General features: G+C 46.5%; 3 protein-coding genes across 6 annotated transcripts; 1 reads left to right on the plus strand and 2 right to left on the minus strand.

Annotated features, from left to right (window-relative positions):
* Positions 1 to 8,210: 8,210 nt before the first annotated feature.
* MTURN (maturin, neural progenitor differentiation regulator homolog) lies at positions 8,211 to 28,228 on the minus strand. Its single transcript, XM_008147623.3, has 3 exons — positions 27,871 to 28,228; positions 17,469 to 17,591; positions 8,211 to 9,881 (listed from the first exon to the last, which is right to left on the minus strand). Exons 1-3 carry the CDS (start codon positions 28,030 to 28,032, stop codon positions 9,771 to 9,773), a joined length of 396 nt encoding a protein of 131 aa, XP_008145845.2. The 5' UTR covers positions 28,033 to 28,228; the 3' UTR covers positions 8,211 to 9,770.
* Positions 28,229 to 49,430: 21,202 nt separating this feature from the next.
* On the minus strand, positions 49,431 to 95,714 carry PLEKHA8 (pleckstrin homology domain containing A8). The gene is made up of 14 exons (XM_008147635.3): positions 95,338 to 95,714; positions 79,137 to 79,253; positions 77,996 to 78,151; positions 75,876 to 76,000; positions 74,388 to 74,546; positions 73,290 to 73,330; positions 71,710 to 71,867; positions 69,707 to 69,863; positions 69,240 to 69,325; positions 64,977 to 65,035; positions 64,199 to 64,329; positions 63,425 to 63,495; positions 55,304 to 55,365; positions 49,431 to 50,560 (listed from the first exon to the last, which is right to left on the minus strand). Exons 1-14 carry the CDS (start codon positions 95,375 to 95,377, stop codon positions 50,363 to 50,365), a joined length of 1,560 nt encoding a protein of 519 aa, XP_008145857.2. The 5' UTR covers positions 95,378 to 95,714; the 3' UTR covers positions 49,431 to 50,362.
* A 1,793-nt stretch (positions 95,715 to 97,507) lies between these two features.
* On the plus strand, positions 97,508 to 107,577 carry FKBP14 (FKBP prolyl isomerase 14). Of its 4 annotated transcripts, XM_054726477.1 has the most exons (5): positions 97,508 to 97,857; positions 100,000 to 100,151; positions 103,415 to 103,542; positions 107,244 to 107,405; positions 107,501 to 107,577. In XM_054726477.1, the coding sequence occupies exons 1-4, from the start codon at positions 97,661 to 97,663 to the stop codon at positions 107,400 to 107,402; spliced, it is 636 nt and encodes a 211-aa protein (XP_054582452.1). In that variant the 5' UTR covers positions 97,508 to 97,660; the 3' UTR covers positions 107,403 to 107,405; positions 107,501 to 107,577. The 4 variants fall into 4 exon arrangements, with proteins under 4 accessions (XP_054582452.1, XP_054582451.1, XP_054582453.1 ...); XM_054726476.1 differs by having other exon boundaries at positions 107,244 to 107,577; XM_054726478.1 differs by lacking the exon at positions 107,244 to 107,405.
* Positions 107,578 to 121,896: the final 14,319 nt, after the last annotated feature.

Consider the following 121,896-nt stretch of genomic DNA (forward strand, 5'->3'; position numbering starts at 1 on the left):
CGGAGAAGATGCTTCCATCCACCATGAGGACACTGTTTTGTTCCCTGTGTGGGTGGACTTTTACACCCAATTGCTACCGTGACCTCACTTAGCCCTTTCGGTAACCAGTTCCGGGAGTCACTTGGGAGCTGGCCAGGGTCAGCAACAGTCTTGGAAGGAAGAGGACGTCAAAAGACATCAGGATTGGTTAGCTCTATCCCCAAGTACCGCCCCCTCCTCAGCCTAATCACCATTTTTAACTACAATGTACAAGGCAGCTTGTAAAAGGCACGGGTTAGGTAACAGTTCTTTTTCACACAGTATGAACGCTAAGGCCACCTGCAGATATGAAGGCCATGCTCCCGAGGTAGTGGTGCGCCTCGTAAAGGACTCAATTACACCCCCATGACATTCAGATGAGCTTTGAATTATGAAGTGCTGTGTCGGGCAAGGTGGGAGAGAGGAGATGGTGTGGGGGGAAAGGCGGGCTGCACAGCCCTCATTAGGGTGCCTTCAACTTGACGTCCTGCAGCAGAGTGAGACCTGGTGGGAGACGTGGCCCCGGTCCTTTTCGGTTAATTAGATTTATATTCCGGCGAGGACTGCAGCCAGGAGCTGTGGAACGGACACTTTCCAGACCCCAATTTAAAGTCCATTCTTCACAACAGTTTGTATTTTTATAGCCCCTTGTAGCCGAGGCTCTGAGTGGCCCTTCACACTTCCGAGCAGGGGAAGCTCAAGATTAAAGACCAAGGCCATCTGGGAGCAAGAGTCAGATCTGGGAAACCAGCTTTTCCTCGTCTCTGTGAGACACTGTCCCCTCCTCTTCCCGAACCCCACAGCTTCGTGTTCCTTGCAAGACTACGTGTTCAAAGGTTGTCTCTGACTCACCGCTTCCGCTCCCCTCCCCCTCCTCCTCGCAGCATCGGAGGACAGAACAGCATCCCCTCCTGGGTCTGACACGTCCCGCTCCCTGCAGCCTCTGAGCCCACACCCACCTGCCAGGACCAGGGGGTCCCCATCACAATCACGGGGAGCTGCTGACGACACCCGGCTCTCAGAATGGAGGAAAGCAGGTGTGGGCACCAATGTTTGCTACAGGAACGTTGTGGCGGCGATGGCGGTAGATCATCCAAAGAGATGCGCTTCAGCGTGAATGAAGTTTGCCTTTGAAACGTGTTCTCCAATCTCCACGCATTGATCTAAGACACGCAGGAGAACTACCCAGCCGTGGCAGGGTCCCCAGGGTGTGCGCGCTGCCTCTGCACAGAGGTGGGGAAGGAAAGTTCTAGAAGGCAGGCTGGAGATGGAAGCTGTGGGCCCGTGATGGTGACGCTACTGCCGGTTCCCAGGTTGTGAGCAGACGAGAGCTTTCTTCTTGCTCAGCCCTGGCCTGATCACAGAGTGGATTTTGCTGCTGGTTATTCCAGGGGAAGCTCACAGCCCCGTCATTGCGAAGACTCTGGAACAGCCCCTTCTGTTATTAGAAGAGTCTGCAATGGCCTTGAGGAGGGCTCTGCAAGGGGCAGGACCAAGGACGGAGGCAGCGAGGCGGGCAGGCTGGGTTTCTGTGGCCCTGCCTGGCCCACGGGTTCCATTTTACAGTCACTAAGTCATTTCAACAACCCTGCTGGCCCAGATCTTCTGTTCCTTGTTGGGCTGAAAGGAAACCCCGGGGCAACTCTGGGGGCAGCTGGGAGCTCCCCAGGCTGCCTCTGGGTTTGGACTTGGCCTCCTCTGGTCTTGTGCCCTGGGAGCCCCCAGGAGTGCCCACCAGTTTTGGGGGACTCCCGACTTCATCGATTATGCCCAGGTCTCCTGTAGATGCTCAAACCCTTCCCCACCGCGCCTGGCCCGGGAGCCGGCTGCGGGTTCCGAGCGGAAGCCTGTGGTCGGGCCCTGCCCTGCGGCTGGGGTGGAAGGTGCAGGTTTGGCAGAGCCTGTGGCCAATCAGCAGCAGGCCCAGGCTGCCCGGCTCTGGCCCACAGAGCGGAGGAACCGCTCCGTCCGTCCGTCTCCTCTGCATCTCCCCAGCCTTCCAGAGGGAGCGAAATGCCACGTGTCACCGATGGGTCAGCAAGACGCGTTTATGGAGCCGACAGAGTGCACAGGGCGTGTGGGAGCCGTGGCGAAAGATGGAAAGGAGGAAAGCAGAGGAAAGAAAAACCACCTGGGCCAAAAGCCAGGGTTTATGTCCAGGAAAAGGACGCCGCGCCTTCCGCTGTGGTTACCTGGGCCGCTCCCTCCCCTCCTGCCCTTCCGAGGTCAGCCAGCTCCCGGCTGGGGAAACGGCCGGACTTCCCGGGCCACAGCGCCCTTCCATGGCGCGGTGCTGACCCCTAGAGGCTTCCAATTAAAACGCATCCCGAAGGACCACCGCATTCTCCGGCCGGTTTCGAAGGCCGGGCATTGGTGGATTTTCCTAGAAAATAAGGCATAACTGCCTCTACTTCTTCACGTGTACCTGCTAGGAAATGCCTGCCTTGTTAGTTGGCGGCCTGATTACAGCTTGCTGGGATTTGTAGAAATGGTATTGTTTTCTGCTCTGAGAAGGAAAAGCGGAAGGCCGAGGTCAAGTGCTTCCCAGCCATTTGCCTGCTATGGGACTGTGGGTTGAAGCTGTAGTGGCAGCTATTTCGGGGTGAATGTCCCGAGTTTCCCAGGTGCCAGGCGGCCAAGCCTGCCAGAGGGAGGGAGGGATGATCGCACACCCAGTTCTGCAGGGCTGCGTCCAAACTCTGGGTAGTGGGCTCCGTTTGGCGTACTTTGCTTCACTTTAACCCTCCCATGTCCACACCGAACTCTGGGGACAATGAGGTGTCCCACCCGGCCTGACTTTACTCTGGAGACGAGACTCATTCCCTAAAGGCAACGTGACTGTTTGTTGTATCCCTAAACAAAACGCCCAATTCTTCCTATTGGGTTGTAGCTTTTTATTCCATATTATTGACCGCAGAGAGAAGGGAAATGTAGGAGGGCAGGGGAAAGAATTCAGCGATGTCAGCAACGGGGCTAATGCACACCCACTGCTTTGGTGGGGTCCTTATTTCTGAAAGGAAGCCCAGGGAAGACGGGCTCAGAATCAGAGAGATTCCGTATTGCCAACATCAGGTCACCCAGCCCGCTTGCATGAGACGGTATTTTCCTTATTCACTTCGCTTCCCACCCTCCCTCCCCCATCGGCCAAGAGGACACACATCCCCGCCAGGCGAGTGCCTGGAGGGGATGTGGAAGGAGGCACAGTCTGACTTTTACAGGTGAGGGAACAAAGATGGAGTGACATGCTTATGGTCACACAACCTTTCTCCCCAGCCCACCGCCTTCAGAGAGCCCTGAAAAGAGGAAGTGGGGGTTGTTCTAATACCCAGTCCCTGCCTTTCAATAAAGAAGCCAATCTGGCTCAGTGGATAGAGTGTTGGCCTTCGGACCAAAGGGTCACGGGTTCGATTCCAGTCAAGGGCATGTACTCCGGTTGCAGGCTCCTCCCCAGCCCGGGCCTTGGTCCAGACACATGCAGGAGGCAACCAATATCGATGTGTTTCTCTCACATCGATATTTCTGTCTTTCCCTCTCTCTTCCACTCTCTCTAAAAAATCAATGGAAAAATATCCTCGGGTGAGGATTAAAAAGAAGAAGAAGCAGCCAATCTGAGTTTTAAAAAGCACACCTGTGAGTGATCAAGTAGCAGTAATAAGGGACTTTCCCCATGAGAAAGGCTTTGTCTGGGGAAGACCACAGCACACCCCGCGGAGGTCAGAATGGGACTGAGCGAGGTTTGGGCCGCTTGCACGGGGCCGCCACTCAAGCAACCATCGCCGACAACAGGCACATTGAAAACAAAGAACCACAAGTTATCTGAAACACACACACACACACACACACACGCACGCACACGCACACGCACACGCACACACACGCACATACACGCACACACACACGCACACACACACAATATGCTAGCTTCTTAAGGCGATCAAAAACCTAATTTCACAATCTATAGAGACCTATTCATTTGGGGAAAGTTATGCTTCATCAAATCATGGGACTTCCCACCATCGGACAGACTTACTCTTTAAACGCTATTATTGTTTACCGAATAACAGTCACTGGGGAAAAAGCAATGGGGGAAAGGTGTCCGTGTCATCATGGGACGACCACAGATTTCTAATTGATGCCACAAAGGATTCCTAAGTAGGAGAGAGAAAAATAGGGTCCCCACGTATAAACCTACAGGCCTAGTTTGAAGGAAGAGTGGAAAATTACTGAATACCAGCAACAGCATCGGAACAGATATTCACTTCTCAAAACACATCCATTATTAACACGTGAATCCTGTCAGTGGTTCCTATAACCACCTCCTCCCTCTCTCCCCCAGCGCCACCCACCCCTCCCCGCCACCAGCCCCAACAGCAACCACAAAGCTGGCCAGCGGTCCTTAGTCTTGTTCCCCGAGTTTATCCCAGGCGTCCCCCAGGACCAGCCAGGGTGCAGGGAGTAAGGAAGAGGCGACCGTCGGGGTGTCTGGAAGGCTCTTTAATAGCAAGCGTATGGTAATTACATCGTCGGATGAGGTCCCCTCTCCGGGGAGAAAGGCAGGTGTGGGCAGGGTCCCCGTTTCGGATTCACACTGCTGGAAGCGTCTAACGAAGGGCAACAACGGTCGCCAACCCATTTCACAGTTTTGTCATTTACAAGGGATTTCTTTGAAAGGAAACAGAAAGGCAAAGAAAGCATATACACCCTGCATGAAATGTTTGTGTTTTTCTGTTTTGTTTTGTTTTTTTTTTTGCCTAAGAAAAAAAACCCCAAACGGTTCCTTGCTTATGCTTCTCCTCCGATGGCTAAACTGCCTTTGTACACAAATGCAGACTGGCCACAGATAGGCTCAGGTGGGTTCTAGAATTGACAGTTGACCTTCTCCCCTAAGGAGCTGCCCCGCGCACGGGGTCCCGCTCCCTGCCTTCACGGGCACGGCCGCCCGAAGGTGCTTCCAGTAAAAAACAGATCTTCAGAAACAGAAACGAGACAAAAGAAAAACCAGGGAAAGGCAGTTTTACAAAGAACAGACTGTCAGCTTTCTCCGCGGCACCCAGCCTCTTGAACACACAGTTCTCGGTAAATAAAATGTTTATTTTCCTGTGGCCTGGTGCCCGCGTGTAACTGCGTATGCCTCCTCAGCCTCACAAGGCTTTCAATGGGCTTTCTAACGCGAACTGTTCACAGCTCAATTTTTGTAATCCAAATTAAAAAAAAATATATATATATATATCAAAGACAACGTATTATTTGACAATTTGCCCAATGAACGTGAGCTGGAGCTATTTTACCATGGGCACCACGTTGCCATGGACACCAGAGGCTGCCGGCATCCTGGCAAGTTTCCGAATTATTCTGCATCCATCTGAAAGACTTCAGCCTTTCCTGTGATACTTGGGATCACAAAGCCAAGGCGGCTGATTGAGTCTTCATGGAAGAGGATTCGTTTTTCATTCAAAAAAGCTGTAGGCTTGCTTCTCTGGTGACCCGAAGACTAAGCAGCTGGCAATGGCCTCTTGAGTTAACACTCACTCTAGGGAAGAGGGATACGCAACCCACCTGAGCTTTAATTGTGCCCTTTCCACAACCCTGGAGCTGGGTGCAGTGGGTGGGCCTCGCCCTCGGCCAGCGGGAGGGGCGTTCGGACCCTAGGTCTCCTGGGCAGCTGAGAGCAAGACCAAGTTGGGTTCCCGTTCAGCCTGGCGTGTGACTGGCGCCTCTCTGAGGCCTGTTGGCACTTTGGACAGACGGGCTTCTCTGGCCGACAGCTGGCTTACCCGGGACCGGGACTCCGCCAGATTCACAGGACACTTGCCGTCTCCCTGGCTGGGAGGCATTTTCAAACCCAGGCCTTGCCTCTGGACACTGGGCAGGCAGTCCCTCTGAGCAAATCAGGCTCCTAGTGGGAGAGTGTGAGGAGTTTTCCTGGACCTCACATGATAACTGCCTCCTGGCATCTTACTTTCCTTTTTAAAGACTCAGACCCGAATTCTGCCTTCCTCATCTTCTCCCACCCCAGACTGAAGTCCTGCCTGCTCCTACGTGCCTCCCAAGTCACGGGAAACTGTTGATGCCACAGTTTCCCAACGTGTCTGTCACCACATGCAAGGCAGAGTCCGGCGCTGTGGCACCGCAGCTCCCCGGGTCCACACACGTGTGCTCTGAGGAGACAGAAACGATCTTTGGAGACGTGACTGTGCCCAAGAAGGGATTCTGCTCACACGTGAAAAGCGGCAGGAAGTAGAGAGGACAGAGGTTCCCACTTACGCACGCTGGGAACCTCAGGCTGGCACCAGGACGCAAGGAGCGCCCCTAAGGAAGAGGCCTGGTGTTCCAGCCACTGAAGCACAAGGACCACGTGCTGCTCCGAGCCTGGGGGCCTGGGGGGACGCCTCAGTGCGGCTGAATCCGAGTGTGGCAGCCCCTGTGTGGGTCTCACCTCCCTCCCTGGCTCCATCATTCACTCTCCGATTCCCCGAAGTCTGCTCGGGGTGGTTGTCAGAGAAAAGGAACCAGTAGCCGTCAGAAACATGTCTCCGTGGCTCGCTCAAGTCCAGGACCAAGGTGTGGTAAGGTTATCGCAGGCCCGCAGCGATCCACAAGCAATGGTTCCCTGTTCACACACCTGCACACTCGCTCACACAAATACGCGCACACGCACACTCTCTCCCCCCACCGGATGAGATGGCAAAAAAAAGTAAAAGTCACCCCTTCCAGCTATCCCTCAGGCAATTTCCCCTCTCAGTTAAGTTAAAGTTACTCCCCTTCCGAAGCCACCATCTGTCAGGGCACAACTAAAACGACGCCTCCCACAGGCAGAGCGCGTGCAACGGAGACAAGTCTGGTTTCTGTACCTCCTGGGGCCTGGCTCTCGCTACGGAGCAGTTCCATCAGCCCCGCAGGGTCAGGTCCCAGGGGGTGTGGACGCTCACAGACCGACAGAAACCCGTTCTAAGGTAGCCCGGGGGCGGGGATCCTAAGGAGAGCCAGATTCTAAATCTATTTCCTGCTCATTTCCCTGGATGGTTGCTCTTCAGTCCCACACACATCTTAAGGCAGCTGTGGAAGAATAGTGGTTCAAGCAGGAAGGCAAAAATCCCTTGTTTCAGGCTAGGTAAGAGACTCGCCCAAGGTCACGCGGTTACCGGCAGAGTCGGCACTAGAACCCAGCTGCCTCTCCGAACTCCCAGCCAGTGCTCCCCCCACTGTGCCACGGCGCCTCCTGGGAACGTGTGTATGGGTCCGTGAAAGTCCAAGCATGGGACCATTTCCATAAAAACAGAAACCGCAGGCTGCTCGACCTGCTGGCCGACCAGGTGAAACTGCGCTGTGCCGACCCTGAGGCCACACACGGCCCGGGCCCGGGCGTGTGCGCGTGTGGCCGTGGGCCCTGGCGGGGAGGTACCCAGAGAAAAGGAAGTTCAGGGGAAACAGTCGATTTGCTGACGCCTTTTGAGGTTTCGCCAGGAAAGTAAGGAACATACAGCGATGTTATCCCCAGCGCTCGGGGCAAAACAAATACCAGATTTCTCCCCAGTCCAACGAACGGCTGACTCTACCTCAGCTTCAGTGTTTATAAACGGGACATTCACATGAGAATACCAAAATGCATTTAGTCAAAACCTAACCCCTTTTTAGATAAAGTAACATTTCACATCAATGTCCATCCCATTTTCAAACATATGCACATTTAGGTTTTAAGTCTCTAGGACACACACATTCCAGTTTACCTTGGAGGGGAGCACCCTAGTCAAGCGCCTTCATTTCAGCTGCGGAAGGCGAGCCACCCTGAGCCAGAGCTACAGAAGGGGCGGCTCCCCACACACCTGGGCTCAGGTCTCAGCCAATCAGATCCCCGCCATCGAGCAGAGCCCAGAGCGCGTTCACCGCATTGGAGGAGGAATCATCAGGGTTGGTTTTGTTAATGGGCTCCCCCCCCGCCCCCCCCCCCCCCCCCCAGGAAATTCACTTGCCTTGAAATTAACCTTGACTATGTTTTCCCAAGACAAGAAAAAATGTGGTTCCTGACGCCCGGGCAGAAAGCACTGTATCATTTTACCCCGTGACTTAAAACTGCGGGGCACGGTTTGACCACGAGCAGCCGGGCTCCTCCCAGCACCCATTAAACAGAAAATGCTGAGACCATCAGGTTTACACAGACGTGCCTGGAAGACAGACGAGACTCCCAGAAGCTCTGAAGCCTCTGCGGCTGCTGCTTTTTTTTTATTTGTTTAAATCAAAACGTTCACAACCTAACCGGCACGCATGTTAGAAACATCCCCACCCAGATGCCACGTTCAGCGAAATGCTGTAAAAGGGCACCGGTACCCACGTGGTGAGGACCAGAGGTGCAGAAGGGCCCAAGAAAAGGAGTATTAGAAATAAGTCCATGTTAGCATGACGAAGGATTTCTCCCAGGAGTATTTGTTGGCTAAAGGATGACAGTCTTTTTTCAGTCTTTTTAGCTGAGTATTGTGATCACTAAAAGTTCCCCTCTGCACCAAGCTAAGCTGCCATGGAAAGGTTCGTATCACTTTACACATTCACTGCAGGCCTGGCCAGTGTGGCTCAGCTGGCTGAGCATCATCCCATGCACCAAAAAGTTGCTGGTTCGCTTCCCAGTCAGGGCACATGCCAGGGGCTGTGGACTAGATCCCCAGTAGGGGATGTGCAGGAGGCAGCCCATTGATGTTTCTCTCTCACATCGATGCTTTTCTCCATCTCTCTTCCCCTCTCTCTCAAATCAATAAAAACATGTTTTAAAAAAAATTTTTCACTGCAATTGAATTTTGAAGCATTTGATTACAATTTTTAAGTACAGTGGGATCCTTTTCTTGACATTTTTCTTAAAAAAGAATAAAAGACAGATTAAGAAAAAAGGATTCCATCGTATTTTTAAAAAAATGTTATCCTGGTTTATTTTCCCATGAAATTGATCTATGGCTTCAAAGTTGACGTGGCCCTTGGATTTTAGATAGTTGCATGATTTAACAAGTTGCCATCTCATTATAAAAAGAGAAGGTCAATGTTTCATATGTGGGACGGCTTACAAACAGTCGAGAGAAGTTGGTAACTGATGTCACCCCATTTATATTTTCCACTGTTAAGTCTTGGACTTAGCATGTTTTAAAGTAATTGACCAGGCCAGTATGTTTATACAACCAGGAACCAGTTGCCACGTCCCCGGGTAACTGGGAGGGTCTTCCCTCCCTCCCCTCTTCACCCAAAGCTGAGGGGCCATCCTTGCCTGCCCTTGTACTTGCACTTGTGCAGTGTAATGACTAGGTATTAAAACTCATGCTTTATAAGCAAAAACGTTCACTTACAACACGTAACCAGGTACATACAAAGCGCAGACCGCATTTCTTCTCTCCATGCTTTCCCTCCATAAAGTCACCTGTGAGGACTCAAAACACATCCTTAATACATTCAGAGTTCCCTACACTCGAGTCGGTGAATGTCAATTCTCCAACAGAAACTTAAGAGAGACCCGTCAGCCACAGAATGGACTCTAACTTAGAAATGGCCAAGGCTACCGAGAACTCCATAGAAACCCACTGACACGGGAGTCAAATGCAGGGCACTTCTGAGCGTAGCTCATCCCAGTCTTTTGTGGTTGTTAAGAAGGTATTTCGCTTTAATTCGGAAGCTGGGAGTCAGACGTCCTGTTGCTGAGAGCTAGCCCAGGAGCAGCAGGCGAGCCCGCCTCGGGTACCACGGGGCTCACTCCTTGGCAGGTGGGAGCCCTTCCAAGTTTACTGCTGACTGACCCCCATTTGGGCGTGGTCCGCCTCTGGCTCCTCCTCCTCCACGTCTGCGCTGTACTCTTCAAAGGCGTCGTCATCGGTATCCGGAAGCCCCAGTAACTGCAGGGAGAGAAGAGAAGCAGCTGTGAGGCCAAAGGCCCCAGGCAGGAAGGCCACCAATGGCATCTGCCCCAAACCGAGCAGCCCTTACAGGACTCGGCACAGCAGCTACGAATTCCCACGAGAGTCTCCCCAACAATTACGTTTATAAACTTATTAGAGGGAAATAGCAATCCTTCAATGGATTGGGGCCCAAAGGGCTCATTTTTATTGGGGACCCTGAAGATTCTCTACTTTCAAGCATGAAAACATGACCCCTCCTCCCACCTATGCACAAAGATATGCTATCCACGCACACCCACACATATCTGGGATGTTAGCAGTAGTACAATGAACAGTGTGACTGTCCCATCAAGATGTCAAAAATCGGTTCTCCTCTTTTTCTCCCCTAAAAGCACAGCTGCTATCCTACCTAATAAAATGGTAATATGTAAATTACCATCACTCTGCTACGCCCATGATTGGGCCAGCGGGAGGTGCAGGGGGCAGGACTCGGGGTGGTCGTGGTAGCTGATTGGACCAGCGTCTGCGCCATGGCTGTGCTGTGGAACAGAAGGGGCCTCTGGGGCAGCGAGCTCACGTCCCGCCGTGGACCATCAAAAACGGGGGAGCTGGGTGCCTGTCTGCTCTGGCACCAGGCCTTTCAGAAGCCTCCGCCGAGCCGGAGGCTTCCAAAAGGCCTGGTGCACCAGTGGACAGGCACCCAGCTCCCCCGCGATCGAAAGCGAAAGCGTGGGAGCTGGGTGCCTGGTGCACCAGCAGACAGGCACCCAGCTCCCCCGCGATCGAAAGCGTGTAGGGGACCCTACACGTGCATGATTCAATCATGCACTGGGCCTCTAGTTATTTATAACACACATATAGGAATGTGGAAACTCTGAAAAGGTTCAACAAAGTGATTAAATAAGTTATTAGGTGCCCAGAAGATAAAATCTTACATAGCCACTTAAAATAGTATCTATAATAATAAAAGGGTAATATGCTAATTAGACCAGACATCCTTCTGGACGTCATTCCAGACAAAGCCGGGTCCCGGGTGCCTGCCGGCGGTCGGAGGGAAGCCAGCCAGGGGAAGGAAGGTCTACTCTTGCACGAATTTCGTGCATCGGGCCTCTAGTTTTTAATAATCTAATGATATAAAAATATGCTCACAAGTGTAAAAAGAATGTGAGTTTACATTATGATACATATTTCTTTAAGTTTATGTACAAATGCATAGAAAAAAAGAGTTCAATGAAATACATCCAAATTTTAAGAGCATTATTTTTAGACAATGTGATTATGGGTAAATTTTTCCCTTTGTAATCTTCTCATATTTTCCAAATGCTCTCTAATCACCATCAGGGAAAGTCACAACCAGCCACAGTAAACATGTTCTGAAAGCACTGGCTGGTGTTCGGTTGGAAACTGAGTGCCATGAGCTGGGCTGGACCAATAAGAACAAGAAGCTCTGGGGTTGGCAGGAAGCCGTGACCTTGGGCACTCCTGAGCCTTGTCCGTGATCATGGGCATCCAGCCCTGGCTCTTCCCTGAGATTGCAGCATACACGAGGCCAAAGGACTTCCTCACACAGTGACCTCATCCTTGGTCCGTCATTCTGAGGCAACTTCACCAAACGGCCCTATGACCTAAGCTCTAACTGCAGGAAGGCACTAAGATAAGACGGGCCACTCTGTTTGCTGTGCACTGCCTCCCTAGTGCCCGGCCACGCCACCCCCACCCAACTCCCTTCCTTCTTCCTGATCCTCCCCAACTCCCCAAGTGAGACAAGGATAAGCAGAGTCCCAATCCTGGTAACGCCTGGACCGAGGTTCTCAAACCACAACTCTGGCTGGTCTCACGGAGCCCTAGGAACACACTCCGGGCAAGATCGTCTGCCGGCTCTCCTGGTCACATGGCGCCTGTGGCCTGCCAGGGCGGCCGTGGCCGACTGCAGACTCGTGCTTTCTCCTTAGAGCGCCGAGCACAGAGCCGTCTCAAAGTGCCCCTGCCGACGGGGAGCGGTGGGGCGGGAGGGGCACATCCAGCTCATCCCAACAGTTTGTAACAACCTCGTGAGCGGCTGGGAGAAGGGAGACGCTCCTTGCCCCTACCAGGCCTCCCTCCATATCTTAGCGACGGAATAAAAGATCAACTTTGCCTCTAAAGAGAGAGAAGAGATGGCTGGTACCATGAACGCAGGTGACTCATACTCCGGCGTTCAGGTTTTATTTGAAAATCGAAATAAGTCAGAACAGAAAGAGTTAAGAACCATATGAACGAGAATGTGCCTGGGATTCCAAACGATATCACACAGACACGTGACCGTCTAGCGTTCCCACCCCTGCCTCCATTCCCATGTATGGCGGGTAAGTCTAAATTTAACTTCTGGATCCGAACTGTGAACAGTCAAGATCTATCAGAGACAGGAGTGCAAACAGACTGGAGAGAATCCTGGACCCCCTGTTCTCACAGCACTCACACATCCTTGGGAGGAAAACGAGGCAGGCCAAGAAATCCTGTCTGGTACACTTAAATGACTGCTGGTAGTTAAGATCACTAATTCCTTCTCAATCGACTGGAAAAAACCTGCATGTTCTCTCTGGACAAGTGTTGGCATTTCCAGGGTCTTGCTGTCTACCAAGCTTCCTCTGAACGACCTACGATCACACAGAACTTCTGGGGCCCATCCATCCAAACAGGACTGTCCGAGATGGTAGAGAAAAGTTCCATAGACCCAAGAGAGCATGGATGAACTGAAGGACTGAATAGGGGTCTTTTGGAAAGTGGTGTAATTGAGCTGAAGCCACATTCAGTATGGAGATGCTAAAGCATTTGGGGCATTTGCCACCATTTATTTACTGATGGTAATGCTGGTGGTACCAACAGACCCAAGACCCGGGCAGTCTGTCTTCCTGATGTGAGGAAAAAAAGAGGCAGGTGGCAAGATGACTAATAGGCAAGAGTAATAGCTACTCTCTCAGTTTTAGGGGCCATTTTTCTTTCTGAAACACACGCACAAGGGTTTGTTTATAATGTGAGCAAAAAACAAAAGCCATAATCAACTTAAAATGGCCCACGGTTCGGTTCGATTCCCTGCCGGGGCGTCAGCCCTCCTCCCCCCGCTGAGCACCTCCGGATCCTGCCCTTTCTCCAGGTCCCTCATGAAGTCCCCGCCCGGCGCTGCGTTCCTCAGCGAGCCCGCTCATCCCTGGCACTCCTAGCCCTTCTAGCACAGTGTAGACCAAGCATGTCAAACTCGCGGCCGTTTATTTGGCCAGTGTTAGCCTTTGAGCTCCACATGCTTGGTGTAGACAAAAAAGCTTTTTAAAAAACACAACACCATTTCTGATTATAAATGTTTTCTGTGACATCACAGACAATTTAGAAAATACAGAAAAGAAGAACATAAATATCACCCGTCACCCTGCCACCCCGAGGCTCTGCGGTCAGGCGCCCCCTGGGGGACAGAGTGTCCACTCGTCCTCCTTACAGCACTAGGAGGACAAATGCATCTAACACAGTGAGCCGAACGCATTAGCTATTGAATGGTGGTTATTATTTTGCCCAAACCAATGGTGATAAACTTTTGACTATAATACCCCATCAATACCTCTTTCCATCCTTTACGGTAGCCAGGTGTCTCTGTTAAGCATGTGCTGAAAGCACTTAGCAAATTGGTTTTTCTCCCCACCAAGAACCTACGAGTCCTGTACAACATTTCACGAAGTCCTGCTCACTTCTCAGCAGTATTTTAGTGTTGTAAATGCTGTACTATGTACCCCATGAGAAATGCACCCTTTAAGCATCACAGCAACCCTAAGATAACTATTGTCATCGTTTCCTAATCTTACAAATGAAGAAACTGAGAAACAGAGAGGTTAAGTAACTTGGCTAAGGTCACACAGCCATCAAGTGGCAGAGCTGGGATTTGAATCGCTGCCTCAGAGCCCGGGTTGCTCATCAATGAAGTATCCTGATTCCACATCACTGGGGAGAGACCACAAACACCACCCTGAAGTTCACATCACTAATGTCCTCCCAGGAAACAGCTCCCTAAGGACCCAGCAACACGGAGTACGCAGAGCAGGGACTGGAACTCTTGGCGTGTTCTGCACAGGAAGCACCCAGCAGAGCGTCTGGACCAAAATAAACGCTCTGTCTTGTAACGTGGAGTTTCTCGGCAGTTTCTGTGTCTGTCTCTCCTACCACAGCCAGCGCCTTGGGGACAAGAGCGGGGCGCTGTGCCGTGACCTCACTCTCTAAAGCAGGGCGTGGGCAAATGCAGGTGACCGATACCTATGGTTGAAAATGTGATGAAGAAGTAGAGGAAAAAGAGTAAAATGGCAAAAAAGGATCACTTTTCTTTTTCCTTTTCCCATCCAACAACGGATTTATTGGGGGGGGGGGGGGTTCAGTGGGGGGAAGGGGAAACGAGAGAAAGGGGGAGAAGCACAGCCGACAGAGTTGGTGTGTGGAGACAGGCAGAGAGCGGCCGTGGCCTGCTCAGCCGCCGGGCAGGACGGCTGGGGAAGGCCAGGTGCTGACCCCGCTCTGGGCCGTGCACGCAGGAGCGCACGGCTGCAGCAACTTAATTGACTCTGCTTGACTGATGCCCCAACGGCAGCAGAAGGCTGTCAACAGATGGATCTTATCTTTCTAGAGAGACTGCACAGGCGGGGGCTGGCAAAGGACGGGCCAAGGGAACAAGGACGGGCAGCCAGGGAGGAGGCTGTTCTAAGGGGAAAATGTTCCTCACGGGCTTCCCCGCCTGCAAACAAAAGCACCAGTTCTCAGGGGGACGATGTGCTGAAGCTCACCTGCCTGACCGCCCTGGAGCCCTGGGGCATGCGCTACTCCAGCAAAACTTCCAACTACACCAGCGACAAGACCCTCCCTGGGTCTTACTTCTAAAGGCAACCTCCCTTAGGCAAGACCAACAGCGAGCTCTGGCTGCTATGGCTCAGTTAGTTGGGCATCGTCCTGTGCACCGAAAGGTTGCTAGTTCGATTCCTGGTCATGGCACATGCCTGGGTTGTGGGCCCGATCCCTGGTGGTGGGCAAGCAGGAGATAGCTCACGGATATTTCACTCTCACATTGATATTTCTCTCTCTCCCCCTGCTCTAATAAGTAAATAGAAAATTTTAAAAATCTATTTGAACCAAATGGGCTAAGAAATTTTTAAAAATAAAATTGAGTTGGTTAGATCAGTGGTCGGCAAACCGCGGTCTGCCGCTCTGTTGACTAATGAGTTTGCCGACCACTGGGTTAGATGAATGATGCAAATCAACAAGGGTGGACAAAAGCCACGAAACTTCCAATTCTTGTAGTAATAGTGGGTGAAATGGTTGGGACCAGCTCTCCCACAGGGAACCAATGGCTGGATTCCCAATGAAAAATGCCTTCTTGGATACAATGAGGAATTAGGACCTAGAGCCGTGCACCTGCTTCTGTCCTGAGGGCACCTGCTGACCGAGAAGCAGCAGGTAGAAACCTGACTGCATGGCTGGCCTATGCTCAGAGCTGGGGGACCAGTCAAAGCCAGGGTCTCCCAAAGGAGCAAACTGTGATGAACCACCCCCACTGTAAGCTGGGACCCCATAGGCCTAGACCAGTGGTCGGCAAACTCATTAGTCAACAGAGCCAAATATCCACAGTACAACGATTGAAATTTCTTTTGAGAGCCAAATTTTTTAAACTTAAACTTCTTCTAACGCCACTTCTTCAAAATAGACTCGCCCAGGCCGTGGTATTTTGTGGAAGAGCCACACTCAAGGGGCCAAAGAGCCGCAGTTTGCCGACCACGGGCCTATACCTTGGCTCTGGTCTGAATGTCTGTGTCTGAAATTCATGTTGAAATTCTACCCCCCTGAGGTGGTGGTATGAGGAGGTGGGGCCTTTGGGAGGCAATTGGGTCAGGAAGGTAGATTCCTCATAAATGGGACCAAGACCTTATAGAACAGGCCCCAGAGATAGCTCCCTCCTTCCACCAGGTGAGTGACAGTGAGGAGATGCTGTGACCAGGAAGCGGGCTCTCACCAGACACCAAGTCTACTAGCCACCTGATGGTGGCCTTCCCAGCCTCCAGACTGAGATAAGTAAACTTCTGTTGTTTCTAAGCCACCCAGTCTGTGGTAGTTGCTTAGCAGCCTGAATGGGGATGGGGATGGGGGTGGGGGTGGGGGTGGGGGTGGGGCCTAAGTCAGCTCTCAGGACAAGGATCAACTAGGAGGAGGCAGCCTGCAGCCTGCCTTGGCATCACCTGCAGAGCTCCGAGAACCACAGGCCTGGCATTGCTCAAAGGCATTCTCGGGCCGACAGGCCTAAGCCCTGGCAGAAGCAAACAACACCCCCAACTCCCCTTAGGAAGATACCCTCATCATGGGCCTCGATTTATTCCTATATATAAATTTTCAACTATGTAAATCCAACACACAAAGAAACACAATAGCAGGAGTGAGAACAGTCAAAACAAATGGCAACAAACAGACTTACAAACCTTGAAATACTGGACTATCAAACACAGTCTCTCGTGCAACCATGCCTACTATGTTCAGAGAAATGACAGACAAGCTTGAAAATTTCAGCAGAAAAGTACACACTGTTTTAAAAGATTTGAAAAAGAAATGAATGGAAATTCTAGAGCAACTATCCTGGCCACGTGGAGTCCAGTGGGCAAGGAACTGAACTTGGGAGAAGTGTGGGGACACTGGCTCTGTCTTCCAATAATGACAAAGGGAAACAGGCCGTTTTCACAATAGGGTGAGTATTCACTGTACATGCTTTCCAGCAAGAGTGAAGACACGGCTAGTTAGACACAAACTACAGACTCCTAAATCCTAACGGGTGGTGGTGGTGGGGTGGACAAGCTCTCTATAGTGAGTTTATAAAGAGAAAAGAACAGGACCCTCGCCCTGGCTGGTTTGGCTCCACGGATAGAGCGTTGGCCTGCGGACTGAAAGGTCCCCTGGTCAATTCCAGTCAAAGACACATGCCCGGGTTGCGGGCTCAATCCCCAGTGTGGGGTGTGCAGGAAGCAGCCAATCAATGATTCTCTCATCATTGACATTGCTACTTCGCTCTCCATCTCCCTTCCTCTCTGAATTCAATCAAAATATATTTAAAATAAATAAATTTAAAAAAGAAAGAATAGGACCCACACCCAATTTCATCCTTCTCCATGCCCACAGGGGTGGAGGTACCTCCTTTGTGTAGCCTTCTGGCCGCCCCTGAATAGAGGTCTCACCATCATAAGGTGAGGGCACCTGCAGGGCACTTCCCAGCATGTTGGCTGGAAGACTCCTGGGTGAGGACAGGGATATTCAGTTGCCTCACGAAGGCTGTTTGCTTCCCACCCTAACAGCGGTTCTCAACTCCAGTGATGCTAGAAATAACCACCGTCCCTGCACCGAACAGCTGTGCCACATCCCGTTCCCCCTCCCTCCCGCCCTCAGCCACCCTCCATAGCTGCTATCTTTAAGCCACCAAGTAGACAAGAGACAAACAATTAGTCATCCCAGATTCTGCCCGATTTCCCCACGATCCATGTGTTTCAAAGGGCAGTCCGGTTAGGAAACAAGGGCTTCAGAAGCCGGGCGGGCACCTACGGGTCTGAACGACTTGAAGACTTTTTCCAAGACTTCCTGGAGCGTCTTCTTGCCGCAGGAGGAGATGTAGTCCTGGGCCAGCTGCAGGAATGGCAGGCAGTCCTCGCTCTCACTCCACACGTGCTGGCGCCCAGGGGCAGGGGAGAGGAGAGAACAGACACAGTCATTACACGCAGTGCACATCCGGAAAGCCGGGGAGAGCTTTTCCAGCACAGGGACTGGAAGCAGAGTAAGATGCATATGGTCATTGACTTGTTTGCTCTGAAAGGGATCAGAAAATGCAGACCCTACTGCCCGGCCAGTGTGGCTCGGTGGTTGAGCATCGACCTATGAACCAGGAGGTCATGGTTCAATTCCCTGTCAGGGCACATGCTTGGGTTGTGGGCTCGATCCCCAGTGTGGGGCAAGCAGGAGGCAGCTGATCAATGATTCTGTCTCTTCATTGGTGTTTCTATCTCTCTCTCCTTCTCCCTTCCTCTCTGAAATCAATCAATCTATCTATATAAGCCAAGTGACTGCAATGCCGGACGACCGATTGCTTTGACACGCACTGCAGCCCCAATCGCCCTCCCTCCACCCCATGGGTAACGGGGCTGGCTGGCCAACCTCCCACATCCCCTCCCCCCCCGCCAGGTTGGGGCGGGCCGGCCAGACCCTACCTGTGCATGAATTCATGCACTGGGCCTCTAGTAAAAACATATTTAAAGAAAAAGAAATGCAGACCCTGTGCTCCTGGTCCATAATCCCAACTGCTCAATTTGCAACAGATCTGCTCATGCGTTGCAAACAGGGCAGTGGGGCCGAGCCCCCACCCACGATGTCCACTGCCCCCCCTTCTAGTGCAGGCCGAGGGCGGCTTTCAACCAGGAAGGAGCAGAAACCAAGAGCCTGCATGATCCTTGACTTTGCCTTCGGCTGTAGCTGAAGGATTAATTAAACATAGTTTGTAACCACTAACTTGGAACAAGACATTCTTTACCCAGATTAGCCTGTGAGTGGGGGTGATGGTAAATTTATTTCAAAATGAAATGAATTTAGGAGAACACACAGGAAAGTCATCAATCAGTCACTGGGCGGGGGGGGGGGGGGGGGGGGGGGCGCGGTTGGAGGGCTTGTGAAAGTTCACCTTCCCTTAAAATGCTTTAAGAAGGCTCACGCCCAAGCCTCACTTCACAATGTGAACTACACCCAGAGGAGACTGGCTCTAGGTTTTACATTTTCCTTAAGCCTAGACGAGTTTTTCTTTCTTCTTTCTTTTCTTTTCTTTCTCCTCCTCCTCCTCCTCCTCCTCCTCCTCCTCCTCCTCCTCCTCTCCTTCTCCTCCTCCTTCTCCTCCTCCTTCTCCTCCTCCTTCTCCTCCTCCTTCTCTCCTTCTTCTTCTCCTTCTTCTTCTCCTTTTTTAATCCACGTGAGGATATCCATTTTAGCACATCTTTAGGACTAGACAAGTCTCCCATAAATGTTCCAGGATTTGGAATAAGCCCAAGAAACAGGCGGGAGAGATCTAGATGAGGAAGCGACAGGCCATGGGCTACCAGGATAACGTCAGGGTATGTATCAGTTATCAAAAATCACTGTTTAGAGGGACCAACTAATGACAGCTCAACGCTAGTTTTTAAAAAGCATAGAAGGCCCAGCCGGCATGGCTCAGTGGTTGAGTGTTGACCAAGGAACCAGGAGGTCACCGTTCGATTCCCGGTCAGGGCACATGCCTGGGTTGTGGGCTCGATCCCCAGTAGGGGCTGTGCAGGAGGCAGCCCATCAATGATTCTCTCACCACTGATATTTCTTCTCTCTCTCTCTCTCCCTCTCCCTTTCTCTCTGAAATCAATAAAAATACATTTTAAGAAGTGCAGAGGTACGGGAAGAGGGAGACTTTGGCAGATGGGAATAAGCAGCAGCAGCTAAGCAGCAGGAGGTGAGATTTATTTGGAGAAAGGGTCCCTATCAAGCCCATACTTACTCCCTCCCATGAATACAAATGACTAGGGCATCACCCCAGACAGTGCAAGCCCATCACTCAGTACACACATTTCACTGTCTTCCTCCTCATGGCAGCGTTTCCAAGGACTGGATCTCCGGACTTCAAATACTGCCCAGATCTAAGGGAGACTAACGAGGTGCGGGGTGCCATCTTCACAGCCAATTACGTGTGTTTCACAGAAGCAAAGGCCCGTTTCCCACACACGCTGCCCGGGTCCAGCAGACTCCCAGGGTAGCTTTTGACTCGACCTAATAGCGCTGTAACTTCTACCTCCTCTAACTTAGAGAACAGTTCAAACGCGATTCCCCGTTAGAGACCCTTCAAGTTGTGGAGCCGCTGAAAAGCCATGTATGGAACAGCCTCTCCCAGTGGACGGAAGTGGGGCGGTACTAAGCGCTCTCGAGTCCATCATCCAACCTGATTCTTAATCGGCGGGGATTCAGCAAGAACCAGAAAGTCCACTTTAACGCGTGTCTGCTCAGCACCCCTGCTCACGCTCAAATTTTAACAAGTGTATTTCAAATTCTTACCCACATTAACGATGGGATTACCATCTAGCATCACCCAGGAAGGAGACTTTTAGCCTGACCTCCCTAGGCCTGAGGACTAGAGAAAAGGCAACAAGTCTAGTGTAGGTGCCTGCCACAGTGGCTGGCTGGCAGGCCGGAGTACCCCTCGCCTCTGGAGTGTGCAGGAGAATGGGGGTGGGAGGGTTCCACCTGCCGCCTGGCTAAGGTCACATGCTGAGCAAATCGGACACCCACTGTGACCTCCCCGAGGACACTGTCCAAGGCAACTGGGGCTGTAGCTCGTTCAGGAGTAGGTGGACCCGTGGAGGACGCGTGTGCCTGTTTCTTCAATTACAAAGTAAACTAAGGCAAGGGCGTCACTCACAGGACCCGCAGCGCAGCGCACCCCCCTCTGCGTGGAACCGGCCTGCTGCTCTGGCGAGGTGGCGTTCGGGCATCTCCATGAGGAGAGGGCTCAGGCCACAGCCGTCACCGCTCTGCTTCCGGAGTTGTTGATTTGTGAATATATTTTGGAGAAGGAAGAATTAACACCCACTAAAGGGCTTTCTATCCAGTCTGCCCCAACTTCTCTCATTTGGCTAACTCACCCTGGATTCCCTGTCGTGTTAGTTTAAAAAAAAACAAACAAAACAGGTTTTACTGAATCCCTGCCCATAGGATAAGGCGAGAGAGCACAGGGTTTGGAAAAGGACAGACTCAGGTGTACGTGGCCCCTCAAAAGACACCACTAATGGTTTCAAATCCACTGTATCTCCCAACAAAAGTATCCATTTTAATTTTTTGAGATTGTGTCCTTCCCAAACTAACCAAGGCCATCAGCAAAGACCCATAGAGTACAAAACGTGATGACCTAAAAAACCGTCTGCAGTTGGGAAAACGAGGACAAAGGGCAAACACCGGAAGGAAAAGAAGACAGGACCCAGTGAGGTCAGGACAAGCCGCGCAGGGTGGACGGGCCTGGCCACGTGCTGGAACAGGACACAGATTTGCCTCCAGAGCCCGTGGGAAGGCAGGAGGAGATCAGTGCCCGGAGGCAGTGCCCCCGGACCAAACAGGGCCTTCAGGATGAACGGGCAAGGGGCTGGGGGCAGGATGGTTACCTCTTAGGAAAAAGAGAGGGAACCCCTTCCAACACCAGGGCAGGGCAGGAAGGACGTCAGGTGGATGGGCTGATGCTCCTGGAATCAGGGTGTGGGTCTAGTCGTGTCCAGAGACAAATGGGTCACTGAAGGCCGGAGTCCTGAGCCAAGGGCTTGGGCGGCCCCCGTGACTGCAGCTCGGGGAGTGTTTGAAGCACGTGCAGCCAAACACCCACTTTGGCCGTGAAAACAGGGGTCAGAGAACGCGTGGCTTTGAACAACGTGCGGTGGTCCCCGGGCAAATGTAAAAGCAGGCACAGATGTCTTGGCTTTCCGATGGGGTTGTGCCACAACAGGAGGAATGCCAAGCCAGGGCTCCGTGAAGGGGAGGGACGCGCGGTCTCCAGCTTAGGGTGCAGGTCACTTGGAGGTTTCCTAAAACACAATGAAATCACGGGGTCCCAGCGGGACTGTCTGATGGGAGCAGGGCTGAGCATTTGCATGCCCAACTGGCCCCCAGGTGATGCTCAGGCGGCTGGATCTGGGGCCACACCTTGAGAGCCAGAAGCAGAGCAGAAAGGTAATTAACTTCCAAGGTGGTGGGCGTGGCGGGGAGGAGGGGAGCATCACTGACTACAACCAAGTCCAAACCGCAGGTCAGCTGAAGCTCCAGAGCAGCCTCTGCCTCCCGACAGATTTCCAGCCGTTAGGAGCTGCAAGTCCCCGGGGTGGGGGTGGGGGTGACCTGGGCTTCGGGACAGGCCCTCTAGGCCCTCCCTTCTGTTATCAGGTTGGGCCGGAGTCTATCATCCAAGCTGCCCGGCTTCAGACAACAGACCGTGTCCTCTGGAACCAGAAAAAAGAGCTCCTTTCTGCTTTCTGCAGTGTAGGCGGCAATACCCAGCGTCTCCAAAAATGGTAAGAGAAGATCAAGGTCCTTCAACCCTACAGCGACCTTCTCCAGCACCCAGGGCCTTGCCACCGGCCTCACTCTCACTGTGGCCCTGACTTGAGAACTTTCTGGCGTCAGCAGGACCAAGGGATCCATTTTGAGTTTTGGCAGCTTCATCCCAAGTGGACTGCGGTCCCCAGAAGAGACGGCATAAGAGACAAGCCAGGAGCCATCTCAGGCATGTCTCTCCTTACCTATGTGACCAAGTAACCACCTTTCGATTCTGGAGAAAACAGAACTTGTTGAAAGGGATGGCATTGTGTTTCCATGGTGGGACAGTGGGGAGAAAGCACTTCCTTGGCTAATTTAACCTCTACGCTCGGACACGCAGACTTCTGCACAGGGCGGGAAGAGCCTGGCTGGCCGTACCCATGACCTGCTCCTGACGTCAGCCAGGGAGGTTACTGAGGCTCAGAAAGGTTGCACAACTTGCCTGCGATCACACAGGGAGCAAGGGGCAGAGCCAGGACATCACCAGGTGTGCATGCCTTCAACCTCAACTCCTTCGTTGGCAAGACACAGAAAACAAGAAGACTCACAGGAAGGTTAAAAAGGTCGCAGGAGAGACCCAGCAGACTGACTTTCATGAGCGGGGCGTCCAATCAGTGTCTATTCACATGGATCTGAACTCACATTAGCATAACCTTACCCTCCCCGGGATGTGCACCTAAGAAGGAAGGACATCTCTTTGTTCCTGCAACAGTCTCTCTATCCAGATGCTCGGCCACTGTGGAAAGCTCTGTAGTCTACCACTATTCCCCACTTAATCCTCACCATAATGATCCAATGCAGATGCGATTATCCCCACCTGACAGATGAGGAAACCGAGGGTAGAGGTTAAGTTAGACAAGGGCTCTCTCCCCACTACCCCTCCCCCCAGGCAAACACAGTGCCTTCTCATTCCAACAAGTTCTATTTCCTCCAGAATCAAAAGGTTGTTACTTGGTCACATAGTTAAGGAGAGACACGCCTAGAATGGAAATGGAGAAAACGATACAGACATGGCCATGCACACGTAAAGTGACGTTAGTTTTCTATAAATAAACTCTGTTAATACTATGACAACTTCGGCCTTTGTTTTTGTATCGAGGAGGGAGGGACTCCGCTATACAGCATTTTAGATCCAAGCATGTTGTGATGGGCTGGCAGAAAAAGTAGGACAAGGGAGGAGCTGTTTTTTGGCCCCTTCATTAGCGCCCAGGCCCAGGGAGGGGCAGGGCAGGAGACAGCGGAGGGGCTGCCGTGCCCACCTACTCAAGGGCCCCTCTGTCAGGCTGGTACATTACTGGCTGCCAACACCCTGCTCCTCAAACCTGGCAGCGCCCTCAGGACTTTCTGAGTAGGCAGAGGGGGGCACGTGCCACCTTCTGTGATCCCCCGGCCCTCTCCCATTTTAGCCAGGCAGAGCCAGCCCTGTCCTTGAACCTCTAGCTTCATTTTATCCCAGGACCTGACATCATGGGCCATCCACAGGGAGGGGCCGGAACCAGGGCAGCAGTTTGGAAAGGGACAGCGTGAACTGGGTGGCCTGTGAAGCGAGAAGGGGACAGAGTGCACAAGGGACCCGGGAGCTGCCAACACGGAGGGGAAATAAAAGGAAGTCCTTGTTCCCAGGCCTCGGGAGCGCCTGGCCTTGATCCTGCCTGTGGGACACTCCGCCGGGTGGGAAGGGCAGGCCTCTGGGCTTGGGCTCAAGTCCTGGCTCGGTCACTTCTTGGTGGCACAGTCCCCACGAGCCCCTTGCACTCACTGAGCCTGTTTCCTCGCCTGTGACGTGGGGATAAGACGACCTACCTCATAGCATTTTTAAGAGGCTCAAGAAGCCGCCCTTGAACCCAGCCTGAACTGGGTCCCCAGCTGTCACTCCTGGGCTGCTGTTTTCAGAGTAGGGCTATGGTTCAAGTTGCTCTACCTCTTGACAGCTGTGGGGAGTTAGTTAACCCCACTGCGCTTGAGTTTCCTCATCTGTGAAGTGGAGATAAGTATAGAGCACCTTACAGATTACGAAGAGTCAATGGGTTCATCGACGCGAAGGATTAGAGCACTGTCCGATACACAGTAAACTGCACATCAGTGGTAGCTGTTATTGTTTTTTGATGCTGTCATTCTTGAAATTTAACATCTGCACTAGACGGACGTTCATTCATTCTTATCAACACAGACGGAGCACCTTCGCGTGTCTGACAGTGTTCCAAGCGCTGGGATGCAGGGATGGCCAAGACAGACAAGGCACAGCTCTCGGGAGGCTGATGAGTCCAGGGGGGGAGGCAGAGAAGAAACTATTTACTTGAAAGAGACTGTGAAGTACGAACCGGTGCTATGGTAAGACTAACGAAGGTGAGGGATTGTGCTGTGAGGTTTCTCCCAGGCCTGATGGCGGAAAGGAGCTGGCCATGTCAAGTCGTGGGGGAAGAAAGTTCTAGCAGAGGGCACAGTGATACAAAGGCCTTCTGAGCACGGCGTGTCTGCAGACCGGGAAGGCCCGTGTGGCAGGAACACAGCAAGCAAGGCGGATGAATGGCCCCACATGAGACCGGAAAGGAGGCAAGAGACAGATCACGCGTGGGCTTGAAGTCAGGCTAGGTCAGTGGTCGCAAACCGCGACTCTCGAGCCACATGCGGCTCTTTGGCCCCTTGAGTGTGGCTCTTCCACAAAATGCAACGTTTTTAGCAAAGGCCAGCTTAGGAGTACCCTAATTAATAACAATGTACCTTACCTATATAGTTTAAGTTTAAAATATTTGGCTCTCAAAAAATTTTGATCATTGTACTGTTGCTATTTGGCTCTGTTGACTAATGAGTTTGCCGACCACTGGGCTAGGTGAGGTGGGGAGGGCTGGGGGCATGACCTGGATTATATTTTAAATAGATCTGGAAACTCTGCCGAGTCACCCCATTTTAGGCACTTTTCCAAACAGCCGGAGAGTAAGCTACTAACATTGTCGTCCCTGTTTTACAGCCGTGGGAATCATGGCGTAGAGATTAAATAACTTCCCCTATGGCATGAAGTTAGATGTGGAGGGCTGGGGTGCAAACCCAAGGAGCCTGACCCCAGAGCCTGCACGCTCCTAACCACTAACCAACACTGTCTTGGACGGTGGAATGAGGGCCGAGACCCTATTCGTATTCCAGGTAGCCCTGGCCTGGTGCAAAGTAAGCCCTCCATACGTGCTTGTTGAATGAAGGATGTGAAGACACTCTGTGCGTTGAGAAATGCTACGTCAATATTCTTATTAAGAAATCCTTCGGGTTTTAGGAATTCCAACCATCTCAAGTTCCTTTTCATGCTGAGCAGACTTTCCTGGGAAAGGGAACCCAGCGCCGTAGGACATGTACTTGGTGCCCGAGGTCCTTTAACTAGAGGCACACGGCGGCTCCACAGACCTGGCCTGGGCAGACCCGAGAGAGGTCTGCGCTAAGAAAACGCCAGCGGTTGGCATCTGGTCCCCGAGGGCCTCTCGAAACTGAGAAAGGAAGTCCCTTTCCCTCTTCTTTCTTCCTCATCTATTTCATTTCAGCGTCAGTGAATGAATACAGCCAAGCCTTTTCCTTGCCCAGGTGGGAAAACATTTACCATACGGGTGGTCTTGAAAAGGCCTGATGTGCATAATGTTTCTGAATGACTCGAGGTACATATTCAAGACAAGAGAATTAATTACTCCACCCGCTTCATCTCCTTGGAGTAATTTATTTGGATGCACCTCCTTCAGTCCCAGAGGGAGGCCGTGTGGAACGCTCCCCATAAAATCCAGAACCTCCCGAGTCTCTTGCCCTACGTCACAGTAAGGAGGGGGGAAGGCCACTGGGGGACTAGGGGCCTAGGGAAGCCCAGGCTGGGAGGGACTCCTAACATGGCAGTCAGTTGGACCCCCGTGCCCTTGCCACTCGATCCCTGGGGCTTCCTCTCACTCTGACAATGGAGCACTCCCCTTTACTGACTCGCACCCCCCGCACCCCCAGTAACAAATAACACTCATTCTACCACAGTCCACAGTGAGTGTGCTTCCAAATGTTTATAGCTTCCTTGCTCCACAAGTTCCTGTGATGGAGGCACCCTGACTTACTTCATGTGAGAAGTGAGAACATTGAAGCTCTTTTAAAAAGCAAGACAAGCCCTAGCTGGTTTGGCTCAGTGGATAAAGCGTCAGCCTTTGAACTGAGGGGTCCCTGGTTGCGGGCTCAATCCCCATGGGGGGGTGGGCTGCAGGAGGCAGCCAATCAATGATTCTCTCTCATTGATGTTTCTATCTCTCTCTCCCTCTCCCTTCCTCTCTGTAATCAATAAAAAAATATTTTTTTTTTTTAAAGAGAGAGACAAGCTTTAAACTCAGGGAACCCCAGATCCAACCTCTGATCCAAATCTGTGGGGCCCTGGCTGTGAGTGGGGGCCGTTAGGTGCTTTATCTATCCAGTCGCCTGGGCCCTGGCTTTATACCCATTTTCTGGATGTGTGAACTGAGCTGGGTGACGGCAACTGACCCGAGTCACAGGGCCAGAACTCAGATCTGGCTGTCACCCCAGGGCATCCCTCTTCCAGGGTGTCCAGGGCTGGGGCCCAGATGGGTGCTTCCCAGCTGCAGGGTGGGGTGGAGGGGTGGGCAGAGCCTGCTTTATTGCCAGGGCCACCTCTCTGGGATGAGAAAGGGGATCTCGCTGTCTCTCGGTAACTCCTTTGAGAACTTGCCCTTGGCGGCGGTGGGCGCGCGCCGGGCCGGCGTGGACCGGGGCACGGCTTTGTCTCGCCCACCTGAGGGCAGGGCCGGGCGCTGTCTAGGCGCCGCCCTGCCTCCATCTGCTGCAGCGGCAGCGGCGCCAGCTCCAGGCTCAGGCCTGTGACCACACGGTAACCCGAGCCCACAGCCACCTCCATCTTACATTTGGGGACCCTGACACCTCACCCCACCCCCGTCCTTACAAACACTTCCTGGAGCGCCCAGTCTTCCCACCTCCAACCCCCTGTCCTCCTCATCCCCTTCCTAAACTGCCAGCGCCAAGATCCCAAGTGGGCGCAGGATGTAAAGTCAAAGATTTGGACACAGCAGTTCCAGGTCCCGTCCCTCCGAGCCCGGGGCAGGAGCGGGGCTGGAGCGGGGCTGGAGCGGGGCTGGAGCGGGGCAGGAGCGGGGCAGGAGCAGGGGCTGGAGCGGGGGCAGGAGCGGGGCTGGGGAATTCCCTCTCATCTGGGCAAACCACAGGCTTGGGGGAGGGGTGCGCGGCGGGCGCCCCAGCCGGACAGAACCCGCTCCGAAGCTCATAGAGGAGCCATGGAAGCACAGGGGATAGGCGTGCCCGTGTGTGTGTGTGTGTGTGTGTGTGTGTGTGTGTGTGTGTGTGCATGCGCACGCGCGCGTGCGTTTTTAAGATCCGGGGTGTAATTCCGCAAAGAAGGTCCAGGGGATGGGGCACCGCTAGTGTGGACAGAGGCTTTGTGTCCAAACACGCAGCGCAGGGACCGACCCGGGGAGCGGGTGGGGTTCCCCAGGCGGGGGCACCTGGAAGCCTCGGGTCCGCGCATCGGGAGGGAACGGCATTCCCCACCCGGACGGGGCGAGTGGGTGCAGGAAGCTCCGGACTCTGGATCCTGCGGGAGGGTTCGTGCGCCCCGGGCCGGGCCGGTGCGACGCGGGACACCCGGGAGATGCTCCAAGCCCAGCACCGCGCACGGGCCTTGGGGTCGCGTCCCTGAAACAGCCCACCGACGCCCGGCCCTCCGGATCGTCAGGGCGCCCCTGCCCGCCGCCCACCGGCCCCGCCCGGAGCCTGACACCGGAGAAGAGGGGTGCGCGGGGTTACGCCCTCCCGCCCCGCGCCCCGCAGCCTCCCTCGCGCGGATGCGGTCCCTCCCACCAGCACTCACAAAATTGTCCCCGCAGCCGTTGTCCGGGCACAGCACGTAGAAGGAGACGCCGGGGTCGGCGTAGAAGTCCATCCTGCGCTCCGTCTCCTCCGTGGCGATGAGCTCGAAGGGCGTGTTGGAGCACCATTTCTCCGCGACGTCCGCCAGCTGCTGGAAATCCATCCTGCCCGCCGCGCCCGCGCCTCCTCGCCGCCGCCTCCCGCTCCCTCCGCCCGCCCTCCGCTCCTCGGGGTCCTCCTCCGGGCGGGCAGCGCGCGGCTCCGCGGGCTCCGGGGCAGGCGGCGGACCGGGCGGCGCGGAGTCCTGGGTCCGGGCTCCTCCCGGCGGCGGTGTTTACATGCTGTGTGTAGCGGGTGGGCGGCGGCCCGGCCCGCTGGCCGCGCCCGGCTCCTCCCCGGCCCGCCCCCCGCCCGCCCCCTTCGGGCCGCCGAGGAGGCTGGCACGGACCGGACGGGCGCGCGCCGCGGCGGGGTGGGGCGGGGCGGGCCAGGAGCTCCGCGGGCTCCCCAATACCAACCCCCCTTTTAAATAAAGGACCCCCGGAGCGTCCCGGGGCCTTGGCGAGGCCGGGGCCACCCCGGGCCGTGACGTCACGGGCCCCAGCCAATCCCGGGAGTCGGAGGCCTGCGTCCCGGCTGGCGAGTGGGGTGATGTCTCGGCGCGGGCCCCGCACCCGCGGCTTCCCCGGTTACAGGGAAGCGGAGAAAGCGGGAGGTCCCTGTGGCCGCTTCTCTGGAGTGAAAAGGCCAGGAGAGCGCTTTCACGAATGCGATTTAAATGCAGGGACATCCACAGGATCGCAGATACCTTGTCCCTTGTCTGAGGCCAGCCCTGGAGGAGCTGAGAAAACCTCAGGGAACACGGCGCTTGTCTTTTTCAGAATCAACGCGCGGCCCTCCGATGGCGGTAAAGAAATGTTTCCCCAAATACACTTACTAGACCCCGATCTGAGCGTCCATTTGGAGAGGAAAAGGACCCCCCCCCCCAACACACACACACACACACACACACACACACACACACACACACACTAGCATAAAGCTGAGTATTTCTTAGAAATAAGCCTCCTGGGACTGTCTGGACTGTTCTTCAGCTTCACGTCGTAGTGCATAACCTAACGCGAGGCGCTGCTAGTTTGGAGAGCAGAGGTGCATTTCAAAACGGGAGTACGTGCCCAACAGCCGCACCTGTTGAATGCTCGCTGGCTGCCCGGACTCGACAGGCATGGCAGGATTGCAGAAAATGCGCCGGAGAGAGCCCGCGCCCGCAGGAATTGAATGGCTACCAGCAATGACACTTAAATAGCACTCATTCTACAAACATTCCATCAGCTTTTATTTTTAAAGTCTGTCTTCTGAACCAGGCCCCGTGCTAGCCCTAGGGATTTAAATATGAATAATATGTGGCTCCTCCCTCAAAGGGCTAGCAGATTCGGCAAGGGGAGCTCATGACCTATGAATCCATTTGAATACACCCTTTACTCAGTAGCATAGATGTGATTATGGGACGTTTATTCTTGCACATTTCTGGAATAGGAATTATTTTTTAAAATATGTTCTTACTGATTTTAGAGAGAGAGGAAAGGAGAGAGACAGAGACAGAAACTATGATGAGTGAGAAACATCGATTGGCTGCCTCCTGCATGCCTCCTACTGGAGATGGAGACCGAACCCCTGCCCTGACTGGGAATCGAACCAATGACCTCTTGATTCAGGGGTTGATGCTCAATCACTGAGCCACATTGGCCAGGCTGGAATAGGAATTCTTTTCTCCTTGACTTACCTTAATAAATCAAAGCTGCCTTCCTACAGTGAACTATGTACCCTTGACCGGAATCGAACCCGAGACCCTTAGTCATTGGGCTAATGCTCTATCCACTGAGCCAAAATGGCCAGGGTGGGGCCTGGTTTTTTGCCATCAAGGAATTTATAGACTGTAAACTCTGCAGGATTCTAAGACCACCAAGATCCCTGCCCACCTGGTGTACACACCCTCCCAATTACTCAATCAAACACTAATTTATAATGTCAACAATAAAAATAAATTAAAAACACACTAATCTAGATACTGCTCTGAGGGATTTTCCCCATTTAATTAGGATCTCAAATCAATTGACCTTAAGAGAGGGAGATTGTCCTTGGTGGGCCTGGCCTTCTCAGGTGAGCCCTTACAAGGAATCGGGCTCTGCCGGGAGAGAGGTTCAAGGCACGACGTAAACTCATCATAAAAAACAGATTCTCCACTGATGGCTTTGGAGATGGAAGGGACCACCTGGCAAGGACTAGAGCACACAGTCTCGGATCTGAGAGCAACAGCCAGCAAGGAAATGAGACTTCAGTCTTAATCCCAGTGGCTTTTCCACGGAGCCTCCAGACCAGAGCTCAGTCTGATTGATACCATGATTTCAGCCTGGGGAGACCTGAGCAGAAAACCCAGTTATGTTGTGGCTGAGCCAGAACTTCTGACTCACAGAACAGGGAGCTACGAAGTGGGCGTTGTCTGAAATTGCTGCTTGTTTTCATCTGTCAGGCAGCAGAAAACTAATACATAGGACAAAGGAGGAGGCAGGCACATGACTTAAAAAATTCAATATGCTATTGAAACGTTACAAAATGTTCCCCCCCCCTCCCTCCCCCCCCCTCAACATGAGGACCTCAAGATAGAGCAAGCTTCTTGCAATCTTACCTTGTTGTGTCATAAAGCATACACAGTAGTCTGGAAGTTCCAAAAATGAAGAGATGCCTTACATTTGAGACTAAAATACATACAGAAAATATATAGCTTTTCTTCTTTTTTGGAAAGTGGGGAGTTTTAAAAAATACTGTGTTTTTATTTTATTATCTTTTAATATATTTTATTGATTTTTTACAGAGAGAAAGGGAGAGGGATAGAGAGCTAGAAACATCGATGAGAGAGAAACATTGATCAGCTGCCTCCTGCACACTCCCCACCGGGTATGTGCCCATAACCAAGGTACATGCCCCTGACCGGAATCAAACCTGGGACCCTTGAGTCCACAGGCCGACACTATCCACTGAGCCAAACCAGTTAGGGCAATACTGTGTGTTTTTAAATCCATCTATCAAATTTGCTTCAAGGGATGGATGACCACAATTACAGTCATATTTATTCAACAAATGCTTCTTGTCAGAAGATGATAAAGTCTCATGATGAGAAATAGAATTCTGGGTATAATGCCATTGCTCCAAGAATTGAACGAATGCTGAGTTTTCCTTAGAAAGACAGTGCGTTAAAGAGCAGACATTACGGCGTTCAGGGTTGCTTCCTGCCTTTACAATGCTAAGTTTTATGTACATCTGCAGTTTACTCAGTTTTCTCTCCTGAAAATGGAGACTAGTGAGGTGCAGTGTGTAACGGCCCGACCCCAGAACCTGGCACATAGCGACAACCCAGGAATTGCCATTATTACTCTTCAGCTGCTTCTTGGGAGGGAATGATTTGTAGGAAGATCAGCTGCTTAATTCGAAGAGTGAAACTGAGGAGTGGCACGAGGGTGTCTGCACGGTGAGTGCTGGTCACAGGTGAAGAGAAGTCTCCTTTTTTTGAATGGAGCAGGGTTTCCAACAGCAGCGCTGTCAACACTTGGGGCTGGACAATTCCGTCTTACGGGGACGGTCCGTGCATTGTAGGATGTTTAGCAGCACCCCTGGCCTCTCCCCACTAGCCAATAGCCTCACCCTCCACTCCCCCCACCATTGTGATGAAACGGGAATTTTAGGGGGATATAGGCAGGTTTAGGAAATTTTAAAAAATTAAAGCGGTCCATGGAAAAAACACAGGGCTACAGTCTGGGAGAAGTTACATTTCCATAAGGCAAGGGAGACTGGGAGTAGCAAAAGGTCTGTATTGACAAAATAAAGGAGGAAGAAATCCCAGAGGGAATAGGAGAACAATGAGGGAGGAGGGCCCCACACGTCCCATGTGAGGTTTTGACCTTTGAGCTCAGAAGTTACTATAGTGACCAAATCAAAACTAACAGTTTTCTGCTGCCTGACAGATCGATGTTTCTCTCTCATCGATGTTTCTAGCTCTCTATCCCTCTCCCTTTCTCTCTGTAAAAAATCAATAAAATATATTAAAAGATAATAAAATAAAAACACAGTATTTTTTAAAACTCCCCACTTTCCAAAAAAGAAGAATCAGTGGCCAACCAGAAGGGTTATGGATGCACAGAAAACTGCAGCCTTTATAAACTGTGGAAGAATGGACGGGGTGGGACTCTTTCCTGCTCCCCACGTGGGAGTCTGTACTTGTTCTTCAATAAATTTCCACCTTTGCTATTCCATCTTCTGCCCGTGGATTCATTCTTCAACTCCAACGGACAAAGACTCCGGGGAACCATTCTGCCCAGGGGAACACTACATGTTCCAGTCCAAAAATCCCGTACCACTGACACCCCAAAATGTTTCCAGAAGCTGCCAAATTTTCCCTGGAGGACAAGATTGCCCCCATGTGAGAACCACTAGTTTAGAGAGGAAAGCCTTGCACAATTCTGCTTCCATTGCTTTATTAACTAACTAGAGGCCCGATGCAGGAAGATTCATGCAAAAATGGGCCTTCCTTCCCCTGGCTGCCGGCACCGCCTTTGCTCTGGCCAGAGCCGCCTTTCTGCCTTTCCATGCTGCCCAGAGGCCCGGAGCGGCTGGGGTGGTGCGGACTGCCTGCGTCGTCGCCATGGTGATGACGCAAGCATCCTGCCCTGCCCCTGGCCGCTCAGCCCTGCATATGCAAATTATCCTGCCATCTTTGTTGGGTTAATTTGTATACTCACTCCTGATTGGCTGGTGGGTGTCGCAAAGGTGCGATCAATTAGCATGTTACTCTTTTATTAGTGTAGAGTAGATATTAGTGTAGATGGAGAGAGTGAAAGCATGGACACTGGTGGGGAAAGTGCTCCTACAGAAATCGTCTGCACCTGGGAAAAGTCAGCTGCATAGACCGGGAGACTGTACATCACTCTGCTCCCTCCCACTTGAATAGTCCTCAGAGGCACCTGGTGTAGGGGTGCATCCAGGCTTCAGGTACAGTTCGTCCCAGAAACTCAGCTGGGTCTTTTGTGTAGCCTTAAGGTGAAGAAACCTCAGGGCCTCTAGAACCCCTTCTTAGGGGTTTGCCTTGGACCATTGCTTGGAAGTAAAAGGAAAAGGAAAATGCTACCCTGCTGGGTGAGAGTTGGGCCGTCGTCACTGCGTTTAGAGAAATGTCTCTTCCTTTAGGAATCTAGACGTGGCTCTCTGAACCATTGTTGTCTCCGGGAAGAGAAGGACTATTGAAACCCCACGCTGGCTGGGAGATCTCAGGAGCCCGATGTGGAATTGCAAAGCCCACCCTCGATTCTCCTGCTCAAGTCCACTCGTCCACTAACACCCCCTCCCCCAAGTCCTCTGTGGCGTTTATTCTAGTGTGACTTCGACATGATTGTATCTTTTATTTACTCCACATTGTCCTTCCATTAGCCCTGCCCTCTGGTACAGCTGCTTCCCCCACCCAGCCCTGTGGTTATGCGGCCTGAGGAATCAGGCAGAAAAGAAGTGGCCACGTTAACCCTCCAACCCCAAGGTAGTGCCACTGTGTTAAGAGGGACTGCAGACTCCCAGCTCCAGGAGGCGGTGGGCAGTAGCGAAGGGTGTGATTTGTCATCGGTGGTGATGGGAGAGGAGAAAAGACCCCCGAATCTGGAGAAGCAACACCCAAGAGGGCAACATAGGAGGGATGAGCTCTATGCCCAGGCCCTCTGCCCTTTCCAACACACTCAAGAAAGGCGACACCTGGAGGCGGGGAGGATAAATAGCAGGCAGCGTCCAAGCTGAGCTTATGCCAAAGTTTGCTTCATTGCAACTCGAGTTTGAAAAAAAAAATTTAAATTAAATCGAAAGAGCAGCACAAATTAAAAATCTACATCCGTAAGTCGTGACCCAAATACCGCATAGAGTTCAGGAGAGGGTTCCCTTCAGCATCCCGCCCTCCGGCCGGGAAGATTCACTCTGCATTTGGTTCCGGCATCTGCCAATCTTAGTTGTACAGAGCATTTCTCCCTTGTTACCCGTCTCAGAGGAGGGGATCTGGGCTTTGAAGACATTCTGGGCTGTATAATTTGGCTACATCTGCCTTCTAACACGTCCATCTGATAAACATTTTTCCTTTTATATATGTCAAAGAAACAGAAGTCATTAGATCTGTTTAATTTCTTATTCATGCGAACACTTCGATGTCCAATCATTCTCCCTTGCTCTTACTTTTGGCTGACATAGTTTCTGAGCATGCTCCCTACTTCTTACTTTCAGCTGACATAGCTTCTGAGCATGCTCCCTACTTCTAACATTTTCATTGCCTTCTTTCAGTACAGCACACAAAACTTCCTCTTCAGCAGCATCTCACCGGTGCTGAGGGAGAAACGCGGACTCCAAGATGGCAGGACAGTCGTTGGAGCCTCCTCCTCTGCTCTCTTGGCAATGAAGGTTACAGTGCCTCTCGTATCTGCCTCCTGAGGCTCCTCAGGACCCAGCAGTATTAGCTCGGCCCCTGGAGGGGGTCCCAAGGGCACAGTCGGCCGCGGCGCTCCAAGGAGGGTGTGTGTTTCCTTTGGGAACAGGCGTGTGTCCAGGTAACTTGCTAAACCAGAAGCTGCCGCTGTCCTATGGGCGGGCTGATTGCTTGTGATACATACGTCCATTTAACAAGATCCGATGCCTGGACGACGGCCGTGTGCTTCCCTCCGGCCCTGCCCTGACAGAGTGGGGGTGAGGGGGATGGGGGGGGGGAGTGGGGAGACACACGTGCGTGCATGACCTCAGCCACACGCTGGGAAGCAGCTGATGGGAAGGGTGCTGCTAAGACTTGAGACAGTGGACTGGGTGCTAGAAAGCCTTCACATCATGACTGTGCTGCTTATTAATTGCACGATCTTGGAAAGGTTGCTTGGCCCCTGTGAACCTTAATTTTCTCATCTGCAAAATGGGTTGAAGGTCTGTATGTTGTAAACTTGTAAGACTCTGAGAAAATAAACGTGAGTGTGTGCATAGTAGGTGATGCAAAGAACCAACAAGTTTTAAAAAATGTGAGAAATTTGGGTATATATCCAAGGTTCTTCTAATAGTGGTTGCCTCTAAGGTGGATAGAGATATTGATTTTAGATATTGTTAAATTAAGGGTGCATGTTAACAGATTGAAGGTGTATCAGTGAGAAGTCGCATTGAGCTAATAATAAAGTCTTGACTAAAGTGACTTAAAAAAGTAGAAGTTTGCTAGGCTACAGAGAGCTTAAGAAACAGAAAAGGGTTTATTTATACAACCAGAATACAGAACATTGAAACAAAATCAACAACATTCCCCCAAAAAACCAGTGAAAGTTCCTTGTGGGTTCGTATGTAATGAATTCCTGTTCCCTGGTCTTGGGGAGCCGATACCTGGACTGAAAACAGTCCTGGAGATACTGACTGTCCAATGGGATGTCTGAAAGTCACCCAAGAGATGCCCGCTCAGGAGCCCGTGCCCCCGAGGCGACGTCGGAAGCGCCGAGGGTTTGAAGTACCTGGGATAGTCCTTTTCTGCAGCGGGAAAACCCTGAGACCATCCTTCTTGGCTGAAGACAAAATCCGGCCTGCGGCTCACAGCGCAGCCTTCACACACGCCCCAGAAGAAACCAGGGCTACCTGCTGGCAGTGTCTCCACGTGGCTGTGCTTAACTCTGTGGCTGGCAATCCTCACCTGTACAAGGTCTGCTGAGGGGTGCAAACAAGAATGACACAACAAGGAAACGTGGTTGTATCTATGGAATGCAAAGAAGGATAACAAAGCCCTTCCAAAAAAAAATAAACAAATAAAAGGGAAACTGTCCCTAGGATAATGACTAAGCTTATATTGAAAGAAACCTGACTCATAGAAATAGAGAAACATAATTTTATAGAGGAGAAAATCTTGAAACATAATCTACTAAGAATACACTAAGAATATCAGGTATGGAGATCAGGAATGGGACCTACGCATATTTCCATAAAACGCCAGAGGAACGTCTGATGTGCACCCCCATGTGAAAACCACTGGCCTAGAAGATAGACGCAAATTAAAGAAACACACCTGTGGCCAGGCCAAGGTAACATGTCACGTAACAACGGAATCTATGACTGAGAGCACTACACCGCTGTCACCATACTGTTGTCCGACATCATCAGGCAAAGGGTTGCCAGGACTCTGATAAATACAGGAAAACACAACACAACTAGTTCATAAGGGTTTTGATCAGTTTTTTCCTTGAGGGTCAAAAGAGTTCGTGGACAGACAGACAGGGCACTGACAAACCTCCAGGGTCTTCCTAGTGAGCGCACCACTTCAGAAGAATTTCTATGGCAATACTTTATCGATACCAATTCGACAGGGGAAGCTGAGCTTGCCTTCTGATTTGACAGCAGTTCTCCTGAGCTCGTACAATAGCTGGAGACAAACCTCCCCTCTCACGGTATTCGGTGGAAGAACAGTCTTCGAGATTCCCAGGTGCCTCTAGGAAACCCCAAGATTGTTTTAGGTGTAAAAAATACCTTGATTTTCTGTACACTTAAAAATGGTTAACATGGTAAATTTTATGTTATGTATGTTTTACCCCAATACAATCACTGTTTCAGTCCTTTTGGGCACACCCAGGAGTGGAATTGCTGTGACACTGCCAGGGGAAAGGGGAAGGCCAAGGCATGGCTTTCGAGAAGGCGCGTTTTATAAAGATGCGTGAGTTTGTTTGTGTTCTCCGTCACTGGGAGCTGCAAACCTGGTCTCTCAAGAACGCTTTCCTCCCTTCAGCCCTGACCGTGTCTTACAATTTCCAGAATGATCTCTGTGATGTCCACTCTGCTTCCACCATCTTCAGGTCAGTCGGGACCTGGATGCTGGAGGACAGATGGACGGGCCGTGCCGGAGTTGGACCTATACTTAGAAGGCCAAGTGAGACACAGCGCCCACTTCCCGCAGCCCAGCTGCTGTCGGAGGGAGAGACGGATGGCATTCCGTCCGCGTACTTGTCATTCCCCAGCTTTGGTTCAGATGCTCTTTATGCCCTGGCCCCCGGGGAGAGTATTACATTCTGTTCTTTCTATATCGCAACGTGTCGGGGGCCACGTTAGACACCCCAAGCTCTACTAGTATTAACAGCGGTTTCAGCAAGAAAGCTGGAATGGGGGAGCATCTGAGATTCATTGCAGCGAAGTGGAGACCAGACAATACTTTCAGAATATAACTAGTTATCCAGCATAGTCAATGAAAGTCAGTTCCATGGGAGAGATACAATATCAAGACATTTATCAGTGGCACAAAGTTAGGATTCTGGCTCTCCTAACGTAGGTATTCCCTTTTCTATGCCTAAGTCACAGGATACAGAAAAGTAAAGTTAATAACTTTAATCATATAATAAAATACAATAGGTGAAAAGTTAGTAAACAGATGTACACGTGAACCCGGTTATGAAAAACAGCTGACCCTTGAACAACACGAGGGTTAGGAGTGCCAACCCCTGTTCAGTTGAATCTGCATGACTTTTGACTTCCCAAAACCTTTCTACTAATAGCCGCCTACTGTTGACCGGAAGCTTTACCAATAACACAGTCGATTAATACACATTTTATATGTTATATGTATTATATAATGTATTCTTATCATAAGATAAGTTAGAGAGGAGAGAATGTTATTAAGAAAATTATATGGAAGAGAAAATACATTTACAGTATTTATTGAAAAAAATCCAGGGGTAAGTGGACCCTCACAGTTCAAGCCCATGTTGTTCAAGGGTCAACTGTATATACATACCGACACACACACAGTATGTATATCTAGACACATAGGATAAAAGAAGGAAAGACATAAACAGTGATCACTTCGAGGTAGTGGTACCATGAACAGTTTACGTTTCCTCCTAACACTTAGACATGACCCAAATTTTATATTATTCTTATCAAGAGAAAATAATTAACATCATAGTCGTTTAAAGGGTGACATGAGATTTCCAATTCTCATCGTAAGATGAGGGGAAAAGAACAGTCCTTTGTACAGATGGCACTGGGAGAATGAGATATTCTTCATGATCTTGGTTAGCCAATGGCTTCTTAGATACAATAGAAGAACACACAAGCAATAAAATAAAATAAAATTTTATTAACTGAACTTCATCAAGATACAGACTTCTGTGCTTCAAATTATACCATCAAAAAAGTGAAAAGACAACCGAGAGGCTGAGAGAAAATATTTGAAAATCAGATATCTGAAAAGAGACTTACTTGTATCCAGAATACATAAAGAACTCTTACAACTCAATAATGAGAAAATAACTAAATTAAAACTTGAGCAAAGAATCTGAATAGATATTTCTCTAGTGAAGATACACAAATGGCCAACAAGCACATGAGAAGATGCTCAACATCATTAGTCATTAGGGAAATGCAAATCAAAACCATACCCACCAAAATGGCTATAATAATCTTACAAAACCTCTAGATAAGTATTGGTGAGGATGCGAAAAAGCTGGAACTGTCAAACATTGCTGGAAGACTGTAAAAGACCACATGTCATATGATTCCATGTATGTGAAAGGTCCAAAATAGAAAAACCCATAGACACAGAAAGCAGATTAGTGATTGGCTAGAGCTGGAGGAGGGAGGATGGGAAGTGACGTCTTACTATGGGTACCGAGTTCCAATTTGGGGTGATAAAAATATTCTAAAATCAAATTAAGGTGTGGACTGTCCAACTCTGAAAATAAAAACCATTAAATTTTACACTTTAAATGGGTGAATTTTCATAAATTTTACTCAATACAATTGAACTTTTAAAAATTAAATATGATGACATTAAATGCAATATCGAATCCTGGATTGAATCCTGAATCAGAAAAGGACATTAATGAAAAAACCGGTAAAACCTGAATAACGTCTGTAGTGTGGCAGTAGCATTTGTACTAAGATACTTGTCTTAATGTTAATTTTTAAACAAATGTACATGCTCATGTAAGATGTTAACATTAGGGAAGAGGAGTGAAGATCATAAAGGAACTCTGTATTATCTGTATTATCAACTTTTCTGTAAATCAGAAATTATTCCAAAATAAAAGTAAAAAACAACCACAACAAACCTTTAGTGCACTTGACAGAGACAGACAGACAGACAGGCCCCAGCCAGTGTGGCTCAGTTGGTTGGAGCACTGTCTTATATATCGAAAGGTGTCGGGTTTGATGCCCAGTTGGGGCACATACACACATTTCAGTCAGGACACGTGCCACAGGCAGCCGATTGATGTTTCTCTCATATCGATGTTTCTTTCTCTCCCTCTCTTTCCCTCCCTTTTTCTAACATCAGTTAAAAGAGAGAGACAGACAGACAGACACAGAGAGAAGGCACAAATAAGTAATTAGGAATGACACATGGAGATTTAAACCACAAAACAGTGGAGTTATGGCCATAATTCTAAGAACAATTATGTACCAGGGCTGTGCAAGGCAGCTCCCTTCACTGCCACCACCTGCCCGGTGTCTGAGCTCAGGATGAATTCCACAAAGTGACCCAGTTTGAGATAAGAAATAGGCTCTGAGGGGAAACCTACAACGCAAGGTCGGCAGGAAGAGACGCGCCATGTGGTTCACTGTCCTCCACGGCTGTGTGAGAGCCATGCCGGGACCTGGGTGAGGAGCTTGTCCGTGTGCCGACAGACTGCGAGCAGATCTCCATTCAAGGGCTTGCTGTTGAGAGCAGTTGCTGAGAAAGCCAGTTGCCCAGCACCTGGAAGACCCTTTGGCCAAAGGAGGGGAGCTACTGGTCTGTGGGAAGCTGGTTTGAGTGGTGGCGCCTGCCCCTAAGAAGGCGGGGCCAGTCTGAGCTGGCTTCCTGTCCAGTCCACCCAGACTATGCTCTCAGGGTCATGTGGGGCAATTCAACTTGCAACCAGTAAATTGCAAACATACACACAATGCACAATATCTTAGAAAAATAATAACGTCATAAAATGGCTCAAGTAGGAACATAATTTTTGGTTAATTTTTTTACTTAAATCAGAAGTTTAAAAACACCCCTCCTCCCTAAAAAAGAAAGACTAAAATAAAACAACCCATTAAACCCAGAAGATTTTTTCCAATAGGACCCAAACTTCAAAGAACAGTTAATTGTTACCTTAAACAACATGTTCCAGTGAATATAAAATAAGGGAACACTGCCCACCTCATTCTATGAAGTAAAATAATTTTGATGGCAAAATCAGATAAGGACAGAACAAAAAAGTAACAATGAAAGGCTAATCTCACTTCTAAATGGAGATGCAAAAAATCCTAAATTAATCATTAGTCAACTGAATCCAGAAATGCCCATTAAAAGCACATCATCACCCAGTTGGAATCATCCTAGAAATGCAAGGATGGTTAAAATTGGAAAGCAAACTAGCGAGATTTACCATATTCACTGGTGAAAGGAGAAAACCATTTGATCGTATCAACAAATGTAGAACAACTCTTGATAATGTTCAGCACTGTTTCCTAATTAATACCAATAGCAAACTAGAAGCAGAAAGTACCTTCCTTACTAAGTGGCAGCTACTGAAATTATAGCAATTAAAAAAATTATATAGCAAAAATCATATGTAACTGTAAAATGTTGAAAACATTCATTTTCAGATCAGAAACACAATGATTTGCTTTATCACCACTTCTATTCAACATTGTACTGGATGATGCTTTTCACTAGTGCAATAAGACAAGAAATAAAAATTATAAGAATTATAAAAGAAAAATATAAGAAATACAATCCAAGTGTATATATGCATGGCCCATGGCTACAGACAATGAGGCAGTGAGGGCCTGGGTGGGGGTGGGCTGGGAAGGTCAATGGGAGGAAAAAGGGGACATATGTAATACTTTCAACAATAAAGAATTATTTTAAAAAGAAAGATTACTTTAATCTGGTTTCCAATCCATACAAAAATAAAAAGACATATAAACTACTAGAAATAAGGGTTTATCAAGGTTGTTGAATGCAAAACAGATATGTAAAACCAGTAACACTGCTATTCACTAGCAACATAAATTATAAAATGTAATTTTTAAAAAAGGATATATTTTTCAATGGCAACAACAACATATAAGGTACCTAGAAATAAATATAACAAAAGATGCACAAAACTTTTACCAATCTTACCTAATAATAGACAAACATGTAAATTGACCATACCTCTTCTACATCCACAGCCAATCAGGAGTGAATATGCAAATTAACCAGGCAAATATGGCGGATTAATTTGCATATATAGGCGCAGAGGTGCCGAGGGGCTGGATGCCTGCTATGAGGAGGAGGGGGAGGCGGTGCAGGGAGCTACAGGAGTGGTGCTCTGCTGGGAGCGAGGACTTGCAGGCTCCTGGGCGGCTGGGAGTAAAGCCAGGGGAAGGAAGGCCTCTTCTTGCGTGAATATCGTGCAACAGGCCTCTAGTGAAATGATAAAACTTCAAGAAGAACATAATAGAATACCTAAATAGATGGAAATATAAACCATATTTATTGATGGGAAGATTCAAGTTTGTAGCAACAGCAGTTTCCCCTGAAATCAGTCTAGTAAGTTCAGTATCCTATATAATAAAAGCCCAGCAACCATAACAGCGTAACGACCAGAATGACTGCTCGACCAGTCGCTATGAGGTGCATTGACCACCTTTTGGTCCCTCCCCTCTGGCCCGCAGGCTCTGATTGCCAGATGGCAAAGGGGGAACTGGGGTGGGTGGCGGTGGGGTGGGACTGGGGACTGGTGAGCAGGCGGAAGATGGCCCTGATCGCAGGCTAGGCCTAGGGACACTACCCATGCATGATTTTGTGTGCTGGGCCTCTAGTAATTATAATAAAAATTCCAACAAGATATTTTTCAAAGGTTGACAAAATCATTCTTAAATTCATACAGAAGATTAAAGCATGAAGCATAGCTAAAACTCTTTATAAGAGGAAACAAAAGGTGTGTATGTAGTGGGGGAAACTGATTCCAACAGATAGCAGTACTTTCTTTAAAGTATTAGCCCAGAGAGTGACAATTAGGCAAATGGAATAGCTCAGGGTCTAGAATTAAACTCATTCATATCTTACAGTCATGGCATTGAAATGACAGGAAAAGACTTGCCCCAATGGTGATGGAGCTATGCTTCCCTTACAACAGCAACCACTTACCACTGACCCCCACCACCATTTTGGGAACTCCTACCTGTGCTGGACATGGTGTCACACACATCAGGCACAATTCCTAATGCTTTTGCCATAACTGTTATCATCGCATGGCAGACGGAGTCTTTCAGCTCTGTAACCGTGCCAATGAAGTTAAGGATTTCGGATTTTAGAAACCTCTCTGTGTGGCAGAGAGAGGGTCCTGAGTTGCCCCAACAGAATGTAGGACTGCCATGGGTTTCCGCAGACACAATCCTGAGTGGTCCTTAGAACAAACGCTTCCTGAATGAAGGCAGTGCTGCATTCCCTCCTCTGCCATGGTCGGCAGCTGGGTTTGATCCGCATAAGCCAACACTGAAGTACAGCTCTATTGCCAGCAGTGTCACTTGGGCAGAGAAGGCGCTGACATTTCATTTCCAAACTCACAGAAGCACAAAGAGAGTCCTTTCAGCTCCTCAGATGGAGTGCAGCCAATTCATGTGCAAAATTCCCTTGTTTCTGAGTCTTTCTGGCTTCCTCTTGTAAGATGTCTGTCAGCCATCGAAACTTCATCTTTTCCCACTTTTTCATCTGTTTCAGCTGTACTGGGCAAGTCCCTAGGTATCACACTGGCGCACAGTCTCTCCCATTAGCCTCAGAAGAACGCAACACTTACGAGTTATATAAAATGGGATATGAGTAATATCTCCGTGTGTGTAAAGGAACAAAAGCTTATGAGTGAAAAATAACCAGTGGAGGGGGAACAGGAAGTGTGATGAGATTACGTTAAAAATTTAAAGTTATCTTGCTAGTTTTATAACAAATGCCATTACAAGTAGCAGTATATGCCAGCGGCCCACCAACACTCTACAATGCTTCTTAACCTTGTTTTTTGAATACCCTCCGCCCTATTTTAAAACAAAAAAGATAGCATGGTTATAAAGCAAAAGTCAAGTAATATAATAAAGTTCAAAAAGAAAAGAGTGAAATAAAATCAATACCCACTTAAAAATAATCATCACTGGCTTAGGTGAATATCCTTCTGGACTTTTTTTTTTTTTTAACTGATAAAAGGATAGAGAATATTTTTATAAATAGAGACTCGTTTCATTTATCATATATAATCACATTAATTTGTAAAAAATAGCCTTTTTTTGGCTTGTATTTAAGACAAAAAAAAGAACAACAAAAAACTGAAGCAATTACTAAACTTTAAATATTTCTTTATCCCAACAGGAATTTATTTAAAAATCCATTCAAACTTTTTTTTTTATTACCAAAAAATTCGCCTGGCTGGTGTGGCTCAGTGGTTGAGCATTTGACATATAAACCAGAAGGTCACGGTTCGATTCCTGGTCAAGGCACATGCCTGGGTTTCAGGCTCAATTCCCAGTAGGAGGTGTGCAGGAGGCAGCCCATCAATGATTCTCTCTCATCATTGATGTTTCTATCTCTCTCTCCCTCTTCTCCCTCTGAAATCAATACATGTATTTTTTTAAAATTACCAAAAAATTAAAGTTAGTTATTATGTTTGCTTTTTGGTTTAGACAATATTCAACTCTCTGCTATAAAAATGAGATTGGTACTAGTATAACCTCCATTCCTCCACTTCCAACTTATGTCATATTATTAAGGTTTGTATTTGCAATATGTATCTATGATTTTGGTCTTTATATAAATTCAATGCTTGGTCTTTATATAAATTCAATGCTTCTGCCAGTCATTTTACTATAAGCTTCTCCATTATAGAGTTATTGATTTCATCTCTCCTATTGAATGGCTTTTTTAAAAAAAATATATTATAATGATTTTTTTACAGAGAGGAAGGGAGAGGGATAGAGAGTTAGAAACACCAATGAAAGAGAAACATTGATCAGCTGCCTCCTGCACACCCCCTACTGGGTATGTGCCAGCAACCAAAGTATAGGCCCTTGACAGGAATTGAACCTGGGACCCTTGAGTCTGCAGGCCGACGCTCTATCCACTAGGCCAAACTGGTTAGGGCATAAAATGGTTTCTTAAGAAGAACTCATAGGTGCTTAAGAGTATCTGATGTTATCTTTGACAACTTGGCTGACAATAATATCCTTAAGTCACTTTTTTCCTACGCAGAGTTTTAGATACATCCCTCCATTTTCTCCTGTCACTGACTCTTATGGAAGTTTCAGACCCTTTGGTGACTTGCATTTTCTGCCTGAGTGGTGAAGAATTCTTCTAGTTCATTATCTTTTCAGGATACATTTTAGTGGCAAGTACATACTGAGAGATTTCCTAGAACATAGGGCACTTTTTCAATCTGCAGGTTCATTTCAAGAAGCTTCATCTCAGAAAACTTTTCTGTATTATGTCTTTCAATACTTTTTTTAGATCCTTCCTTTTTTGGGGGTGGGGAGGAGGTCACCAATTACATGTATGTTAAAATATCTTTGTCTTCTTACAATTATCCACTCAGAGGAAGAAATAGATAGAGCTACCCATCCTACCCAACTCTCCAATCCACTTCTTCCCAAAACCTGTGGTTTTTCTTAAAAATATATTTTTATTGATTTTAGAGAGGAATGGAGAGGGAGAGACAGATATAAAGAGAGAGAAAATCACTGATTGGCTGCCTCCTGCACGCCCCCCTACTGGGATCGAGCCTGCAACCCAGACATGTGCCCTTGACTGGAATCGAACCTGGGACCCTTCAGTCCACAGGTTGAGGCTCTATCTACTGAGCCAAACTGGCCAGGACCAAGGCGATCATCTTTTGAAGTTTAAAGAACAACAACGGCTCCTTGCTTTGCTTCATTGCTGGTGAGTTTAAGTGTTTCTTATTTTTAAGTTGTCATTTATTTTGATAGTTATTTTAGGGGAAGGAGGTTCTGTGATCTGGCCTTATTTATGCTAAGAAACCACACAAAAATCATTAAGAGAAGCACTTGATAAAATACTTTAAAAATAACTTTATTATAACTAACGAATATAAAATCTGACAGATATTTTCAAACATTTTTGCAAAAAAAGTAAAACCCTCCCTTGTTCTGCTCTCCTTCCCCAACCCCCAACAAGATACAGAGTAAGAACTTGGACAGAGTTTTACATGAAACACTAAACATGAAATCTTCATTCATTGGTTGGTCCTAAAAAGGCTCCAACATATTATATTCTAAGTAAAGGTCCATCAAAATTAAGAAATCAACAAACCACTTGACACGTGTTTTCTACTGTCATTATGATGCTCAATCAAAACGTTGAAGGACAAGAACTGGGAACAAAGACTGCGTGTGACAGATATTCAAAGTGCATGAATCTATGAGACCACAAACATTCGAGATAAGAATACTGGGGGTGGAATTAAACACTGATTTTAAAAAATTAATCCAAGGAAACCTATGTACATTATAGCCTTTGGCATCTGGTCAAACGTGTTTCTTCTTTATAGAGACATCATTTTGTCTCATCTACTCACCAGATTAAAGTGACCTTAACACATGTCTCATCTGACACAGATTGTCACCTTAACACATGTCTCATCTGACACAGATTGTCCACAGCCAATTTCACATGAGGTAGTTGGGCTGTTTACTGACATTCTAGTGAAATTGTCATGACACAGGAGACTCATACATCAAATATGCCATGTGGCTGGCTCATTAGCCTTCTGGGAAGCAACAGAAGTTGCTTCTAGATCACCTTTCCTGTCATCACCGACTCCATGGACACCTATAGACACCAGCATCTACCGGAGTCTGTGCGGATGAGACCAGCTTTGCAAGGAGACCAACCATCCCGGGTGGTTTCTGTTTATGAAGTGCAGGGAGGGAATACCAACTTTAAAATGTGTGTAGGAGAAAGGAAGTGCTTAACACAAGCAGTCCCTCTTTCTTGGGTTCTCACCTAGCTTAGCTGGAAACATTTGTTCACTCTGAAGGAGAAGTGATTCAAAAGGGCAACCAAAGAATGTTTGCATCACAGGTCATGGTACGTGTTTTCCTTTTAGTGAAAGGCTATGTAAGAACAGCAGAGGAGCAAGGTCAATGCGAGCGTCAACTGTACCGTCAACAGCGCTCAGTCATGCCCGGGGGCCCTGGTGCAGTGCGAAGAGAAGCCATGCAGGTGGCTCTGGCTGCACGGGTGCAGGGGGGGCGTACAGGACGGTCTAGAGAGCAGGGTGCACATGGAGCTTTGAAAGGACCCCGAGCAGCCTGGTAACAGATACGCAGTCTCACAACACCATTGGACAGCTAGTGACTATTTCATGCCATTACTGTGAAACCCTGAGTAGGCAACTGCAGATCACAAAGGGACCCCGGAGCAGGACGTATTTCTAAGGAAAGTCCTCTGTCCACAGCTCACAGGACACGGGTTTGCTGCACACACTGACGTCTGCGTACAGGCTGCATCCGATCAAAGGGCAACGGCGCCAGGTCCCCAAGACAAACACATTAGCTCAGCTAAGAGAACAATGGCTTAAAATATGCTTTACTTCTAAATCTAAAAGTATAAAAAAGGTGATAGGTCACCTTAGAAAGAAATGAAACATGGGGGGGGGGGGGGGGAGACGGGGAGCTGAGGATTGTAAAACCCATGACTACAATCAGAAGCAACTGATTTTAATCAGTGATTCAGAAATGCACCGTTGTGTGACCAACTTCTTGTAGGACATGGTAGTTTAGTAGAAAAAAACCAAACAGTTTTCCTTCGGAAGTTTCCTGAATGTCTCACATCGTCTACTGCCCAGGACCCCTGGCGCCCTCTCTGGCCTTACATGATGCCGAGACGTTCCGTCGGGTTAAGTTTCCTTAGTAAAATACCCTTTACCCAGCTCTTTTACTGATTCCACGCTGAATAAAGAAACGGTGCTTTATCCATCGGTCCCCACCACCAATTTTAAAAATTAAAACCACTTTTCTGCAAACATGAAGGGGAAAGCCTGAACTCTTTGGATGTACACGCATGCACGGTCAGGGACTGGAAGGAGAAGGCCGCGGACTTCCCGAGCAGCACCCCTCTAATTCCGGATCACCTTTCTGGGCCGCCACGCAGCCTGGGGGTCCTGCTTCACGGCGACCTTGGGAAGAGGGTTCTCAGGAAGCTCTTGCATCTGGGAGGGCGTGGAGTCCTGCTGATGCGGCACCTAAGCCTGGGCGAGGTGGCTGCCAGAGGTGCTGCTGGGGAAGGGGCAGAGCAGCTACGGGGGAGGGGGGAAGGGGCAGAGCAGCTACGGGGGAAGGGGGGCGGGTGCGGGGGGGGGGGGGACGGCGGCGAGCGTGAGAAAGGAGAGAGGCCGCCCGACTGAACCTGAGCTCAGCTGTCCCTCACCCTGGAACAGGCATTGGGGAGCTGTGTGCTCAGAATGGCCGTAAACAATGGCAAGCTGCCTCAAGCCACTACCTACAGCTCCTAATGGACAGGACACAACCTTTCCAAATCAACGGGGAGCCCCACTTCTGACCTCCCTGCAGAGCTGATGAGGAAACTGTCTCCACCCCACTGTCAATCACGAGTGGGGTTCGCCCCCCAAAGGGCATCCCTCCAACTTAATAATTTTCACAGGATTCGCTACAAAATGTCAAATGTGCTTTCAAAGGACAAAGCAGTTGCTGCCATTGAAAGGATTCTGTTCAGTTGGATTAAGAGACTGACCCCTCCCGAGTGTCAAGCCCGGCTCCCACCTGTGGGACAGGCGCGGACAGGACGCGATGGCGTGCGGAACACCCTGGAAGGGCTCAGCCTGGGAGACACACTACCTTTCCCTTCAGGATCTCTCCAAGGTTCCTCTAGAAAAGGGATCTCAATGTTTGAGCCCGAGAGCGGGGGGACTGCTCTGTGGCAAACACCGGCGCTCTGCTCTCTCCTCTTGCCGGCGGGCGGAGGGAAGCGTCGGTGTCCTGGAGTCTGGCAGGATCAGGGGGGAAAGCCTTAACTATCTTTTCTCTGTCCCCGCCTGAGACAGTAACTGCGAAGTAGCACAAATCAGGGCTTGGACTAAAATGGGGCGCAGAGCTGTGGGTCCAGGAGGAAGTGCCACGGGGCCCAGCTGCAGGTCAGGTTGAGTTATCGCCTGGCGCCGGGCTCAGGTCCTGGCTCTCTTTATGAGGGACTCAGAGCTCCACACGCCTTAGGCAGCTTTACATGCTCCAGTGAGGAAAGTACCTCTCAAAAGACATCACCCTTTCCATGGAGCTGGGAAAAGGGTGAGCAGAAAATGGAACTTACCCGTTATCCTACTGGATTCCCAGTGAGCCCAGATAATAGTAAACCCTCTTCCCCAGAAAACCGAGGCTGTACACCAAGTACCTACATCAACAGAAAAGGGCCACGCCGAGCAGCTTTCTGTGGGTGAATTCACAGCTTCGAGGGCAAATCTGAGGTATGTTCGTGTGCCCACTCCCTCACCTCGGAGCATGGCAGGTGGCTGTGACGGGCTTGTCACCGCACTCACAGGCTCCTGGTCGCATCCTCTCCCCGGGACAAAAGGCCGACAGCGTCTCCATCCAAGGGGCAAGCAAAGACTGGCTGTTGCCTCTTTCCCTTTTAGGAGGCGATGTCAAGGGCAGGACCCCTCGTCCCCTGTCGTTGTCACACCAGCCCGACAGGGAGATCCACACCGTTCCTCGTGGGAGGGGGAACAACACACACCCACCCCTGGGTAAGTACCAACAGGAAGTGCTCAAGTACAGAGGAACCAGCGTCCGTGCAGCCTGATGGCGCTTTTCTAAGCGGAAGCCTTTTCCAGGAGTCCTTATGAACAGAGTACCTGCTTCACTGCTGAGCGAAATCAATGCCCATCTGTTCAGAGACAGACGGAGGGCAAAATCAACACCCCTCCCCCATGAACCTCCCTAGGAGGGGGTTCTTTGCCCTCGGACAGTCATCTGGGGCTGCCCAGGTAGCATTCACCTGTGCTGCTCGGAGGAGCTCACCTCTCCCCTGGGAGCCACCTCAAGGTGGAAACGCCCTCAGCTACTCGAGGAAGCGCCTCTCGTGGGAAGGCCCGCGTGTCCTCCCCAGGCACTGGGCGGTGTGGCAGCTGCGAGCAGGGCCAGAGTCCCAGGACCACTCTTCCCAGGGCAACGGCCACACAATCTTTCTTAGGAAGGACTGAAACCCGCTGTGAAGCCTTGCCCGGCCCAGAGCTGCGGAGACTGCCAGCGGCTGCATTTAGCTTGGGCGATGGCTGGTTAAGCCCAGACTGACCAGCGAGCACACGGGGAGCCGCGGTCCCTGCCCGCCACCACTGGCCGGCGCGGACGCTGCCTGAGTTAGGAAAGCTGCCGAGTAAACGTGGTGCGTGTCTCCCTCTCCCTTTAACTGTTATCTCCACAAAAGCCTCCTCCTCTTTGGAAAACAGGACACATCATTTAGCTCACGCAGAAGACTGGAAATTCTGGAAACTAGGATTTTAATCTCAGAATTCCTCAGCGCTGTGCGCACAGAACCACCAGGAGAGCACTCAGATGCCGGTTCCTGACCCGCCCGCAGGACGCGGCTCTCCGGGCCGGTCAGCCTGGGGCTGTGCTTTCTGACCCGCCTCCAGGTGACTGACGCAGAGGGGTCCCGGTCACGCCTGGCATCACCTGGCTCCTCTTTTAGAGGCTGCGCATGGTGAGCAGAAAAATCCCTCCACCTCTGAACCCTACTTCTGAAACTGGGTAACAACCCCTGAATGTCACCGTGTCGCTGTGGTGTCCAATGGAGACAATGTCTGGGGAAGCACGGCAATGAGGGTGGGCACCAGGCAGGGTGGGGCACACTCAGCTCTGCAGAGCCATCGGCTCCCCACCCTCACGGGATGGCACCCCTCCGGATGCCGCCCACCTCCTGCTGACATGTCGCACCCACGCTCTGTCCCTTTGCCTACAGAGGCCCCTCGCGCCCAGAGCCCCGGAGAGAAGATGCTCTGAAGAACGTCTAGGACAGCCCACCTACACCTCACAGCTTCCACCGGGGGCCCAGCTCCCCCCAAAGCTTCAGTCTAATCCTAAATTGGCTGAAACACTACCCGTGAGTTACAGTCCTTGATGCAGAATTTGCTCACTTTCAGTTTGGGTTGGGTGGCCCACTAAAACTTAAAGCTAAAAACAAAACAAAACAAAACCCAACAAATGTACTTGTCAAATCTGCTCTTATAACTTGCTGTTCAAGTCTCCAGGAGGCCCTTTGAACTGAAATATATAGCACCTTGATTTTTAAACACACAGAACATATACGCATTAAAAATGATATATAAAAGCACTAGGCTTTGCCTCCATCTCCCTATGGCCTGGCGTAGGGTGGAGAGGGTGAAGCTGCGACTGGAAATTAAGTGGGATGGCCAGAGGCGGCGGCAAGCTCTTCCCTGCAGGCGTCACACCACCTCGTCGCTCTCCAGCCCGTGGGCGTCGTACAGCGCGTCCAGGATGGCCAGCTGCCTCTCCATGGCGGGGAGGTAGAGGCTCAGGTCCCTCTGCATCCCAGCACTGAAAGCGGCTTTCTGGTGGTCGCCCTCCTTTATGGTTAACGCGGCCACAAAATCTTCATAGGACGGAGCTGCCCGCAAAGCCAGCTGCAAAAGAACTGCTGTGAGAATGCGCATCACTCTCGATTTTGCACGCTTTACCCTACGCACGAGCGCATGCATGAACATGAACACACACACACACACACACACACACACACATAACTGAGTGCAAAAGTAACAATAGGAATATACTTCGAATTCGTGGACTCTAAAATATTTTTCAAGCAACAAATCAAATACTTTTAAGGCTAGAAGAAGCAGGTGTGTACTTGGGCCATCTTGAGGATGAATACAGCCATCCAGCCAGGGAGTGCTGACAGAAAAGTTTAAGAAAAGCTCCGATCTCATGCCCGGTGTGATCCAGAGGGTTCCCCTTGAGCCATCAGAATCCACCTGTGTGCGCGTTGCTGCCAGTCTTTGTCCCGACCTGGCCAGCCCTCCCTAGCACCTGGCTCTCATCGTCATACCTCCTACCTGGCTCTCATCGTCATACCTCCGTTTCCCTGCACCACCCATCTTCCCCCACGTGGACAATATTTCCTTCACACTCTGGACTGAATATTCAGTTTGCTTGTGCACTGATGCTGTCATGCATTCTACCCCAGCTCATCTCTCTAGGAACCTGTACAGCTCATATCCCTATTTTGCAGATGAACATCACAAGGCTAATGAGTGCCCGGCCAGGACCTGAGCTTCGGGTCGTCTCTGTGCTTTGTCAACTGCACTCCACACTACATCGCTCTCTGATGGAAGAGCTCCCCTCCCTTTGTCGACAACCTGCTCCCTAAGCTCCCTAAAACCCATCGCCTGGCTCTGCTGAGATCTCCGGAGACGTTTTAGAATCTTGAATTATCATTCTACAGTTTCTTTCTTGATCGTCCTCACACTTTGAATTTGAAAGCGTTTGGGAATCGACCCTCCCCCTTTGTGCAGCTGGAGAGTGACTGGCATTTCTCTCCCAATGATTGCATCACAGGCCTGCCTGGGTGAAGAAGACCTAAACTTGACCCCAAATCTTTCACTTGTTTGCTTGAGGAATTTCAGCAAGGTGCTCGACCTCCCAGAACCTCAGTTCCCTGATTCGGAGCAGAGAACTGGTACCACTTTCCTTATCTGAAGGACTAATGGAATATGGATGACATACTTAACCCACTGCCAGGCGCATATCAAATACTCAAATGATGGTAGGGGTACATGGGAGAGAGCAGAGAATGTAGAGAGGGCAATTATCCAAAATTATAATGTGAGAAAATCTCCCAGAACCGAAGGGTATGAGACTCCAGATTTAAAGACACACCCAAGTGCTGAGTGCAATGGATGATAAAGATCAAAGGGGGAACGTGATAAAATTTTGGAATGTGGGATAAAGAGAAGATCCTAAAAGCATCCAGAAGAGGAGGAGGGGCAGTTTATACAAAATAGAACAGGAATTGGAATGCCATTAAATTTTACAATAGTAACAGTGGAAGATGGAGGACAACAGAGGTGTGCCTTCAAAATTCTGAGATATTAACCTAGAATGCTATACCCATCAACACACACTCTGGAAAACAGGGCAGAATAAAGACATTTTCAGGTATGTAGGCAATCAAAAATTTAGCACCCTCGTATCCTTCCCCTTAGGGAGCTGCTGGAGAATGGATTCCACCAAAATGATGGGTTAGACGGAGATTCCTGGTCGCAGGCCCTGGGAAATGAAATGAGGGTGAGGTGGGGATTTAATAATGTAGGAGAACTTGTGAGGAAAAGTCCTCGGACAATACAGCACAACAGGCCTGAACAACTAACTCAGACTGGAATGAGTTTACAAAGTTCTGACAGGGATGTCCCAAGAAAAAAACACATAATGACATATTTGTGAGTTCAGAGTGATGGTGCTTTGAGAGGTCTGATGGTGCAGGGAAAAATAAAAACATATAAGAAAGAACAAAAAACCTATAGAATACTGGCTCATTGTCATAATGTTAACTTGCGAGTCATTATTTTGGGATGGTGGAGGTAGGGGAAGTGAGGTAGTGACAGCGAGGTCTAAGACAGCTCAATTCTAATCTATAACAGAAAGTTGACATTTAGTGACTATGACTGATCAGGCCACAGAGAACAATAGACATTCTTAGAATCCCGGAGGTATTAGAAGAAACAGCCTCTTTGGAGTAAGTCTGGGAAGTAGGGAGCCGAAGCAGGGAGTGCTATTTTTTGCTGTAACATTTTGTATAAACCCTATGCACAAATGTTTTAGTATAATAAGACATTTAAAAAGTTTTCCCGGAGTGGGGCCCAAGGAGTTCCTCAAAGGCTCCTAGGAGATTGTGATGCAGCCACGTCTATTTGGGAACTAATGATAGAGCTCAACCGAAGAGGAAAGCAAAAAGGCCAAGTGATGATGGTGAGTGACCTCGATGGAGGCAGAGCCTGGACTGGGCATCAATCAGTTCTGCAGACTATGTCTGTTTGAAGAGAAAAGCTAACTATTTGGCCGATGAATGAATCAAATTCCTTAAGTGTAAAAGATGTTTCCCTGACCAACTGAGATCAGTTAAATGCACTTGCCCCTGCTAATTAATCAGCACGTTAGGAAACTCAATAAACTTTCCAAAGCAGGAATGACTTGGAAAGACTGAAAGGGCCAATCTGGCTCCTCTACTGAGAAGGCTGTTGCCAAAGGCTCGACATAATCTATTTTCTTAAAAACCGGCAACTTTTAAAAGTATTGGCAATAATGTCAAGGACCTTCAAAATGTCCTTGTTCTATAACTTTGGGTATATTATCTTCCTCTTTGTGTCTCAGGTTTCTTTGTCTACAAGTAAGGAAAATAAGAGAACCTGCTGAGTTATGAAATTAATAACTTCACACACACAGAGCACTTAAAACAATGCCTAGTGCACGGTCAATGCTCAAAATTCCAAGTTGTGGTTGTAGCTATTGGCAGTAGACAGAACAATTTTAATTCTAGGAACCTATTTGAGAAAATAAGAGGTTTTTTTTAAAGGAAAAAATGCATATGAACAGACACTGTTTTATCTGTATTAAGAAACTTAGAAGCAGCTTAAATTTCCAACACAGAGGATTGGATGGATCCTCCACAGTAGGGAAATATTGTACAATCACTAAAAATAATGGTTTTCAAAAACTTAATAGCATTAAAAAATGATCATGATAGAATCTATTACGTGGGGAGAAAGAATACAAAATTATACTACAAGCTAAAGTAAAAAAATTTACATGCGTGTACAAAGTACAAAATAAAGATAATTATAAACATCTAATATAAACATGTCGATATAAAATATAAACACTTGTTAGTAGATACGTATTTAGGAATATGTAAAATTAAATAGAATAATATTTAAAAGAATATATAAAATATATAAAAATGAAAGTGAGAAAGGTAAATCACAAAAATATTAAAAATGGTTATTATGGAGTGATAAGAATATGGACAAATTTAATTTTCCCCCCTTCCTATTCTTCCATAACTTCTACAATGCATTTTGATATGTCTAAATTACTACATATTAGGGAAAATGCCATAAATTAAAAAGTCCTTTTAAAGACTTATGCTGATGATAAAGTTTCTGCTATAGCTGCATTCTTGTCGACAGTATCCCTTCGATCATTACTATTTCAGGATTTAACTTTACCTCTACACTGAACCCTCCCCTCCCCACATTTACGCTTCTTGTACACAGGGCACCTCAATGCTTTAATGCTTTGTCATCTGACAGTATTCACTCAGGGAGACTGAGGAATGTAGCAGCATCTGCTGCCTAATTATTCACCAGCAGCTTCTCAATTCTTCTGTGCTCACTGCAGAGGCTGTGTGGGGAGTGAGCAGCAACCTTTGGAGACAGCGGGTTGCCGCACTTTGGGACTGGAATGAATAGCTCTGAATTTATAAAACAGGGGGAGCCAATGCTGAGGATTACCGAAGGTAAGAAACGGACGTGCCTGGCACAATGCCCAGCGCACAATAGGTGTCCAGCAGCTGCACGGCAGCTACTATTCTAACAGGCACTGAAGGACGTGTGGGCAGTTTGTAGCTGCAACTAGTCTGGCTCCTGTTATCTTCACGCTTTCAAAAATGATTTCATTTTCACTAAAATTTGATTTCTTCCACTTAAATTCTTCCCACTTTCTTTACCTGCCTCCAAATAAATCATGACCTAAAACAGTTCTTACCTTAGGCGAATGATGTCTCCTATCCTTTCAATGAGCAAAACATCACCTGCGAGGCTGTTTTTAACCACGTTCTGCCGCGGTTCCCAGCGTCCCCTACGTGAGACAGCCTTTTCACGGCTGCACCTGCCTGAGACGGTGGTCTTAGGAGCACATGACTGCTGACCCGCAGGGGCCGCTACTCCCGCTAGTTCCCACACCGGGCTCAGCGATTTGTCCCGGGGGCTGAGTCCCAGGTGTGTGTTCTTCCTCCGGCAACACGCTGGGAAGGAAGGAGTGGGGCGTAATAGGAGCCAAAACATGTGCATACAAACACCTCCACCACGAAAATAACTGGGTAAGAAGAGACTCCTGGCCCGCGCTGCCCGAGCACCCGATCCAGCGAACAGCCAAGGAGATTCCACTGGAGCACTGGGATGGGTGGGGCAAAGCACACTCTAACAGTCTGTTCTTTGTCACCAACATTCCCACACAGCTAAGACCTACAGCCTTTAATTAAATGAGCAACACTTTGTTCTGGAAGACAAAGCAAACAGGAACACATGCACCCCAAAACAAACCAAACCACCTCTGGGACCCCCAGAGCGTTAGGAGGCAGGAGGATTACTTACCGCGAAAACCCCGCGAACAACCCAGCCGTGGTGCTGCCGTAACGTCTTACCGTACGCGTTGTCTTGGAAAGAAGAAAAGCTCCATGAGCATTGGGTCTCACCAGAATTTGATGTGCTTTTAGTATCGTGTCCTTTCTCATGTATGGTCTTAGGAACTGATGAAAAGCCTCATTATAAGATTATATCGCCCAATGTTTTGGGTAGGAAAAAAGCCTACACAGATTTTTGTTTTAAAGAAAAATATATATTCCCACTCTTACCCTGTGTCAATATATCTGAACTCCAGCTTATCATCATGGGGGCGGGGGGAGGAAGTTCAATATGTATAAGGAAATAAAGAGGGAGGAAAGGATACTGGAAAAATCGAGATTACCTACATCTAGATATACACTATAAAATATTAAAATGCAGCTATTTGAAAGGTTGTGTGACCGTGAGCCAGGCCCTCAGCTGTCTCCCTTTTTGTAAGATGATCCTAAGGTTCTTTTCTTTTTTTCAATATGTTTTTATTACTTGCAGAGAGAGGAAGGGAGAGGGGAGAGAGAGAGAGAGAAACACTGATGATGAGAGAATCGCTGATCGGCTGTCTCCTGCATGCCTCCTACTGGGGATCCAGCCCACATTCCAGGCATGGGCCCAGGAATTTAACCGTGACCTCCTGGTTCATGGGTTGATGCTCAATCACTTAGCCACACCAGCCAGGTTAGGGTTCTTTTCAATTGTAACATTCATTCTGGGATGTCAAATGTTTATCCTAGATGTCCTGGACCCTGGATACACAGCATTAGACCCAGAAACCTTAGAACTATTTTGGAAAGAAGGGCTTAAAGTTAATGATCTAGTTATAAAGTAAATGGTGAGGCCCATTAATAAAAATCATTCATATTCTAGACTTTAAAGATAAAAACCTATTCCTTTTGTCCCATTGTGCTTTAAAATATGATTTAAAAACAAGTATATAATAAATTTTATTACAAAAAAATAATCTCAAGAACAAGGTGACTGCATTTTTTGCCAGGGATGCATTCTTAAATGCTTTAAATAATTCAACATGTGCAAAATTCAAAACTGATTTTTTCCACAGGAATAAGTTCAGCCCCAGGAGGCACAGAGCTTTATCATCATAATGCATTTTTACTTCAACGCTCCATTTTATTTTCTAGGCACCATCTCCAGGAGTTTACAGAGCGCTTATTCCTAAATTAACACGGAGTATCAGGGGAGTTGTTTGACCTTCTTCAGCATGTTTAGCTCATCTAAATTCTATTCTAAACTTATGTATTTTCATGTGCTAGTTTCAGCACTAGTACAAGTACCACCACCATTTAATGAATGCTTAGGTTTAGCATAGGATATAAAATATTTTAAGTTATAACGAGGGTAGGGAATGACTCAGGGGGCTAAAGATCCCTGGGGTTGGGGACCTTTACATGCCATGAGAGGATTCTGAGCTTCCCCCCTGAGGCACAGGGGCAGTTTATAAAAATATAGCTTACTGCTTTTTTCTGATCTCACAAGTAATGCATGCTTATTGTTAAAAACTTGGGAAACACAAAAAAGGAGGGAACAAGGAAACCTGAATAATTAATTGTGCCTCTCAGAGAAGCACCGTGGCATCGGGGTGTACCCTCTCCGTCCTTTTTCCTATACAGATAGTGTATTTTCTTCGACTAACGGTCACGATCAATCTGGCTTGGAATTGTGGTAGGGGAGCAACATGGTGAGACTTAGCAAATGTTGCTGCCCAGGTCCCTGAGCCTCCAGCCCGAGCCCCCTTGGCTGGACAAACTGCCTATTTGCAAGGGCTCTGGGTCCAGTGTTATGCCAACCTCAGAGACATTATACTCTTTCTACACTTTACCATTTATTTATTTATTTAAATATGTCTTTATTGATTTGAGAGAGAGAGAGAAAGGGAGAGGGAGAGGGATACATCGATTGGCTGCCTTCTGCACGCCCCCTACTGGGGATCGAGCCTGAAACCTAGGCACATGCCCTCACCTGGAATCCAACCAGTGACCCCTCGGTTCATGGGACGACACTAAACCACCTGAGCCACAGCGGCCAGGACACACTTTGACCTTTAAGTCAACCATTCAAAAAAGCCCGAAACCTTCCTCCATGCCCCCTTCTCTAGGGCAACCAGAAAACAAAGGTGCTGGGGGTCTGCGCAGCGTGGGCAGGCAGCCGGGCTAAGGAAGAGGGAGTGTCTGTGGAGCAGCACGACCTGTGTCCCCTTCCTGGCCTTTCCAGGAGGCAGCTCTTCCTTACTGTGTCTGCACCTGGCCAGAGAGGAGTCCCACCGGGGGGTCTAACGGAAGAGAACGATGTTAGAGAATTGGGCTGGGTCCTGACTCAGGCCCAGCAAGACCACTGCTATAATTTAAAATCAACAAGTACAATTAAACTCATTAAAAAACAAACACGGTTTGCCAAAAGTCCTTAGCTGACTTCTAGGGCTGCATTACAGCACGAAGTCTAAGCCTGACCTATTTTGGTTACCCAGAGATTAGATAATGAAATACATTAATCTTCGCTGTAATACTCATTCGTCATCCTCATGCTGCTCTACAATCAGGAGGTATTTTTGGCTTCCAAAGACATAAATGACGCCCTTCTCCCAGTCCTCTGAGACGGGTCACTTCCTTAGAGCCCGCGTCAAGACTTCTGAGCAGGGAGCCGTGTCAATAAATCACCCTGCCCAATTCTCTCCTTTACAAGTAAAGGAACAGAAAACCCAGAGGGACCATGACTTTCCCAAGGTCACAAAGCTCAAAGCAATGAGAACCTGGGGCATTCTGTCGCATTAAGCCATTCTGCCAAAAACTAACGTTTATCCTCCGTGAAACAAAATGATGAGAATGAAAAATGTGCCTTTCCCACCCATTTCCTGAAAGAATTTGGACCTTAGTCTGTTTGTGGAAACCAAACAACTGTGATTTCTTTTCTGGTAACTCAGAAACTCGCTGTGAGGGACTCAGAGACCATGGCTAGACCTACCCCAGTACCTGAGCGCGAACCCTCCCACCACAGCTGGTGGACAACCACTCGGGCCAGAAATGGGATCTATGAGAGTCTCCAGCACAGACCTATCATTGGTAAGAATGTGTAAAGTCCCTTTGAAGACAAAGAAGAAACGAAAATCTACGTTTTGAGCGAGAGCTTAGGAAGTAGATAAGCAAGGCCAGGAAAGGTAGAATCCATCCTTTGCTGAGCCCAGGAAGTAACACCGATCGCCAGCCCTGCAGGAGTGGCTCGCAGGAAAATGTGCAATGGACAAACATGAAGAGAAATACTGAGTGAGAAAGGAAGAATGTGCATAGCGTGACACCATGTATACATGCTTAAAACATGCAATGCAGTACTAGATACTGTAATACACAGACACATAAATATACAGAAGTATAAAAACATGCACTGTGGAATGACAAACAGCACCTTCTGGAAAAGGAGAGAGTCATGGGTCACGGGGTGGCACATGGTTCTGTACTGAACTGTTCTATATATTTGGCCAAGTGACAGGTATTTGTCAAATGTCTGAAATACTTAAAATAAAAAGACTGAGCTGTTAGGGAAATTCCCTCTGAATTCTTTACAGTGACTAAGCTTCAGGCAAAACGGACTGTCTAGAGAAAAGCCGACTGTAAGCAGCAGACAGGTGAAAGGGGTGCCCGGAGACGTCCTTTGTTAACTCCAGGCACCGGCTAGACGGAACTTGGACGTGAGCCCATTCTGCCAGCAGAGCCACATGCTGTGTGGCGTTTCGGAGCGAGCACGACTTGATTCACGTTCCATGGTATTGTCAGAACGATGAGTCACGTTATAATCTGACGCTGAGTATGTGATTACGAGTGCGGGCTTTCGCACAGAGCTCTCCCTGTCTGTATTAAATATGTGACCGAGCATCCTGGAGATCCTGGGGGGCCGGTGGAGGGTTTCATATTTACCTGACATTTATGGAGTCATTCCGAGTTGAGGGATGTGCTGCGTGCTATCCCCCCAGAGGGAACGTGCTGACACAGAGCACGTGGCATTTAGTACAATGGGGCGTGAGATGCCAGAACAGCTTTGCTTCCCGCCACTTACGGGGCTGGTCTCCAAAAGCTCTGATATGGCGCCTGCGATAGAGGGGCTGAGCTATAGGCTGGACCATTAAACATACCTGCTTTGTGACCCAAATCTTTTCTTAGAATGACTTCCAGAGAACGTCACAGGACATTAGGGGTTCAAAGCTTCTTGGCATAGCACCACCAGAACAGTCTACGTAACCATCGTCATGGGAACCCAAGTGATGGCTCAAATGCAAGGGCGGCAGCGCAAAGCCCGAGGCTTCCTTGCAGGTGCAGGGCACTCATTCGAGGCCACAGGGCTGCAGCAATACAGTGACTCTCCATGTGTTTTCTAGGGCGTTAATAGATGACAAGGTTTCCATCATGGCACTGAAGCCTTTTACATGTCATCTCCCACTTCCAAGGCCACTAAGATTACACAAGTTCTGTGAACATTTACCTCAAACCCTTTCTTAAGCCGTATTTTCAAATTTGGGAGTGGCATCCAAGGTTTATCTTTAGTTTATTCCTAACACTGTCTTGCTGTTCTTAGGTTGGAAAAATTCTATCATCAGAAAACTACTAATTCCCATGGAAAGAAGGCAAAATCATCTGATGCCGAGGATAACTAGGTGCGCTTCCATGTCCTAGCCCTAGATGACTGGGTCTCACACTCAGCAGGGATTAGAATCATCTCAGTGGCTTGTTAATGCTCAGACTGCTGGGCTCTGCTAGACTTTTGGGTCAGCAGGTGTCGAGTGGGCCTGGTAGCCTGCATTTCTACTAAGTTTCTGTGTGTGTGGGGGGTGGTTAGGGAAACCCTTCTCCACACTGAACTCAGCAGCGGGAAACTAGTGATCCCTATAAGGAGGATATGATTTACAGGAAATCATGAAAACCTCTGAAATAACCTGAACAGGGGATGCAGTCTCACATTCACAGCCCCTTTTCCTTTCCAGTAAAACAGTGCTGAGGGGGGAGAGGGGAAGCACAGGCTGAGATTGGCTGTGCCCTTCAGGCCTCCTCTCTCTTCAGGGCCAACATGTCCTGGTCCACTTTCCTAACAAGTGGGGGAGGAAAAGGGGCGGAGTTAGGGGCGAGGGGTGAGGACAGGACTGGAAGGGTATAGCCTCCATTTCCTCTTCGCCTCCAGGGGCAAAGCTTTTCCTTTCACGTGCTGGTGTGAAAGCAGCTGGGTGCTATTCCACCCCAGTCCAGCAGGGGGCGAGTGAGATTAGCATTCCTCTCTGCCCCCCCGCCCCCCCCCCCCACAGCCGTACAAAGCAATGGCATCACCTGACAGACCCCCTGATGCATTTCCTGCAGGTGGAGCAGTGGTTCCCAACATGGGGCACATGCCCCACACGGGGGCAATTTGATTTTTAAGGGGGGGCAATTAGAGATTTCTTATGGTCCTAGGGCCTCATATACAGTATATAAATATATATTGTGACATATTTATACATTTCAGTTCTCTACTATGTTTTGAAACTTTACTATTTTTTCATATCACTTCATATTATTATTTTTTAAACAATTTCTTAGTGATTTCCTCCTCAGGACTTTAACTGTCCTTTCATTCTTGTATTTTTCTCTTTCATGGATGCCATGTTCTTTGGAAGCTTGTTTAGATCAAGTTAATGGCCTTTTAGGCTTCCTCCACGTGAATAGGAGTTCACTTTTTGAATAATAAGAATTATATGTCACGGGGCGTTTTAGAGATGCTTAGGTGGTGCATGGCCAAGAACAGGTTGGGAACCACGGTCCTAGTGTGAAATCTCCCTGCTAAGAAGTTACTCTGTGAAGAGAAATGTCTGGCTTGGCACCCAAGCTTTGCAAACTTTCCATTTCTGATTTGGGACAAATAAACCCTATATATCAAGGTCATATATCATGATGATAAGAATATAAATAATGACAGAAGCTAATATCTATTAAGTGCTTATCATGTGCCACTTTTCTGATCTTTTTACATGCATGAAAAGATTTCATCTTTACAACAGCTTTGTTAGAAAAACTGGATCATCACTGCCATTTTATAGATGAGGAAAATGAGAAACAGAAAGTATACGTCACCGTAGTTAGCTAGTTATTAATACAGAAAAGAGCAAAGGGAAGTCAGACATTGTTGAGCACGGTCACCTGGGAAGCCGAGGTCTATCTGCTTCCCCAGGAAGCTACAACTTCACACTCCCCGCGGGAAACCACCGTCCATTCCCCCACAGGTCACTGGGAGCCAAGCACAGATAGCAATGAAGTCAAAATGGTGCAGGGGGAGGTGCTAGACCACAGAGGCAGTCTAGTCTAACCTGGGATAAAGATCATTGGCTAGGGGGTGGAGCCAATGCAAGCCCGGGAAAGTTTGGGAAGCTGATTGGGGAGCACCTGACCATGTGGGTCCAGTGGATGCCCGGGGCTGTGAAAACTGCACAGGCTCTGAGGACTATGAAGCAGAAACCCTGGGCACTGGCCTTTGCCCTGCTGAAGACACAGCTGTACTTTTTCCATGGTGGGACCGACGGAGATGGGACATTGGGAAGCCAGAAGGATAACTCTTGCGATATTACATCACAAGTAAACCATGCCACCACACCACAATCTCTCATGCGTGTGTCCTTGGAATGCTTTCCTCTTGATCCCAAGGAAGAGCCTGATACCCACCGACAACAAACTGACCAGGGCACAATGCTCCAACGTGGTGGAGTGCAGAGAGCCCATGATCTTTACCATGCCACAGGTCAACGAGTTCCCCAGGTACTGGTTGGGGGCGTGACCCGCTATGATGAATATACTTTTATTACTGAAATCAGGACACATAGGGGAGAACATAACTGAGACTGTCCTGGAAATTCAGGGATGTATGAGAAACCAAAAAATGCAGGTAGCCCGGGATGGTGGAGACATTTTGTCAGGGAAATGAGGACCTTGGAGGCAAAGGTCCTAAAGTGGCCCTGATTCAAACTCTTCGTGGTCTTAGCATGTATGTTAATCCTTCACAATCGTGGTTACTTAACCTATAAAAATAGACTGATTTGAGGATTAAGTTGTCTAAATTCTTCATAGAGTTACACCAATATCAGCTTTTACTGTTTCATGGCACATCAGCAAGTTTCTAGACAGAAAGGTCTGGGAAAACCATGTAGGAGTAGAATCCCTCTGGCCTTACGGCCCAGAGGAAGGACTAAGAGGCAAACTCACCTGGAGACTGACAAAATGCTGCAATGATCACTGGCTCCCCTGCCCAACAGAAGCATCAAACTCATTCATTTCACTGCTTATAACCATGGCTACTTAGAGCCTGACCATGTGCTTCTCCACATCCTAACAACACAGGGCTTCAAAGTCATAGGGAATTTCACCCCCACACCCCAGGCCTCGGGGCCCCTGCTGGAAGAATGTCCTATAGGACAAGAGTGGGAGTTCAGCCACTGTTAGGAGCACTAAGAGGATGCTTCCAAATCTTTAATGTTTTTCAAACTGGTCTGATAGATACATGGATCCATCCATCTATCCACCCACCCCCCATCAGTGTTTACTAAACACCCACCATGTTCTCGACTTTTGACCTCGGCCTTGACTTCAGTCTCGACTCTGCCACTACAACAATAGAGCATGTGGGGCATGCGAGGACTACAAGAGAATGGCCAATCCTTCATCTCACGCCAGAGCAAATTCCCAGCGTTCCCCAACCCCTTCCTTTCATAGGCTCCAAAATAAGCTTCTCTGGATACTGATTTTAGAAGACTGTACTGCATTTGAAGATTAACTTAGGAAGAACGGACTTCTTGGAAATGTTAGGTTTTCCTATTAAGATTAAGAAATGGCTCACCATTAACTTAACTCTTCCTTAAGATACACTGATTTTAATAATTTAGATCTAGATGATCAGGCCTCTATCTCATGGGTTCTTTTTAAACCAAGCATGTAAGAAACAAACAATTAATCATGACGAACAAAAAGAAACAAAATCATAAGCTGAAGAGCAGAATTTCCCCTCCATCCTGTGTCTTCCTCCGGGGCCTCCATCCTACACCCTGTTCAATCGATCCATCGAAATGGAAAGAACACTTACTCAGGGCTGTCTGGATATCCTTTTCTCCATTTTTCACTTCTGTTAAAAATCCTTTCAAGAATTTGAGACCTCTAAAACAAAAAAGAGGAAGAAATATTAGTTTCAAAATTCACTCCTGTTAAATGGGTAGAAAGCAACGGCAGAGCTCAGCTTCCACTACGTGGCCACAAATCTAATGGCTACCACATTGGAGAGTACAGCTTGCACAAATGCAGTACTGTCTTCTAAGTCAGTTTCCAGCAATATCTTGGGCTCGGCAGCCAGCAGACTGAGTCATGGCAGTCCTTTCCGGTGTCTCCCTGCCTGTTCCCTCCAGCTTGCTCTGGCCCTTCTCAGCTGTATGGCTACACAGGGGTTTTCATAATGTGGTCTCAGGGCCAGCAGCTTCAGCAACACTTGGGAACTTGCCAAAAAGGAAAATTCTAAGGCCCACTCCACACTTACTGAGTCAGAAACTGGGATTGGGGTGGAGCAACTATGTTTTTAACAAGCCCTCCAGGTGGCTCTGATGTCCCTAGTTTGTGATCCACTGACTTAAAGCAAAACCAGTCAACTTTATCATGCTTTAATCTTATGTATACTGTTAATATTAACAATGTTTATCAACATCAAGAGGAAGGCAAAACAAAACAAAACAAAACAAATATGGTGTTTTATTCATTAGAGCTTCTGGGAAAGTCTATGCAAGTAGGCCAGACCCTCCGCTCAGTAGCCTCCTTTCCCTTACAACTGCTTTGCTGAGTTTTAAGTGCGGCCCCACCCCAGCAGCCTCACCTCTTCAGCCACAAGAGGGCTTCTGTAGCCGAGTTCCTAACCCGGGCCACATCAGCCTCCACTTCGTGCAGCACTATCTTCTGGAGGGTGGTAAACTCTTCCTTGTTGGTTATATACTTCTGATTCACTTTCTGCAGGAAAAGCAGGGAAGCAATCTAAGTTAAAAATGCTAGAGCCACCAAGAGAATCAGTACTGAGAATAGTACTGAGACTTTTTGTTATTTTTTAATATAATTTGTTGATTTTTTACAGAGAGGAAGGGAGAGGGCTACAGAGTTAGAAACACTGATGAGAGAGAAACATCGATCAGCTGCCTCCCGCACACCCCCCACTGGGGATGTGCCTGCAACAAGGTATATGCCTTTGACCAGAATCGAACCTGGGACCCTTCAGTCCGCAGGCTGACACTCTATCCACCGAGCCAAACCAGTCAGGGCAGTACTGAGACTTTTGAGTTTGTCAACCAGGCCTCTTAAGAAATAAAAATAAATGCAACCTCTCTATTACTTTCTTCCTTATGTTTTCAGGATTTGCTTATTATTATTATTATTATTTTGAGAATTCTTTTGAGGCTTAAGCTAGAATTACATAGTTAGTCTCAGTGTTTTAAAGTACTATTTTTAAAGTATTTTTTTTTCTGCTCCAGAACTGTTCTCACAGCTGTCCTATACTTTCTGTTCTGAGATCAAATGCAACAATCATCTATTTCTGAATGGAATTTCACGCAACTATTTCCTCCTAGTATAGAGTCTCCCCAGAGACAAGCTGGTATATTCACCTTAATATTTCCAACAAGATCCATTTTAACAGGAGCAAACACTGTAGGGCCAAGTTTGTCTAAAAGGAAAAATTAAAAACATCTTTGAAAAAGTAATATTTTCAAGTGGAAACTATTTTTATAACAATTTAGCAGGTTTTCTTCCCCCCCCCCCCCAAAAAAAAAACACAAAAACAACCTTATAGTTTTTGCTTTTAAATCCTTTTCTAAACATAAACTTCAAAGGCACTTGGGATACTATCATCACCTTTTTCTATTGTGCTACCCTGAGATGAGTAGCACAATAGAAAAAGGTCCTATAATAAGGTCCTAAGTGGCAGGGAGGATAATCCTATAAACTCCGAATACATATTGTAATCCTTAGGGTTATATTACCCAATATGGTGGCCATTAGATTTGTGGCCACTGAGTGCTTGCAATTAGCTAGTCCAAACTAAAATGTACTGTCAGTGTAAAATATATACCAGACTTCAAAGATTTAGTGCCAAAAAGGAATGCAAAATTTCTCATTAATGATTCTTTTATATTGATTACATGTTGAGATGATATTTTGAATATATGAGGCTAGACAAAATAAATTATAAAAATTAATTTTATCTGTTTTATTTTACTATGTTAATGTACCTGCTAGAAAATTTAAAATTACATATGTGGTTTGAATATTTCTGTTGGACAAGAACAACTAAAAAAATAACACAATTGGGTAGAGCTAAAAAGCCAAAAGAGAAAAGATAATAAAATTCTAAAAAAAATATTTTATAGATCTAAAAGAAAGGCAGGAACAAAGATAGGTAGTTAAAAAGCCAAAGAGGAAATAAAATTGAATACTAAAAAGTAACATTAATTAGCTAGAAGTCAAGACAGGAGTAAAAAAGGAACAAAGAACAGATAAGACAAATAGAAAATAAATAGCAAGATGGTAGAAACAAATAACAAGACAGTAGACTTATATTCATCCAAACAATGCAATTCACTACATTAACAAAGCACGGGGGAAAAAACAACACTTGATAATTTCAATAAATACAGAAAATATATTTTAAAATTAACTCATTCATGATTATAAAAACTTAATGTACAAAAGTCAATGGTATCTATGTGCTATCAACGAACAACAGGAAGATGGAACTGTTTTTACAATAGCATGAAAACTATTAAAATTCTAAAATGTATTCCTAACAAAAGATGTATAAGACTTCTATACTAAAAAAGTGATACAAACATTTTTGTGAAAATAACAAATACCTGAGTAAATGGAGAGATACAGGATGATCAAGCATTAGAAGACTCAATGTTTAAGATACATGTCAGTTCCCTCCTAAATGGCTTAGATTCAATGTAATCTTAATAAAAATATCAACAGGCTTTTTCATAGAATTGGAAAGCCAAAACTTACGTAGACATGCAAGAGATCTAAATTGCCAAAACAATCATGAAAAATAACAAAATGGAAAGAGTTACATTATCGAATTTCAAGCCTTACTGTAAATGCACAGCAATTAGGACTCGGAGGTATTGGCATAAGAAAAACCAAACAGACCACTGACACAGAAGAGAGAGTCCAGAAATAGACCCACGCTTACTAGGTCAACTGGTTTTCTACAAAGCTGCCAAAGTAATGTAAAAGGAAAAATGGCTGTTCAACAAATGGTTCTTGAACAACCAGATATAATAATAAAAAGAATCTCAACACTTACTTCACATTATACACAAAAACTAATTCCAAGATGACTTACAGATGGAAACAAAATCAAAAGTAAAGACTATAGAAGATGACAAGGAGAATATCATCATAACCTTGGGGGTGAGCAAAGATTTCTAGGACACTGAAAGCACTGACTATAAAAGAAAGAAAACAGATAAATTGGATTTCATGAAAATTAAAAACTCTGCTCTTCAAAAGACATCAGTAAGAATTGGGCAGCCATAGTCTGGGGGAAAATACTCATAATGTGTATGTTTACACCGGAATGTTACTCACAATATATAAAGAACTCTTATGAGTCAGTAATAAAAAGAAAATTAACCTTTTAAAAAAGGAATAAAGCCCTAGCCAGTTTGGCTCAGTGGATGGAGTGCCGGCCTGCGGTTAAGGGCACATGCCTGGGTTGAAGGTTCGCTCCCCAGTAGGGGGTGTGCAGTAGCCAGCCGATCTATGATTCTCTCTCATCATTGATGTTTCTCTCTCTCTTGCCCTCTTCCTTTCTCTCTGAAATCAATAAAAATATACTTAAAAATCCTACATAATAAAAGGGTAATATGTAAATTACCATCACTCCGCTACGCCCACGATTGGGCCAGTGGGAGGCACAGGGGGCGGGACTCGGGGTGGCCAGGGTGGCCGATTGGGCCGGCGGGACGCTGAGCTTTCGTCGCCAGCGGCAGCGCGAGCTCAGCGTCTGTGCCATGGCTGTGCTGCGGCACAGAAGGGGCCTCTGGGGCAGTGAGCCGGGTGACTGGTGGCCCCGGCTGACAAGGCGGTGCGGGCGGGCGGGTGGCGCGGCTCCCGGGGGAGGAGTCAGACGGTGGTCGAGCCCCAGCAGCGCGCTGCGGTGTCCACAGAGGACGCGGGTTTCCGCGCAGCCCGGGCCGGCCGAGGGAGGGCTCATGAGGGAGCCGGAAGGCAGAGGAGACGGCGGTGGCCCCAGCCTTCCTGGGCGGGAGGCGAAGGCAAGACCCTGGCCCGGGCTCCGGCTGCGGGAGGACCACGCCCCCGCCCCGCCGTGCCCTACGGGCCCAGGGACTTCGGAGCCGCCAGCCACACTGGGTCCCGACCAGTGGACAGACAGAATTGAAAGCGGGGAGCTGTGTGTCTGCTCCAGCACCAGCGGACCCCCTGCCATCAAAAGCGGGGAGCAGGCTGCTAGCAGTGTCCAAGGAGCGTGCTAGGCTTTGCGGGGCAGTGGATATGGCCTGGATGGCAAGTTAGGCCTAGGGGACCCTACACGTGCATGATTTAATCATGCACTGGGCCTCTAGTAAAAAAATAAAAATGGATTAAAGATTTAAATAGATGTCATAGTGTAAGAAATAGCGAAGACCAATAATTACGTGAAAAAGTGCATAACATCATTAGTCATCAGAGAAATGCAAATTAAAGCCACAACATGATACCACTAAACACAGGAACGGCCAAAACCCAAACCGCTGACACACCAAGTGTCTGTGAAGATGTGACACAACCAGAATACTCACACGCTGCTGCTGGAAGTGTACAATTGAGCAGCCAGCCTTTATAAAGCTAAACATGCGAACCCTATGAATCAGCAAGTCCACTCCTCGTCACTGGCCCGAGAGAAAGGAAAACATATGCCCACTGACACAAAAATGTTCAGGGCAATTTCACTTACAATAGCCTCAAACAAGAAACTACCCAAATGTCCACCAACAGGAAAATGAATAAATAAATGGTGAAGTCACTTAATCAAATATTATTCAGCAATAAAAAGAAATGAACTGTTGACACATGTAACAACAAGGGTGAAAACATAATATTGAGAGAAAAAGCCAGATGCAAAAGGGTTTATAACATGACTTTATAGACATGGGATTTTAGACCAGGTGAAACTCATCTATGGCGACAGGAAGCAGTAAAATGGTTGCCCCGGGCTGGGTGAGGGTGGGTGACAGGCTGGGGACTGACTGGCAGAGAGAATATTCTGGGTGATGAAAACATTCTTTGTCTTGACAGGGATGCGGATTACATAAGTAGGTGCATTTGTCAAAACTCACTGGGATCATAACACTTAAGTTCTATGCAAGCTATACCCCAATTTAAAAAAAGATGCATAGTTAATTGGGTCATATAACCAATTTCAACACATTATCGATTTCTGGTACAATTGACTCTATAAAAATAAAGTAAACAAAATTTGAACTTAACAAAAATTATAGCTATAATTCCGTTATCTTTGAAAAAACGTTTTAACTGGTAAGCATTTTTTTCATAGTACCAATGGATTTGAAGGTCTATTTCTCAATGACTTTCACTTTCATTTTAAATTATGATTTCTAGAAAACAGAATTCCCCTTTTTCATGACTCTATTTGGAGGTCACTATTTAGTCACAGTTAGAAAAGAAATGGGAATATGCAATAATGCTTCAGATCATGCAGTTTTAACTGTATGTGGCAGGTGCCATGAAGGGGTAGCTACCAGTAAGAAGGGTCATCTCACTGTCCACAGTTCAGATCTCGATGCAATGTAACAGCTGTGAGACAGAGTCTAGAGACTAATAAATTTAAGGCGATGCAGCAACCTTACCCAACACTGGAACCACAGCATAACATGACTCCAGGAACGCTTCTGTGGGAATGCCACTGTCTTCCAGAAGTTCAATGTCACTAAAGCTAAGCCATTTGGTGATAAGGAGGAGGAAAGAATGCAAAAAAGTTAGCACCCTCTTCGGTTCAGAGACAGTTGTGAAAACAGCTGCCCTCTACAGGGAAGTCATTTGGCCGGATTTTACATATATGCCAGGTGCTTGTTTTTCTATTACAATACAGTCTAAATACATCATCATTTTCCAAAGCTAACCGTCAAAGCAAACTACAATTTGTCCAGAGTATGCTCTCACAATCCAGCTCCTTCTCGTCCACTGCTTCAGACACAGTAAACAGTAAGTCAGACCAGTTCTCTATTCTGCTAGAACACACCATCACCTGAAAGGAACCCCAGCACTGACCTCCCAGAAGGCATCCGCCTTCAGTGATGTGAGAGAGCACAGATACCTGGTGTTCATGGTACTGAAGAAAGTCGGGATAACTTCTTGGCCTTCTTCCCAGGGGGATTCCGGAGAGCTACTTGAGGAGTTGGATACGGGCTGGGCCAAGTTGTCATGATTTTCCAAGTTTTCCTCTCCATCTTCCTTCATTATTTCACCTTGGACTGCAGAGCAGAAGATACTTATTATTAATCCATTATTTATTATAAAAACTTATATATACTTATTGCAGAACATTTCTAAAACACAAAAGCACACAGAAATGAAAATCAGTGAAATTCTATACCCAGACACACACATATATATACACACAAAAAATTAGGTTTAAATATACGTAGATTTGTATCTTGCTTATTTTCATCAATGTATCAAAAATACTTTCATTATCATTGAATACTCTTCAAAACATAATTCTAATGACCATGTAAAATTGCACCATGTGGGGGGCATTTAGGTAGTTTCTAAAATTTTATTAGAAATAGTCACTCCTCATTATTCATGTATTCTGGATTTGTAAGTTTGCCTACTTGCTGAAGTTTATTTGTAACCCTAAAATCAATGCTTGCAGTCACTTGTGGACATGTGCCGAGTGGTGAAAAATTGAGTCACCTGACATATATGTTCCCAGCTAAGGTTAAGCAAGTAACACTCTGCCTTCTTATTTCAGCTCCCATACTGTACACAAGTGTTTCTTTGGTGCCACATTTTGTGCATTTTTGTGTACTTTGCTGCTGATTTCACTGTTTAAAAGGGCCCCCAAGCATAGTGCTGTCTGTGATGCGCCTTATGGAGAAAATGCCTATGTTAGATAAGCTTGACTCAGGCATGCGCTGTAGAGCTATTGGCCATGGGTTCAATGTTACTGAATCAACAATATATAGGAAACAAGGTATCTTGAAACAGAAACACATAAAACAAGGTTATATGTTGATCAGTGGACAAAAATGTTGTCAACTGAGGCTTGCAGGACCCTAACTCTGAATCTCCCCTGGGAGCAATGGTTCAGTATTTGCTAATTCCAGTGTCTGCAATGATTTTACGGAACGTAACTACCATGAATAATGAGAATCAACTGTAATGTCATAAACAACATCCTTGTGCACAGAGATTTGTACTTAAATCTGACTATTCCCTGTAGACAAATTCCTAGAAGTAAAATTACTGGGGCAAACAATAGTACTGTTTTGATAGAAATTCTCCTGTCTTTATTATTTACTTAAAGGACAAGACTTCAGTGATATGTGGATCACCTGCCTTATATTAACAGTTATGAAATATGTCTTCTTTTCTAAACCCAGCTCATCTGGAAAAATGGAGTCTTTGATTTCAAGAGAAATGAGGAGGACAGTTTTTTTAAAAAAATTTTATTTTTAAAATATTTATTAAAACTTATAACACAATTAAAAGCTCCACTACCATTGTCTTGGACTGATCTGAAGTTGATTTAGGATAGAGCCAATGGAATTAGCAAATATGAAAGGGCAGCATTTGAACTGCAGGCTATGACCTGAAATGTGGGACTTTGGCTTGAACACAGAGAAGGCCAGGGAAAACCTGATGTGGTTGGTGAATTCTGACATACTCAGGCCTCACCAGAATCCAGGAAGATGGAAACCTGGACTGCCATAACTTCTCACACTCCTAAGTCTGATATCACGGTCTAAGTTCAAAGGACTTTGAGATTCAGAGTAGAAGGCCCACGAAATACTTGTGCTCTCTAAAAGGTTAGTGCAGGCAGCTGTGCTCACTGCAGCCCATGAACGTCACGGCCAAGACCAGCGAGTGGGACAATCCCTCTTCTTTCTGTCATTCTGCACTGGTCAGATGGACGGCAGAATGTTGGCTGACAAGGGCCTGTTGTCCCGCTAATGCTAACTCACCTGCCTCAGGAGCTACCTAGGACACTGTCTTGAGCTCAATTCCCACCAAGTGTCCCATCAGGGGTAATGGATCAAACCGCCAACATCCTAATGTTCAAGGGTTCACTTCAGACTTTAAGTTTGTCTTTACCTGTTATATTATCACCTATATTTTCTTCCCTTGACATGCTGCAATTGATCTCTGCAGATTTCAGATACAAGGAACTCTTGTTTTTCATTGGGATTTCTTCATCGTCATTGATTTCCTTACTTAAAGATCCATTTTCACAATTGTTTAACTCCATTTGCCTGGGAATTTTTTTAAAAAAGAAAAAGAGTAGAAGGTCCAATTATTTGGTCAGAAATAGATTGTCCAGGTAGATCTGATTCTGAGGGATGGGGGAAGGTTTTACATGGATTGAAAAACAGAATAGTTAAATCAGCCAAATCTCTCACCCCCATCCCTGTGAGAGGAGCAGGCCAGTCTCCAGGCTGAAGTTGAGAAATCACAGCCAGCCATGGCTCTTCTTGCACCTCCAGGGACTCAAACTCCCTGCTCCCTACCAGCAACAGGAAATAGTCATTGACAGGGCTCTGGTTTCCAATCAGCTTTCTGCAGGGACCAAACTTAATGCTTTTTTTCTCTCAGTTCTCAAAATCATTGGCCATTTCCCTGTGTTTGCCTAGCAGGTAACTGTCTAGAAGCCACAAGCTGTGATCAGGGCAGAACAAACATCCCTGCCAAGTATGTGTGACAGATAAAACATCCTGAGGTTCTGCTGCTCTTCAAGGAAACAGAGAAGGCAATTTAACACACAAGTGGAACACCTGACTCTGTTAAAGGGACAATCATAACATCTTATTATAAGCGATTAGGATGAGCCAAATTAGAAGAAAAAATTTTCTTCCAATAAAAATAAAGGGAAAGGATCCAAGCTACATGATGACTCCAAGAAATTTTTATTTTCTAAAGAAATACCATATTTCAACTTAGTAATGAAAAATATAGTATACTAAGGAAATACCTCAAGAGAAAAAAATGATAAAGATGTTCTTAGTAGAAATATTTAGGACAGAAGAAAATTTTTAACAATCAAATTGGGAACAATCCAGTATTAAAGAAGCAAACAATATATATAAAGAGGTAAAATATTAAATAATAATTTTAAAGGACAAATACACTAAGTAAAAATTTGGGAATGCTTATATCAAATAATAACGGAGTAAAGATCCCAAGTAGTAGGACCATAACTATGTAAATGTGTCCTTTTTTAAACCAAAGCAGCCTTTGGAGGAAGAAATAGTTTAGCTTTTGATGTTATGTTCTTTTTTCAACCTGTAAAGTCACCCAAGATTTTTATTTTTATGTTAATAGCACTGTCCTTCCCAGTTTAAAGCGCACTTAAGCCCAAGCCCAGCTCCTCCACAAGAGAGGTGGTGCCCACTCTCAGTGCACCGGAGAGATGGCTAGTTTCCAGCGGTGATGGTTACGAGCAGGTGGGCAGCCCAGGGGAGTCCCTGCGGAATGCAAGGTCTGCAACCAACTGCTTCAGGCTCACCCAAACGAGGGCAGTCAGATACTGTTTCCTTCCGGTATCATCTCAAATCATGAGGAAAACCACCATATGATCAAAATATCCTTATTTTTTTAAAAACAAGGAATAACAATATCTTTTTTTTTTTTTTTTTTTTACTTTTAGAAAGAAGAAAAAAACAAAGAAGTTACTGTACCTTTCCAAGGAATTATGAATCGGTACAATAGGATGTTTCATCTTTAAAAGAAGCAAAGAGATGAACGTTTACATGTTAAACTTCCAACAGAGCATTTTTAGTTTTGTCACATATGAAAGTGATAAATATGACCTTCACATGCAGTGCCCCAGTTTTAGAACAATTTTAGATCCTCCTAAAAGAAGGGAGTCATTCTTCCCAACCAGCCCTTCATATTTATTCAAATAAGGTACCCAAATTTCTAAGGAAAAGGAAGGTGGCCTTTTGAAGGACCTAATTATCAGAGCCAAACCCTTGGTAGTTGACTTCCTTATACTTGCAGTTACTCTCATTAAACATTAATAAATGCCAAGCTCTGATGCGGTACTGTATGACACAGTATGGGGTTCCGGCCCTTCAGGTAACTGCACTGTAGAGTAAGGTTAAAATACAGGTGTGCAGAGGAGTTCTCAGCCCAACTGAGGGATTCAGGGAAGAAGAGATTAAATCTTGAGGGATGGAGCTAACCAGGAAAGACAGGGGAGAGGCATTCTTGGCACTGGGGAGTGGCTCTGAGGTGGGGGGAGCGGCTCCGAGATGGGGGGAGCGGCTCTGAGGTGGGGGGAGCGGCTCCGAGATGGGGGGAGCTAAAGCAGTTAACATGGTTGAGCCAGGTAATGACAGCCAAAGAGGCTGGGATGGGGGGAGGGGCTGAGCAGTTCTGACTTTACCCTGTAGGCAGTGAGGGAGCCCCTGCAGGGTTTGGTAGGGTGGTCCAACTTATACGGCATGAAAAGAACTACTGGCCAGCTGCTTGGGAGCGTCAGGCTGAAGGCGACTGTTAGAAGGCTACCACAGATCTCAGGGAGGCTCACTGGACAAGGAGGCTGCAGAGAACAGGCTGGCTACAGAGACAAGTTTAGGTGTCAAAACTGCCAAAAATAGCTGACTGGACATGGGGAACTGAGGGCAGACGCAAAAGTGGACATAAAGGAAAGTCCGCTAAGAAAGTCTTTATCCGCCACCAAAGAGTAATGGAGGCCATAGCCCAGTATATCACTTTCTTAACGTTTCAACTTTTCATTAATCCCATCGCCGCCGAGCGGAGCGGGCTCTCACCTTGCTGGACTTGAGCGTGGCCAGCTGCGGCGACCCTGGGGGAGTGTGGCAGAGCAGCTCCGAGGTGAAGGCTGCGTTTGCAATCTGCATGCATTCTTCCAAAGTCTTCAGGAAAGTATTGCACGTTGATTTCAGCAGAGTGCCCACATCGACTCCCTCCTACCAAACAACCAGAGGGAAGACTCCTTTACCTTGCACAACAGCAGCAGCCCAACTGCGGAATGTCCTTAGAGGTTTTACCCACAACCACAATAATGATACCATTCCCGTCTATTCTGCAGGACGAACACGTACATCCGTTATAAAGTAAAAGGACTGAGTGAGTCCAGTTTATCTATGGACCATACACGAGCCGGACCCTCAATCTGACCCTTCACAGTCACCCACTGCTCCGGCTGAGAGCAACAACGTCATTCAACTCAACAACACGCTACGCCAGCACCGTGCCAGGTGCTGGGCACAGAGCCCTGCTTCCAGTCCACGGGGTGGCAGACGTGACACGGGGAGTCGCATTGGAAAAACGTCTCCCATGGCCTGAGTGAAAATGAGGCTCTAAAACTGAAGCATTAGAAACCACAAATACTGTTTTCTGGCTTTCCATTCAGATGAGTCTAAGGTTTCAGCAACTGGAATTCTTTTGAATATCTAATCATTTTTTCCCTCCAAGTCATTTTACTTGTTCAGTGTGTTTTTCCTCTGGACATTGGCATTAATGTGTTGTTCAGAAATTGAGGTCACATCCTGACTAGACGCAGTGATGGTGAACCTATGACACGCGTGTCAGCACTGACACGCGTAGCCATTTCTGATGACACATGGCCACATGCCGAGGATGAAACATTTGCTGCTCCTGAGGATGAAACATTTGCGACTAGAGTCTTGGAGTTAGTTTTTTCCTCCAAGTGACACACTACCCGAGTTATGCTCAGTTTTTTGGCCAAGTTTGACACACCAAGCTCAAAAGGTTGCCCATCACTGGAGAGAGCGCAGTGACCACATCCTAGCAGTGTTAAAGCAACCAGCCTGGGCCCAAGATGGAGTCCCTCATGTTACACCTCAAACCAAAAACATAACCAAGCCTCTCTGCTGGGCTCTCCCAGAAAAACATCGCAGACATTGCCAGATGTCTCCTGAGGGGCACCCTGCTCTGGGTTGAGACTGTTCTAGAGCATAAACATCCCAAGAACAGGGCTGAAATGTGTTTTTTTTGGTGCCTCTCTCCTTCCCTTATCCAGCACAGTGTCATGTACGAAACAGGCAGTTCCAAATGTTAGCAATTACTTAATTAATCCTGAATTCATCCTAGGAAGGAAAGCTATATGCATCCATAGGCTGAAATGCACATATCTGCTCTCTCTGTTAAATTTTATTTCATTTTCTCTGAAAAAACAGTAAAATCCAAGATTCAGGGATGGAGTGAGAGTAAGCATCACCTAAACACAACGCCTGGTGCGACTTCGCATGCGGCTCGGAGCAATCATGTTTTACCTCAGAACTGGAGGCACCCGCTGTGGTCGCTTCTTTCGTTTTTCCCACTTGCTGAACAAGGAGGTCACAGTAGAGTCTTAGTTCTGACATTTTGGTTTTCAAGTTTTCAGTGTTTTCAGCAAACTCTACATAACAAAATGATGACAATGTATGTCATTATCAGAATGAATGCACGATGTACTAGTTAGGATACTACTAGTATACAGATCATGGAATATATAACCTACGACTGAAGTCAGGTGTTTATAGTATGGCTTACAGACAGGTGAAGACATGGGAGCAAAGAAAACAGAAGAGGAGATGGCCAGTCTTGGGAAATAATCCACATTATTTCTTGAGCCAGCATACTGCCTGGTCAGCGGTACAGGGAGAAGGAGACAGCCTACTCCTGACCCACGCGTGTCAGAACTGGGAGCAGGGTCCAGGCTGAGTTCCAGTCTCAGTTCTACCAGTTTTCCTGTGTGTAAAATGGGGCCACAGCCCTCTGCCTGCTACCACAGTGCACAGAACTGGGAAACGGTGTTCTGTAATGTGCAATTACCACTAATGAGGCGGCTCATTAATTCTGAGGACTGGTCCAGCACGCTGCCCGTCGCGGCTAATAGCACCCTCTGTGCACCTGCTGCTCCCTTATTAGCTCAGCACTCCAGCCACCCTGGTGCTGAGGGCTCAGCAACAATCATTACCGCCTGTTTCCTCCTCCATAAAAATGCTGCACGTTCCCACCGGATCTGAGTCAAAGCTGACAGTGTCTAGAATTTACTCCCGATTTAGCATGCAAAGGCGGCCACTTTTCTGCGTCTACTGGAAGAGTTAAGCACATCTGCCACATCTGTCATGAGAAAGGTTTCCTGAAACACTTTCCCCAGAGGCCCTCCTCTCCCCACAATCTCTTCAGGTGTGTGTGGGGCCAGGGGGCCATGAGGGCTCAGGCAGTAAGCCCTGGCATACGCGGGACCCAGTCCAGAAAGAAAGTTGTGCCCTGCTTCTCAGACCTAATGATGGCGAGTTAATGAGCACTGAGCAGCAGCAACCCGACAATTAAGCATCCACCCCCTCCAGGGACAGGGAGGGGAGGCGGGTGCCACTGCAGGCTTCTCTGGCTCAGCCACTCTTTACCACAGGTGAGCTCTGCCAGACGGGGCACCACGGGGCTGCAGTCTCACTAATCCTTGTGGTAATCCTAATGTAGGTCATTTCCTCTTTGTACAATATTAGGAAACTGAGTGACCTGGGCCAAGGTCACAAAGCCAGGAACCTACCTGCAAAGCCATGATTCGCATCCAGTTGTATCTGGCTCCAAAGCCTGCATGCTTTCTGCTCTGACATGCTGAGCACTGGATAGAGACCAGGGTTTGTTTATTTGTGCATTTAGAGCTGATTTATTATACAGAAAAGCCTCTTTCATATTTTTCATACAGAGAAATATATGGTTCATTCCTTTAGTTTTCAGTTGTCCTTTAAAACCTGTTTCTTTAAAGCATACTGACGTTTGAATTGGGATCCCCTAGGTGTTGTACCAATAAATGTAGAAGAGTTCTGTGATTGCATGAAGGCTAAGCCAGTTCACACCTGACAGACACGCAGCCCTGGAACAAGCAGGGTCTTGTGTTTCGTGCCATGGAGACTGTGCTTTCAGGTGTCCAGATATTGTATTTTCCCAGTTACCATGCCCAAGAGTCTCTGACTTTTTTGGGGAAGTGGCAGCATTTGAAATGTTGACAGCGTCCCCAGTTTTGAAGGTCATGGCATCCATGGCTTCTGTGAGGTTGCACTTAACTAATGTTTTTTTAAAAAAATATATATTTTTATTGATTTCAGAGAGGAAGGGAGAAGGAGAGATAGAAACATCAATGATGAGAGAGAATCACTGATGGGCTGCCTCCTGCACACCTCCCACTGGGAATTGGGCCTGCCCCCCAGGCATGTGCCCTGGCCGGGAATGGAACTGTGACCTCCTGGCTCACAGAGACCACGGTTTAAATGCCACTGCATTGTGCACCATTTGCGTGACACAAAAAGCTGGCTAGGTGGTCAGAAGCAAGGTAACAAATATGGGACCCAGGGATGACAGTGGGAGATTCCCACGGTTCTCAGACCAGAGGACAATCAGTACTTGCCTTTCTCCTTCTGGGTCCTACTGTCGGTCAGGCAAGCCTTGGCTGAGCCCAGGGCCACCAGCCACCGCTGTCTCTCCGCCACACTTCTGGCTTTCAGGTAGAAATACTGTTCCCCAGGGATGATCAGGTCCATGCGTGTGTTATCTACGGAATGAACTTGGAGCAAAGCAGAGGGAGGTCAGAAACCCAGAAGAACCCTACCTGGGTAGCCTCCACCCACCCACCTTCCTGAGCTCAGCTGGTGCCGGTCACTGGAGTCTGCTTCTAAGAGAGGATGCCAGCCCCACCACCTCCCCTAGCTCGTTCATCTCTTCCGATGCCTCCGCTGATAAGGAGGGAAAACCCTGCGTCTGGCTCCAAGGTATCACACCGAGATTCCGGTCTAAAAACAATCATCCAATTCTCCTTAGGATCTTTTATCAGAATAGAGAGGGCATCTCTCTTTTGGCTGGCGTGTGTGAAATATGCTGCTTGCATGCCAACAAGTAAGAGGGCACTCTCTCTCCTTGGGTTTACTGGAAAGTGATCAAGAACACAATGTTTTCCTTTGCCCCTTCTCTTCCCAAGTCAGATCCAAAGTGTGAGAATTCCCTCAGAGCCCTCAGAAGGAGAAACAAGCAAACTGCACTCTCCTTTACCCACCATGCACCGCTCCCAAACCAAAAATTCCCTTCTCATCTCTTTCTCCTCTAACCTGCTCTGAGCCACATCTCACGGCTCCCAAAACCAAGAAGTGAAGGCTGTTTGCAGGTCTGTTCGGCATTTGCTTGTTTTGAGTATGTGGTGGTGGTGAGAAGTGCGTGTGACTTGCAGTGTTAGATGCTGCAGTAAACAGATTTAAATAAATAAGCTTTGCAAACAGCCACTGGCCCCAGGTGGGCAGGTGACTAAGGAAGGAGCACTAGATGTGTGGTCAGGCCCACTGCTCTCATTTATTCTGACGACCTCTTAACTAACCGCCTGGTAAAAACTGGCTGCAGTTTTAGGTCTTACCGCAGAGCTTTCTTTTGGGACATAACACTATGTATTTTTGTCTGTAATAGGAGAAGCAGAGAAAAGCATGGAGAGACTAGCGCTTTTTTATTTTGGGGGGTGGGGGGACAGGAGGAAAAATAAACCTGCAACGCCCTTGCCTTCTCACCTTGAATCTCACAGACCGCCATCTGGATGCTCCCTTTGCAGCCCTTCCAGGCATCTTCAGGAGAATCGTAATAGGATAATATCCCCCCACAGAGAAGGAACCACCGAGGCTGCCAACCTGGAAGCAGAAGAGCGTGGTCTCAGTGACGGCCTGGGTGTGAGGTGCCCAGGGCACAGGAATAGGACCCGACAAAGGATGTGGTCCCTGCGCCAAGGAACTGACATTCCAGGGGAAGCTAAGGGAAGACGTTGGTTAGAAAGACCTGTATGTTTGATCACATTAAATTAAATTAAATTAACCCACAGAGGCATATGTTTTTAGTCACATAACATACAGAAAAAGTCTGGAAGGATCAGCAACAAATACTGTGATGATTCTCCAGGTAACAGGATTAGTGATGGTTTTTTATTCCCCTCCTCCCCCCAATATAGTACTAATAATCTGTGATTTTCAACTGTTTCCTGTACATTATTATGATCACACACTTGTTTTCCTCCCCTCTGGTTAAGAAAATTATCCCAAACTTAGAAATGAGACAAAAGATTATGCTGCCCTTTCCACATCACACAGATGCTGATAAGCCTGCCAGGGTCCTATGACCACCAGGAGAAGTTAACTTTGGCTCGATAGTATTGATCCACTGAAATGGAGTCATCTTAAAACATTCAAGGACTTAACCACTTTACGTTGGGGAATTTCGGGGGACAGACCATATTCGGTCGCAATAGAGATCTTATCCAGTCCTCTTGCACAACCTGCACACTGGTCAAAGCAAACTCCTGGGCTCTCCTGCTCTGGGATCCCCTCGGGCTGGGTCTTCGACGTCACCCTGCATCTCTGCATCGGACCCGCAGCCTCCTCTGCCATGTGTACTTTTCTCTCTGACATGCCACTGCCCTTTAGGGATATACTTCTTTCCTGGGACTCTTACGTGGCCGGGCCGCCACAGAGAAGGTGGCAGAAGCTCTGGGCTGAGCCCCAGGGGCTGCTCAGGTACAATCCCTTGGGGATGGATTCACACAAACCAGGTGCCTAAGACACCAATCAACGTCAAAATAGTATCAATTTATCACGTTATAACACATGCGTGAGGCGCCCAGCCTAAGATTATGGTACGGGGACAATACATATGTAGTCACGAGGCTAAAGGGTCAGCACCAAATCTGAGCTCAGCACAGGAGTTAGGTGGCAGCCGAAATGTTCCACTCACTATTTACTTCATCAGGGTCTGCTTTTTTTCATATTTACTTTTTAATTCTATTTATTGGGATGACATTGGTTAATAAAATCACATAGGTTTCAAGGGTACAACTCGAAAATACATCATCTGTATATTGTATTGTGTGTTCACTACCCGAAGTCAAACCTCCTGTCTGCTTTTCTAGGATCAGAAAACTCAGGCCTGCCAAGTTACCATGTCTCTCGCCTTCGTAAACAAAACTGGTTAATACTAACTCTCAACATCCACCCTCCAGTCGTTCATAGCAGTCACTGAAACATCCTGCCGTACAAGCCTTTCTCAGAAAAGATAAGTAATCCTTCCTAAAGCTATAGGTTACGCTGGTCTCATTATTTTCTTTATACTGAGGACTTCCTTCCCAGGGAGACACGCAGACCTTTTACTGGATGTAAGGAGCCCCGTGGCCTTATTTCAACGTAAGTCAGGTACTGGCTGGTGAAGCTCGTGGGATCAACTCATTAATTTTTATTTCCGAAGGTGATGATGCCTGACCTTGACTACAAAGTCTATGCAAACTCTAATTTGAAGGTCACTGTTCTTTGCACAAACAATACAACCCAGGAAACCACATGGATCATCAGACTCTGTCTTGATGCAGAGAATCAGCACTCCTGGATTCAGACATTATTGGTGATGTTTTAGCCCTGTGCAAGAGAATCCAATTACTTACATCTTAGGCCACCTCCCCTCACTGAAATAGAAGAAACAATTCCTGAGATTTGGAAGAGAACTTTGAAATCACCCAGTCCAACCAGCACATTTTATAGATAAGAAACCAATTCCAGGTAGATTAACTGACCTACCTGAGAAATGGAAAAGGACTTTGAAATGACCTCATCCAACCAGCTCCCTTTACAGATAAGGAAACCAATCCCACGTAGATTAAAAGACCTACCTGAGCTCACACAGGAAGTACACAAATTTGGGAAGAAACCTGTGTCTTTCTATACTGCAACACTCATGGCATAATAATCCCCAAGCCCCGGTTCTAGAATACTAACCTTGTATAGAAGAGTCACATCTTCTCACATACAGTTCAACCACCATGATTTTTGAGCAGAAGGAACTGAGGATACCCTCAATTACTGCATTTTATTAAATTTAGAACCCATCTGTATTAGGGTTCTCCAGAGCAACAGAACCAATAGCATGTATGTATTTCTCTATTGCTGTCACTATATTTACGTATTTGTTATAAAGAATTGGCTCGTGCAATGATGGAGGCTGAGAAATCCCAAGATCTGCAGTCAGCAAGCTAGAGACTCAGGAGGGCCGATCCGTAATTCCAGTCCAAGAGATAGCAGGCTTGAGGCCCCAGAAGAACCAATGTTTCCGTCCAAGTCAGAAAGCAGGAAAAGATGAATGTTTCAGCTCAAGCGCAGGCAGAAAGGGTTCCCCTGTTAGCCTTTTTGTTCAATTTAGGCCTTTGACTGGATGAGACCCATTCCCATTAGGGGAAGCAGTCTACTTGACTGGATCTACCAATTCAAACGTCCTTCTCATCCAGAACCACCCTCAGAGATAACTCCCAGAATGATGTCTGGCCAAATGTCTGGGCACCTTCTGGCTCAGGCAAGTTGACACATAATATCAACCACCACACACTAAGGATTTTAAGATATATCATTATTTCACGTGTCACAGGAAAGAAAAAAATAACCTGCTTAAGCCATAATGAAACATTGATGCTAAGCTGTTTCCTGATTTCAGAGTACTGAAATGTCGAGGGGAAAAAAAAGTCTAAAAATTTTCCAGCCGGTGTGGCTCAGTAGTTGAGCATCGACCCATGAAACAGGAGGTTACAGTTCAATTCCCAGTCAGGGCACATGTCCCGGTTAATGTCTGTCTGTCTGTTTCTCTCTCTCCCTCAAATCAATAAAAACGTATTTTTTCCCCCCAAAAAAGTCTAAAAATTAAGAAAAATAATGTGGTACTAAACTAGGTTTATTTTACAGGAACCTGAAAAATGTTACCGCCCCTTTCCCCTCAGCACCACATACAGTACAGCTGTAGTAAGTTCTGAAAGTAGCTGGTAAACAATTACAGTGACCGAAACAAAAACTTCCCTGTAACAGCTGCAGTATTTACCTAGAAGTTATAATTATGCTGGGGAAGTTCAGTATATTGTGACTGCTGTCTGTAGATCAAGCATGTCAAACACGCAGCCCACGGACCACACGCCTCGTTGATTGGCCCGCGTTAGCCTTTGAGTTTGACATGCTTGCTGTAGATTGTAACTACAAAAACCATGACTAAGAAAAACTTTTCTTTAAAGCACAAAGTTCCTCGAATTTCAGAAGGTACATGAGGAGACCACAGAAGTCCCATTCTCATTACATAGATGAGTGTCACTTAAAGACAGAGCCGTGGAGAGTACAGAGTAGTACTGCGACACAGTGCTCTTTCATGGTGTCCAGTCCTGGGAAGCTCACAGAGCTCAGGACAATGAATTCATTGCATGAGAAAAGAGATATGGATGATGAAGAGACCATTAATCCTTGTCTTAAGTTCATCTGCAGTTGCCTTGGCTGGTATTCGACGATTAATTTTATGTATCAACTTGACTGGGCTAGCTGATGACTAAATAGCTGGTAAAGCATTATTTCTAGGTGTATCTGTGAGGGTGTTTCTGGGAGAGATTAGCATTTGAATCAGAAAACTGCATAAAAAAGATGGCCCCACAGAGCAGGTGAGCATCACCTAATCCAGGTGGGCCTGAGTAGAACAAAAAGGAGGAGTGAGGCCAAATTTATGCTCTGCCAGGGACAGAATGGAACTTCTTCAACCTGAAAAAGGCACCTACAAAACCCCACAGGTAACATTATACTTAATGACAAAACACCGGGTGCCTTCCCCCTAGTGTAAGGGCAGGTTCTAGCCAGGGCAGTGGGGTCCAAAATGAAATGAAAGGTATCTAAATTGGAAAGGAAGAAGCAAATCTACCTCTATTAGCAAACATGCTCTTATATATTAAAAAATAAACAAACCCTAAGTGATCCACTAAAAAATTATTAAAATAATTTAATAAGCTCAGCAAGGTTGCAAGATATAAGACCAATACACAAATACTGTTATCGGTGGGGTCCCTTCTATGTCCCCACCTGTTACTGGTGGAAGTGGGCATCTTGGGGTGCTGTGGGAACAAGAATTCCCTTAGGCCCCCATGGGCGGATGAGGTCCTGTGGAAAGCTTTATTGATGATGTAAGATTAAGGGAGTCTCCCTCGAAGTCCACCTCCCTCTTCCCACCAAGGAAGAAGTCCCATTTTGTCTTCAGCAGAGTGAGAATCAAAGCCACTGCCCAGAGCCTGCTCCATACTGAAGTCCAGTCCAACATCTGGGTGGGTAGCTTGTGTTCCCAGCTGCAGGCCATTGCATGTGGGGTCTGCATGGCCACGGGCCACGGGCCTTCTAGGGCCACATGGGAGGCCAGCATGAGTCACAGAGCAATGAATTCAAGGGCAAGCAAGCAAGAGGAACAAGATAGAGAAAATTACTTTGGGGATTTTAACTAGGAGCTCAAACAATGAATCCTTCAGGATTTCACACACTTGCAGTGGCTTCACCCCTCTAGCTACCCCATGGTTCCCCAGGCTCCCCTGACAGACAAGCGTCTTCCCTACGCCACCCTGACTTCACTGCCCATATGCCCATTCTCCCCTTTGCTGGACACCTTCCCCCAGCGATTTGCGGGAATGGACTGGAGGTTCCCTGGGGAGTGTGAGACTGCAGCTTCCTGGCGAAGCTGCCCAGGTGGCCATGCTTATGATGTCTGGCCTTCCCTTCGCTCCTTCCTGTTATTAATATTAGCCAGCTAATTGAGACAGTAACAATATCAACTGCATTCCTACACAGTTGCAATGAAAAATTGGAAAATGAAATTAAGCAAATAATTCCATTTATGGTAACATCAATAATTAAAATACTTAGGAATAAACTTAATAAAAGAAGTGTTAATCTTATACTCTGGAAACCAGAAACATTATTCAAAGAAATTAAAGATTTGAAGACTTTATTCCAAAGCTTATTCTTTTCTCACATTGTGCAAATGCCTTTTACTGAATTAACAGGAACTGTTTGCAAGATTTAGTTTTTTTTTCAAAGAGTGTAATTTTCTTCAAAACAATGAACTTATATTTGAATCTAAAATGAGATAACTTATGCTAATTTTGCACTATATGTTCTTCCTTTTTTCATTCCACATCAGTCATGATTGTTAAATCAAAATGTCTATGTAAAGATGTTCTTATTCCTTTAAAGATCCAAACCAAGAGTGCTTACTTGTGAGTCATACTGTCCTTCCCTTTTTTTACTCAATAGTTTTATGACAAGTAGCTCATCCAAATACACCACTAAAAAAACCACTTGAAATTTAAAAAAATATTTATTTTTAAATTTACACACAATAAACCTCCTTTTTTGGTTCGTAGTCCTGAGTTGTTGTTTTGATACGCACACAGTTCTCTAACCACCATAATGATCAAGATGCAGAACAATCCCATTATCTTCCCCTCAAAATTCCCTTGTGCTGCTCCTTGTAGTCAAGCCCTGTGCCCACACTTTACCCCAGGCCAACCACTGTTGTGTTTTCATTTTAAATTGAAAATATTTCCTAATTTTCTTAGACACTTCCTCTTTGACCCATGGGTTACTTAGAAGCATACTGTTTATTTTTCTAATATTTGGGAATGTCCACATCTTTCTGTCATTGGTTTGTAGTTTACTTCTGTTAAAGACACAGAACACTCTTTTCAAGGTGGCAGAGTTGCTCTTCTTACCCTGATGTTTTAAGTTTCCCCTAGTATCATTCCCTCAGGTTAGAGAACTGCTTTAGACATTTCTTTATTACCGTTTTCTTTTATCTAAGGATGCTATTTTATCTTAACTCTTGAAGAGCATTTCATTGAATATAGAATTCTCTGTTGACAATTCTTTTAGCACTTTATTAAATACGTTTTTAAAAATACATTTTTATTAACTTCAGAGAGAGGAAGGGAGAGGAAAGAGAGATAGAAACATCAATTATGAGAGAGAATCATTGATTGACTGCCTCCTGCACATCCCATACTGGGGATCGAGCCCGAAACTCTGGGCATGTGCCCTAAGAATCAAACCGTGACCTCTTGGTTCATAGGTCGACAGTCAACCACTGAGCCACACCGCCTGGGCTTAAACATGTTTTTTAAAAAATGACTTTAGAGAAGGAGTAAGGGAGAGGGAGAGAAACATCAGTGTGAGAGAGAAACATCCATCAGTTTCCTCCCATATGCACCTGGACCAGGGCTCCAATCCACAATCTGGGTATGTGCCCTGACCGGGAATTGAACCAGAGACCTTTCGTAAATGGGACAACACTCAATCAACTGGGCTACACCAGCTAGGGTTTTTCAGAACTTCGAAGATGCTGTTTCACTGTCTCCTGGTCTCCATTTGCTCTGATAAGCAATTCCAGATTTTTAAATTATTGTTTCCCTATATGCATTGTGTCTTTGTACTCTTGTTGCTTTTGAGGTTTTTACAGTTTTCAGCAGTTTCATTATGATGTGTGTGGGTATTTCTTTCTTTGAGTTTATATTGGTTAGAATTTGCTGAGCAGCTTTAATCTGTAAATTTGTAGTTTTCACCTAATTTGGGAAGTTTTTCGTTACTAGTATCTTTCTCCTTTCTCCAATGCCAGAATATTAGACCTTTCATTACTGTCCCACAGATTCCTGTGATTTCATTCTCATTTTCACCCCCATTTTTTTTCTCTCTGCTCTTCAGACTGGATAATTTCTATTACGTTCACTAATTCTTTCTTGTGTCATCTATATTCTACTGAGCCCACCTACTGAGTTTTCAAAATTTCAAATACCATTCTTTTTAGTTCTAAAATGTTCAGTTAGTTCTTTTTAAATAGTTTATATTTTTCTTACAAGAATCTCTACCTTTTCATTTGTTTCAAGAGTGTTCATCTTTATCATGTTGGTCGTTCAAGTTTTGTCTTCCCTCCCAGTCTGCCTGCTATGGTTTACTTTTCAGAATGATCAGATTGTTGCTTTTAGTACTCAAAGTTTATAGTTATAATCAGTGGAAAAAGAGGCTCCAGTGGGCTTCCTCAGTCCTGGCCCAGTTCTGATACCCTTAAATAGAACAACTGGTAGGGTGCCCACTCAGTGACATGTCAGCCAGGGTGCACCCCTCTGCCTGCAAACCCACCCAAGCTCCTTCAGAGCTCTCCCCAGTGAGGTGTTAGGGGAACCAGTTTACAATCGTACTGTGTAACAGACTAGGAGGACAACATCCACACACTGTAAATTTTAAAAATCCATAATGAAATGCTGCTGGAATGCAGGAAAACATGAAAAGGGGCCATTTAAATCCATTTGTAGAAAAGTAAGCCAAAAGTAAAGAAAAAGGTGAAGGCAAGGTGCTTTTTTGTCAACCCGAGGAGTAAAAAATCATAACTATAATTAAGCAGGTATAGAACGGGAGAAGCAAAAGGAGTGAATATGTCCCTAACTTCTTTAGGCTTTAGTTTCTTTTTCTATAGATTTACAGCATGAGCTTAATAATCTCTAGTAGTCTCTTCTGGCTTTCAAAACCTGCAAAACCCTATCTAATAAAAATAACAGGAAACTCAATTCTTTTACAAAACCTACTTCAAAAGAAAGTAACTAATGCCAAGAAAATAAAGTGAGATTAAATTTCTTGATAGGATTTACGATCTTTCTGAAGTGATGAATCAAGACTTAGTTTATTCACTATAAATTATAGGTACTGTGTTCATACATTATATGATGGTTATAATATTATCAATGTTATACACATACATTAGTAAGTAAAAAAAAACTACCACTTTTTTTTCAAGCATTATTTTTATGTTTTTTGTATTGATTTCAGAGAGAGGCAGGGAGAAGGAGAGATAGAAACACCACTGATGAGAGAGACTCATGGATCAACTGCCTCCTGCATGCCCCCTACTGGGAATGGAGCCTGAAACCATGCTCTTAACCGTGACCTCCTGGATCGATGGGTCGATGCTCAACCACTGAGTCACACCGGCTGGGCAAAACCTACCATTTCTAATTGAAGCAAAGCATAATGATTGACCCCTGACCTCCACAGCCTTGGTGTTTCCCACTATCTAGTCCTGGGTGCTCAGCCATACTCCACCTCCTAAGGGCCCTCCCCCACAGCTCAGCTCCCCTGGGGGAGCTCCGGACAGGAGCGTGGATAACAAAGCCTTGGGTTCTTCAGCCAGGTCGGCGGTTACAAGTTTGCCACAGCTGGGGAGCAGGGAAGAAGAGACTCCTAACAGTAACAGAGAGTAACCAAGCACTCGTTACACGATACGTTGATTCATTTACCATTAATTAATTCACAAAACATTTTTTTTGAGCACTTTATAATTTGCCAGGCTTGGCGATTTGTAGAAAAGATCCCCGCCCTCACAGAGTGACAGCCCAGCGGGGAATCAGCATGCAGATGGTGAACAGACTACAGTTACAATACATTACCTCAAATTCTCTTCAGAACCTACTGTTAGCGCCTCGGTAAGTCGCCTCTCCTGTGTGCTTTAGCTCCTGAACTGGATATTTATTTGTTATATTCATTTGTTCTGGGCCACGCCTCTCATATGTCCCACTAACACCTTACTCAAGGGAACCCAGACAGGAAACTTGGGTTCAAGTTCAAACTCATAACATCCAGATGTGTCATTCTGACCACATCACTTAGTCACTTAATTCCTCTGGGCATTATTTTCTAATTTATAAACTCAGAGATATGGACTAAACTGAGTATCTAAGGTTTAACATGTCATCTTCCTTCTGACTATAACATCTCTCTTACCAAATCCAGCATCTTCCTGCCATCCTAGCTCCAAACCGGAAGGTCAATTCGCCCCTCCCCCTCCAGGTGAATCACTGCCATTCCCAGCATTCCACTGTGCTACCCTGGGGCATAGAGCGTGAAGTCATGGAAAGGACACGAAGTCAGGCAGACCTGGCTCAATACTTACTTGCTGTATGAGTCTAAGTTACTTATTTATCTTGCGAGCCTAAACTTATTCATCTGTAAAGTGGGATATAAAATAAAATTTCCAATTTGAGATAGTTTTTTTGTCTGTCTCAAATCTATTCCTAATGGAATTTAACTGCTCCCATAATTCAGCTTTGCCCCCTCCATTACCATGTTTCAGCCGGCTGAATCTTCCTCATGCGCTTTTCTACGTGCGCTTTCTTCCTACTAAGAAACCCTGAGTGACTCCCTGCCGTACAGATTCTAACTTCTCAGACCTGGCATGGCTCACTAATCTAATCCCATCCCAACAACACTGAGGACTTCCTCCTGCTCCCAGACAAGAACTCTCCTATTTGGTCCTGCTGGCTTCTTTGCTGAGGGCCCCTTCTGTTCCCGCTCCTTCCCCCTTTTGTCCAGGCCAATTCCACCCACCCTCCGATCCCACATCTTCCATGAAATTTTCCCAGGCCACTCTGGAAAAAGATTCTCTATGTTTTTCTTGACAAAGGCATGCTGTCTCCTTTGACCAGTTTTACGCCTTCCTCCTATTCTTACTTTCTTCTCTCCTAATTTCTGGCTGCTTATACCGGCCCTAGAAGTTGAATGGCTGGTCTCCATCCTAACTGTATATATTGGCCAGCAGAGGCAGAAAAATAGCAGGTTATCTGTGATGTCAAACTGGATGACCAATTTCATTATTAACATGCCAATCTGTCAGGGGTGCCCGAAACTTGTCTTTTAATTCAGGTAAAGAGACCAGAGAGTGACAGATGATACCTACCTGCAGCTAGAGACCAGGTATGTGCAATGTCATCCCTCTAAACCTTGTCAAGCCACAGCCTCGGGGCAACCACATAAAAGCTTAAAGCAGGCGTCCTCAAACTATGGCCCGAGGGCCACATGCGGGTGTTTTTGCCATTTTGTTTTTTTACTTCAAAATAGGATATGTGCAGTGTGCATGGGAATTTGTTCATAGTTTTTTTTTAAACTATAGTCCGGCCCTCCAACGGTCTGAGGGACAGTGAACTGGACCCCTGTTTAAAAAGTTTGAGGACCCCTGGCTTAAAGGTTGAAATCACGAATTTAGCTGGAAGAGTATTTTCATCGTTGAGTAAAATTTCCAATAGACTATGACCTCCCTTGAAAACAAGGATCATGTCTTACTCAAGACAGTATCCCCCACACCCCCCACACAGGGTCTGGTAAGATGCTGATGCTCAGGCTTATTTGAATGAATGAATGATTGATTGACTGACTGGGGACTATTGGATGGTGTTAAAGGTAAATTGTTGAAACCATTCCCCTGGTATTTAAAAATCAAGGCGGAATCATTCTTGTTTTGGACTACTGATTGTAGCAACAATTCTATCGGAATGACATGAAGATCCTCAAGCAGGTATTTTGCTTCCTTTGATGTGATAGGAATACTGAGAAAGGTCAGGCCTCTCTCTGGCTAACCCTATAGATATTATCCACTTCTCCATCTCTCCTGGTACTGCCACATCCTCCAACTTGAAATGGATCCAGAAAGAGAAATGTCCAAGCTTCATGGTGTTATTCTGGACTTACCCTCCCTGCTGTCTCACTCATCTGTCTTGTGTCCAACAATAGCTCCATTGCCTGCTTGTTTTTTGTCTGTCTCAAATCTATTCCTAATGGAATTTAACTGACTTTGCTCAAATCTAAACAAGAAGAAGCGGTACAGATTAAACACTGAGTACAGTCTGAGGACAATGGTTCCCAGGCTTCTTCAGTCCACAGACCCCTTCAATGACATAAGACTCCATGGATGACTCCTACCATCTCCAACGTCATCACATCAGAATCAATGGGAAGACTGGTGCTGCTTGTGATGGAGTGCCAATGGGGCTCTAGTCATCATCTCTTATGTTCCTTAACAAATATTCATTAGTTTTTGTTGGAAACAAATGTACAGACCAGTGCTACACAGAATTACATGATCTGTTATCACCATTCATCCAAAAAAAAAAAAAAATAGACTGTCCTAAGACTACAGAGTCAATGACAAAATTCTAATGTTCATGTGCATCTTTTCCTTTGTAAGTTACACCCATCCACTTCCTAAAGGAGGACCTAAGGAATTACAAATACATAGAAGCCACAAGGAGCTACAGACAATGCACATAAACTGAATTTTCCTGGCACCATCATTAAATAACTATCCAACTGACTTACCCTTAAGTAAACTATGTACAAGGCAGGTACATATGTTTTCCATTTCATATTTATAACAAACCTAGTATGGTTATTATTCTTACTGTCTCCTCTAAACCGAGGCTCAGGGAGATTAAGTACTTGCTCACGGTGTCAGCACTAGAAAGTAGCAGTGCAGAGGTTTGAACTCGGTGCTTTCTGACTCCAACCTTCAGCACTTGGGCATTCAAATACACTGGCCCATGCCGCCAATGAGAGCATGAATAAGCGTTTACCACTGGATATCTATGTGCAAAGAATATACCCTTACATCACACACAAAAATTAATTAAAAATGGATCAGACCTACATAGAAGAGACATAAAACTATAAAAGCTTCTAGAAAAAGCATAGGAGTAAATCCTCATGACCTTCTGTTATGCAATGGGTTCTTAAGATGTGACATTAAAAATACAAGAAATAAAAGAAAAAAAATGATAAACTGGACATAAAAATTGAAACCATTTGTGCCTCAACTGATACCATCAAGAAAGTGAAATACACTCTACAGAATAAGAAAAAATACTTGCAAATCCCATCAGATAAGGAACTCATAACCAGAATAACGAACTCTTACAATGCCACAGTGGAAAAATAAGCTCAATTAACAAATGGGCAAAGGATGTGCACAGACATTCCTCCAAAGAAGATATACAAATGGCTAATAAGCACATGAAAAGCTGATCAATGTCATCGTCACTAGGGAAACACAAATCCACTTCAACTCCGTAGGATGGACATAATGAAAAAGACAGACAATACCAAGTCTGGGTGAGGATGTAGAGAAATGGGCATCTTCTTTCATTACTGAGAAGAATGTAAAATGGTGCGGCCGCTTTGGAAAAGTTTGTAAGTTCTCCAAAAAAATAAAAATAAAAAACGGAACAACTCAAATGTCCATCAGTGGGTGAATGGATAAACAAATGGTATCTCCATACAACGGAACAGAGTTTGTTAATAAAAAGGAATGAAGTACCAGAACATGCTACAACAGTGATGAACCCAAGAAACGTTATGCTAGGTAAAAGAAGCCAGTCGCAAAAGACCACATAACGTGTGATTCCATTTCTATGAAATGTCTAGAATAAGCCAATTTATACAGACAGATTAGTGGTTGCAAGAGGGGGTGGGGAGACAGTGATTGCTAACGGGTACTGAGTTCTTTTGGGGAGAAAGCAAGTGTTTTAAAATTGACCATGGCAATGGTTGCACTCTAAATATAGTAAAGCCCACTATCTAGCACATTTTAAATGCACAAAATGTATGATGGGTGAATCATTATCTCAATAACGATGTTAAAAAACAAACCAACCAAAAGGTTGACCAGTGGTTGTGAGACCACGAGAATCTCGCTCTGGGTCACTCCCAGCCCAGCGATGCTCCGGACACTGTTTACCCCGCACGAACTTGTGCAGGCCGGTCACCTTCCTCCACCTGGGGGTGGGAGTGAGCAGAATTACAGCACCTCCTCTGACAACCATCTGGTCAGCGTGGTGCAAGCTTCTGCTATTTTTGGAATGCTGCAATGTGCTTGTGCCCTAACCTGCCGGAGGGGCCCAAGAGGCCTGCAGCTGGCGGGAGGGAGCTCGGGGCAGCAGCCCTCGCATCTGCTGAGTGGGCAGGAAAGGGACCTAAAACTGTATAAAGGAGACTGCTCACAGCTGCTCAGAAATTCTCCTGGTGACAAAACATATGCACGACACTGGGCCATCTTCCTCACTCCCGAACTCCTCCCCGCCTGCCACCCCCAATGAGAGCCTGCTATTCTAGGTCAACGTACTTTAAATATCGGTGCAGCATGAATCAACTAGAATTACATAATGATCAAGCAGGAAGGACCTTTAAACGTATTATGCAATGGAGCACTAACTCGGGAGCCACGTACTAGCTGTGTGAGCTTGGGCCACTTCCTCTGCCTTTCCGAGTCTCAATGTCTTCATCAGGAAAATGGGAACAAAAAAGGCAGCTGCTTCCTAACACTGTTGTGAAGATTAAACGAGTGGATCCGTGTAAAAGCTTTATATATATTAACTAGTAAAGCTCGTCGTTTTACAGAAGAAGACACTAAAGCTCAGAAACGGCAGTGGCAGTGATAGATCTGGTATGAGACTTCAGGTCTCTGACTCCCTAACTCAGTGGTCGGCAAACCGCAGCTCGAGAGCCACATGCGGCTCTTTGGCCCCTTGAGTGTGGCTCTTCCACAAAATACCACGGCCTGGGCGAGTCTATTTTGAAGAAGTGGCGTTAGAAGAAGTTTAAGTTTAAAAAATTTGGCTCTCAAAAGACATTCCAATCGTTGTACTGTTGATATTTGGCTCTGTTGACTAATGAGTTTGCCGACCACTGGCCTAACTAAGGTTCCACTGCAGAGCACTCCTCACACCGTGGGCATGGACTAGCCCTGGGCTAACTTCCAGGGCAGTGCCTAGCGGCTCTGTCTCCCACAAGGGAGGTGTTTGAAACATTTAACCCACTCCCTTTGCTCTGCAGGTTTAATCTTCTAAAGAGAGGAAGCGACACGAAATCCCAGAACATCCGAGGTGCAGGTGCTCCCAGGGCAGGATGGCTCAGGGCTGAAGAAAACACAGGTAGCAGTTCCTCCCCCGCCCTCTCCTCAGAAGGAGACAGGGTACCTGAGGGTGTGTGGTGCGTTCGGGAAGAGAGACTTTTCTTCCGTTTTTATATTGTAGTGGCATAGTCATGCAGGCAGTTTGGAAGTTATTCTCAAGGCATGATGTTTTCAACTTTTAGTAACTGATGCATATTAATTTAAGAGGCAAGAGAAGCTCACAAACAAACTACATTTGACAAAATACAAGAAATGGAGCCAAGGTAAGCTTTAAGCTTTTAAACAATCTTCTCTCTCTCTCTCTCTCTCTCTCTCTCTCTCTCTCTCTCTCTCTCTCTCTGTCTCTTTACACACACACACACACACACACACACACACACTCACTCCACAGTGTCTAAACCAGCGGATGGGGCCCTGCATCATCAGGCCTCCCCCACCCCTTGTTGGAGCCTCCCTCTTCTCACCTCTCAGCCATGCAGGTCTTTCATTTCCTCAAACTCACGGGTCTCCATCCAGCTTTAAGGCCTTCGCGCTGACATTGCCTGCACCACAGCAAGTCCTTCCTTACAGCCTCCATCGGCACCCCGGCCTTGGCCTTGTCACCTACTAGCTCCAACTGATCATTCAGGCTCTCTTACACCTTTTCTTCCAAGAAGCCTTCCCCAATGACCCGGACTAGTCTCTCCTCTCCCCCTCTCCCCAAAGTATACACACTTGGGACAAGCGTCTAAGCACTTACCAATGACTGTCCCCCCACTCCCCCCCCCCCACCCCGCAACCGCTGGTTATAAGTGTAGTAAGCTCAAGGAAGGCGGGGCTGTGTCTGTCTTGTGCCAGGTGCTTACTCTGTGCCCAGCTCAGAGCAGGTAGTGAAGGAAATCAACAACACGCTCCAAGGATTCAAAGGAGCAGCTGCCAACACTGACTTCCTAACGTCTCCACTCAACTGTGACACAGGCATCCCATAGCAAGGTGTGTCCACGACGGAAACACACAAGCCACACACGTGGTTGTGTACTGTCTTTGGGAGAAAAACTCACTTCTAACCACTCTATGCACAGAAAAGAGGTTCTGGGTACACCCACCAGGGGCACGCAGCTGTGTAACCGCATTAAAGTCACCTGCCACCGAACCCTCCCGGACACACCGTCCCTAAAGCGCCCCAGAGCATCAAGACACCACAGCCTTCAAAAGGCTGTCCCGTCGGGAAGGACGGGGACACACGTCTCCTTGACTCTCAGAGAGACTGGGGCTGTTTCTGGTTTCACACGCATCGCTATGAGAATTAAAGGCGCCTCGCTCATTTCCCATAATAAAGAGTGTAATTCCAAAAAAAAGTGCCTAGCACAGTTTCCAGCATCCAGAAGGCATTTGTTAAAAACTGGGTGCACAAATGAAAAAACACAAGAAGAGGCTTGTTCCGAACCACATTCACCGCTGAAGAGCAGTCGTGACCTTTTCAAGATGGGAAGGAAGCACTTCCACACGTTGGAAAGGGGCGGGCTACGGTTTTTTGGTTTTTAAGCCGTTCTGCTCCGCAGGGCAAGAAAACAGCTGCTAATATTTGCATTGATTCTACGGTCGTTTCCGAGTCTGTAAAAACAAAAAGAGATGCTCAGTGAGAAAGCCCAGAGCCTGGCGCAAACCTTGGCGCCCCGACACGGCTGAGATGGAGCTCTGGCGCGAGGTGTGCACGCGGGTGACTCTGAAGGTGCAGGAGGCAAGTGTCTGCCCTGGGGACGCTTCTTCTTCAAAAGGGTCCCCCCCAAGCCCCTCCACCCCGTGCGGTACAAGTTACTTCGAGCACCGATAGGAAACCCTTCCAGCCCATCTGCTGGCCAGGCAAGATCAGCTCCACCGCCAGATGCAGCGCCTCCCTCCCGATGCCCCCGAGGGCACCGCGCCTCTCCGGTCACCCCAAATCTCCGGACTTGCTAGGTTTTCCTTGGAAGCGAAAGGGCAGCTAGTGCCCTCACCCAGCCCCTCAGGGGAACGTGTCCGTACAGCCGGGGGGACACTGTCCGGTGAGGGAAGCGCTTCGGGGAAATATCCCCGGTCCGCACCGGTCTCCGTGGTCCCAGGAGGGGCCGTGACCCCGACCCCCGGGAGGCGCGTCCGACGTCGCCCTCCGGCTGCTCAGACAAAGGACCGGGCGCCCGGCGCGCCCCCACTCACCGCTCAGATAGTTGGTCCACTTGTACAGCACCCCCTCCATGGCGCGGGCCGCGGTCCCTCGCTCGCAGCGCTCACTGCTCCAGGCCCCCGGAGGCGAGGAGCGCCGGCCGCAGGGCCATCGCCCGGCGCCGCCGAGCCGCCCACTCCCGGCGCCCGGCCCGCTGCGGGGACGCCCGGCCGGTCACATCGCCGCCCGGGGGCGGGGTCACTGCAGCGGCCTCGGCACGTGAGGGCAGGACAGGGGCCGGCGCGCCTCCGCTCGGGGGCTGGGACCCGGGTGGGCCGGCGGGGCGGCAGAGCCTCCCAAGTGCCGCAAGCGAGGCAGCGGGTCGCCGGCGGCGCGGGCACCGCGCGCTCCCGGAGTCCCTGACCAGCCGGGCCCCAGGGTCCTCTCGCGCATGCCCAGTGCACCACTGGCGCGCAGGGAGCGAAAATCCACTCCGGGTTTTGGCGGTGACGGCGGGGGCGGGGCTGCCGGAGCTAGTGAGGCCCGCTGGGAAATTGAGTCCCGGGAGGCGGGCAGGGGAGGAAGCGCTGGATGCAAAAGGAGGAGGGAAGCCGCTGGGACAGGTGTGGGGCGCGCTCACTGTGAACGGTGCAATGGATAGGTCGGGTCCCACCTCGCGATGTTTGGGGGTTCACGTGGCCCCTGAGGTGGCCCCTGGGTTCTGGTCCCCAGTCGATGTCAAGGCTGTCGATTGGTCCTACACACTCAACATTAGGGCTTACGGAGATGATGGAAGGTTCGCGACACAATGCTGTGTGGCCAGCGTGAATGCAATGTCGAAATTAAGGCCTGGCCACTAGAAATGTGGTCCGTGGACAGCAGCCTTGGCATCACCTGGGAGCTCGTCAGAATTGCAGAATCTCGCCTCTAGTCCCAACCTCCCAAATAGAAATCTGCATGGGGTTCCTATGCCTATGAAAGTGTGAGAAAGTTCCGGGCTAAGGATATCTGAGCAGGGAGAAGGTTAAATATGGATGAGTGGAAAGAGCAGGTTACAAAACAAAGCGTACAATGGGATCCAAATTATTTTAGGCACATGTCACAGAAGCACGAACCAACATGATAAGATTATTTGTGGCGTTATAGGCGATCTCCCCCCGCCCCCACCTGCCCGCTTTTTTCCCCCCTTTAGTATAAGGTTTATTTGCCGTATTTAGAAAATAAAAATACAGAACAATTCGTTGTTTATCTGAAATTCAAATCGAATCCAGCTCCTGTAGTCTAACTGGAAACCCTACTTTAGTGCTTTGCAGTGTCTTCCGAATTGAGTATAATGAACATGTACTGCTTTTGAAATTAGGTGGAAAATGTAAAACGAAAACATTTTAAACTGAGATGAACCTATGTAACTCGTAGGATTACCATTTCTTCTCGAAGCGGAAGTGTGCCGTGCTTATCCTCAACAGAAGCTGTTAGTGATCCTCTGGAGTAAGAACATCTGAGTGACAAATTATTAGTAGCCATAATGTTATATGGCGTTGTAGAATGCATCAGACCTGATTTGAAGGCGGAGCTCAACTGCTTTGGCGCTGAATAACCTTGAACAGGACTCTTAATCTCTCCTGGCTTAACTGTGCGTATTTTATATGGGATAAAAGACCCCGCCTGCTGGCTGTGTGGTCAAGATCACGCACGGAACGCGCTTTGGGAACCCTACAGCACGGTGTGAGTCTCCATCGTTTATACCGTCAGTTACCTAGTAAGCAACAGCAGGAGTCTTGGATTGTGACATTTGGGGGGCTTCTCACCTACGGCGAGAATAAATGAGTATTTCCGGAAACTTCTCCAGTTTTCACAAGGCCCCAGGAATCTTCCCACCTCACTCAGTCGGGGTACTTTACACGTGCAAATCTGCTGGGGGGGGGGGGGGGAGTTTCCGGGTTAGCTCGGCGCCCCACCCCTCTTCCAAAATTCCAAATTGTGGCATTCCTTAATCCGCCGGGCTCTAGGACCACTCCTGGCGGTTCGCCCCCACTCCGGGCGACTCCGGCTCCAGAGGGCGGTCAATTACCTTCTTGCAACGTCATTGGCTGGGAGGCGCCTGAGGGACAGCACTGCAAGCCAATGGTAGGCCGTCATTCCCAGACGCCCACGTAGTCCGAACCACTCCGGCTCGGGGTTTGGGTTTAACCCTTTAGAGGCGAGTCCGCCGGGCGTGGGAAAGTTGCCGGTGGTAAACGTGCCACGTTGCTAGGAAGGGAGAGTCATGAACTTGCCGGAGGCCGTCGTCCTTCAGCCATCAACTACACCCTTAACTCTATGAGGTCCGGGGCCCTTCCTCTGTGTCTGTAGGACTTTCTTTCCTGCCCCAGCGACATGAGGCTCTGCTTGTGGAACTCGGTCCTGACGCTGCTGGTCACGTCTCTGAGCGGGGCGCTGATCCCCGAGCCCGAAGTGAAGATCGAGGTGCTCCAGAGGCCGTTCATCTGCCATCGCAAGACCAAAGGGGGGGACTTGATGCTGGTCCACTACGAGGGCTACTTGGAAAAGGATGGCTCCTTATTTCACTCCACGTAAGTGATTCTACCCCGCAGGCAAAGCAACGGAGAGCCCGCCCACCGGTCCCAGCCCCTGGGCAGGGCAGCTAGCGTGGACCAAGTTTTACCGTCTTTTTTAAAAAACTGAAATATCTCATTTCCTCCTTTGGGGAAAGGAAATGGTTTAAAGCCAGTCTTAGGTAAGGAGATCTTTGCAGGTCTTATGGGGAACATGTTGTCAAGAGAAAGAAGGACCCCTTAGTATTAGAAAAAAAATTTTATGATGATAAAAATTAGACCTAGGGTCTTCCATGTCTCAGAACCAAAAACCTAGGGGGACGACGGTGAGAGTCCTGGGCCACTTTTTAGCAGTTTGCCACTGAAGTCTGGTAACTGCGGAGGGCACTGTTGTCTGCAGCCTCCGTGTAAACAGTCAGGAACTGCCTGCCTTGAGAATGGCGAAGAGGTACCATACATGGACCCGTTTATAAAGCGTGTTTGACGTTTCTAGAACCATGGCCTATGTGGTAAATAAATAAAGACTTAAATCCCTTTGCCGTGACAAGAAATGTGCCCAAACTGCAGTCTGTTGGGTGATAGATTTTTTTCCCCCCTTTTTTTCTACCCTTCCCAGATTTTCTACAATTGGAACAAACGTTCCTTTTAAAAATATATATATTTTATTGATTTTTTACAGAGAGGAAGAGAGAGAGATAGAGAAGTAGAAACATCGATGAGAGAGAAACACTGATCAGCTGCCTCCTGCACCCCCCCCCCCCCCTATACTGAGGATGTGCCTGCAACCAAGGTACATGCCCTTGACCGGAATCGAACCTGAGACCCTTCAGTCCGCAGACTGACGTTCTATCCACTGAGCCAAACCGGTTTCGGCCAAACGTTCCTTTGATTGTGGGAGAAATGGAGGAAAAGAGGAAGTCATAGCCTTTATCTAGACTTAATGAAACCTAGCAGGGTGACTTCCCTTCTCACCTACTAGATACACTTGCGTAGAAGAACCCTTACCTTATGGTGCCAAAGGGAGCTCCCTGGGACTCAGACTCTCCTCAGCCCTCCAGCCCCCCAGTAGCTCCACAGCTGGGTTTTCTGGGGGCTGGCCTTCCTTTAGCTCACGAGCCAGTATATCCTGACCATTCTCTTCTTCCTCGGTCCTCGAGGGGCCATTCCTCCAGGCTTTCCTGCACCGCCCCACAGTAACCCCTGCGGAGAGAGGTGGGCCCGGGTCTGAGGGGGGATAAAGGGTGGGAGAGGTGGGAGAGCAGCCTTTTCCAGCGACAGAGCTGTCAGCAGGCTGTATAAGGAGAGTTTGTAGGCATGTGAGAAGATGCTATGCTCCTGACTCTCGGTGTCTGTGTGGGTATGCACACGTGTGTGGGGCCCAAGAATCAATAACAGCTTCTGTTGAGGGTACATTCTCCCTAGCCCTCCTCCTCCTCCCCAAACTCACCCACTTTTAACTATTTCTCTCCCTCTTCTCCTAGTAGCCTTCCTGGGACAGCATCCCTTTGTGATTAAGACCTTGAACTTTGTAGTTAAGTCAAATACTGGCACACTTAACCGCAGTTTCCTCACCTACAAGATACACTTGCAGGGGAAAATGGTACTTACCCCATATGATCATTGTTAGGATTAAAAGAAGAAAAGTATTTGGGGTAATACCTGGTATATGGTAAATGCTCAAATAACTGTTGATTGTTTTAAGCCCTGGCCAGGTAGCTCAGTTGGTTAGAGCATCTTCACGATACACCGAGGCTGAGGGTTAGATCCCCAGTCAGGGCACATACAACAACCAACCAGTGAATTCATAAATAAGTGGAACAACAAATTTCTCTGTCTCTCTTTCTCTCTCTCTCTCAAAACAAACAAACAAACAAAAAAAAACAGTAACAAAATTTTAAAATAATAGTTATTTATTGTTTTTATTATTATGCCATCTGCACTTCTCTAGCTAAGTCAACAGTGAAATTTACATAAAGAAATTTGGGCAGAAAAAAAAGAAATTTGGGCAGTGAATTGAATTATATCATAAAGTTGACGTGTGTGTGTGTGTGTGTGGCTATTTTCATTAATTTCCAAATTTAATCACTATGGGTGGGAAAAATGTACTACAACAATAAAAACGTTACTAAAATGTCCTAATGTGTTTTCTTCCTATTGTAGCCACAAACATAACAATGGTCAGCCCATTTGGTTTACCCTGGGCATCCTGGAGGCTCTCAAAGGTTGGGACCAGGGCTTGAAGGGAATGTGTGTGGGAGAAAAGAGAAAGCTCGTCATTCCTCCTGCCCTGGGCTACGGGAAAGAAGGAAAAGGTAATAACCATTCTACATTTCTCTGTAGCACTGGAGTTCTTTCTGAATTAGGAGACAGAAGTCAGTGTAGCTACTAGGTATGTTTCCCCTCTAGCAGTAAATAGAAAATTTTCATTTCTTTGGGAAATATCATTATGTCTTGATTATTCTTTGAAATGGCCAGTTAAAGCCATAATATCTAATGGCCAACTAAGCTAACAATGAAAAAAGGTTCTGGAGCCTTCAGCTCTAGTATTATTCACATTGTTCACAATCTGATGGCTTCTTTTGTGTATGGGTGTGTGGTACAGCATCCATAACCTAATATTTACCATTTCACCATTTTGAAGTGTACCATTCAGTGGCATGAAGTACATTCACGCTGTGGTGCGAATATCACCGCTGTCCATCTCCAGAACTTTTTCATCCTCCCCAACGGAAACTCACCAATTTATTTTAACGGTGCGAAAGGAAAGCTCACTCAACATACGTGTGTTGATGAGTCGGACTTTTAACCCTTTGCACTCGCTTGCTTTTTTCTCGATTCCTTTATTCTACTCGGGATTTAATTTTTTAAATACCCCAGATTTTACAAAGCGCAGCAGAAGAATAAAAAACGAGTTTCTTTTCATACAAACTTATTTATTTGGATTTTTTTATATTTCAAATTATTGATACATTCAAAGAGTATAAAAAGAGCTGCTACCGATGCTAACCGTGTCGAGTCACACTCGACATCCGAGTGCAAAAGGTTAAAAGATAGGCTATTAAGGCACACATGCAATTTTAGATGTGGGCAGTATGTGATACTCAACTGAAGTTTCCCACAACAAAACTTAGACATTTTTTAATGGTTTAACTTAGAAAACGAATGGAGTGACATGAAATGAGTTCAGTAGAAGCGAAGCAAGTGTGCTAGCGGGCCCAGGGCGGCACCTGCACCTGCGGTTGGAGTGGGAGCCTGTGCGGCTTTCCAAAGGGCTGCTTACGGAGGCCAGAGGGTGTTTCAAGCACAGGATGTGCACGTAGCCGGTAATTCTTTGGTGGAATCGAATCTAAGGAAATAAACAGGTATCAGAAGAAAGGTTTGTGAACAGCGATGTCCATTCCTGTGTTGTTTCTAGTGGCAAAAAAAATTGGAACCAACTTAAGCGTATAATGAGAAGGGTTTAGTGCAATAAAATATGGCTCAGTTACTTAAACATGGCATTTCAAAGCTTAAAAAAATTACATCCAAAATGTGTATGATATAATATTACATGTGAAAGTAGAAAATAAAGCTACAGTATACTACGATAGTAAGTATTAGAAAAAAGTTTACACACATACAATGTGAATCACAAAGAAATATATAAGAATGTTAACAATGGGTCTGGGAATTATTTTTATTTCTGGTTCTACCTCTTCCAAATCCTCGGCAGTAGGCACATATTACCTACATGATGAAGAAAACAATTTTTAAGTAGTCATTAGAATAAAATGAAGAACCACTCTGAGGTAATAGGAATATACACTTCGCAGTATCCTTCGGTCTAAAGTTTACTAAACCGTTTACAAAGTGGGAACCCCAGTCCCAGTTTCCCGGGAAGAAAGTAGGGGTCCTACGTGAAGACCTGTATATTCTGAAATGGGACTTGCACTTGCTGTATAAATCTTATGCATGGAATGGGATGGACTAACAAATTAGTTCCGTGTTTTAACAATAATCCTCTTAAGAGAAGACAATCCAGTATCTAGAAAGTGTTTCTCTGATGTTCAAATGTATTCTCCCACCTTCCTGTATCTTTATCTTCTCACCTTTAATATTTATACATAGAGCACTAGTCCATTCCTCTTTCACCACCCTGCATTTAACTCAATTTCGCTTTATAACAAGTAGAGATCTAAAGAGGAGCCATTTCCTTCCAACGAGCGCCATGAAACTAACTCTGCGCATATGTGTTTACGCTAGTCCTGTAGTCCTGTAGCACCTCCATTGCATGCCGCCTTCGGAAAGGCACCGGTTTCCCCGACGACCTAGTGCATGCCCCTTCTCTGTCTAGATCTGCACCGGTAAGGCTTCAGCACGCTGCGTGCGTTTTATTCCTTCAGCACTTACAAACGCCCTTTCGTGGAAATATGTGGGGTGGGGAGGCTTAGAAGTATTTGTAGTGTTTACCTAGACCTGTATGTTAAATATAGTTATTAGGAAACAGTTGAAAAATTGTCTCTACTTCCCAGAAAAAAAATTTTTTTAAGGTCCCTGGGACTTTAACAATGCTCTTCTCACTTTTAAAGATTTTTTTATCTCCTTTCCCAGCAATGTGTTTTAATTTCTCCCCTCTCCTGAAATTTCTTCCATATATGTGTAATGGCCTAACTTTCTGAATTGGTTTTTTTTACATTTTTATTTTGGAGAGAAAGAGGGAGGGAGAGGGATAGAGAGATAGAAACATCGATGAGAGAGAACGCTGTCTCCTGCGTGCCCCTCACTAGGGATTGGGGAGATTAAGCCCCCAACCTAGCCATGTGCCCTGACTGGGAATTGAACCTGTGATCTCTTGGTTCATGGGTTGACACTCAACCCCTGAGCCACACTGGCCAGGCTTGAATTGTTTTTAAAGCCTGCAAGAGAGTTATATCTTAGTAACATATATTGAGAGCTTACTATTTATCAAGCAAAATGGTAGGTACTTTGCATGGACTTACCTTCTTTCATCTTCCCAACAGACTCTGGAGGTGGGCATTATTGTCATTTGTGTTTTACAGATTGGGAAACTGAGGCTTAGAGAGAGGCAGAAGTAAGCTGCAAACCTAGATAGTATGACACCGGAGCTCACCCAGTTATAAACCGCCTCCATTGGCAGAAATGGCAGTATGATATATATTTCTAGGTCAGGACTTTCTGACTCAAGTTAGTAAATCACTTGTACTATAATTAACTCTGAAATATCTAAAGCACTTTAAGTCATTTTTTACTTATAATATGTAATACCTTAATTGCATTTGAAATTTTAATACCCCAGGCCATTAGGTATGTGTGTGTGTGTGTGTGTGTATGTAAAACAATTTCTAACTGCCAAACCAAAATCAGACTGCTTTTGATCTATTAATTTGGATTATTTCTTCTTTATTCTATTTGTTTGAGTCAAATATGATTATAAGTAATTTCCGTTATATGTGATAATCTTAGTAGGGCTCTTCATTTAATTCAATTAAAAGAATATTTCGTCCAGTACCATAAGTTTTCTATCATCACAATTTGGGATCTTTTAAATATAACTGAACCCCCCCTCCTCATTTAGGTAAAATACCCCCAGAGAGCACACTGATATTTAACATCGACCTCCTGGAGATTCGAAATGGACCAAGATCCCATGAATCATTCCAAGAAATGGATCTTAATGACGACTGGAAACTCTCCAAAGATGAGGTGACCATTCCTTCCTCCTCCTATCTCTTTCTTCCCTTCTTTCAGCGCACTTTTTTTTTTTAGAAATACGTTTTTAAAGAACATTTATTTTTAATTTGGGTAAAATGTTATTTATAAAACTTCTTAAAGTGCCTATGCTTTGAAAATGGACTTTTTCATAGGAAATCATTGTTTTGGAGAGAGAGAGATATTGAGACTTTAAAAACACCATTTATTCTTTTGCTTTTTTCCTCTCTCTCCCCAATGCATAAAATAAGGTTGACTATTTTGTCTTGCCCTAAGTTTTTGAAAGATCCATTTTGTCAAGACAATTCCCATTTCGGAGTTACTGTTTAAGAAACATAGATATCCCGAGAAATCGTTGCCATAAAGCAGTTGTTGTATGTCATTAAATGAGCTAGCAGTCCAGTCTGTGATATTGACTGACTCAGTGCAGGTATCTTACAAGTAGGAAGTATTAACGAGACCATCATTTTGTAGGTTAAGGTGTATTTGAAGAAGGAGTTTGAAAAGCACGGTGCGGTGGTGAATGAAAGTCATCACGATGTTTTGGTGGAAGATATTTTTGATAAAGAAGATGAAGACAAGGATGGATTTATATCTGCCAGAGAGTTTACATATAAACATGACGAGTTATAGAGATGCATCTTCCCTTTTTATATAGCAGCCATCTTTAAAGAGTGGGCAGCTGTCTTTTAAAGAAAGTCTTATTTTTTAACATTGTTTTATTCTGTTCTTGCTTTGTTTTTTAAATTTTTTTATATATTTTTTTCTGAATATTATTTAAAGAACCCCTTAGGGTTTCTAAGTGCCCATTTCTTTCTGGTGAATTACTGGGAAGAAAAAATGTTTTTTATCTTTGAATAAGGAGAATTCTGGACCATTTTCTACTTTCACCTATAAAGTCTTACTTGTAACTTTAAAATATTACAATGGGGACCTTGCCCAACGTAAGAGCAAGTATATCACAAAACAGCACCCTCTGTTTCTGCTTCCCCCCATTTTCACTAAGTTAGATCCTGACATTTGCAAAGCCCTTTGCAATAACCCCAAGCTTACTGTTTTCATGTTATAATGAAAGTGTTATCTGCCTTTGATTCTCTGCTTGAAGCAACAGGAAGATGGTTGTTGAACTTGTTAACAGTTACTGCTTCACTGAGGAGATGTGCAATGCTGAAGTGATTGACAAAGTTAATGACTTGTAAGTGTGTATACATTGAACATTCTGTCCAGGACTTAAGCTATAGTATAAGGCTTGGTTCCTGATTGCTACTGACTTGTCATGATAAATAGAACCAATTATTTATGTTTCTTCCTAATAAAATGTGTCAAAATATTGTAGATGAGGTAGAAAGTTATATTTAGTCTGTGTTTACTTTTTAAGGCTAACCAATTATCCTTCCTGGTTTTTAAATTAATAGTCTATAACTAGTATATTATACTATAGTAACATTATATCATGATTAGTTAACCAATCAAAATTTTCCCATTTCTGCCCCATCAGGAAATAAAGGCAGACACACAGTAGCTGCTATTGAATAAGGTCAAAGGTTTGATAATTTTATTATGTTTTCTTCAATTGGCTTTTATCCTCAATAGTTTAAAAAGTGTCCAATTCCCCATTTACTAAGAATAGTCTTTAGCCCTGGCCCGTGTGGCTCAGTTGGTTGGGTGTCATCCTCTGCACCAAGAGGTCACTGGTTTGATTCCCCATCAGGGGACATGCTTGAGTTGTGGGCTTGATCCCCAGTAGGGGGCATGCAGGAGGCAGCCCGCTGATGTTTCTCATTGATCAATGTCTCACTCTCTTCCTTCCTATCTCTCTAAAAAAGTCAATAAAACATTTGTATTATTTACAAAGTGATCTCAAATGTATCACCGACTTTAACTCTCATTGATCTGAAGTCCATGAAAAAAGCTGGTGGATTTTACCTATTTTATAGGTGAGGAAATTGTCATTCAATGAGATTGTTGTGACTGCGGGCAACAGCTAACTTACTGAACCAGATTTCAGTCCTCAAGTTTATTATCTTTTTACTGCCCTGTACCTATATTGAAAAGAAAAATTTTCTTTGCATTTACTGGGTCTAATTTTCTCTTCAGTTTGCTTTCCTAATTTTCTCTTCAATGTGGGTCCTTATCCTTTGAAGATACTTGACTGGCTATTTCTGGTGCCATAGAATTCTCCCCATGATCCAGAAATGGCTATGGTTTCTTTGAAAAAATCTTGAGGTCAGCAATGAATTACCTCAAAAACCCTGTGTGGTGTGGGGTTCCCCATGTGTATCTTAGTCCTTTTATTCCTGTTGAGCTCTAGATTTTTTGTTTTTTTTTCTTTAAAGAATTATGAACAACTGTTATATCAGATATAGACTACTTTCACTGATTCTGTATTGACGTTTTCCTCACTAACACCTTTCTCTGGTGAAACCAGCTACGGCTAGAAAACATTTTAAGTTCACTGCCCTTTTCCTCAACCTGGAGGAGTTCAAAGTCACCGTACAGAAAGCCTTATGACGCTACTTTGTAGGAATATTACTGACGCTGTCTACTGCAGAGCAAGAGAAGTAAAAAGAATTCTGACTATTCAGGCAGCATATTCCTTCATCTCATGTGAATTTGTATCAATACCCATCTAAATAAACACCTAGACACAAGTATGAAATGAAAACATGTCACTAGGTTAGGTTGTCTTTAAGTTAACTGCCTTCTTTGGTTTATTTACCTCTTTGCACCTTCCCATTTGTGGGAATAATCAGACACCAGCTGTGACTTCACTTGTGTATCATTGGACTCATTAATCCTGCTAGCTGTGTCCTATTTAAATTTGTAGGACTGTGCTATGGTATTCTTTTCAAAAATAAAGATTATTTGGAAAAGAATTGCTTTTCTGAAAAATTCTTCACCAATTTCTTCAGTAGTTTTATTGATTTTCTTAAGTGTTCTTCCTAGGTTTTATGTAAAAACCAAGTGAGGAAGATGGACAGGTAGTTTGGGGAGATGTATAATGACACTTAGAATGTGTCTGATTACTCTGTTTAGATATAGTTGTAAGGAAAGCTGTGGTTTGGTTTGATTGTTTTGAAACAAATAGGCATTAAACCTTGAGCATTGAAAGCAGTAGTTAATAGTGAATGTTAGGTACTGGAGAAAGTGTATGTGGGGTTTTTGTTTGTTTAATGGTGGTAGTTATCACTATTGTTTTGTGGGTTGTTGTTTTTGTTGTTGTTAATCCTCACCTGAGGATATTTTTCCATTGATCTTTTAGAGAGAGTAGAAGAGAGAGGGAAAGACAGAGAGAAACAGCGATGTGAGAGAAACACAGTGATTGGTTGTCTCCTGCACTCGCCCTGACCAGGGCCCGGGCCAGGGAGGAGCCTGCAACCAAGGTACATGCCCTTGACTGGAATCAAACCCAGGGCCTTTTGGTCCACAGGCTGACGCTCTAGCCACTGAGCCAAACCGGTAGGGCTATCGCTGTTGTTTTGGTTTGGGGTTTTATTGTGTGTCATGGGTGGGTGTTAGGATGATTAATGCCTACCGAGTAAATTAGTGCTATAAATTACCGTATGTAATTAAATGAAGTGCTGGGGTGCTGTAAAAATAACAAGGAAACGATTTCCGAATCAGATGGGAGACGAGCTATTTGAAACTTTTTTTGTGGAAATGAATTTGTATTTCTCATCTTATTCATGATACAGGATATTGCTTACCTCTGTTCCGCTACTTCGATATCAGCAAGCTCTCTCCTCCCTGCATCGAGCGTATGGGTGACTTCTCAGAGTTGTTTAGAAACTACAAAAGGAGAAAAGAGAACTTGGTGCAATGTTATGGAATACATTTTCCACCTTTTTCTTTAAAAAGTGAAGTATCATTGTATTAATAACCCTACTAGATGAGAGAAAAGAGCCTTGACTTCCTCCAAATTATTCTTCTATGTTATTTTTTTTTCTTTCAGAATTACCTATCACCCACTTCTTTAGAAGAATATACAGTCAAGAGATTTCGGAAAAAATAAAACTTATCTTTAAAATACAGAGGTATATATGTGTGTATGCATGTGCATATTTGTGTGTGTATACGTAGTGTACTGTATGCCACATACAAACCATATACGGCACGCACCTAAAGTTTCCTACTAAAGACAGTTATTGAAATGCTCTCTCTATCTAGTACATGATTTCCCCTCTGAAATTTTGTCTTTCAATTTACTTATTTTTTATTTTTTTAAAATATATATATTTTATTGATTTTTTTACAGAGAGAAAGGGAGAGGGATAGAGAATTAGAAACATCTATCAGCTGCCTCCTGCACGCCCCCTACTGGGAATGTGCCCGCAACCAAGGTACATGCCCTTCACCTGGAATCAAACCTGGGACCCTTCAGTCCACAGGCCATCGCTCTATCCACTGAGCCAAACCGGCTAGGGCTGTCTTTCAATTTAGCGTGAAGTTATAATTCATGTTGAATTCCCTAGTGGTTCTCTAGATAAAACCAACAGTCACCTTTTTCACCCCTTGAGTTTGAGTTTTATCGAAGGGACTGAGTGGCTGGCTTTGACACAGTACGTAGGTGGCGGCTGAGGAACAGGGAAGGGGCACTTGGAGGTTCCGGGAGGTCCTGAGCCCTCTGTCTGTGGGCTCGTTTGTCTGCAGGCTCTTTGTGTTCCTGGGCTGCTGGTGATGCTCTGGGATGCCATGCCTCCAGTGAGGACAGGTCAGCCATGGATCTTCAAGGCCAACCTGAAGGCCTGTGAGCTAGACGAAAGTCAGTTTTATTTTATGACCTAAAGACAAACGACATGAGATGTTTACTGAGGCTTTCCTAAAAAAAAAAAAAAAAAAAATCTGGAGTAAAGCAAATGCTGTCCCCTGGTCTCTAGTAACAGCTGAAGTATATGCCACTTGGGGATTTCTGGGCATTTACAAGTCATGCCATTAACTCACTGGTAAAATCCCACACTGCGGCAGCTCAAGATAATGTCCTCTTTGGTGAAAGGTTGCAGGAAAAACAATCCCACACACAATGTAAATGGAGGTAGTGAGGGACAGTTTTCATTAATATAAAGAATGAAGAAAGGGTCGGGGGCCCATTGGGGCTTAATTCCAATTTCTTACAGCATTTTCTCATTCATTTGTTGCAGACAGGGTGGAGTGCATTTTATGTTAATATAACTCTAAATCTAGTTTTTTGTTTTTGTTTTTACCTCTGGTTAGAAACTGGGAATATTATGACATTCAGCCACATCTTTCTACTGTGATCACACCCCCTGGTATTCTGTTTGAGACATTCTAGATTTTTAAAAAGCTGTTCTTAAATTTCTAGCTAAATTTAATTAAATGGGTAATTATACTTGTGTAGAATAACCATGAAGAGTAGTACAAATACAGGGGATTTGCCTTAAAATAAGAGACAGCGCTTTACTTGTGGAAAAATAGGGAAGAACCTAAAAGGCTCTTGCAATGAAATCCCCTTTTAATTACCAAATCCCCACAGCATAATAGTTCTAGGCTTTCTCTGGAGTCAGAAATTTCATACGTTCTATCAATAGGTGGAATCATCGTTTAATCACTTATAGAAAGTCCATCTTTATTTAATTCCTAGAGCAATTTAGACAGACTTTTATTTCCTTCTCTCAAGAATTGAAAAATAGCCTGGGCCAGTGTGGCTCAGTTGGTCGGATGGATGTCTACTGTTGTACCAGGAGCTGCTGGCTTGATCCCTGGTAGGGGACATGCAGAAGGCAGCTGATCTATGTCTCCCTCTCACATAGATGTTTCTCTCTCCCTCTCCCTTCGGCTCTCTCTAAAAATCAATAAACTATTCTTTAGAAAAGGATCATATTATTTAAAAAAAAAGAATTGGAAAATAACTAATAGTAACTTCTGTTTAAAGTCATATATTATCTCAAGTGAGCAGTGGTATTAAAATTGCAGATATAAGAGGCTCCACTTTGTCAATTCTAGAAAAGGTTTCATCTATTAAAGCAATCCACAGGCCTGGCTGGCATAGCTCAGTGGTTGAGTGTCAACCTATGAACCAGGAGGTCACGGTTCCATTCTTGGTCAGGACACATGCCTGGGTTGCAGGCTTGATCCCCGGTGTGGGACATGCAGGAGGCAGCCTATCAATGATTCTCTCTTATCATTTATGTTTCTATCTCTCTCTCCTCTCCCTTCTTCTCTGAAATCAATAAAAATATATTTAAAAAAACGATCCTCAGGTGTCACAAAATATTAAAGACAAGCCCTATTTTAAACCTGTACATAGTGCCCGGCTGCATGGCTCAGTGGTTGAGCATGGACTTATGAACCAGGAGGTCACAGTTTGATTTCTAGTCAGAGCACATACCCAAGTTCTGGGCTCCATCCCCAGTGTGGGGTGTGTAGGAGGCAGCCGATCAATGATTCTCTCTTAGTATTGACTAGAGGCCTGGTGCACAAAATTCATGCATTTGTGGGGGGTCACTCGGCCTGGCCTGTGCCCTCTAGCAGTCCGGGAGCCCTGGGGGGATGTCCGACTGATGGCTTAGTGGGCCTAAGCAGTCAGTTGGACATCCTTAGTGCTGCCACGGAAGTGGGAGAGGCTCCCACCACTGCCGCTGTGCTTGCCAGCCATGAGCCTGGCTTCTGGCTGAGTGGCACTCCCCCTGTGGGAGCGCACTGACCACCAGGGGGCAGCTCCTGCATTGAGTGTCTGCACCCTGGTGGTCAGCGCGCATCATAGTGACCAGTCATTCCACCATTCTGTCACTTGCATATTAGCCTTTTATTATGTAGGATATTTCTATCTCTCCCTTCCTCTCTGAAATCAATAAAGCTATATTAAAAAACAACACTGTACATAGCATAAGGTGGACTGTTTCCATACAGGTAAACTAGGAAAAGATATCTGTAAGAAAGAATTAGGTAGAAATTCCCAAAGGTCATCACAGAATCCTCGGCCTGTTGTTTGATAGTCACAAGATGAACAATCAGCAGTTCCCCTTTAAATTTTCTGTACAGTTGACTGAAGCCACCCATGGCTCCTAAAGGCAGAGCAGTGAGGGTGATGCATACATAATAATTTTTTTAAAAAACTAGGTTCAGAACACTGATTAACTGTTATTTGAAATGAAATGGGAACCACTGAAATGACACATTTGAATAATTGAATTTAGAAACCCATCACCTAAATATAATGATTAGGATTTTATACTTTTTGCCAAAATACAATTTATGGTTGTCTAAATTAGCAATCTCCAAAGTGCTTGATGGATTATTTGAATTCTAAAAATAATTTTGAAATAGGTTTTAATATTTATAATCTCTCTGTGTTGTCTATACTCAATATGGGCAGTAATTCTGTAGATTGATTTGAGGGCATTCTAAAGGTTTGTTTCTATGGTAACCAATTCAGAAGACTACCCTCCTAAACACGGTTGTCATGGAATTAAGGCAGGTGGTTGACTAATCTTGACTAATACTCTTCTTTCCCATCTTTTAATGGCTTTTCTGTTAACCCCTTTCTTTGGTTCTCATAAGATTATATACAAGACAAGCCAATTACAAAGAGGAAAATACCTCTATAAGCAATGTACTAAAGGTATTTCTCAATTACACATGTCCTTCAAGCTCCTCAAAATCATTGCATAGGGTTCTTTAGACAATAATACTGGTTAGAAGACAAGGCAACATTGTCATCAATAATATTTTCAATTGGTCTAGGTTTGGGTAACCATTTATGATCATTTTTTAAACGTGTTTACATTTCTTAATATGCTAGATCAATGTATTTATCTCTGCATAATTCTTATGTTAACTTAATGGCAACATGTAATAGACACATGTATTACTTCTATACTTAATTTTCTTGCTTGCCTCTGACTTCTTGAGAGGAGAGGCCTTTTTCATCTTTGCAGCAATAGTGTAATTCCTAGTGTAGGTGTTTGATCATGTTTCTTATTAAATTAGTATGTTGAAGACGTTCTGTAAGTAAAGTATGCATTTGTAGTTCTTACAATTGTGGGTCTGGTTGAGTCTAAATCAAGACACTTGGTTCCTTAGGGACATTAAGATTATAGTTCCTAGACTTCCCCATCTGCCCATGAAGGAGAAACTGCTGTGGGACTTGCTATCCTATTGTGACAAGTAGAAAACTGGACAAAATACAGGTTTTCCAAACTATGTTAAAGTAGAGCATTCTTATGAAATCCTATATAATAAAAGCATAATATGCTAAGTGTCTTACCGATAGGTTGACCATTTGGTTGATGGCTTGACCAGCCACTATGACACACACTGACCACCAGGTGGCAGACGCTCCGACCGGTAGGTTAGCTTGCTGCTGGGGTCCGGCTGATCAGGACTCTGTGAGGGGGCTGGACACACCCTGGAGCCCTCCCCTGTCCCTCCCTGGCCGACCAGCCCCCATCGCCCTGATCCCTACTGGGGAGACAGCCCTGATCAACCCCAATTGCTGGGCCTGTAGTGTATAATATTGATATTGGGCTACAGTTTTCTTGGTTGGACTAAATGCACAATAAGATCCCTTTGTGCTCCAAGAGTGTGCGTACCACTGCTCTGTTCTACAGCATCTGCACCGATTCCCTCAGCCCTCTCCTACTACCCATTTGCTCATGTGGCAAACCACAAGCATAAGCATAACATTCAAAAGACATGCAAAGAAGTCTCCTTCCTTCCCTCCATCCAGTCACCCAGTGTTCCCTGGTGGCATCTCCTATTACAGTTTCTAATGTATTCTTCCAAAGATATTCTATGCAAATAAGAGTACAGGCATATATTTTTTTCTTCCCACAAATGATAACACACAATGTCTTGCACATGGCTTCCCTCCCCTACTTAGTATGGGTTGGAAATCTCTCATATCAGTACGTAGAGATCTTGCTCCTTTTTAAATATCTGGATAGCGTTCCATCATATTGTGCTACTTGGGTAGTCCCCAATTGATGGACGTTTGTTTCTAATCTTTGCTAGCACAACTAATATAGCAATGGATAACCGTGTACTCATATCATTTCACATCTGTGTCATAACTGTAGGATTAAGTCCAGACGTGGAATCCTCCAAAGACTATATATGTAGCTGCTGTTTGGGAGATATTACCAAATTGTCCTCTGTGGAGGTTAGAAAACTTTTTGACTTCTGCTAATCTGACAGGTGGAAAATGCGACCTTGTATATTTGATTTGCAGGGAAGTGAGGGTGAGTATCTTTTCATGTGCTTGAGTGGTATTGCCTTAGTTTTCCTGTGAACTTTCTCTTTACAGGATAGTCTTTTTTTGCTGTTTCATAAAAGGTAGACTCTGTGCTGTGTTAACAGGTAGATGGTTATGTCTGGACGAAATACCTTGATGCCAGTATTCACACACACACACACGTACACTCAGGCACCCTTGGTGATCTGTTTGTGTTACAAACCCAGGGATGGAATCTTGGCTTTGCTACTTGCTGTGTGACCCTGGGAGAGTTCTTTGGGCCTCATTGCCCACGTATCCCGCATAGGGTCTGGCATATCAACATGGCACAGGATGGCATCTTTAAAAGCAGGGAATTGGCTTGGACATGTGAGTCAACCATGTACAAGACACGTTTCTCCGAGGGGAAATCTCGCTTAGGTACTGAAGCCCGCGCATAACCACCAAACGGCGGAGTCCTGGAGAGGCCCCGGGAGGAAGCGGGCCTGGCTCCTGCAAGCCCGGGTTTTCCCTTTGGAGACTGATGCCACCCGGGTGGGGACTTAGAAATAACAATCCAGCAAAGAGCCACCTTCTGCCGGGAGATCCGCCCCGGCGGCAGCTCCTCCTGCTGCAGGGACCCTCCCCTCCCCAGCCCAGCGCGGAGTGCAGCCCCGGCAGCCCAGACAGGCCCTTGCTGCGCGGCTCCTGCCCCGGATGGGGGAGGGGGGAGGGGGGAGGGCACCGGGAGGCGGGGTGGACCCGCATCACGTGAGCCCTGCAAACTGTAAGCGGGGGCGGCGGGCCGGAGCGCCGGGAGTCTGAGGAGGGAAAAGCGCCGACGGCCGCTCCGCCACCGCAGCTGCAGCCCCGGATGTCGCCGCAGTAGCCGCGGCCGCGGCATCGGCACCCGCAGCGGCATCGGCACCCGCAGCGGCGGCAGCACCCGCAGCGGAATCGGCACCCGCAGCGGCATCGGCACCGCAGAGCCGAGCCTGAGCCGCCGCCCCAGGTGAGCCCCGGCAGGCGCGACCCAAAGCGCCGGGCATCGGCACCGCGTCTCCTGCAGGTTCGCTCCCAGCCGCCATCGCCGGGCCCGGGGACTCGGGTTTGTGGGCTTCGGGGGCGCAGGACAGGGACGCCTCACCTCGGCGCGCGCACGGCAGCCAGGCCGGACCGTGTCCCCGCTGTGCACACCCAGCCCCATCCTGGGCCCCTCCCTTTAACTCTCACCCCCCTCCCGCCCCTCCCGCACACACGCCCCAGCCGGCTCTCCGTTTTCCTGGTCTTGATGTGCAGTTGCTGCCCCGCGAGGGCTGTGCCTGTGCGCCCCCGTCCCCGCCACCCCTGGGGCCGCTCCCAGGGCGCAGGGCTCGCCGGGGCGCGGGAGCCGGCCTGGCGCTCCCCGGAGGTCACGCACCTGCCGCGGGTGGGTTCGCGGGGACCTGGCTGCCTGGTGCGGCCGCTGCCCGTGGCCCGGCTCTGTCCCCGCGTCCATCGGTGCGGGATCCCGATTCGTGTCCGGGGACTGCCCTCCCCTAAGGGCCAGCTCGGCTGCTCACCTCCGGCCGGGACTTAACACGACTGGCCTTCCAGCCACACCCGGGGCGGTTCCTGTGGGGAAAGGGCGCTGGGCGGGGTGCACTTATCCATCCTGAGATGCTTACCCGCTTCAGTTAGCCTTTGCGTCCTGGGTTCTCTTGTCTGTCGGGGCGCCGATCAGGGGTGACATCACTTGTGAGGTCTGAGACGCAGGAGCTTGAACTTTAGAGAATAGACGAGAACTCGGGTTTAAGGGTTAAACAGGCCCGTTACCTGCAAGCGCGCCTAAGGAAGCTGCTAGGTGCTGTGATGCAAAACCGAGGCAGGGTTCTGCTCAATAAGACGGGCTCTCGGGATTTGCCGCTGAATTCTGGCTTGCAAGCGTCCTGAATGAGGACGTGGCAGGCTTCCCGGCAGGGTGTGAGTCTGCTGGGTTCCAAGCCTGAGGAGACCAGGCATCCCTTTGCAGAGGACACCCGTGTGCACTCAAAATGGCAGCAGCAAGAATCAGGCCAGAGGGAGCAGCGGGGACCAGTCTCTCCCGCCGCCCCCTGGCTCGGGCCTGGGTGAGGGAATCTGGGGAAGGCAGGCTTTCCGGGGGGTCGCTGCAGCAGCCCTAAGGGGCAGGGAGTAATTTGTGCAGCAGAGTAGATTTTAGGCTCCTGGGGAGGATAAGCGGGAAATTTGGGGAGCTGTATACTTTATTTTCTCTAACTTATCAAAAGCAGGTGCAAAGACCCAATTAAAACCCTCTGTGATTCTGATCTGATTTCCTCCAGGTTCCGCTGAAGTCGATTTACGTGGCTGCTGATGTCTGTTTGATGTAGAACCTCGGTGTTGCTTTGTACCAACAACTGGCTCTTAAGGGAGAGGGGTGTCTAGTGTCAACATCATCCAGGAATAGTAGACATAACAAATGCCAGGTCCTTACAGCCAGTCTCATTGCAGAACTTGATTTAACACCATGACCAAGCACGCAGACATCAGAGGATGGTAAATTCCTGAAAGGTGACTCATGTCAGGATTTCTCCCTCTCTCTTAAGCAGCCTTCCTTTCCCATCTCACTGCTGTATTGCCAGCCATCTTCTCATTGAGGGAGCGGAGATGCATGAGGCAGCATTTGTTTGGGGGATAATGGGATGGAGGAAGATTAGCACAGAGGTCAGGAATGGTGATGCTGGATGCAGCCTGAGAAAACACTGTGTTGTCAACTCCCCTTGTACAGCCTGGGAGGCTGAGACCAGCAGGGGATGATGGGGTGGAGGGGGAGGGGGGAGAACATGGGCCACGCCCAAGGTCATATAGCTGGTTGGCAACTGTCAGTGAGGACTGAAATCCAGGTCTTGAAACTCCCCCAGTTCAGGGTTCCACATGCCACCCTGGGAGGATAGAGCATCCCAGCTTGAGTCCCACCTGAAGCAGAGAGGAGCTTCGAGGTGGTTAATAAGATGGTTAATCTGGAGCCCCTCTTTTTTTCTGTTGTTACTGGTTAGACATGTAACCTGTCCTCCCCTGAGTGGCAAAGGGGGCAGCCCAAAACCAGACTGTACCATGACTTTAAAAATCTGTCGGTTCCCTACCTCAAGCCCATTTAGCTGCTTAAGCTGCCTGCACCTCCTGGTCACATTTTGTGGTGACTAAACTGCTTCTGTATTTAAACTCCTAAGGCATTGTTTTAATCATAATCTTTGAGGTGAAAAATGTGCTCTCTGATTAAAAATCAGTTGTTGATGCTTGCGGAGAACCGATAGGCCATTTTTTTTTTAAACTAAAAGAAAACAGAGTGGGATATAGGACAGCTTTGGAATGTATCTAATTTTAAGTACAAGTGAATAACAAGCCCGATTTAAAATGCTTTGAAGCGGCACTTTCTATAATTTGTATTTGAATTCTCCGAATCATGTACCCGTGACCTGAGATCCACCAAAGGAAAACGAGGAAATGTGCATGGGTTAGTATTTGTGCGGAGGGGGGAGGACGTGGAAAACCCTTCTGGGCATTCGGTACCTTCTCCCGCGTGATGTGCAGAAGGAGGAGGGGGCGGCTTGCAGGCAGCAGGGAGGATAATTTGCGATGGTGAAGCAGTCAGGAGCCAGGTCTGGCTGGATAAGTTGAAATGAGGACAGATGCTGATGCCACGTGTGCCCTTAAAAAAACAAGCTGCGCTAGAACGTGAATGTGAGGATTCAGTCATTGAAATTCCCCTGATATGCCAAAGATGTTAAAAAATCACAAGTTTTTAAAAATACAGGGTGTCCCCCCAAAATGTATACACACTTTAACAGCTGATAACTCACTTAATTTTCACTCCTTTTCAGGTTTAACTGATTTGAAATAATGGGTGAAGCCAGACTAAGCTTTGGACAGAGAAAATTTATCTGAAAGTGCCCCTAGACGTTTTTTTATGGGGATACATAAAAGATAAAGTTTAGGGTACAAGACTGGCAGCAGTCGACGGATTTAGGGCCCGCAAATAACGAACGAAATCATTCTTGATGTTTGCGATTCCATTGCTCCGCATCATCAGCAGTGCCTGGACCAGACTGTCATCAGTTTGAAAATAGGCACTAACAACAACAAAAAATTATTCATTTCTGTGGATTCTTTTTAAAGGTTGAAAATGAACTGTATATTAATAAACACTGACTTTATAATCATTCCAAGTGTGTATACATTTTGGGGGACACCCTGTACATAAACTCATGCCATTTGTGTTTATTGGAGAACAATAAAACATATAGATAATCCAAAGTTATTTTTTTAAAATCACCCATGACCCCTTTATCCAGCACCCAGTAGTCTTTATAAAAGTCTGGGACCACTTCATTGGAGTGAGAGAGCCTTGGTTCTGTGCTGTCCAATTCATAGCCACTGGCTAGTGGCCGCGAGCATTGCAATGTGGCTAGTCCAAACTGAGATATGCTGTGAGCTTAAAATACACATCAGACATAACAAACTTATATTACAGACTTTAAAACACCTCGGGAATTTTGTATTGATTATAAAGTGAAGTAATATTTTGGTTATATTGGGTTTAAGTGAAATACATTATTAAGCACAGTTTCACCAGTTTCTCTTTACTTATTTAGATGCGGCTGCTAGAAAACATCAGGTTACTTATGTGGTTCGCATCTGCCTTCCATTCTATTTCCCCTGCGCTGTCTCGGTCCAGGTCATTAACAGAAAGTGGGGTTGTAGGTTGAGGCGTGGGATTCTGTTCATGGGGCTGGATGGTTCGGAGAGAGGCCGCACAGAAGCTGGCGGGGAGGTGGCTGGATGGGGGGAGAGAGTGAGTGCTCAGGTGACTGGCAGGGGAGGGAGCTGGGACATCCCAGCTTGAGTCCCACCTGAAGCAGAGAGGAGCTTCGAGGTGGTTAATAAGATGGTTAATCTGGAGCCCCTTTTTTTTCTGTTGTTACTGGTTAGACATGTAACCTATCCTCCCCTAAGGTAAGCCAGACCTCCTTGAAAGCTCCCAGCATGTCCGATCACTGGGTTAAGTTGGGTGACTGCCCTCCCCGGTTGGTTGTGTACATGAGCACCTCTTACTCTAAATGGTGAAGAACTTGAAAACACGTTTGTAGCCCCTTCTCTCCTTGGGTTGAACAAAGTGCTTGTAGGTGGTTAGGGGCTCAAAATTAACATGCTGTTAATTCATCAGACTTCTTAAAAATCCCAATTAAAATGATGGACCCTTCTGAATATATTTCGCTTCTTTCACAGTAAAACCTCCTTAGTGTATTTTAAAATTGCACTCAGCAGTGCCCCAGTGACCTTAAAGAATAAATGAAATGTCTTAAGGTGTCCTTTTTAAGCATGAGTGATTAGATTTTTAAAATAATAAAGTCCAATAATGTGAGCTTGCTATAAAGAGATTTAAAATGTATATATCCACACATAGTAATATATTCATTTGCATATATTCATATATATGTATAAATGTTCTTTTCGATTAAAAAAAATGGGATAAATTTCCTAATGATAAAACACAGCAAATGGCTGAGGCATAAATGGACATTTACAAAGTAGTTTTTAAGTCCATTTTGTAAGGTATAAAGTAACTCTCTGGTTACTAGCAAGATTTAAATCTTATTGCTACTTTATTTCTTCTGTAGGAAATAAATTTTTAGCTAATTTTTTTTTTACAGGGACACAGTGTAAACCACCATTTTAAGGACGGGAAGATATTTAAAAATCCCAGTTTGCAGAGTTAACAGGTACATATCAAATCACATTAATGGGGAAAAATGAGAACGCACAATGCAGTATTTACATGGGAGGGAAAGCAGATGGTGGAAGAGAAAAGTCATAATTTGAAGCAACCCTGCCATATCAGTGGACACACTGGCAGCAGTTTCAAAAAGGAGAACAGGAGGAAGTGAGAGAGCCCCAGATCTTCCCCATGGAGAATGCCAGGGCAGCTGACCACACACCTGCCCATTCCACACAATCTTCTTGCTTTATCTCCACTATCATTACATCCTCAGAATGCTGATCTTTAAGAACAAGTTAAGGGAACAAATCTTTTTTGAGTGTTTCTCTATTTTAGATACTCTGCATATATTACCTCATTCAATCCCCATAGACAGCATGACCACATTTTATAGATGCAGAACTTGGTAAGCAGAGGAACTGCACCCAAAATTTGGGTCTATCTGACTCTTTTTTAAAAAATATGAGTTTTTAAAATTGATTTCAGAGTGGAAAGGAGAGGGAGAGAGAGAGAGATAGAAACACCAGTGATGAGAGAGAATCATTGATTGGTTGCCTCCTGCATGCCCCCCACTGGGGACTGAGCCCACAACCCGAGCCTGTGTCCTTGAACAGAATCGAACTTAGGACCAATGCTCTAGCCACTGAGCCAAAGTAATATTTTGGATATATTGGGTTTAAGTGAACTATATTATTTAGCATAGTTTCACCAGTTTCTTTTTAAATTCAGTCCGCAGGCCAACGCTCTATCCACTGAGCCAAACCAGCTAGGGCTGTCCGACTCTTTTTAAAAAAAGCTTATAGTGTAAGCTTTTAGAGACATTACCCTGACTGTGCAGCTCAAGTGGGAATACTATGGGTTGAGCCACAGTATGGCAGCACTTCGTCAAAATCAGATTTCCCTGCTCTTTTACTTTCACTGAAGATGAACTATAGAATCCTCCTCCCCTTCATTTGCCCCACCAACATTTATTGAGTCTTACTATGTGCGGCCCTGTGTGCTAGGTGCCAGGGAAATAAAGATTTACACAGGAGTCCTTGCCCTCTTGGGGCTCACAGAAGGCAGGGCAGAAAATACATTTTAAAACTTGAGGAAAAGAAGTCGGGCCAGGTAGAGGGGACCAGGGACATTGCAAGCCAAACTGAAGTCCCTTCCCATGCCACCTGCCCCAATAATTCTTCTTCAAGGAGGTATCTGAGACCCAAATAGGTACTCACAAGTAGTAACTCCAAGTAGTGCCATTTCTAACCTTAAAATAATTTTAAACAGCTTACTATGGGCTTTACTTTTTAAAAATCATTGATTATAGAAAATCTCAAGCATACACCGAAGTAGAGAGAGAAGTACAGTAAACCACCATGTACTCAGCACCCAGCTTTGGCCATTTTTATAACATAGCCAATCTGTGTCGTCTGAGCTCCCAACCTCTCACCATGGGTTACTTTCATTTTATCATTTCCCTTGGAAATATGGCAGTATACATCACTAAAAGATATGGGCTTTTGTTTTCTGACACAACCACAGCATCATTATCACTCAGAAATGAACAATAATTCCTTAATATCATCAAATAGCTGGTGTTTACATTTCCCTAATCTATATATATAAAAGGCTAATATGCTAAGTGTCCGACCTGGTAATGATGTCACATAGCAACGCTCAGCTTCCTCTCCCTAGCGACGACTAGCCTCCTTGCAGTTTCTTTAGCCCAGGAACACTACTTGCTTTATAGCCAGGTGGAAACATTTTACACTTTAACCAAATGTTTGTGAAGCATTTTCCCGTGCCTCATCTCATTTGATCTTTACAGGAATCCTGGAGTAGATAGATAGGAGACTCAGTAGAATCCTATTTTCATTAGTTGGAAAATGGAGATTTAGAAAGTTTAGAAACTTGACCCAACTGAAAAGAAGTAAGAAATGGTAGACCTTGAAAATGACTTCAGGTTTTCTCACTGCGCAGAATATAGTCAAACACTGCTGCAGTTAAATATTTTACCCTTTGTTCTACCTGTGTGATCTATAATAATAATCTGCTTCATGTTGATATTTACTGCTGTGCTGCTGACAATTACCTGAAAGAGAAGTTGGGGTGCTTCACTGGGCTGGAAAAAGTTTAGCTACATCAGAAAGCAGGTCTAATTAAGCAAGTTTATTCTATATCTATAAAAGGCTAAGTTGACTCGCTCATGCGCGATACATATAAAGCTCTCGCTGGCTCCAATCATACATGTGTGTTTCCATCTGTCATTGTCGATCATGAATTTGGTTGACACTTCTATTATAGAGAAAGGGCGAATAGCGATATTAAAATATTTCTTCTAATTAATTTCCTTTCAATGTGCATGAATTCGTGCACTGGGCCACTAGTTATCTTGTAAAATTTTTGTGCAGTTTTTAAAAATTGGCATCTAAATAAGTTCCATTCATTGTTATTGGCTGATGTAACAACTTAATTTTTTTTCTTTGCAGTTTTTGATGTAGTTGTTGAAAAAATCAGTTTTGTCCCAGCAAGTTGTTCTTTATAGTCTGGACTTGACTGATTGCATCCCCACGGTGTCATTGGTGTTCTCTGACAAGTGATGGTTCGATCTAGGGGCTACATCATGCCACTTTGATTCTTGACACACATTTTAGTTACACTTTGGAATGGGAGTGTGTCTGATGCGCTAGGTGCTAACCATTGGTGAGAGGTGAAGAGTAGGGATTGGTACAAAACGGGCAAATCCATCACCATGAGGAGTAGGAGGGAGGAAAGTGAACATTTATTGAGTGCCCACTGTATACCGACACAGGACTAGGTGCTTTTCATACGGTAAACACGAGTGCTAGGTTGTGACTGGGGATTGGTCCCATGTTCACATGCAGAAACTCTGGCTCAGAGACAGTTCATAACCTTCTGTTTCTCACAGTCAGTGGGCAGAGTCGGGACCTAAACAAAGGCCCGTTTGTCTCTAAAGTGTGTCATTCCCTTGCCCTGTACACATGGGGCCAAGCAGGCAAGATGCATGAGTGCAATTGACCTGACATTGACAAAAGGGGGGGGAAAGCCCCACAATAGCCCAAGGGTGATGTTGGTGTCGCTTCACTGCCCGCTGTCAGGGATGGAGGGGACCGTGAGAGGCGCCCTCACCCTAGTCTAGTCTCCCTTGTTGTGCGGGAATGTGGACCCACTGTTGCCAGACCTTTCAAGTTTTCAAGAGAAGCCAGAACTTCTACAGAAAATCTCTGGATGTTACAACGTTAGCTGCTATATTCAGATGAAAAAACCCACTCCCTATGCCTACACTCTGGGCCAAACCAAGGGTGCGGCCTCCACGCCTGTGCCACCCCCGGCTGCTTGGAGGAATGGCAGCTGACGCCTGGCCCTGCGGTAGGTGCTGCACTTGAAGTTAGAGAAAGGGAATATTAAGCAGCTCTTAAAG

Source organism: Eptesicus fuscus, chromosome 14, assembly GCF_027574615.1.
Source record: "Eptesicus fuscus isolate TK198812 chromosome 14, DD_ASM_mEF_20220401, whole genome shotgun sequence".
Taxonomy (NCBI): domain Eukaryota; kingdom Metazoa; phylum Chordata; class Mammalia; order Chiroptera; family Vespertilionidae; genus Eptesicus; species Eptesicus fuscus.

Excerpts from the sequence above, each read along its gene's own strand:
- MTURN (XM_008147623.3), bottom strand. The coding sequence starts at position 28,032 with ATGGATTTCCAGCAGCTGGCGGACGTCGCGGAGAAATGGTGCTCCAAC. Across the intron at positions 17,592-27,870 it reads ACGGCTGCGGGGACAATTTT|CACGTGTGGAGTGAGAGCGA; the intron begins GTGAGTGCTGGT and ends CCTGGGCGCCAG. Across the intron at positions 9,882-17,468 it reads TCTTCAAGTCGTTCAGACCC|TTACTGGGGCTTCCGGATAC; the intron begins GTAGGTGCCCGC and ends CTCTCCCTGCAG.
- PLEKHA8 (XM_008147635.3), bottom strand. The coding sequence starts at position 95,377 with ATGGAGGGGGTGCTGTACAAGTGGACCAACTATCTGAGCG. Across the intron at positions 79,254-95,337 it reads GTGGACCAACTATCTGAGCG|GTTGGCAGCCTCGGTGGTTC; the intron begins GTGAGTGGGGGC and ends TTCTGCTTCCAG. Across the intron at positions 64,330-64,976 it reads ATCTTGTTGGAAATATTAAG|AAAGTGAATCAGAAGTATAT; the intron begins GTGAATATACCA and ends CTTTTCCTGCAG.
- FKBP14 (XM_054726476.1), top strand. The coding sequence starts at position 97,661 with ATGAGGCTCTGCTTGTGGAACTCGGTCCTGACGCTGCTGGTCACGTCT. Across the intron at positions 97,858-99,999 it reads GGCTCCTTATTTCACTCCAC|CCACAAACATAACAATGGTC; the intron begins GTAAGTGATTCT and ends TTCCTATTGTAG. Across the intron at positions 100,152-103,414 it reads CTACGGGAAAGAAGGAAAAG|GTAAAATACCCCCAGAGAGC; the intron begins GTAATAACCATT and ends CTCCTCATTTAG.